This window comes from Rhinopithecus roxellana, chromosome 14 (genome assembly GCF_007565055.1).
Source record: "Rhinopithecus roxellana isolate Shanxi Qingling chromosome 14, ASM756505v1, whole genome shotgun sequence".
Taxonomy (NCBI): Eukaryota; Metazoa; Chordata; class Mammalia; order Primates; family Cercopithecidae; genus Rhinopithecus; species Rhinopithecus roxellana.
Window position 1 is genome coordinate 45332592 of NC_044562.1, and position 144179 is coordinate 45476770.

A 144179-nucleotide genomic window follows, 5' to 3' on the forward strand; every position below is an offset into this window, starting at 1 on the left:
GGGCCTTGGAAATTGCATCTTTAGGTTGAATCTATTTAGAAACTTTTGAGCTTTGTAGACCTAAATATTCATATCTCTTCCAAGACTTGGAAAGTTTTCATCTTTTTATGTTAAATAAGCTTTCTGAATATTTATCTATCTCTTCTCCTTCCATAATTTTCATAATGTGAATATCTATTTGCTCAATGGTGTCTCATAAGTCCTCTAGGATTTCTTCACTCTTTATCATTCTTTTTTCTTTTCATCCCTTTGACCAAGTCATTTCAAAAGACCTACCTTCAAGTTCACGATTTTTCCTTGCTTGATCTAGTCTGCTCTTGAAGCTCTCAATTGTATATTTGTTTTATTAATTAAATTATTAAGCTCTAAAATTTCTGCTTTTTTTTAATGATATGTGTCTCTTTGTTGAGTTTCTTATTCAGAAGATGAGTTATTTTCCTGGTTTTAATGAATTATCTATTTATATCCTTTTATATCTCACCAAATTTCCTTATAATTATTAATTTGAACTTTTTTCAGGCAATTCATAAATTTCTATTTTGGGGAAGCATATTACTAAAGAATTATGTGTTTCTTTGGTGGTATCAGGTTTCTTTGCTTTTTTATATTTCTTACATCCCTTTGTTGATGTTTGCACACCTGATGGCGCAGTCACCACCTCCTTCACAGAGTGACTTTCACTGGAGAAGACTTTTACCTGTAGTCGACCCTGAAGGTGCCAGTTGGGCATGGTATGGTTGCTTGAAGGGGTGGCCTGCCCCTCCACACCTGTGGGCGTTTCTCGTTAGGTGGAACGAGAGATTTGAGAAAAGAAATGAGACACAGAGACAAAGTATAGAGAAAGAAAAAGTGGGCCCAGGGGACTGGCACTCAGCATACAGAGGACCCGCGCCGGCACCAGTCTCTGAGTTCCCTTAGTATTTATTGATAATTATCTTTACCATCTTAGAAAAAAGGGAAGTGGAAGGATAATAGGATCATCATAGGGAGAAGGTCAGCAGTAAGACATATGAATAAAGATCTCTGTGACATGAATAAATTTAAGGAAAAGTGCTGTGCCTCGATATGCATATGCAAACATCTTCATAAACCTTTTTAGTGCATAAAGAGCAGCATTGAGCTAGCAAGTCCCACCTTTTGCCCTAAGGCGGTTTTCTCCTTTCTCAGTAAACAGAACATACACCTAGATGTTCCATTGCCCAGGGATGGGCAAGAGACAGAGGCTTTTCTCTATCTCAACCACCAACAACCGCCAAGAGGCCTCCTTTCCTCTTGTACTGGTCCTCCTCAGCACAGACCCTTCACGGGTGTCAGGCTGGGGGATGATCAGGTCTTTCCATCCCACAAGGCCATATTTCAGACTATCACGTGGGGAGAAACCTTGGACAATACCTAGCTTTCCTAGGCAGAGGTCCCTGCGACCTTTGGCAGTGTACGTGTCCCTGGGTACTTGAGATTAAGAGAATGGTGATGACTTTTAACCAGCAAGCTGCCTTCAGGCACTTGTTTAAGGAAGCACACCCTGCACAGCCCAAAATCCTTTAAGGTCACCACAACACATGTCTCTTGCAAGGACAAGGTTGGGGGTAGGGTCACAGATTAACAGCATCTCAAATACAGAACAAAATGGAGTCTCTTATGTCTACTTCTTTCTGTATAGATACAGTAACAGGCTGATCTCTCTTTCTTTTCCCCACATTGCTCTGGTTCCATGTGGACACAGTAGTATGTCTCTGTGTAGTTTCTTCCATTAAGATCAATGTTAACAATGCACACAGGTGCTTCAGTGACCTAGGCTTCAGGAGTTTGTGGCAGTGGCAGTGGCTGGATAGGTTATAAGGTCAGGGGCTTCAGGGATACTCCTATTCTTGTCGTCATAACAGTGTGGAGTCTTAGCTGAGGGGGTCTTTCTTGGTATTGGATCTGTCACAGCCTATAGGCAGCCATAATGGCACTGGGATCCAAGGCACACGTGCTCAAAGCAGCTGTGGAGTGGGTTCCTGGGCTCGGTGTCTTGAAAATTACTATAGCACCTGTGACTTGAGGCACATGGGTACTCTTTAAGGCATAAGGGGATGCAGTTCTCCCACTAAGCTAGGGTTCTATTGTTCTGAGGCACACTTCAGCAGCTCGGGCCCAGAGGGGCTGGAATGTAGCTGTGGTTCTGACCTGCAGTGGGAGACACAGCACTGGCACAGTTCTGGGGAAGAAGGAGTACACTGGAGGCTAGGTCCCTGGGAGCAGGGTACAACTGCAATTTTGGATCTAGAGCCATCAGAACATAGTGCAGCTCAGGCTCTGGGGGATGAGTGGTGACTTTGGATCCTGGGATGGTGAGACATGACAGTAGACATGCTACTGGTGGGACCAGGTCCAGGAGCAGCAAGAACCCAGGAATGACAAAATGCTACTGTGGCTTATGCCCTGAGACTGTGAGGAGCAGCACAGCAATGGCTCCACTCCCTAAAAAGGCAGAGTGCTTCAGCAGCTTGGCCTGTGAGGTAATAGTCTAGTTTTAGGTAGGTGGGGCACTGCGGCTATTCAGCCTGCGCTGAGTGGCATAGCTCAGTCTAGGCTCATGATTTTCTGAGGCATAAAGCACAGTGTCTTCTCAGTCACCAGAAAGCACATCTACATGAGTCAGTAGAGCTTCTGGATACCTGGAAGTGGGGCAACTGTGGTGCTGGGAGGTGCAATTGCTCCAGTGTGCCAGAGGCTCAGAGCTCCTGAAGGCGAGGTGCTGCCTCACCTACGGTGTGGGAAGGTGTGACTACTCTGGTGTGCCAGAGGCCTGAGGTCTTTCAGGGGTGGGGCACTACATCTCTTTTAACCTAGGGGGAGGGTGTACCAGTGCCTGGAAGGATGGGCTGGCTCTGCAGTATCTTGGCCCGAGGATGTGGGTGATAGCAGCAGCTATGCTTAGGGATAGCAGGCTACCAGGTGCATGTGGTGCAGTGGCGCTGAGCCTCAGGGATGGAGTGGTGCAAGCCTACTTGACTTGGAGCAGGATGCACTCTAACAGTGACTTCAGTTCCAAGATGGTGCAGAGCAGTAGCAGCATGGGCCACGGCAGGGTGTGAGGGGTGGGGGTGGTGAGGCAAGTCACAGTATCAGCTCCTTCTCTGGGGCTAACTGAATGTGGACACTGGAGATCTCCCTCAAGTGGGCCTCAGAACCTGTGAGGACTGCAGGTGTCTCCAGCAGCAAACACTATAAGTGTCCATGGTGGTGACTCGGGCTGGTGGAGTCTTCTTGCTTACCAGAAAGTCCCTCCTTGTTCTGAACTAATTCCAATTGGGAGAATGAGGTGGTGGAGGCAAGGTGTTTCATTTCTTCTCTGTGGAACCACTGTGGGTTTCTGTGCTCTACAGGATTTCTGCTTCTTTTTGCTATTCTCTGGTACTCTCCTTTAGTTCTTTTGGTAAAATGTAGTTTATTTGTTGTTTGGGTTTTTTCATGGGAAGAAAGAGTGCTAAAAAGTTGTAGTCAGCCATCTGGCTATTGTCACTCCTATGGGCCTTTTAAAATTTCTCTGGGGATTTCTTTGACGCTTGGGTTATTTACAAGTATGTTGTTTGACTTCCAAGCATTTAGGATTTTTCCCAGTTACTGTTATTGATTTCTAGTTTAATTCCATTGTGGTCAGAGAAAATAATTTGTATGATTTCTATTCTTTTATTTGTTCAGATGTGTTTTATTGTCTATATGCAAGGAATTTCTATGTGAGCTTGATGAAGAATATATATCCTGCTATTGTTGGATGAAGTGTTTTGTAAATGTCAAGTACATCAAGTTGATTAATGGTGCTATTCAGGTCACCTACATCTTACTAATTTTCTGCCTGCTGGTCTATCAATTACTGATAGAGGAATGCAGAAGTCTCCATCTATAATAGTACCTTTGTCTATTTCTCTTTTCAACTCTATCATATTTTGCCTCATATATTTGGGTCTGTTTTTAGATGTATACACGTTTTTATTGATCTTATCTTCAAGATCACTGATTTGTTTACTGAAGTTTGTCAAATCTATTGTGGAGTGCATCAACGTCATTATTCACTCATGGTTTTGATTTCTGGTATTTTCTTTCTTTTTTTTTTTTGTTCACTATTCCAACTCTCTGCCTACATTATCCATCTATTCTGGCATATTGTCTACTTTTTCCAATCCAAAGGGCATTACAGCCTTTAATATCCTGTGTCGTGCCATTCTTGCATTGCTATAAAGAAATGCCAGAGGATTAGTAACTCACAAAGAAAAGAGATTTAATTGTTGACAGTTCTGCCTGCTGTACAAGCATGGCATGGGTATCTGCTTGGTTTCTGGTGAGACCTCAGAGATCTTTTCCCTTGGCAGAAGGTGAAGCAGGAGCAGGGACGACACATGGTGAAACCAGAAGCAAGAAAGAGAAAGGGGGAAGGGTTACATACTTTTAAACAATCAGATCTCATTAGAACAAATTTACTATCACGAGGACAGCACCAAGGGGATGCTGCCAAGACATTCATATGAATTCCATTCCCATTATCCTATCACCTTCCACTGGGCCCCACCTCCAACATTGGAGATGACAATTCAACATGAAATTTGGGGGGCAAATATCCAAACTACATCACATCCTAATTATAATTCTTTAACATTTCCTGTCTCATAATTCTAACAGCTGTGTCATATTGAAGTCTGTTTGGGTAATTGCTTTGTCTCTTCAGTGTGTTTTCTTCTTGCCTTTAGGAATGCCTTGCAAATTTTGTTGAACCTCTCACATGTTTATCAGATAACAGGAACTGAATAAATAGATCTCTATAGTGACAATTTATATTAATCTAGCTGGTAATTTGACTGTGTTTAATGTTTGCTTCAGTTACAGTAGTATCTTAGTTTTTGCCTTATTTCTTGACTTTAGGCTTCCTTAAGTACTTCCCCTCAGAGAGTCTGCGTTTTGCAGCTTTTACAGTACTAATCACTGTGATTATACTAGAGCTCTGTTGGCATAGTGGTAAGGTAAGGGTGAAGAAAACATTCTATAATCTTCCAATTAAATCTCAATCAAAATAGGCACATGACTTTCATAAATTGTTTCTCCAGTGACATACCTTTTCCTTTCTATTTTATCTTATTTTTTAACTGCCTCCCTTAGCTGCAGCATTCTTGACCTCTTTACTCAAACCACTAACACCTGTGACTGTGACTATGTTTGGGTCACCACCATTACCACCCCAGCCCTCCCCCAACCTGCCCAGAGAGGCATAAATGCTAGAGGGAGATAGCGCAGAAGGCATGTTCTTCCCTCAGTTAGTATAAGACTCTGGCAAAGTACTTTTCCCTATAAAATAGGCCTTTGTTGTAGAGAAGGCTCAGTGCATCTCATAATTATTACTCATCTTCTCCTTCCAGAGCCAAGAGAGGATCTTTCTCAGATGTTCACAGTGTTCACGAAAGTGGGCTTCCTGGAGGTAAAGCCCACAAAATAGTGGAGACTGGCAGAAATTTCTCACTCTAATGCTATTCTTCACTCAGCCTCCAACAATTTACCAAATTTGCCATTGAAGTGTTCACCAGTTTATGGCTCCTGTGGCTTCTACTCCAAGTAATCAGACCTTGGCCCTGATGCTCTGGCTTTGCCTGTTTTCGGATTGTGGCATAGTGGTTTTTCTTGCAACCCCAAATCTCTGAGGAGACAAAGAAAAGCCACTGGCTATCAGTTTCTCCAGTTTTTTATTAAAAGGATGGAAGTTACAATTTATAAGATCTTTAGATGTCAGAGCTGAAACTAGAAATCTAATGTGTATTTTTGATATAGACTAGATATATATCATTTGTTGATTACATATATATAGATATATTCTTTAATTACAGCTAAACATTTTATTTTTTAATGTACTTGGAATAAAGAGAACTTTCTAATTTTAATATCATACAATTAGTCTTTCCTTTATTAGTATTTTGTGCACTTTCCTTCTTTTCTTTTTCTTTTTTTGAGATGGGGTTTTACTCTTGGTGCCCAGGCTGGAATGCAATGACGCAATCTCGGCTCACCACAAACTCCGCCTCCTGGGTTCAAGCGATTCTCCTACCTCAGCCTTCCAAGTAGCTGGGATTATAGGCATGCACCACCATACCAGGCTAATTTTGTATTTTTTAGTAGAGACGGGGTTTCTCCATGTTGGTTAGGCTGGTCTCGAACTCCTGACCTCAGGTGCTCCACCCACCTCGGCCTCCCAAAGTGCTGGGATTGCAGATGTGAGTCACTGCGCCCAGCTTGTGCCCTTTCTAATATGGCTAAATATCATGAAGATATTCTTCTGTGATCTCATCTATAAGCTTTATTGTTTAGCATTTCATATTTAAATTTACAATGCCCCCAAGATCAATATTAGTATATGGCATGAGATAGGGTCAAGACTATTAATTTTTCGATAGGCTATGTAGTTGACTTGGCACCTTCATTGAAAGCACAGTGCTGTCCCCGCTGGTCTGGTCTTAATTGTCCATATAAGTGAGAGTGTCTTTCTGAACTCTATAATCTGTGATATTGATTTGTTTATTTGTGTTTGTCTAGCATGTTATTTTAACTACTCTTATAATAAAGATAGTTAACTGCTTAGCTACTTTATAGTGTATTGATATTCAGTAGTATAGGTGTTCCCTAATTTTGTTCTCCTTTAAGATTGTCTAGGTCCAGAGTTGCTGAAGATTTTCTGTAAAGGGACAAATAATAAATAAATGTGATATTGTGGGACACACAGTATAGTTATTCCATCATAGTTATTCAACTCTGCCATTGTAGCTCAAAAGCAGCCATAGACAATAGATGGGTGTGATAGATTTACAAAATAAACAGCAGGTCCAAATTTGGCTCACAGACTGTGGTCTACATAACCCTGGTCTAGACCTTTTTCAATTCTCTTGCTATTTTAAATGGGATTGTAATGAAGCCATTTAAAAAATGTTAGGAGAGGGTTGAATATTCCAATCCAAGAATATGGAATATCTCCAATTATTTATATATTTTTAAATTTAAATTTGCCATAATAATATTTTATGGTTTTTCTGTCTAGATATTTTGCATATCTTTTATTGGATTTTTTTGCTAGGGATGTGAATATGTACAAATAATTTTCTGTATCTCTTGAGAATACTATACTTTTTCTCTCAATGTATCAGACTATAATGACTAATTTAAGAAATGAGTTACCAATGGTGTTTGGAAATTTCTTTGAGGATTTTTTAATTACAGAATCAATTTCTTTAACACCATATTAGTATATTTTCATGCTACTGATAAAGACACACCCAAGACTGGGAAATTTATACAGGCAAAAGGGTTTAGTGGACTTACAGTTCCACATGACTGAGGATACCTCACAATCATGGCAGAAAACAAGGAGGAGCAAGTCACATCTTACATGGATGGCAGCAGGCAAAGAGCTTGTGCAGGGAAACTCCCATTTTTAAAACCATCAGATTTCATGAGACTTAATCACTATCATGAGAACAGCACCGGAAAGATGCACCCCCATGATTCAATTACCTCCCACTGGGTTCCTCCCATGAAACATGGTAATTGTCAGAGTTACTGTTCAAGATGAGATTTGGGTGGGGACACAGTCAAACCATATAATTCTGCCCCTGGCTCCTTCAAAATCTCATGCCCTCACATTTCAAAATCAATCATGCCTTTCCAACAGTCCCCAACATGAGTCTCCAACTCATTTCAACATGAACTGAAAAGTCCACACAATCCAAAGTCTCATCTGAGACAAGGCAAGTCCCTTCTGCCTATGAGCCTGTAAAATTAAAAGCAAGTTAGTTACTAGCTAGATACAAGGAGGGGGGTGGGTACAGGTATTGGGTAAATATAGCCATTCCAAATGGGAGAAATTGGCCAAAAAAAGGGGCTATAGGCCCCAAGAAAGTCTGAAATTTAGCAGGGCAGTCAAATGTTAAAGCTCCAAAATGATCTCCTTTGACTCCTTGTGTCACATCCAGATCACACTGATGCAAGAGGTAGGCTCCCACAGCCTTGGGAAGCTCATCCCTGTGGCTTTGCAGGGTATAACTCCCCTCCTGGCTGCTTTCATGGTCTGGTGTTCAGTGTCTGTGGCTTTTCCAGGAGCATGGTGCAAGCTGTTGGTGGATCTACCATTCTGGGGTCTGGAGGATGGTCGCCCTCTTCTCATAGCTCCAGTAGGTGGTGTCCCAGTAGGGACTCTATGTGGGGGCTCCGACTTCCCTTCTGCACTGTTATAGCAGAGGTTCTCCATGATGGCCCTGCCCCTGTAGCAAACATCTACCTGGACATCCAGGTGTTTCCATACATCCTCTGAAATCTAGGCAGAGGTTCCCAAATCGCAGTTCTTGACTTCTGTGCACTCGCAGGCTCAACACCATGTGGAAGCTGCCAAAGCTTGAGGCTTGCATCCTTTGAGGCCATGGCCCAAGTTCTATGTTGTTTTCTTTCAGCCACAGCAGGAATGGCAAGGATGCAGGGCACCAAGTCGCTAGGCTGCACACAGATCAGGGACGCTGGGCCTGGCCCACAAAACCACTTTTTCTTCCTAGGCCTCCAGGCCTGTAATGGGAGAAACTGCTTTGAAAACCTCTGGCATGCCCTGGAGATATTTTCCTCATTGTCTTGGTGATTAACATTTGGCTCCTTGTTACTTACGCAAATTTCTGCAGCCTGCTTGTATTTCCCCTCAGAACATGACATGTTCTTTTCTATTGCGTGGTCAGGCTGCAAATTTTCCAAACTTTTATGCTCTGTTTCCCTTTTAAAACTGAATGCTTTAATAGCACCCAAGTCACCTCTTGAATGCTTTGCTTCTTAGAAATTTCTTCTGCCAGGTACTCTAAATCATCTCTCTCAAGTTCAAAGTTCCACAAATCTCTAGGGCAGGGGAAAAAGTGCTGCCAGTCTCTTTGCTAAAACATAACAAGAGTCACCTTTGCTCCAGCTCCCAACAAGTTCCTCATCTCCATCTGAGACCACCTCAGATTGGATTTCATTGTCCATATCATTATCAGCATTTTGGTCAAAGCCATTCAACAAGTCTCTGGGAAGTTCCAAACTTGTCCACATTTTCCTGTTGTCTTGTGAGCCCTCCAAACTGTTCCAACCACTGCCTGTTACCCAGTTCCAAAGTTGCTTCCACATTTTTGGGTATCTTTTCAGCAGTGTCCTGCTTTAATGGTACCAATTTAAATACTTATAAGGTTATTCAAATTTTTTATTCCATCTTGTATGCTATTTTTTTCATTCTAGAAATGTATACATTTCATCAAAATCTTCTCTGTCCAACATGAAAGTATTAACTATTTAAATACAAATTACTTAATAATTTGGAAATTGTGATTTTAGTCATGTTAGTCACATTTCAAGTGCTCATTAGCTAGCTACAGGTGGGAAGTGGCTACCATATTGAATGGTGTAAATTATATTTCTTCATTGTGAAAGTTTATATTGGTTACTACTGATTTAAATGTTCAAATTCAATGACATTTAAAAATAAAACCTTCATCTTTTTTAGTGATATGAATCAGTTTAATTGAAAACTACTTTGGAGAACAATTTTTCTTTTGTATTTTCAAATTTCTATTGCTGGACCTTGTTAGGAAATTTCTGCAGAATGCAAGATACATCATTATAGATATCACTGACTTTAAAATAGATAAGCGAGATATCCTCTTCTAAAATGTCGTGGCATCTATGATGATATATCTTATATACTATTGATATTACTAATTTATTCATTGTCATTAGTATCAGGGTTGTTGTGTATTCTAAGCAATCAACTCTCAGCTTTTTTTTTCTATCTCATGTATGTTTGTTTTCCTTAATCCTATTAACTTATCTTTATAATTATTGATCTCTCTATTTCTCTTGGGTTTCATTAGTGTTTGCTTCCTAACTTCTTGAGGGTCAACAATTAGATCATTATTTTTCAGCCTTTGTTATTTTCTAATATATGGATTTTAAGTTACACTTTTTCCTCTAAAAACAGCTATATTCCACAAGTTATAACATACTGTATTTTTTTCATAAGCACTTAGTTCTAAATATTTCCAATTTTTGTTGTGATTTGGTTATTTAGAACTGTATTGTTTAATTTAAATATTTGTGTATCTTCTAGATTTTTTTCTAATATTGATTTCTAGATTAATCTAACAATGGTCAGAGGACATACTCTGTGTGATATGAGGCCTTTAAAATTTGTTGAGGCTTGCTTTCTAGAAAAGATAAAAGTCATTTTGACAGATGTTTTACATGTATTTAAAAGAGAGTATTTATTTTGCAATTTTTGGATACAGATTTCTATATTTTTATTAAGTCAAATCTATTAAATATTGTAATTTGTATATAAACCAACATTTTCAAGAACATTGACATATTGATTCACATTAGTATGTCAGAAACAAATAGGAAATGGACCACAGCATTACCCCTCTTCTTTCCTGAAATCTTGTATTTTCAGACTTACCACTTTTAGACTACATCTTAACTCAAAAAGCAAGTCTAATGATGGAAATTTCAGACACAGTCTTGTCAGTGAAATGATAGTTTTAGACTTATAATAGCTAAAATAGCTATAATTGTGGCTGAAAGGAAATTCTGAGCATTTTTTAATTTTTTTAAAGTGATTGTATTTCTTTTTTTTTTTTTTTTTTTTTTTTTTTTTGAGACGGAGTCTCACTCTGTCGCCCAGGCTGGAGTGCAGTGGCCGGATCTCAGCTCACTGCAAGCTCCGCCTCCCGGGTTCACGCCATTCTCCTGCCTCAGCCTCCCGAGTAGCTGGGACTACAGGCGCCCGCCAGGTCGCCCGGCTAGTTTTTTGTATTTTTAGTAGAGACGGGGTTTCACCATGTTAGCCAGGATGGTCTCGATCTCCTGACCTCGTGATCCGCCCGTCTCGGCCTCCCAAAGTGCTGGGATTACAGGCTTGAGCCACCGCGCCCGGCCAAGTGATTGTATTTCTAAAACCTATTTTGTGGTTGATATAACACATATATTACATATATTTGTGCTGTTAAATGCTGGAAAATGCTTCATAGTAATGCATTCTTGCTTATATTCTGATTAAAATCAAGGTATTCCCTGAATAAGATTTTATTACTTGACTGATATTAATAATTCCATGAACACTAGTCAGTTCATTAAAAATATGTTTTTCCCCTTTCTAAATTATTGATGAGGTTTGGATTTGTGTTTTCTAGAGAAGTCTTTTTATTTAATCCTAACATAATCTAAAATTTGAATTATCACAAATTTTCTTGTGCTTGATTCCAATTATCTACAGTTTTATGAAATAAGTTTTCAGACATTATCACCCAATGATTGGATAAGCTCTAACCATGATTATCCAAAAGTTTAGTTATCCTGGATCCTCATTTGTTGTCTCAAATACCTGTTACTTTAAAACATTCAGAGCTGAAATTAGGTCATTCTTTACTTTTAATGTTATTTTGTGACTTCTGCTGAAAGATTGGTACAGATGGGATTTATATCACTACCTGACTTTATTGATTTCTCAGGAAAGCAAACAGTAGCCTAGGGGCCGATTTGATCTACCAAGACTAGACATACTGAAAATATGTTCTCTGGTAAAAATACAGCAGAAATTGATATCATGACTGCTACTTTGAGAAGGAAAATATACTTTGGCTTTCCTACAAAACACATACCAAACAGCCAATCTCTCTCTAGCCAACAGATGTATTGTCCTGGAGATAATGACTTAAATCAAGCAGCTGGAGAAAGCAGAAATGCTTCTAGGCATAAGAATACGTTGTAATTATCTTGCTAATATAAATGTGGGACTGATAAACACTTTGTTCATGGAATCAGCAGGTGAGTTGTCACTTTCTTACTTTCTTTGTAGCTTTTATCACAAAACTCATTTTGCCAATTGATCCTTAGAGAAAAAAATAACAAATGCAGCCAGGTTCGTCTTGTTAATGGTTTATATTGTGAAAGAGTTTTTAGAGAATCAGTATAGTCATTATATATATATATATATATATATATATATATATATATATAGTGTGTGTGTGTATATATATATAGTGTGTGTATATATATATATTTATATGATTTATAATGGACCTGAACACTCATTAATTATAATAGCTATGCCATGTTTTGTGTACTTTCTCAAGGTGAATTTTCTCTATATGATGTCTAATTATGTAATGGAAAGAGAAAAATTCAGGCACCTAGATACAGGAACGTGATAAGCTTTTATTTTATTGGAGTCTGTTATATAAACCAAGACTGACTTGTGTACATTCACACATTTTGTTAATCTAAATATATGGCCAATATTCTTAATTGGAATGGAAAAAAGGGTATATGTCTACTTCTTTATTCCAAAATTGTAATGAGTTATCATAAGCAAGTCTTTTGGTAAATGATTCAATATGGAAGAAAATCTTACACAGAAATCCCATTATATGCTTTGATACCAGTTCTGCTCCTAGATCATTATTAGTCTACTCTTGTGAAAAACTTTTTGTTTGGAGATCCACTAAATCTAGAAATACCACACATTTCCTTTACTCGTATATGCCATTGTATGACCACCTGGGTACTCCTAACCATTACTGATGATTTTGGCAATGAACTTATTCTCCTTCTTCTCAAGTCTCTCCATTATCTTGTGGGACTTCAACATCTATGCATCCAATATTTTAGTTTTGCTACATTTCCAACATAAACACTCTTCTCCACTTGAATGACCTGTTTCCATACCCATATACTGGATTTTCTCATTCCTTGGAACTACTTTGCTTTGAAATTTTAAAATCAACTCAAATCTTATATAAAGATCTCACTTCCATTTCAAATATCCTATCTGATATTCTCTCTCATTCCAATTACCTTGCTCATCAATCTGATTAAGTTTATTCCATTGAACTTTCTGCTCCATATCTCTCAACCTTCTCTCACTCATAAAATGAAAATTTTACAATTTTCTCATATTGTAAATGAGAATAATATCCTATGTACCTCACTGAATTGGTGAGTATACTGAACATAATTCACATTTATAATAACAGAATACAGAAAAAATAAATACTGATTTCAATAGAGACAGCAAAATGGTTTGACAAAAATCAACACTAATTTATTATTTTTAAAATGTCAGTAAATTAGGAATAGGTGGGCATTTACTCAATTTAAGAAAAAGAACACTTATGGAAAACCTAGCTAACATATCATTTAATTATGAAAGACTGAACACTTTTCTTCTAAGATCAGCAACAAGGCAAGGAGATTTATATCATTTTTATTTAGTGTTACATTAGAGGCACTTGCCAATGCAATAAAGCAAGAAGGAAGAAGTAAAATGCATTTATTTTTAAAAGTATAACTATCTCTATTAGAAGGTGGTGTAATCATTTACATGGAAAATACTAAGGAATTTATAAAACAACTATTAGAACTACAAATAAATTTGCAGGGTGGTAGGGTTCACGGGTTGGAAGACTCAATTTTGTTAATATGTTAGTTATCTTTAAAATGATTTATTGATTGAATATGATCATAGTAACACTAATGGTATTTTAAATAAAATAGGTAAACTGACTCTAAAATTTATGTAGAAATACAAAGAACCTAAGAACCTATAATACTCTAAGTAACCTGAAAAAAGAAAAAAGTTGGAGGACCTTAATTGGCTTCAATAATTATTGCAAGGCTAAAATAATCAATATAGTGTGGAACAGGTATAAAGACAAGAAATAAATAAATAGATCGAGAAAAGGGAATACATAGCCCGGATTCCAGAATATAAAGTCCAGTCATTTATGTGACTTATATGTCTTATATAATTATCTAGTTTTTTGAAAAACACAACAGCAATATTTTAAAATACGTATATCTATATAGTTTAATATGTGCAAAAATTAAAGGAGTTTCAAACAGTGGTATTACAGCAAGTAAATATTCACATTAAAAATAAAGAAATTCTATCACTACCTCAAAAAATTCAAAGTAAGATGCATCAGAGACCTAAATACAAAAACTAAAACTCTAAGGTTGATAGAAGTAAATATAAAAATAGTTTTTATTTTTATAGCCTCTAATAGCACAAACTACAAAGCAGTAAACAGAAGTAAAATTGATAAATTCAACTACATCAAAATTAAAATTTCTGCTCATCCAAAAATACCATTAAGAAAATGAATAAGCAAGTTACAGACTGGGAGAAAATATTCTTTCTCCCTCTCTTTTTCTTTACACACATATATATGTATGTATATATGTATATATATATAATTTGAGTTGTATGTATATGTATTTTGAAGAGACCTATAAATGTAGTGTATATAGAATATATTGTGAGTATTTTATAGATAGTGAACACATGCACACGCACACATTCATGCATATATTTTAAAAGAATTGGCTTTTTGGATAAATAAAGGATGCCTAGAATTCAATAATTCAAAGAAAAACTGGTAAAAATGGGTAAACTATTTGAACCAACATTTTGCAAGTCATCAGGAAAATGCAAAAGAAAACCACAATAAGATATACACTCACCAAAAGGACTAAAATTAAATATAAAGTAACCCTGAAATCTTTAAAAAAATACAGTTTTTAAGTAGTATTACCATATTGGGAAAAAAAGGTCTAGCAATTTATTGAAAAGATTGCAAATATTTTATAAAGTGTCCTTTATAATAGTAATGATGAAAACCTTTTCACTTGTTACTATGTTTTAAGCAAATATTTTCTCAAGAGCATGGTGAACTAGAAATGTTGGAAATCTCTAAGTAATTACCAAGTTATTTTGTGGCAGATGAATGAAACTTAAGGTCAATATTAAACATTTTAGGCAATGCAGAAAAAGTAAAATAAAATTTTTATCATTTGTCCTTGAAGTATGAAATAAAAATTATTTATATTCTCATTGGGTTATAATTGAGCATCTGTCAAATTATGTATGCTTCAATCTTTCCCCTTAACATAGTCTGAATGAGTGCTGGGTCAGAAGTGTCTGATTTCGTATCCTTCCTTATTTAGAAGAAAGTTAGGAATATTGTTGCCATGATATTAACACGATGATATTCAGGCATTGCCTTTAACTGTGTGTGTGTTGGGGGTGGAGGTAGAAATTACTCTTAGATACAGAGTTGGCATAATGATCTGGGGTCTACTCAACCATACTGCCTTCAGTATTGGATCCAAGAAACCACTCCTTCCTGTGTTTTTCCCCCGTAATTCGAATTACCCATGTGCCCTTTGTAACAACACACAAAGCTCATTCCACAAACTTCAAATTGCCTCTAAGCGTTTAGTCAAATTCCACCATAATTTCCAGCACCTACTGCTCAAAGCCTATGAATGTGGAAATAAGAGAAGTTAAGGCTTATGAAACTCATTAAAAAGAGTCCAAGGGTGCAGAGGACTTAGATGAAAGACAAACAAAATGATTCTCAGAAAGGAAAAGTCCAACACTAAGTTGTAACATCCTGGGCATGGGCTGGGACTTGAGAGTGTGTGGAAGGGGCTTAAAAATAAGTGGGGACTTATAGGTTACAGTTTTTAGGAAGTATTGCTGGAAAAGATTCATATTACAAGGACAAGTGGAGATATGCCTTTGTGATGTTTCTATACAGAGAAAGTAAAAAGAAAAAATGATAAACCAACAAGAACAGTTGAGAAACAAGGCGTGCAACCTTTCTGCCTGCAACACTATCTTTTCCGGAAACTGTGTAAAAGATGACAGAACTACAGAACTAACAGATAAGGCTTTTTTCAAGTGAGAAGAGAAAATCACTTTTATCTGAGGAATGCAAGTTCTTTTAACTATCAGGCCCAGAGAGACAGCCCTCCTTCCTGCCTGCTTTGAGCTGTGTACTCGTGTCTTAAAACTGCCTGCTGTTGCCACAAGTAGCCATAAATTAACCTAGTAATGCCACACTGGACACTATAAACCACGCTGGATAACTTAGCAATATATAGCTAACGACCAATCATTGTTATTTCTGTAAGGCAATGAGAATTCCTGACAAAAAACTTTGTTATCAGCTCACTCCCTGCCCCCCTCTTTTTTTTGCCTTTAAAAATCCACTTGTAATTGCTGCTAATGAGAGTGTATATTCAGAGCAGTTTAAATCTATGTTCCCGGGTTGCTATCCTTAAGCTTGGCCTAAATAAGTTCTTTACTTGTTTTATTTTTGCCTCAGTTTCTTCTAATTAGGTAGACATGAGTTAGGAAAAGTCTTCCCCTCATAAAACAACATGAAGCAAGAGAAAACTGAACTATATCCCACAATGAATAAAATAGCTCCCGAACAAGCTTTTAGGAATACGAGAAAATTCCTTGGCTCAGAAATATCCAATATTTTCATGTTTGAATTCTGTGAGTTGTTTTCTCTCCTTGTTGATTAATTTTTTTTTTGGGGGGGGGGGAGTGGGGATGGGAGGGGGAGCAAAATTTGCTCCTTGTCCTTTGGTTTTTAAGTTTTAGATATTATCTATTATCTTTCTACTCTAGAAGATAATTTTGAAGATTAGACATTATCGATCATCTGCTATTCTGTAAGATGAAGATATAACACTTTCACAACAAAGCACATCCCTGGGCGGTTCCTCAGGAAGGGTGTGTGCATCTAATGGAATGCTCATAGTAAGATCAAACAAATACCTACTTTCATACTTGGATTCTTTGCGCATGTTTTTTCACTTTTGTTGAAATGCTCTTTCTTCTCATGTCAACCTGCTTGATATCATTCATTCTTCAAAATCAAGGCTTAATAACATTTTCCACATAAATATTTCCTGAATCTCCCACAAACTATAATTTAATGCTATAATTGGTAAGTTTGCAGCACTTTGTGCACATATTATCACCATATATTTCTTAACATAATTTTTGCCTGACTAGTTCCAAACCCTCTAAGATTTAATTTTGAAAGCATGATTTCCTCCTGAGATCTTTCTCAATGTTCTTTCCTGGCCTCTTCTACCCCTAGTCCAAGATATGTCAGCTGTCCCCCCTGAGCTCCCAAAGCACCCTGTGCCTCTCTTAATTATTGTGTTACAAACCTGGTGGCTTTCACTGTCAGTAGATAATAAATTTATGGAACAAAAGCCATTGTTCTTAATATCCAACCCTGGTGCTTAGCCCTGGGCTGGAAATAAAACTAAGGCTTAATAAATAGATGTTATTCTACTATGGTCATTATTACTTTTCTTGATTCTGAAAGTAAATGGTACATATATTTAAGTCTGGGATGTGGTCTCATTTTAATTCCAGTGTCAAAAAGACAGCCTATCACGCACCTGATATTTTATAAATATTTCTTGAATGAAATAATTTTATGATACCTGTATCTTGAGTTAATCTGACGATTTCATCTGAAGTTAATTGCAGCTGAAAAGAAAATTAAGCTGCTCTATCTACACCAAATTACCCACTTGTTGCACAAATTAAAAGCTTCTGCTACTAAAATCAAAGTCATAACACCTGTGTCCTATAAGGACTGGAAAGCAAACGACTGTGTATCATATTACATTCTTGGCACTGTCTTAAGTTTTCTGAAGTGAACTTCTTAGCAAAATTTGACAGTGTAAAAACCATTAAATACTACTCCTCTAGAGTTTTGACAACGTTTTTTTCCTATCTTGTGACCTAGAAATTACTACAGTTAGAAAGTGAATAAAGTGAGAATCATATGGCTACTAAAATCAGAATCCACTGACCTGTCTACATCCAGAGGGATAACTCAGCCAGACAAATAGTCACACACAGTTACATTTGAGAGATGTTATATGTCTTAAGGGTTGAATATTAGCGTTTGGAATAATTTTTGAGTTTCTCTAGTTGGTTTCTATAGTTTTCAGGGTGCAAGTCATTAAGAATTGTTTGCTGCAATAAATGGCTGTCTGATTGCCTACTTTCGTGGCTACCCACAAAAATGTGGCATCATGTCATTTTATCAATAGTTATCACATATTTCAGTGAATAATCTATGGGAAAATACAAATTTCACAATAACTTGCAAGCAATATTCTTCAAAAACTTTCCAAATGTCTGAAAAATTTATTATTTATATATTATATGTAAAAGTTATATTTATATATAAACAAATAATATGTACTTTACTTCCATATATATGTATACATCTTTATGTCCTAAAATAGTAAATGACAAACCAAAAATTAAAAACTAGAATTTACGCCGGGCGTGGTGGCTCACGCCTGTAATCCCAGCACTTTGGGAGGCCGAGGTGGGCAGATCACGAGGTCAGGAGATGGAGACCATCCTGGCTAACAAGGTGAAACCCCGTCTCTACTAAAAATACACAAAAAATTAACCAGGCGTGGGGGGTGGTGGTGCCTGTAGTCCCAGCTACTCGGGAGGCTGAGGCAGGAGAATGGTGTGAACCCAGGACGCGGAGCTTGCAGTGAGCCGAGATTGCGCCACAGCACTCCAGTCTGGGCGACAGAGAAAGGCTCTGTCTCAAAAAAAAAAACAAACAAACAAACTAGAATTTACATACACATGCAGAATTAAAATATGGAAATAATTTCCATATTAACTATGCAAAACAAAATAATCTGAAATATTATTGAGTGAATATTTGTGATTATATAATTAAGGTATGAAAGTCCACTGATGGTTTGGTTCATAATTTGACCAAAATTATAAGTTACTCTCATATAATTTATGAAATGTAAGGGACAGTAGAGATCATTTGATCTCATAGTTATTGATTAGAATATGAGAAGATGAAGATTTTTCCAAACATGCCCACTAGGACACTGTTCCTTCATGTTTGATTCGTAAGGTTTAAGATAGAAATATACATGTGTATTGATGTTGCATGCTCCTGGTTCACACCCATTGACAAGGCAATTTCTTCCTTTTAGAGGCAGATAAATTGACTATTAGAGAGATTAAATAATTTGACAAAGTTATAGGTAGAAATATTAAAAAGTTACATTACAGTATGCTTACATTAGAATGGTGTTTCATTATTAAAAATATGAAATATGAATTGGTGGCTCTAAATTCCCAGAACCTATTAAAAATACATAACTTACTTGAAGATATAAATTCTGGAGGTAAGAAAATTAGTATGCTAAGATGCACAAATGGATTAAATGCTCTATAAATTTTTTATATGTTATTAGAATTATTTTCTTTGAGTGACAATGTTTCTTTGCATTTTGAATAGTCAATTTACTTTCCATCTGACGGAGAAGAAAGACTCATTAAAATATTAACTTTTAAAAATCGTGGTCAAATTTAAATAATATAAAGCTAACCATTTTAAAGTAAACAATCTAATGACATTCAGTGCCTTCACAATGCTGTTTGACTGCCACCTCTAGCTAGTTCCAAAACATTTTTACCACCTCCAAAGGAAAAGTCCATACTATTTAGCAGTTATTCACAATTTCCACATCCTCCCAGTCCCTGGCGACCACCAATTTGCATTCTCTCTCTATGAATTTACCTATTTTGGATATTTCAAATAAATGAAATCATACTTTATGTCTGGTTTTTTTTTTCACTTAGCATAGTATTTTTGAGGTTTATCCAAATTGTAGCATGTGTCAGTACTTTACTACATTTTATGGATGGACAATATTCCACAGTATCAATATACCACTGTTTGTCCATTTATCTGCTGATGGACATTAGACTGTTTTCATCTCTTGGCTATTGGAAATATTGTTACTATGAATATGTGTGCACATATATTTGAGTAGCAGTTTTCAATTTGGGGGGCTATTTATAGAATAACTACCTTTATGGTAATACAAACTTTTAAATGAGCTTTTACAGTTCTAAAATGAAAAACAAGATATTTAAAGACATATTAAAGCAAAGGTTTGTCACACTGGACAGGTCATAAGTGGACAAATACAGTGATGTTGATTGCCTTCTATCTCTGAGTCCCTCTATGTTTTGATTCCTTTCATCCCACCTCCCTTCACCATTTTACCTTCTACTGTCCCATCTCTATCCCCATGTCACATGTTATTTTACCTAAAGAAATTAATAAAGACAAAATATTAATAATTTATTTCATTTGTCAGGATAACTTTCAAATTTATTTTAGCCTATCAAGATACAATATCTCTCATTTTATGAGACATAGTCTTATTTATTTTAGCCAGATTACTCACAAACTCCTAGTACAGTGCTTTGCCAAATAAATGAATATATGGATAAGTGCATTTTAAATGTGATAAAAGGCACTGTATTTTATGACCATTTGCAACAATACTAGCTAAGCTTCATCTAAATGCGATATTAAAAGCATGTACCCCTCTTCTTTTAATGTACTTATGTAATAGAAAAATTGAAATATAGCATGTCAGACACTGCTTTTACTATATTCTGGAGTTGACTTCACTGAATTTGTGGAAACAATTGAAAATACTCTATCAATTTTATCAGTCTAATTAAGATATAATTAAGAACCATGGAATAATAATGGTCTCTGTAAGAAATTTTAAATGCTTATAAAAGTAATAATGCTTAAACCATTCTAGGATATGAACATTAAGGAAAGCCAGAGATACTATCTTTCTGAAAACAAAGTACTATGGAAAACACAACAAATACTTCATATTGTAATGCATTACTCCTTTTAAGTGGAAGAACTAAATGGTTATCTCTTTGCTTCACATTTTCAGCCGGATTCACTCTTCTGACTTATAGACCTTGTTAACATCAAAAGATTTTAATAATTATGTAAATAATCACAGTTTGCTTCTTATAACATGTTGTACAGGTATGGTGGCTGACACTTATAATCCCAACATTTCGAGAGGCCAAGTTGGGACGATTGCTTGTGGCCAGGAGTTTGAGACGAGCCTGAGCAACATATCAAGACCCCATCTTTAAAAAACAATTTAAAAGGTTGTCTTGAAATGGTGGCATGGGCCTGTTTCTCAGCTACTGAGAAAGCTATTGGAGAATCACTTGAGCCCAGGAGGTGGAGGCTAACGTGAGCCTTGACTGAACCACTGCACTCTAGCCTGGGCGACAGAGCGAGACTCCGTCTCAAAAAATAAATAAATAAATAAATAAATAAATGAATAAATAAATAAATAAATAAAATGTGTGTCTGCCTTACTAATCTCATTCACAAAATGTAATATTTGATTTTTAGTTGAACATATGTTCATAAACATGAGTAAACTTTTCTACTTTATTACTTCCTTCTTAAGTCATTATCTTAGATTATAGGAAGAATAAACCTTCATGATTTACATTAGATTTTCTTTAAAAGAAAGAAAAGTTTACCATCAAAGCAGTTTTCCTTCCAAATTTTATCAATATTATGACTCCTGTATAATTTACTTGATATAGTCTCTGTTTCAAACTGAAGCTCAGCAAGAACTAAAGTGGGGAGAGTTGCCTATTTTATAAATGGTACCTCTGATGGAAAATGGATTGTTAAAATGAGCATTGCTCAAAGTTAAAGCAAAATATATTTCCCTACACTTAATGATTTCTTTACATTTTTCTTTAAATCTATACACTAAGTACTAAATTATAATAAAACATAATGTATCAATTATATATATTATTTATATTATATAAATAAATTTAAATAGCTCAGTTTAATAGTTATCAAGTTTAAAATATATGAGTCAGGGTCATCTCTTTTCCGTTCTGCATTTTTTCTTTGCCATTTCAATTTCAGTCTGGATTTTATTATAGAAAAATAACTCTTTTTTTCCTAATTTTTCTAGCCTGCCCCATGTGATGAATGGTGCTCCTTTTACTTATGATATCACTGCAGTCTGAAATTGAGAGACATAGCACATGTTGTAGACTTCTGCTTTTCTAATTACCAAAAGCCAGAATACACTAGGTAATATTTAAACACAACTAAGAAGAGAATTCCTATTAGGTCAGAAGGCAGGAAAGGGAGGCTTAATGTTGAATTTACCAGTTGGAGCTATAAAACCCCAAGTACGTTTTGTGATTTCTGCACGTCTTACCTAGGCCCAAGTAGGTCTGACAGAGAGCCACGGAGCACACATTTCCTGTCTTAAGTCAACGTTGGGCCCAGCCCCAGAAGCTCACAGTATTACACTGACTATTTCCAGACTTTGGCCAGTACTAAGCTTCATCTCACCGACACATTCCTAGACTGATTCTGTGACTTAAAAATACTGAAGGTGTCTGGGTTGTTCAACCAATCTAAAATTTACTGCTGAGAGTGAGAAAAAAGTTCTCTGTCGCCTGGGCCCGAACCACACAGATACATGGTCTAAATGCAGGGAGCATTCAGTTTCAGGCAATCTATGTTTTACGTAGTTTTGCAGAAACATTAGTCAAATGTGAAATGTTTCTCTGAGAAAAAATGGTTTCCAAAGTCTTGTTATAAAAATTCAAGCCAAGTAGGAATTTAGTCATTGGGAACCAGGAAGGACATTTCAACATTTAGGAAAATCCTTCACAGAAAATTACGATTCCCCACAGAGCTTTGGAAAAACACACATTGGTTACTTACTTACCATGGTAAGAAGGATCCCAAAGTCAACTTAATGTCTTTGAAGAAATGAGTTAGAAAATGAATAAATAAGAAGACCTTAGTTAAGATAACCACATTTAGTCATCAAAATATTTTTCTGCCTATGACATATCAATGTGGTTTAAAATTGTCTAGTAACAGCTATATTTTTTATACATATGGTTTTCAATTTTTTTCATTAAACCCGACATCAGACTGTTTTAAAAACTTACTTCATTCATAGAGCCATATCATCTAGTACCAGAGAAATCCATCAAAGAACAAGTGAGAATTCTGCACTCTCTTAAGAAAAATGCCTTGAAAAGAAAAAACATACCAATCATTTTTTATTAAGCAGAAATTTAACATCATTTTAATTTAATTTTCTATTGTAAAGCAAAAAGAGATAAATAATATTGTACCTCATCTACACTTGCTCCCAATAATCTCCCATGCTCAACGAGAAGTAAATATTGAGATAGTTGCAGTACAGTTGATTTATAAACAAGGTAACAGAGGCCCCCTTTTTCCACAGTGAAAGATCCTCAACAGCAGAGCTATTGGACCACTAAATACTCTCTATTTCAGCAGGTCTTCATGATGCTTCCATTAGAGCAGGTGTATCTGAAAGGGTCAACCTTACCTTGGTTTAGCACTGCTTCTCTCATGTGACTGGTTCTTACAGCTTCAGTGTAAGGGCTGCTGAGGGATTCCTTAAGCATCATGGGGAATATTGTGGCCATTATAAAAGAACTATGTTACTAACTTTTCAACATATGCGGATTTTAGTAAGTTGGAAAGCAAATAATGCAGTAATATTTCAATTAAATTCTGTGGATGTAAAGCCTTTACTCACTTTTGTTTTGCTTTATTTTATTGAATGAAATTACCAAGTTTATAAAACCGTAATACATCTTGGCCTACCTTACACAGCTCAATAAGAACATTCTGCCAACCTGCTGAAGTACAAAGCCACACAATACTGACTAGTCTCTGTGTGCTGCCCTTTGTGATGAGGTAAGGGTAAATAGCATGGAAGATAAGCAGTTATAAAGATGGTCTTCAATTCACGATGGCATCATTTGTCTTTTCTTAGTATACTATTTTCATCCTTGCTAATGACCCTTCTTTCCCATCAAAGTGTTTGCTCTTTTCTTGTTTACTAGCCTGTAGCCTCAATCTAAATAGCAGTGGATCTCTGACAAGTTGTTTGAAATAATTATTGATTTGCTGGTTTATTGTACATCAATATGAACAGGGAAAAATTAAAATAGAGAGGGAGGGTGATTTATTTTCTTTATCACATTTGTCATTGATCCAATTGATATTTTTCTGGTCTTTATTCCCTAAATAAGAATTTTCACCTTCTGTTATTCTAAAACTTATCTTTGTATCTGCTGTTACTTTCCTCCTTTGGTAGCACAATGTTTAATACTTTTTCTATAATTAGAACATACCTTTTAAAATTATTGAAGTTGCACTACAACAGAAAGTTACCTAAGACTAACTTTAAATGTCTTTGAGGTATTGCTTTTAAAAACATGGGAAAAGATGAAAAGTAATTACAAGAAAGTTAATGGAGAAAATGAGTTTATCTCATGGTTTTCATAGTACCTTGCTTTTAATATTAGCCTCCCTTTTGTAGATATATGGGATCCTAGCATGTGTACCTGGGCTGAATTAATATTTTTACAGAGCCTGACTAAATAAGGGAAGAAGAAAGACATTTACTTATGTGAAAAGAATGGAATTAAAGGTGATTCAGGGGCAAAATCAAGTCCAGACATTTTTTCCAACCAACTCAGCAATCAGAAAAAGGCAGAACGGAGAAACTGAGTATGAGACAAATGAAGTAGAACAGGATTTGAGTGGCCTGAAAAGGAGCCACAATCATAAATGTGGCCTCCATATATCAGTGCTGGAATTAACTGTTAAGAACACAACCATCAGAACATTGTGTAACACCATGACTCATAAAAACTCATTTAATTTTCATACCAACCCACTCTGAATATATTGCTCTCTGGATGCTTCTATCAGACTTAATACTACTGCTGACTAAAAAGCATCATTTTAGTATTATCACCATGGCCTCTTGCAGAATTATATGTGTATTCCAGTCTTAGCACCACTAGCTCTTGATTCAAAGTCTGAGGTATGTACATTTTATTAGTGGACCTAGGTCATGTGTTTGCACCTTAACTCCAAGTAAGACTGGGAAAGCAAGCAGGCATCTTTAGGTTTCATAAAGAAAAGAGGCACACTCCACTTGCCAACAGTACTCATAAAATCAGGAGTTCCCCCAAAACAGGAAGGAGACTTAGGACATATAGCAATATTTTTTAAAATAAAGAATGGAGGCTCACATATGTAATCCCAACATTTTGGGAGGCTGAAGCAGGTGGATCACGAAGTCAGGAGATCGAGACCATCCTGACTAACACGGTGAGACCCTATCTTTACTAAAAATACAAAAAATTAGCCGGGTGTGGTGGCGGGTGCCTGTAGTCCCAGCTACTCGGGAGGCTGAGACAGGAGAAAGGCGTGAACCTGGGAGGAAGAGGTTGCAGTGAGCCGAGATTGCGCCACTGCACTCCAGCCTGGGCGACAAAGCAAGACTCCGTCTCAAAAAAAAAAAAAAAGGTAAATGTCTGTTAAATTTCATATATTTGGCTGATAAACATCAACATGTATCCTTTCTCAGGTACAACATGAAGCATTTTTTGCCTATATCAATATGACAGATAAGAAAAAGACTTTAGAATTAGTGCTTTCAAATACAAGTCCAAGATGGCTAAGCAAAAATAAAATTTTTAAACTAGTTTGGTAATGATTCTGATATGTCTTAACTGACACATTAACTGTAAAATTAGCTCCTACTACCATATGGTCATGTAATGGCAGAGAAAAAAAGAGAGAAAAGGAGAGTATGAAGCTTAATTAGAACACATAAGTGTTTATATTGTCACAGGACGAAAGACTTTAGAGACCTTGTTTCATCAAAAAGTTATGAGGTCATAGTTGGTATTTATGACTTTCCTCTCCCACTCCATTTCATGATCCTTTTGCCGTCAGCCAGCATCATAGCTGGTTGGGAGATTTTACTAAGGTGGTGACAAAATACTTGGCAGTCTTATCTGTATAGCATTACTCTAATCTTTCTACAGTTTTTATCATGACATATGGCAGTTCTAGGAGAAATTCCGGGGAACACCCTAAGATTTAGTCATTCTTCTTCCTGTTTCTATTGTATTAACAGAAATCTGTTCAATAATCTTAGGATCTAACACCTTGCAAAATTACATCCTCTTTTTCTTTCTTTTTTTTTTCTTTGAGACAGTGTCCCACTCTGTCTCCAGGCTGGAGTGCAGTGGCGGGATCTTGGCTCACTGCAACCTTCGCCTCCTAGGTTCAAGTGATTCTCCTGCCTCAACCCCCCGAGTAGCTGGGACTACAGGCGTGCAGCACCACACCCAGCTGATTTTTGTATTTTTAGTACAGACGGGATTTCACCATGTTGGCCAGGACGGTCTCCATCTCTTGACCTCATGATCTGCCCACCTAGGCCTCCCCATCTTTTTCTTTTAACCAGTGTCAGTTGGAGGCAGACGTAGGCTGAAATTGAAATTTCCAATGGAATGACAATATCCCTGCTCTTAATATCTCCAAACTGTTAGAACATACAGTGATGAGAGTAGGAAGTAAAATATTGTGAGAGCAACTGTAATAGTTAGAGATATCCTCATATTCAACCCAGAACCATCCCAGAATTTTGATTAGTGGAGAAACAACAATATTTATTTTTAGTTCAGGATTTTTATCACACCATAAAATTCTACCTCTATCTCCTCAAGCTTTGTCTCCCAGGTGGCACAGTAATTGAGTCTTTTTTTGTTGTTGTTGTTATTTCCTTGTCACCCGAGACCAGCTGTTTCTTGGTAATAGTGTGCATGGTAAATAAAATCCTTGGTTATTAGCCAGATATGTTCTGTGGAATACCACAAAGTTGAGTAATATAACCAGTAAGCACATTGATGGAGATACTAGAAGAAATCTGCAAATAGGGAAAGAAAAATAAAAAGCAGCCATATATAGTTTAAGAATCTATTGTAGTGATAACAAATCACAACCTCTTCCATGACGATGAAATGCTATATGATCTACCAAGTGGCTGATAGACCTTCAGGTTGTGGTACCATCACAGAGGCCAATAATTGTTCATTTCTTATAGAAAGCTGCTAGCCAAGTCAGCCTGGCTATGGAAGATCAGTATGGTTGAAACCATGAATAAAATCGCTTACTACCATGAGCACATAGATTTAGGACTAAAGTGAGGGAAAGAGGCCTCGCTTACTACCATGAGCACATAGATTTAGGACTAAAGTGAGGGAAAGAGGCCTGGTCGACATGCTTATAACAGTTCTTCATTTCCATTTAGATATTAAGAACATCCTCCACAATGGATGTTTGCATATTGTGAGCCTACTTTGAAAGATTCATAAACTGTCAATGAATACAAATCTTAACCTCAACTCATCTCAGGCAAAATGTAAAAGTATTTTGCAAGGTGTTTGATCCTAATATTGAGATATGCCACTCAAAATTTTGCCAAAGGAACAGTTTTCTAGTTCCATTATCCTTTAGAACTCACCTACATACAATTTTTTACTACAGAATTAAACTTCCAGCTGCTATATGCATATGACTTGGAGCCCTAAAACAGATTGAAATATTTTTCTCTTTAGTCAACTGATGGTAAGAAATTCCCTAGGAGGTCATTTGTGATAATAAGTTGAGAGAATGGTAGAACTGGAATAAGAATTGGCCCACGGGGAATGTGAGTCACCAGCTCATGCAAATTATATGTGCTTTCAGAACTGTCTTGGAGTAAGTTTCATCTATTAGACTTCACTAATGTTCATACCAGGCTTGTGGGTAGATGTACCAGATAACCTATACTTCATGAGCACAGGGAGTTTGACCATCTAATAGTCTCACGGTTAGGCATTCAGTCCTTTAGTTAGTTTGATTTTTAAAATAGACTTTATTTTGTTAGAGCAGTTTTAGGTTCACAGCAAAATTGAGTGGAAAGTACAGTACAGACATTTTGGTGTTCTGGGTACATGGTATTGGTGTTCTAGGGTACATGTGCACAACGTGCAGGTTTGTTACATATGTATACATGTGCCATGTTGGTGTGCTGCACCCGTTAAGTCATTTACATTTAAAAGATGTTGCTATCATAAAAAAGACAAAAGAAGTCTGAGGAACTGTTACAGATTAAAAGATGCTAAAGACACATGAAAACTAAAAGCAATGCATAATGATAGATTTCATTTTGCTATAACGGACGTTATTGAGACAATTGACAAAATTTGTTAAAGTCTGTAAACAGTTCACACTATTATATGACTACTTCCTCTTGGTTTTTATCATTGTACTGTGACTTAGTAACAGAATGTCCTTACTTTTAGAAAAACACACTGAAATGTTTAGGGGGAAAGTGTCACATCTATAACTTATTAAATGGTTTAAAAATGCATACATGTGTGAACATATATAAATATATAGACACACAGTCACATACCACATAATGATATTTTGGTGAATGATGAATGACATATGCAAAGGTGGTCCCATAAGATTATAATGGGGCTGAAAAATTCCCATTGCTTATTGACATCATAGTCTTCATAACATCATAGAGAAATATATTAGCTTTATTATGTTTAGATATGTTTAGACACAAAAATACTTACTGTTGTGGTACAATTGTCTACAGTGTTCAAAACAGTAACACATGGTACAGATATGTAGTCTAGGAGCAATAAACTTTACCATATAGCCAAAGTATGTAGTAGGTGGTACTATCTAGGTTTGTGTAAGTACACTCTATAATGTTCACACAATGATGAAATTACTTGAAGACACATTTCTCGGAACATAGCCTTGTCCCTAAGCCATGCATTACTGTATGGATTCATAATTAAAGAGAGAAAGAGAGAGAATTAAGAGAAGGAGGAGGAAGAACGGGAAGAAGAAGAAAGATAAATATGGCAAGATGTTAATATTTGGGTAAGCTGTATGAAAAGTGTATGGAAATTACTTTTACTATTCTTGCAACTTTTCTGAAGCCTATTATGTCAAAAATACAAGTTTAAAAACGTGATAGATTTGGTACGTTATGAGATTCATGTTCAACAATTTGGCAAATTCATTTCATAGGTAGCTAATTGAGCTTCCTACTGCATCACATCAGGAAGAACCATTATATCTGGTTGTTTATCTTTTAAAGTGAAGTTAAGGTTGATAGGTAGGGTTAGGTGGTCGGGCTTATCTTCCTGTAAAGATGCCATCAGCTTATTCCCTAATAGTTTAAAGTAGCTATTGATAATTGCCTAGATGCATTAGTTTATTAGGGATTGGAAAACAGTTATATTCTAGTTTCATCATTCTTTCTGTATTTCTTTTTTTTTTTTTTTTTTTTTTTTTTTTTTTTGAGCCGGAGTCTCGCTCTGTCACCCAGGCTGGAGTGCAGTGGCGGGATCTCAGTTCACTGCAAGCTCCGCCTCCCGGGTTTACGCCATTCTCCTGCCTCAGCCTCCCGAGTAGCTGGGACTACAGGCACCAGCCACCTCGCCCGGCTAGCTTTTTGTATTTTTTAGTAGAGACGGGGTTTCACCGTGTTAGCCAGGATGATCTTGAACTCCTGACCTCGTGATCCGCCCATCTCAGCCTCCCAAAGTGCTGGGATTACAGGCTTGAGCCACCGCGCCCGGCCGCTCTTTCTGTATTTCTAAGCTATGATTCTCCTACAAATAATTTTTATATATCCACTGTTTGCATTAGCTTATAGTAGTGTTCATTTATTAAATATAGCATAGATGCCATCTTTCCTTTTCCATAATAGTTTGAGGAAATAAGATGGTGACAGTGAAATAGTATGATGCCACAACAAGTTTCAAAATTAACCAAAGGGGCTTCATTGGTATACCTAGAACGTAACGTATCTAATATATTTCAGTGCTTTGCTGTTCACTATTTTTCTTGATATCAAATTATCTCATATCTAACCTATGGAAGGCCTTCAAGTTGATTCCTATGTGCGGTTTAACAAAACCACCATAGTTTTTAAGATTCTTTGCTTTCTGGTATGAAAACATGTTTAGCTTTATCTAGTATATTTCTATATGCAGATCTGAAACCAGTCAATTATTCAAGGATTCTTGGTTCCTCTTAGTGATAAAAAAGTATTTCGAGTCTATAATAGTTTCCTATTTTTGTGTGACAATTTTTCACAAACTAGTCTGTTAAAACACACACACACACACACACACACACACACACACACACACACACACGTGTCCATAATTTCTGTGGGTCAGAAATTTAGGCATGACTTATCTCAGTCTTTTTCTCAGGGTATCACAAGCCTGAACTCAAGCAATTAGCTGTACTAAATTTTTATCTGCACACTTGACTAGGGGAGAATCTGCTTCCAAATTCATTTAGGTTGGCGTCAGAATTCATTTTCTTGTGACTGTGGGACTAAAGGCACAGCTTATTATTAACTGTCAGCTGGAGGCCACTATCCAGTCTTGGATGCCACATGCAATTTCCTGCCACATGACCCTCTGTCCTATGTAGTTCACATCACAGCAGTTTGCATCTTCAAGGGCAGCAGGAGAATCTTTCTCACTAAAACCTTCTAATAGGGAATTTGTAGTTAACCACGAAAGTGGCATCTCATCATCTTTGTCCATTCTGTTAGCTAGGGGCAAGTTCTGCGCACACTCAAGGAGGAGGGGATTATATGATGGCATGATTCATTGGGGGTCACTTTAGGTTTTACCCATCATGAGGATTCATACCTGGAGACTTGTGGTAATCACTGCTCCTGATTTAGACGTTGCTTTTAGGCCTTTTCAGTAGCATGAGCTGAAAAATACATTTCTTTAAAAGAGAAAAATACATCATAAGCTTATGATATTTATTTAGCTTTTTTAGTTTCATATTATCATCTTTTTATTCTTACTTTGAAAATATTAATTCCTAAATATTTCATTATAATTTACTAATTTTCTATTCTATACATATAGGTACACAGGTGTATATATGTATATAAGCACATACATGCATATGAAGTTTAAAATATTCTATTTAATATAATACTTTATTAGTCAGGGTTTTCTTAGAGGGACAGAGCTAATATACATATTCATATATATATTCGTATGTATATATTCATATCTATATATATGAGTTTTTATTAAATATTAACTTACATGAGCAAAAGGTCCCACAGGAGGCTTTCTGCAAGCTGAGGAGCAAGGACAGCCAGTTCCAAGTCCCAAAACTGAAGAACCTGGAGTCCAATGTTTGAGGGCAGGAAGCATCCAACAGAGGAGAAAGATGGAGGCTGGGACACTAGGCCCATCTCACTTTTTCATGTTTTTCTGCCTGCTTTATATTAAATATAAGATGATGATTAGATTGTGCCCCCTAGATTAAGGGTGGATCTGCCTTCTCCAGCCCACTGACTCAAATGTTAATCTCTTTTGGCAACACCCTCACAGACACATCCAGGATCAATACTTTGTATCTCTCAATTCAATCAAGTTGATAGTCTTAACCATCACAAGTCCACCTCTTGTCAACTTGAACCCATACACATCTCCTGAGATCACGCATAATCTTCAAATAAAGACAGTAATAAGGTCATAATTATACCTAACATAATACCACTCTCTTTCCTACAACTGGAAATGCACCAATCCCCAACACAAATACTATTACATAAGGGTAACAATACTTAAATACTGATATGAAGTCAATAACCCTTATGTCACATAATAAAGGAAAAGGAAATAAAAGATATTTTCTTAGTACAAGTGTATGCATGTACAGATATGTTCTAAACAAAAGAAGAAGGAAACACTCATGACAATTATAGTCTTCATTTCTGCAGCTGGTCATATAGGATTAGCAGGTATTGATGACTACCTTCTTCTTCCTCTCATTCTGTGTTCCCTTTGCCTTCAGTAAGCACCTCAGCAGGTTCTGGTTTCTTCCTGGTGGAGTGACCCAAACCTTCATTCCCGAAGGGTCTGGGCCATTTGTAGTCCTGCCTGGATTGGGCTGTTGTAGTTTCCCATTGACCTTAATCCCAGGGCATGCTAATACTGACAGATGCCCTAATGGATGTCTTGTATTCCATGCATACAGTTCCTTACCTCCGTTGCAGAGTAGTAGACTTATTTCATCTTGATAGTCTGGGTCAGTCACCCCAGCCAACACTGTAAGTCTCTTCTTGGTCTGTTGACTTAAAGGTAGGAGGAGCCCCAAATCCAAAATGTTCAAGTGGCATAGGCTTCCTATCAATTTCACTTCTAGGAACACTATAATTAATTAGTCAATGCCAGAGCTGTATGTGAGTCAGAAAATTCTGATTACTGTTTTGCCTCTGCTGTTAATTACAGTAGCTATACCCACCTTGCCTTTGACAGTTAAGTGCTGTAACTTGACCCCTGCCACCTCAGGATTCAGTTATTCCCATTGTATTTAAAATCTGTAGTTGAGTGACTGCGGTTCCCATTCTTCGATATGACACACAGAGAAGAGCAATTATAGGGCTCTTCAAAGATGCAGGTGCTGCCTACACAAATCTGTTTCACAGGCATTGTTCAAGGGTATGTCTTTTGGACCCTCCCAGTTGGGATGAGTAGGTCTCAAGTGACTAATCCACTCCACCATCCCAGTCTCCTTAAGTTTGGATCCCTTCCTCTACATTAAAGGGAGATCAGGCATTTCCAGCTCACTCACAGTGCGCCATCTTTTAATCCATATTTCAGCTAACCAAGCAAATAAACTATTAGAAGCGTTTGTAACTCCCTGAGCTGCAACATTAAAAGTAGAGTCCCTACTTAGTGGGCCCAAATAATTAAATTGAGCCTGATCCAACTGATCCTTCCAACATTATCCCATACCCTTAATATCCATTCCCATGCCTGTTCCCCAGATTTCTGTTTACATAAATTAAAAAACTCTAACAGTTGTTTTTAAGGATAGTGCACCACTTCATGGGTCACACTCTCAACCACACCTCTAGGGACCCACTGGGACTTCAGTCTAGTTATAGGTCTAGAAGCAAACAGAAGTGTTGAGGGTGGCTCCTGAGGAGAATCAACATTATGTTGCCTGGCAACTGCCTCAGGAAAAGTGATCACTATTGCCTCAGGCACCACTGGTTGATCTTCTCAGACAAAAGTGGAAAGGCTAATGGTAGCATGGGTCTGGGAGGAGATGTTGCCCCTATTGGGGATGGGGAAGCTGTTACTGCCGGCAAAAAAAAAAAGTTCATCAGAGTTTACAAACTTAGTGTCCCAGCTTCACCAGGGTCCTCCCACATGTCCCTATTCCAAGTTGCAGTGTCCCAATTTTTTCCAATCAATACCCTCACTTTAACAGTAAACACCTGGTGAACCTGTGCATGCATCTTTTGTTGCAAATCAGCTACTCTCATAAGAGCTTGTGTCTGTTTTTCCACAATTTCAGCTCTTTCTCTATAGGAGATAAGATTCTCACAGAGGCCAATCTTAACAGATTTGAGGCTTAATATCTGCTTTTGAAGCCAGGAGACAGAATCCCTGAGTTAATCATTTTCTTTCATCATTTTGACCACTGAACTTAGGAGCAACCAATGAGCTTCATTATGTTTCTAGGTTCTACACATATGGTCAAAGGTATTATGCATAGAGTCACTAAACTCCTTGCCTCTCATGAGTGGTGAATCAGGAGTGTCAAATGCATTTATTTTGAATAACTTTCTAAACAGCTCATGACAAGGACTATCAGTGTTCTCCATACTATTGGAAGTAGAGTCTTTAGCATTTTTGAGTCTAATCATATTAGGCAGCCAACTCCAGAAACCCCAAAACCAACAGAAGAACTCCATCTTTCATATTCTGTTTCTCTAGAACCAATCCTGGTACAAAAATCTGTATTAATCAGGATTCTCTTAGAGAGACAGAACTAATAGGATATATATATCTATCCTATTATATGTGATATATATGATACATATGATATATATGATATATATGATACATGTAATAGGAGATATATATAGGATATATAATAGGAGATATATATAATAGGATATATAATAGGATATATTATGTATATGGGAGTTTATTAAATATTAACTTACACTATCACAAGTTTCCACAGTAGGCTGTGTGCAAGCTGAGGAGTAAGGAGAGCCAGTCTAAGTCCCCAAACTGAAGAATTTGTATGTTCGAGGGCAGGAAGATCCAACATGGGAGAAAGATGGAGGCTGGGAGGCTAGGTACTTCTCACTTTTCAATGTTTTTCTGCCTGCTTTATATTGGCTGGAAGCTGATTAGATCGTGCCCACCAGATAAGGGTGGATCTGCCTTCCCCAGCCCACTGACTCAAATGTTCATCTTTTTTGGCAACACCCACGCAGACACATACAGGATTAATACTTTATATCCCTCAATCCAATCAAGTTGACACTCAGTATTAAACATCACAATTACATTGGAAGTGTAATGCAATATATTTAAATATTATATATTATATATAAATATATGAAATATATATTTATATATGAAATTTATATATAAATATATGAAATGTTTCATATATTTATAAATATATCACATATTTTATAAAATACATAAATATATAAAAATAAATATATAAAAAATATATTTATATAAATATAAATATATAAAATATATTTTATGTATTGTTATATATTTTTTCTGTAAACTTACTTGCTAGATACCATTCAGTTTTTCAAACCTTTGAATATATTCCAGAGTCTAATTCCTGTGTTTTAAAGTCATTAAAATAATTTTTCTTCTCTTTCTGTATTTATGGATGTTTTTTAACAGTTTTAGATATCTTTTAGTTTTGATTTGATTTTGTTTTATAGTCATGTAGTGCATTACACATGATTCCAAAGTCAAAATTATAAAACAAGGTGCAGAGAATAGTAGTGTTCATTTCTGATCTAGTTTTTATTCAAAATCTCATGTGTAATGTTTTCATTAGTTTGGCTGATCCATTCGTCCATTTTTTTTTTAGCTATACTTATATATGTTCTTATATATATACTTATATATATAAGTATATGTATACTTATATAGCTATACTTATATACACACATATGTGTGTGAATCTATCTATCTATCTATCTATCTATCTATCTATCTATCTATCTATCTGCCTCTCTCTCTCTCCATCCATCCATCTATCCATCCATTTATCCATCCATCCATCCATCCATCCATCCATCCATTTATGTATCTTCAAACACCCCCGTTTTATTTGTAGAGAATTAGATTGTGTCTAGTCGTTTGCTATTACAAGTTTTTGCTCCTTTCCCCACACTTGTCAAGGTATCTAGCCAGGAGAGAATTCTACCAATCTGGCTTTCCACCCTAAACCGCACTCTTGATCTCTCCCAGGGATTTGGATTCTTCTACAAACACTGAAAAGGAATTGTTTTAACTTTCCAGGCTTACTATTGCTCCGTGGTTTGACAGGGGAATAAAAGTTACGTAGTCCATGCCTTTCTCTTTGGTTGCACCAAGCACTTCAACCATTGAAATCTAACAGATCCCTCAGCAAAGTGGTGAAATTTCATAGCTGATTGGAACCTAACCAATGACAGGATGTGGCTACAAGACTGATCAGTCAACCGCGCACTCAAATTCTTAAAAGTGATTATTAAAGAAGTCATTATTTTTTATGTTGACAGTATGCATCCTTTTATATAATGACTTCAATATTTTCTTTTGGTGCTAAAATTCTTATGCCATTCCTAATACTAAAACAAGCATCCTTTACTACCATATATAATATTCACTACCATATATAATATTCACTAAAATTTTCGAATATACTCATATTTATTTGTAGCCACTCTATACTCAGTCAAAGATGTCCTGTTTACTTGTTTTCTTGTATTTTTTAGCTTTACCTTATAATGTTTTTCAAACATTTAGAAATAATAGGGCATTATATAATTAAATCAGTAACCCATCAGTCCAACAATTATCATTATTCCATACACTTATTTCATGTATCCCTCATGTTTTTCCAGAGTATTTAAATGCAAATTGCAGATATCATAGAATTTCAGCTGCAAATACTTGAGTATATATTTGTAACATATCTGGATATTTATAAAATATAGCCACAATGTCATTATCACATTCAATAGAATTACAAATAATTTATTAGTTTATCTGAAACTCACCATATTTTCCTTAGTTGCGTATCTCAACAGGATATATATATATACTTTGATTGACATGTCTCTTGCTTTAAATTTGTAACATCGTTTCTTCCATTTTTTGTGCACTTTATGAGTTGAAACTGAGATATATTTCCAACAGTGCCTCTGATTTGTAATTTGGTTGATTAGATCTTCATGGCATCATTTAGATCCTCTCTCCCTTGTGTTTCCTGTAAAGTGCTATTAAAAAGTTGTTTATATTTAGGTGCACTCTTTTAGCAAAAGTAACTTTACATGGATGCTGTTTATTTCTTTTTGCTTCACATTAGGAAATGTTTAATGTATGAATATTCACTTTTAGTGATGCTAAGATTTATCTGGGTTCAGGTGTAGTCAGTGTGACTTTTTGAAGAGTTTGCCATGAATTTGTCTCCCAATGGTTTAGCAGTCATTAGGAGTATAGTCCATCGTTTATTTTGGTATTTTAAAATGATAATCTTCTAACGCTATCATTTCTTCCAACTCCATTAACTGTGGCTTTTCTATGTTAAAAAAAAAAAAAAAACAAAAACAAAAAACAAAAAAAACTTTCTCACACTAACTATTTGATTTGTCTGAAATATAATCCACAAAGGAAGATATTTGAGCTTTTTTCTTTATCAGTATTTCTAGCAATGAGTTGCAACCACAACAAACTTTAGAAATGTCCATGTATGAGCTTATAGATTTTGATACCTTTTTCCATCCATTAATAAGATATATTAGGTTAAACTTGTGCATTTTTTTTGGCCCCAGATTTGTAATCTGGCTTTTTCCAAAGAACCCTGGTTTGTTTTAGTAGAAAACTGTACTTAAAGAACACAATATAAAAGTTAGTTTCCTTTTGCATGTTGTAATATTAGCTTTTATATATTTTCTTCTGTATAGTGGATATGTAAAAATAATAAAATTAAGTAGAGATGTGTGTGTATCTATACATAAATATATATGTGTGTATATGTGTATCTATACCTACATATGTGTGCATGTATGTATAATTTAAGAAATAGAATGCATGCTATATTGTTTTACAAATATTTCAGTACTGCAACATTTACTCCAAATCTTACAAAAATAAACTTTAGATAGTCAATAAGGAAAAGGCATGACATTTATTCTAGTTCATTTATAACACAGAAGCTCAAGGCTTGCATTTTTCTAGACATAGTTTCTCCAACTGTTGCTTATATTACACAGCTGTCTCTAGAATTTTTCATTTTCTATAGTACGCCACAAAGCCAGATATTTCCAACAGTTCCATTGTTCATGGCTCCCTAGTGAATATACAAACATCCTGCAAATGGCGTGACCTAGCATATTGCAAACACATGGATGAAACAACTACCAAGAAGCTGCTATATCCTGACTCATTGTTTATTAATAATTCATTGCCAGTAACAAATGTGGGTCACCACGTGCATGAAAAGTAATAAAATTAAAGATAGATACATCATTTAAATAAAATGCATGGGAGAAGAGCAAACATTTCTGAATATGAATAAAAGTGGTAGTGCTCTACAGTTTAATATTTGAAGCAAATTAGCAACTTTTCAGGGATTACTTTCTACTACCTTCTTTTATTTATTCTTTAAATGTGAGTATATATGGGAATATCTGGAGGATTACATCTTCTAAAGTTAAGTTTTAAATTAAATGTAAGATTAGTCACATATTATATTAGTTAATATGTTTATTTCCATTAATAACTTGCAGGAATTAAGGGATTAACGTGTCTGAGATTGAGAAGTGGATGTGGAAGAGATATCTAGGGAATTACCTTGGATAACAATAAAAGGGGAAATGGTATCACAAAAAGTAGCAGTCATAGGGCATATTTATAGATCACTTAATGTGTGTTAGATTTACTACTGAGAAGTTCTTGTGCATTAATTAACTCATATTTTTCTTGTGAAATCCTCTGGGATGGGTATGACTTTATTCATATTTTATAGACAAGGAAAGTGAGTTGCAGAGAATTTGAGCATTTTGCATGACCAGCAAGCAACAGAGATAGGATTCTAATTCAGTCATTCAAATTCCACATATATTCGTTATGTTACAGCTATCTTCAAGGGCACCCATGACGAATTATTGGAATAGGGCAGCAGTGTTTTAAAGATATCAAAAGACACAACCTATTTCATGAGTGTTTGTTGGACAAACTTACTGTAAAGGAGAACCAGAATATAACTGAAGAGATGTAGGTCTTATTAGTCAAGGAACTCAGGTAATGTCTAGGAATCTCATAAGGCAACGCAGAAACTGGTTTTAAAAGTTAAAAACTATCTTTTTCAGGATTTATGTGGTAGGCAATGCCTGAATTTATTAACTCACTGTATATTCATTAAATATCTTCTGTATGTTGGGCACTGGGGTTGGGATGGTGAATAAGATAGACATTGCTCTTGTCCTCATAAGACTTGTAATCTAGTAGATCTTTCCAAATGAGGAAATCAGTTGGAATATGTACTGATTTTTAAATTATTCAACAAATATTTATTGAGCCTCTGCCTGCACCAGGCAATAATATAGCCTCTTAGGCCTGAGGAAAAAAAATAATAAAATAAGATCAAATCATGCTTGGCAATGTTTATGGACCATGCGTATGAGCATATGTGAGAAGGTAAGTAGATAGGTAGATTAGCTGATAAATAGATGAACAAGAAAATAAATCAAAAGGCTCTTCTTTATTATTTCTGTCTTCTCTGGCACAAATCCAATGTATTCCACAATGTTACTTTTGCCTAAACATGACCTTTGCATTCAAATAATTTTTCATATGTCACATTTGATACCTAATTCAAGTCTCAATATGTGCTCAAGTCTAGCTATAGTGAATGCAGTATTTTATTTTTTAAAAGCTTGCAGCTTGATTCCTGCTTGTGTATTGTTAGCAGCCATTTTTTTTTTCACTTATTTGGAAGCATTTTAAATAAAGTTTCCCATTAATTTTTTTCTCACTTTGATGTAAATCTTTTTTAAAATCTCTCTATTTTTTCATTTTCTCTCATTAGAATTTTGCTTTATTCACAAGTTGCCTGGCATCCAAACTGACAGCATTAGTCGACTAATGTTTCGTCATTGCCAATTGTTCTCAGAAGTGTTTGGATTTTACTTACTTAATGGCCATTTTTTCAATGTTATGCAGCAGAGATATTTCAAATCTAACACAGTGTACGCAATTCTAAAAAATTTTGAAATATGTAATATTGAATAGTATATACAAGTGGGCTATGGAAAAAATAGAGTTGTGCAAACAAAATTTGTTTGAATCCAGAGCACCAACAAAAATATAGCTATCTTATTTAAAATATTAGTACAGCTTTAAAGACTTTACATTCTAATAAGTAAAGAGAAGTTATTGTAAATATAAAGTTTTGCCTTTTAAAAAGATGTTAGTGGATAGATAAAAGATGGTGTGAAAAAGGCTTGAGCCTTTAAGATAAAGGCTTACCTTTAAGATAAAGGTACAATGTAAATAACCAGAGAAAACTATACAATAAGCACTGCAAAACATTGACATATGACCAAACTGAACCAAGATAAAAAATCAGGTATGAATGGGCTTATGAACAGCAGTGTATTCTTCTGTGGTCTAGTGCATTTAATTCTTCTACTTCACTTTGCTTTCAACTGCTATTGCTTTATAACATACAGATTGATGCATTAGAAAAAAATTTCCATATGGACCTACCTGAATTCTGTATTTTACTGACATCACTCCCAATTCCCCAACTGCACACATTTTCATTCATCTTACAGAAACACGTGTCATAGAAGAGCACAGTGAGTCAGTTATCCATATGTATTAGCCATATGGACAGTTTAATGCTTGGTTTCACCTTTTCCTGTAGCAGATTTTTACATGTTGAAAATTTTACACTCCTATGATGCAAATAAATTGGTCTAAGTACAACTTTTCATTTGTAACAAAATAATTTCCAATCTAGCATGTTCTTATAATAATGAGGTGTGAGTATGATATTACCTTTGGGTAGTCATTGTGGGAATATAATCTATGTGAATACAATGTCTCTCTAGCCAGTCTAGTAATGAAAATCTTCCAGCGTGCACCTGCCATATGATGTATTGCTTTCTTTGTATTAAATAAACTTTTGTTGAATGGATGAATTACTGAATGGCACACGATAATGAATTACAAGCCCAAAATGTATATTTTTTAAATTATCATGTTCAAGGTGACTTTTCAGTATCATTTTTCATAAAATAGGTGGAACGAGAGTCTTAATTTTTAATCAACAGAAAAAAATACTAAATTTTTATTAAAACACTAATAAGAGTATGTTAAATTTCTTAATGGTGGAGCATTAGTTGATATAATTTGGTGGATTTGAAACCACAATAACTACCTGGTGAAATGTATTTCTTTGAAAATGTTCAGAAGCACCACCTCATGAAGAGTACTGCACTCATGAACAAAGTGGATGGACCACAAGAACTACAGATAGAAGGAGGGGAGAAAGATCAGAAAGCCAAAAATAGTATTTCATTTCCTCAGTGACCTGTGAATGATGTAGAGGAAGTTGAAACAAGAGGTAGGCTAATGGATACTATTTGACTTTGCAGTACCAATTTTCTGCCTATCTTTGAATAGCAGGTAGTTATGAATATCAATGAACTCTCAATGAGCACAAACGAATGAGAATGTTAAAGCTGAAGAGAACATGATTAGGAAGTGGAATTTTTTTGTCTTAAAATATGGCTGATCACGCCAGTAGTCCCAGCACTTTGAGAGGCTGAGGCAGGCGGATCATCTGAGGTCAGGAGTTTGAGACCAGTCTGTCCAACATGGTGAAACACCGTCTCGATTAAAAATACAAAAAATTAGCCAGGTGTGGTGGCATACACCTGCAATTCCAGCTACTCTGGAAGCAGAGGCAGAAGAATTACTTGAACCCGGGAGGTGGAGATTGCAGTGAGCAGAGATCTGGCCATTGCACTCCAGCCTGGGTGACGAGAGTGAAACTCTTTCTCAAATAAATAAATAAATAAATAAATAGTAGGTATATTAAATAGGTATGCTAGATATTTTGTTTTGTTTTGTTTTTGTCATAAGCTTAGGCAATCTAAACTTAAATATTACTGATACCCTAAAAACAAAGAACCAAGGCTGCAAGCATTTGTTTCTTTGCTCGTTTGTTTATTGTTTGTTTTTTGTTTTTGTTTTTTTCAGAGGGAGTCTCACTCTGTCAGCCAAGCTGGAATACAGTGGTGCGAACTCAGCTCACATCAACCTCCACCTCCCGGGTTCAAGCGATTCTCCAGCCTCAGCTTTCCGAGTAACTGGGACTACAGGCACGCGCCACCACGCTAGCCTAATTTTTTTGTATTTTTAGTAGAGACAGGGTTTCACTATGTTGGCCAGTCTGGTCTCGAACTCCTGACATTGTGATCCACCTGCCTTGGCATCCCAAAGGGCTGGGATTGCAGGCATGAACCACCGTGCCCGATCCAAGCATTTGTTAAATGGTATACCTTGATCATTATTACTAAACAAGTATATAACAACTTACTTCTTGAAAAATGATTTTAAGAATAAAAGTCATTGTAATGAATGCTAAGGAAGATAAAGCATATTAATTTTTCTTCTCAATTTTCGAGGATCTCTTCTCATTTACTGATATTCCCTTTCAATAACATTAACTAGAAGAAAAATGCATGCAAAAATATATTATTGAATTATATTACATAATACATTTAATTAAAAGGAAGTAGGAGATATTAAACTTGTTAGTCCTTTTATAAAACCAAGATAATTCTTGTGGTCATTGAACTAGCTCCATCTACATCTATCTATCTATCTATCTATCTATCTATCTATCTATCTATCTATCATCTATCTGTCCATCCTCCTCTTCAATAATTATTTAAGATCTTTCAAAATATAAAAATATAACTTCCACAGAAAATAAATAAACACATAGAAATTATACGTATATCCTAACAATTACTCTGATAAAATCAGATGTGTCTTTCCAAGTGATAAGATTAAGAAAAATTGAATTGTACTAATCCCTGAATGAATGTGGTATACATGTCTAAGGTGGTTCAAAACCTTCTGCTGGAATACAGAAAGAACATATTGGCTGTTCTTATACTATCTCTTACAATGTGCTGGTTCAACTGCTTTACAAATTTTTTTATTGTCTGTATTTTTATTATTGAGCTGTACAAATTCTTTATATATTCTGGATTTGAATTGTCCAATATACGCATAGATATTATTTTCTATTGTTGTCTGTCCTTCTTACCCCTTTTCTTAAGTGTATCTTTGATTAACACATGCATTTAATTTTTATGAAGTCTAACCAATCATTTTTATTACTAATTCTTATTGTATCCTTTGTAATACATCTTTACCTATTCAAAAAAAAAGATTTTATAATGTTATCTTCTTTGATTTTCAGTTCCATGTTTAATTCCACTATATATTCAGAATAAATTTTATAAGGTAAGGTTTGACATTCATTGAGTTTACATATGGATATACAACAGTTATGGCACCATTTGTTGAATGGATTTTTTCCCCAGTCCGGAAGGTAAGACCAACACCTTTATTCTTGTGTTTTAAGATTGTTTAATTATTACACTTCCTTTGATTTCACATATAAATATAATCACTCAACTTCCAGTAGAAAAGTCTTGCTGAAATTCTCGGTATCATACACTGAATCTATATTTCAGTTTGGGGGAATTTTACATGTTAACAACATAGAACTTTTAAAATCCACGACCGTGGTGGGCCTCTCAATGTATTTATGTCTTCTTTACTTTCTCTCAGCAAACTTTTGCAGTGTTTAGTGTATAGGCAACGTCTCTCAGATTTTTTTATTTTATTTTATTTTTTTATTTTTTTGAGATGGAGTTTTGCTCTTGTTGCTAGGGCTGGAGTGCAATGGCACGATCTCAGCCCACTGCAACCTCCACCTCCCGGGTTCAAGCGATTCTCCTGCCTCAGCCTTCTGAGTAGCTGGGACTGCAGGCATGTGCCACCACGCACAGCTAATTTTTTATTTTTAGTAGAGACGGGGTTTCTCCATGTTGGTCAGGCTGGTCTCGAGCTCCCAACCTCAGGTGATCCGCCCACCTCGGCCTCTCAAAGTGCTGGGACTACAGGCGTGAGCCACCGCGCCCAGCCAAGGAATCTCTCTGAATATTTAAAACTTCAAAATTAGTTTGTAAACCATTGTGCCAGCTGCCAAAGGAGAAATGTTTATGTGGTCTAGCTACAGTATCACAGAATAGGACAAAGAAGTGTGGATTTGGAACTGAGAGACAATAAATCAATAACCTGGCACATGTCACTACTATTTAACTTTGTGACAGAGGTCCTACACAGTCTCATGAAGCAAGATAAAAAAATAAAATGTGTAAACATTGAAAATGATGGAGCCAAATTTTGTTTACTGATAATTGACCTGTTTCCTGAGATATTTACCAATAAAAAAACCTACTTAACTAATAAGTGAATGTGACAAATTTTCAGGATACTATGGTATTAAATTGAATTTTATTTCCGTATATTAGCACCAAATAATTGATCATATCAAACTAAAATAATTCCACTTTAAATGGCAAGCACAACTACTAAGACACCTGAGCTAGCTAATTAGTAAATAAGACCATGTGGAGAAGAAATCAGTGATCCACATTGTATATAAACTTCCTGCATGTGAGACCAACAGGCGAATTGCTCAGGCAACACTCCTTTTCCCCAACCCTAACTGTGGAGTCATAGAATTATGAGCAAAGAATATGGTTATTTCAAACAACTAAATTTTGGGGTGGATCACTACACATCAATAGATAAGTGATAGAATTATTTCAGCTGCTTTGTGCAAATTCTGATTTCTCCTTTGATTCTTGGGTTGATTAGGAATGCATTGTTTACAAATAATTGGGAGACTTTTACTCTTATATCGGTTTCTGACTTTCTTTCTTTGTAGTCAGGGATTGTTCTATGCATGATTTCTGTTGTTGAAATTTATTCAGACTCGTCTTATGGCTTGAAATATACATTTTTAGTGAAAGTTTTTTTCTACTTAAAAAGAATGTTTATTTTGTAGTTCTTTGGGATAGAGACCTTGTGTTTTAATTAGTTCAAGTTTATTGTGTTGTTAAATTATTTTATGTCTTTATTAATTTTGGTCTACCTATTGTAGAGTTGGTATTTACATCTCTGATGATAATTTTACAAGTTTATCTATTGTCCCTTTATTTCAGTAATATTTGCTTTATATATTTTAAGCACTGTTATTCCATACAAATATGGAAGTATCAGTCCTATACATTTAGGTAAACGTACAATAGAAAATAAAGTATCAGTCCTATACATTTAGGTAAACGTACAATAGAAAATATTAAGTAAGTTTAATTATTGAGATATAAATACTTCAGTCTGTGCTGTTATCTTTTCCTTACAACTACTAAAATCAAAATAATAATACAATAGTCACTATAAACTGCCAGTTTAAAGTGTATAAACATCTTATACATTGTTTATAATTATCACATTTAAAAATAGATATTACCCTTCCTATTTCATAACATAGTCAATTTGTGACATGTAATATAAGGTAAATAATGTTACAGAAATTTGAATGAGTAAAGATTTGTCTGAATCCACAAGTCTTCTCTCAATGTCCACGCCTACAACTGGTTCCATTGTATTTTCCAATGCATGCTTAAATATCTTAAATTCAGCCATCATTGACTATTGTTGAAGTTGATTTTTAATCATTTGTTGTCTGAACTTTGGAAATCCTCTTAAGATTAATCATCACCGATTGTCCAGAGTGAGCTTTAAATTGCCATGCCTATCATAACATGTTTTCCAATTATCACTTGTTGAATTGTCAAAAACTATAGTCTTACAAAAAGTGTTGTATTTCATTGTAAATGTGTGAGCTAGTATGTTGGTTTTAATATGCCACTAGTTTTAGCTTGGTGACCAATTTGGCACACATGTAAAATTTTACACAGATATGTTAATTCCTCTAAACATTTTAATTTATTCCTAAACCTTGTATTTGTCCACAATAGATTTTCTTTTAAAACAATATTTTTAGGATCATGCCAAATATTAGCTTTAAAGAAGGCCAGAAAAAGAGAAAATAATTATGTAAACTAAATTTCAACAGCAATTTCCCTGCCTTTTGAGATGAAGTAAGATTTATTCAATGTATTTTCCATTGAGTTCAGCCTATATCTCAAGAATTTTCAAGTTTCATCAGAATTTAGGATCACTTTTGGCTCCTAAGTCCTGCTTAGTGTGAATCAGTTTAGGGATAAACTAAATGTCCAATATGTATTATTATGTTTTGAATTATATCGTTTTAGATGTGGATCACTATACTTTTTCTTAGTTATGCCAAACTACTTATAGAAACTTTTATATGTGTAAAGGACTACTGAATGATAGGTGATACAGAGATTTATACTGCCAAAAGGCTCATGATTTAATATTCCATGTTAGATATTGATATTCCTAAAGTTCCCTCTCTCCTTTCAAATCTTGGGCTTCAGATTCTGATCATGTTGGTTAAATCATCTTTTGTTGATTACTCTTGTTTTTATTTTCTCTCTCCAAGTTCCTATTGATTTCTAATACAAAGCAGTTTAGTTGTGTCTCCTGTCATAGTAGAGTTTCTCTTGCCCTTAAGGTCTCACTTTCTACTTCTAAATACCTTCCAAGATGTTTCCCTCCACATACACAGTATCTTCCTTAAAAGAGAAACCCTGCATCAGTTGTTAAGCTAACACATCTTTCACCTCACTACAAATGTATCACTATTGAATTTCTCTCCACAAGTGTGAAGATGCCTGGAACAGATATTCTGGCATTGTTTCTCATCACCAGAAGGAAAAATTCAGGTGAGCTCTGTCAAAATGGTAGGTTGGTTTGGTGCTCATTTCTCAAACATAAGATTTTAGGCCAGGAGAGTCTACTCTATTAACATAGTCTGAATAAGTGATCTTTCCTCTTAAATTTATAGAGTATTTTCTTACTAGTGATAATAGACATGCTGTAAACTACCTCATATCCTAAAACCTTTAGTTTTAACTGTACAGTGAACAACTTAATTTAACTTCTATACAGCATAGACAAAATATATGATAAGTGACAATGTCATTTGCATTTAATGGCCTGGGAAAAGTTATTTTATTTGTGGAAAGTTCTTCTGTAAAAATGTGTCTTCTTTGACATTGTTATGTGTCAGCTAACTCACATTTTCAAATCTGGAGTGTAGATATTTCTGAGTTCATCATTTATCAGATCTCTAAAGAGATGTATATCTATCTATCTATCTATCTATCTATCTATCTATCTATCTATCTATCTATATGTATGTGTATATATACATATATATAAATTTGTTTACACATAATACTATTCCTGTCATTTTCCTCAAGAGTTCAAAACTATTGTGGAGTATTTTATTTTATTGTGTGCAATTCTAAATTCTCACTAGAGTTTTACTCTTGTGATAGTCATAAATTGCTGATTCTTTTTCATGGGAGAGGGTGAGACTTCCACACAGAATAGCTGCCTTAAAGAAGTATTTCACATATTAAGAGTTATTAAAGTAATTTTAATTAGTCCCCCCAAAATTATTTTTCCTTGAAGCTGTTTGTTTGGAAACATTTGGTTCTTACTTTTTAGCATTAAGTTGTATAGATTTTTAAAAATAAAACCAAACACAGACTTTTTTCTTCTCTATCTTTCTTTCTTTGTCCCTTTTATTATGAAATGCATTCTGTGCCTATCCAGCTGTGCTGGCTGTGTGTCAGTAATGTGAGTCACTGACCAATGTTCTCCCACACATGAACAGGAACTAACACAAAGAAAAATAAAAGATACAGCTCTTGGATTTTGCTTACAGCCAAACATTAGGAAGGGAGGTAATTGTGTGATTTTCGATGAAGTTTGATTAGATAAATTTCTTTCTATTTGTGAATGACATTGCTATTTTCAATTAGTTGTAAGAGATTAATGTGATGGAACTGTAATTAGAAGAGAAATGACACCGAGAGATCTCTTGATTATATTTTAGCTAAGAAATCCCTTGACAATATCAGCAAACATTTTTACTAAAATGACATAAAAGCAAAACATCAGTGATAAAGTGAAGACTGAATACGGGTTTCTTAAATCCATAAATTCTTATAATAGCCGACCATTAATAAATATTGGTCTACCTCTTTCTACTTTTTCATGTCTTTCTATGTGTTGATTAGAATTACAGGATCTCAGAGCTAGGTATAATCTTAAAAGTTATATGGTGAAATATTTTAGAAATACTATTCCTAATTTTTACAGATAAGAATATCAAGTTCCAATATTCTTAAAAAATTTGCCCATTCCCATGCAGATAAAAATTGTCAGAATCATCAAGTCTAACATTTGGTTTCATGATCTTGTCTACTGTGATTTCCAGTAAACTCCCTTTATCACCCCCCTCTTTTTTGCTCTAATTATTAGCAAAATACCTTAACTCAGTGAATCGCTGGTGGCTGGCGTTTAGCTATTCCTAACTTGTCTGATAATTAAATAAAATTGTCATTTGACCCATGTCACTAATTTGCACTTGCATTGGAGGTAGATTAAACACCTGGGTTAAACCATATTTATGATTCACAGAAGGTTCTAATTAAAGAGCGATTGCACTTCTCACTGCCAAACAAAAGAGAAACAGATTCACAAACATATTCTCATGCCTCATAGATGAGAAAGATTTAATAAAGTCAGTTGGCTGAAACAGTACTTTTGTTTCCCCCGTCTCCCTAAGGAGGAGAAGGGTGAGAAAGAGTCCAAGGGCAAAAGCGAATTTGAGGATGAAGATATGCCACGTTAGCTCTTTGGAAATACACACACACACACACACACACACACGCACACACACACACACACATTCATTTCAGATCTCAGAAAAGCAACACAGACATAAATCCTATTCTAAAAGTTCTTAAAATTTACCTATCTCTGCAAGAGTCTCCAAACTATAAGTTGAATTTTTCTACTTACTTTAATTACTTTATTAACATTTTTGAAAACATGATAGTAATTTTGCTTCTCATAATGTGAGCAATGCTGTCTAGAGGCAGAGCTACTTCTGTGTGAAGAAAGGGGACATAGGTCCATTATGATGTCTATATAGTTATGTAATCAGATATATCCATGATGCATACTTTGCATGTCACTAAGTTTAAATCAACGTAGAATTCTCTTTTGAGAAGAACCTAGCGTTCCTGCACACTTGCAGGAACAAGGTATTAAAATCCTTGTTACAAACCCACTTTTTCTGAACATGTTATGAACAGCGAAATGCCTGCTCTTTATCTTGTGAGCTCAGACGATTAAGTATTGTATAAATATTGTTGACCATGTGACTACTGTTATTTTTGACTCTGACTCTGTAGAGCTCAAATGCTAACTCCATTTATTGAAGCCTCTTCTGGTAACAGTTCTGGAAAGTTTCAAGAGCATGCAATAAAAAACAGTGATGAACTACCTTAGGAATGCAGTTTTACAAAGTTGTCATGAAAAAAGAAAACCTATTGGCTCTGGGAAAATGTTGTAAAGTGTGGTATAAACGTCTATCCTAGGGAAGAAAAGGACAATGCACATTGCAGCCTTCCTTTTTGTTCTCTTTAATCTCAATTTAAGACAGTGGTGTTAAGGAACAGAGAGTGGAGAAAAGGAAAGAAGAAAAGAGAAATGGACAGAGACAAAAAGAAAAACCAGAGGGATTTGGGGAAATGGGGAAAGAGGAGAAAATTATGGAGCTAAAAGTGGCTTTTTGTGATTGCAGTTTTTTAACCTGGGGTATTGCCTTTTGATTTGGATATAACTTTGGCTTGGAAACGCTAACAAATGAAGTTGGTACACAGAGATGGAAGCAAATGGATCACTGCCAAAGATTTATTTTCAATTCTGGGCTCAAAGACAAAAATCTAGGAGCCTGTAGATATGTTCATGTATTTGTAGCCTAGTTATTAATGACAAGGGTGCTCAAAGCTCTCAGAGCAATATAAAGTTTGGGTTTGCGTTTCCCTTGTGTCATGTGTAATTAACTCCTCCCAGTCAGACCGGTCCTTCACTTCCAAGTGACTCAATTTTATTTCAGATGATTTTCTGGCTACCATTCTTTCCCAGAGAAGATGATCATTTCTTAGAAATTCTGAATAGAGAAATAGAGATTATGCAAACACAGAAATGCAAATTCATGTGAAAAGAGGAGGGAAAATGTCAACTAAAAAATCACAGAGCATTGTCTGTATATTCTTTCCATCTTATGTCTTGACAAAATTTACTTCTGGTGAATGTTGTTCTTGTATTTATGGGATTTCTTTAATAGGCTTTTCAATTACAGAAAGTGAAGCATCTACAGGGAAAAGTTAAGAAAATACACAAATTCCCTGGATAGTGAAGTAAAAGGTTTTAACCTTGGAGAGATAATGTTTTGGTTTTGTCTGATTTATTCCACATTCCACAAATTACTGTTTAGTGGAGTGGGGAGTAGGAATGGCGAGCAGTGGGCGTCATTCAGTTCTGAGCGACCAGGCCCCAGAGCCACCAGAACAGGCTTATACCTAAGGAGGAGGACAGGCACAAAAGAGCTCTCTTCAATGGGAATGAACAGAAAACTTAAGAAACATGATGTCTATATCCAGTTTTAGATTATTTCATGTCCTACATTGTGATTCTTCTCCATCATCTCCAAAGGCTTCAGTGCAGTCAGACACACACGATAGCTGTCTGTTAATAGAGCCTTAGGGACGGTTTATGTTCCAACTTGGGACCAAGTGGTATAGGGAGAGGACAACACCCAGCATGAGCAAGTGAGCAATGAGGCAGTGGTGATTAAAGAAAAGCCAGAAGTTTAGAAGAGAGGGGAGTAAACAAGAGAAAAAAATATGTGTCTCGGTAATCCCTGGAATTATGGCCAAGGCTTCTGGACTTGATACAGTCACATTAGATGAAAGCAAGAGGATTTGGAACATTTGGATTACATAGGGAAATATATTATCCAATCATTGAAGGATGCTTGGAAATTAAAATTAGAATGCCTAAATATTTATAAATTGTGTTTCTAAGGTAATATACTTCGAGTAGTTTATAAAGCAAATAATTGTAATCTGAAAAGACCTAAAAAATGGAAGAAGAAAGAAGGTGACCAAAGAGATAAGGTGGTCTCTGCTGCCCATCTGATGTGATCATGGTATGGATGATTATGTTGCTGGGGAAAAAATTAAGGGCTGGTTTATGTCAGTCTCTGAATTTCAGGCACGTGTTTAGTCATCTAAGAGCGATGGCTCTGTACTGTCCTGAAGAATATCATTAAAGGACTAAACATATTTTAGATTTATTTCCCAAGTATTAAGTCCAGCATCCATTAGCTATTCTTCCTGATTCTTTCCCTCCTCCCACCCCAAACCCTCCAACAGGCCCCTCTATGTAACAAACCTGCACATCCTGCACATGTACCCCTGAACTTAAAATTGTAAATAGAAAATTCAGAAAATAAAAAAATTCATTTCCATCTCTTTTAATGGTTCATGGATATTGAATAACTGAGAAATATTAGAAATGTGAATCTTTGATCTTTAAGAAAAAAAGAATACCTAGCAATCACACTTTATAGAACTTTATTTGTTATGAACAAAGAATCAAATACTATATTATCTTTATATATCTAGTTTAGGCGAGTAATTATTTTAGTGTGATTTTATGTAGTTGATTTGAATAGGCTGTAAGTTTCTAGGAGTTGGCTATATATTTATCCTCTTGGAACCCTGGAGTGCCTTCTGTTTAATACGTTATCAAATAAGTTTATTAAGTTAAGAAATTCAAAGAGACATCTTAACATTTGAATTACTTGAAATCTTAAAAATATTATGAAAACTTAGAAAGATATCTTTGGGTTATGACACTTTGATCAATTAATGTAAAATACATGAACTCTTAGGCACATATTTTTGTTATGGGTCCTAAGAAGCATATACAACATTACTACCTCTAGTAACCTCTAGGATTACTCTAGACTGTCAAAGAATCTTTTTGCATTTGACTTTTATTCTCTGATGATTTTTATTCCAGTAACAGTGAAACTCTCCAGAATTAGAGCCTGAGTCAGTGAGGCCCCATTTACAAGTTGTCTTTTTCAGTCAGAACCTGAAGGGGAACACATCACATCTCCAAACCTGAAATAGATGTTTATTTCCCGGGAACAAATGTGCACATTAAAGCCGGTTAATAAAGTAGTTGTACACCAAGTTATTTCATGAGTAAATGGGGTCTCTCTGTCTTCTTTTATTGTAGTTACTTTGTCAGATAGAATATTGTAGGTTCAGCTGAGTCAGACATTACATTATTATAAAAAATTATTTTTGATTTCTGTTAGAGATTTCCTTTAAAAAATAATTCACTACTTAAGTCTATTTGCATCCACACATAATCCTTTTGATCTTAGCTAGAACTGAGGGTCATGAAAACAAGAACAAGCATGTGAGATGTTGACTTTTGGATTCAGAGTTGTGTTATGTGACACAAAGATAACTATATTAGTCAGACCAAACTGAATTCCTTTATATGAGATGTTGAATTTTGTCCAGTGGTCACGCTGAAACATTACTATAATTCAGATACATTTAAAAACAACAATACTCTATACATTATACCTCATATTTCCAAAAATGATATTTAACATCCACAGATCAATTTACTGGTCAACATCAACTTTTCTATCTACTGGTATTATCATATAAATGACACCCAGCAAGGCCGAGTCTGGTGGCTCATGCCTGTAATCCCAGCACTTTGGGAGGCTGAGGAGGCAGGGGGGATCACCTGAGATTGGGAGTTCGAGACCAGCCTGACCAACATGGAGAAACACTGTCTCTACTAAAATTGCAAAATTAGTCAGGTGTGGTGATGCATGCCTGTAATGCCAGCCACTCGGGAGGCTGAGGCAGGAGAATAGCTTGAATCCAGCAGGCGGAGGTTGCAGTGAGCCGAGATCTCACCATTGCACTCCAGTCTGGGCAATAAGAGCGAAACTCAATCTCAAAATAAAAGAAAATAAAATATAAAAAATAAATAAATAAAATGACACCCAGATTAGTGTGAGTGTCATTTAATGGAGAGATGGGGACAGCAAAGAGTATATAAAATATTACACACTGTCAAAATTGTAATTAAATAAAGCTTATGACTTCAGGGTATTCTGACAGGAAAAAAAATATACAACAGAATTTTCTAAGTAATCTGCTACAAATATCTAGAATCACTTTGATATTTGGTAGTTTATACTTTGTTAGCAAAAAAAAAAAAAACTATTTGAAAAAAATCAGATATTACCACATGATGAGATTTACAAACTATTGGGAAATAGAAAACAACAGTCACATTTTCCTTTTCTCATTCACCTCAGAATAAGTCAGGAGCTAGTTTAAATTAAAGCCAATATAATTTGAAATATAAAAAATAAAATTTTTAAACAATGAGAAGTATTACTAAAAAGAAGTTTCTAATATAACCGTGCCCTGGTAAAGAAAATTTATTATGGAGCTAAGTGTGGGTGTTATTTAAAGGAGAGATGGGAGCAGCAAAGCGTATCATGACTGGGAAAGGAAGGACGGAATTCCTAGTGGGGTTGACTGAGTCCTGATGAATTACATGCCTTTCTCTGCAATCTCCAAGGCATATTATTTCTTGCTTCAGTTGGAGTGGCAATAATGGCATTTGGAAGATTCACTTTTATTACATCTCGTGGTCTAATGTACTCCTTTCTTACTACTTCCACGGCTTGGTCTCAAATTCAAATTTCTTCTATTTATGCTCTAGGCTAACACAAGAGGTAGGAAGACAAATATTTTATAAATGTATTCAAGAAATTATGTAGTACAGTCTGGCAATCATTTTACTTTCTGGAAAAAAAATAAAACACAACATTTGGGTATTTACAATGTAATAACTTTAAGGATTATTGTGGGTCCAAGGCATAATTCCCCAACTTTTATGTTTTATTGTAAACTGAAAAACTTTCTTTCCAGTTAAAAGAATTTTAGACAAGAGGGTGCAGGTAAAATGAGTGGGGTTGAGAGTGGTGCCAAATGGATGAGAGGGATCAAGGAGACCTCTTTGTTGCTGAAATCTGGAAGAAAAACTACTTTTTTTTTTTTTAAGAGGATAAAGGTTGCTCAGCTAGCTCCATCAACAGGTGTAGACCTTTTGCTCTCTCTCACTAACCTGAATCTCTCAGCTCTTGTTCCTCTTTCCCCAGATCTCTGAATTTCAGGAATCCATGTTATTTTCATGATACCCTCTCAATTTTCCTTTTCCCTTGACCTTGGCCTAAGTCTTAGCCCTAGTTTTTTCAGTGTTTTGTGCTACACAGTCATCAGGTGAGAGATTCTGTGGTGTCAGGGCTCTGGATCTAAGCTATTACAGGAATGCAGCGATGTGGCAAAATAGTTGGAAAAGCAAAAGTTCAGAAATAGATCAAATTAACTTTCTTTTTACTCAGTCATGCCGCACAGAGACAAGTCAATATATATATCTCAAGACCCACTCCTTTTTTTTCCTGGTAAATGACATCATTTTAAAAAATACTTAGCACAGTCCCTGACCCATAATACACATTCATTAATTGTTGTGGGAGGTGATAAAGGAATAAAGCCATTGCTATAGTATGTTATTATGATGATTATTGTTTAGATACTATCCAGTCCAATCCCTCATGCAGTGAAGCAATATTTTCTACAGTTTAACTGCCAGATAAATATCCATTCTTTTAATAAAATGCTTTTATAGTTACAATTTACTGCAAAATTGGCTCTGCCCAACTTACACTCTTTGGTACTACCCAGTGATATTACATAGAATTGATTTATACATTCATTTATCTTAAAACACATATCCACACACCACTTACTTAGCACTAAGTATGTCCTTGAGAATAAAAATACATACTAAAAATATAAAAATTAGCCCGGTGTTGTGGTGATGTCCACCTGCTTCTGTAAGCCCAACTACTGGGGAGGCTGAGACAGAAGAATCGCTTGAACTGGGGAGGTGGAGGTTATAATATTTTTGTTTGGTATAGATAAAAGTGGTCACTGCTGGGCGCGGTGGCTCATGCCTGTAATCCCAGCACTTTGGGAGGCCAAGGTGAGGCGGATCACGAGGTCAGGAGATCGAGAACATCCTGGCTAACACGGTGAAAGCCCGTCTCTACTAAAAACTACAAAAAAATAGCCAGGCGTGGTAGTACGCGCTTGTAGTCCCAGTTACTCGGGAGGCTGAGGCAGGAGAATGGCGTGAACCCGGCAGGCGGAGCTTGCAGTGATCGCGCCAGATCGCGCCACTGCACTCGAGCCTGGGCAACAGAGCGCGACTCCGTCTCAAAAACAAACAAACAAACAAATAAATAAATAAATTAATTAAATAATAAAAAATAAAAATACATACATAAATTTAAAAAATGGACTGTGCCAACTTATTATGGGACTAAATTGATACAATGACAACTTTTCATTTGGGCCAGTAGCAGCTAGCGGCTTTTCATTAAGACTATAATAGCAAAAGCCAAAGACAGTTTGTAGGATTGTTATTTTTCTGTTGTTTGCCCCATTTGTAACCATTCTCATAACCACAGAGTGCCCATCCTCCCAACAAAACAAAAACTATTATGTGTGACTTCTTAGGCCTTCAGACTGAATAGAAGAATATCTCCTAGCATGACAATTAATCTAATTCTCAGGGAGGCCAAGTGAATGCAGCAGAAATTCAAGGCACTAAATATGTTTTGAAATAATTTTATTTTTGGTACTTCAAAAAAATTGAAGTAGTTTTCGGCCAGGTGCGTTGAATTCCAGCACTTTGGGAGGCTAAGGCAGGCAGATCACCTGAAGTCAGGAGTTTGTATCCAGCCTGGCCAACATGGTAAAACCCTGTCTCTACTAAAAATATACAAACTAGCCAGGTGTGGTGGTGGTGTTCACCTGCTTCTGTAAGCCCACCTACTCGGGAGGTTGAGACAGGAGAATCGCTTGAACCGGAGAGGTGGAGGTTGCAGTGAACCGAGATCACACCACTACATTCCAACCTGGGGTGACAGAGCAAGACTCCCTCTCAAAAAAAAAAAAAAAAAAAAAAATATTTGAAGTCGTTTTCATGAAAAAAATCAGAAAATTTTGTCATTCTTTACAATTACTTCATCTTTTTTTAATTTTAAACCAAAACAGGGAAAACTATAATCTTTTCAGTGTTTAGGGCTTTAAAACCTCTTTCTGGCTCTGTTTCATTTTCTTATAATTCAAGTTATTAAAAAATGACTAGATGTGATTGCCATTTTAAATAACAAAGGTAATATTTATTCTTGAATTATTTTCAGATTCTGCTAAAAATGAAACTCATAGGCAAAACTTAATATTCTTTACAATTTATAATTTTATGGTTATCCATGAATAAAATGTGTTTTAAACTTGTCACTGCTTTTAATCTCTGCCAGATATTGACTGGCCTAATTGTAACTTAATAGAGGCACTTTTTCGCCCTTGACTTCAGCTTCTATTCACTTTTGTAGGTAGATTGAGTTTAATGGGAAGATAAGCTTCTCCTTAGAAATAGCAGCATTAGCCATCTAAGTACCTCTGTATTAGTGAAACCAAACTCCTAAGATGCATATTATTGACTCCAGGAGAACATATCATGAAAATCATTTTCTGCAGTTGGTTCTATGTTCTTGTGGTGTTGATTATTGGAGTAAAATAAGAATTGGGATAAAAATTATATTTTTCTCTGCAAGTAATAGCATCTTACAAGTAAATCTGTACTCAGTCTAGAAAATTCGTAAATATATGTCAAAATAATGGTTTCTTATGCAACCATGTTCATAGAACAATGTGATTTACTAAAGGTTCAGGGAAATATCCAAGAGATGACTAGAACAGAACCTCAAATAATAACAACATTTAAGGAATTGACTGCAAGTTTATTCTATAGAATTTAACTATCTGTACTCAGAGTGGAACTGCAGTGAAGGAGTAGTGTGCCTGTTGTTATTTTTATAATTTAACCGTACATTGCCCATTCATGTGTTATAATGCTCAAGAAGTAACATTGTAAATTTAATTTCAACTTTAAAACACCTTTAAGGTTATTTTCCAAATCTCAAATAGATCCAACAAGAGTTTCAGAAAATTCTTTTAAAAAATATTATTCCATTTTTATGCTGTTCTTTTTTTAAAAAAAATAGTCATGTGATATCATAAAATTTATTTAGCAATGCTCCCATATGGATAAATCATTTGAATTAAGATTCCAGGGAAGAATAACTTTTTTGAGTAACAATGTTATCTCAAAATTTAGCTTCAAAACTATAATTCCAGTTTATAAAAACTATATAAAACATTTAATAGTCTAGGTTGGTAGATATATATGTAAACCTCAGAATCTAAAGCTGCTTGAGTCCTACTGCTACTTACAACTTTAGTATACCAAACTAAATTCTCTGTACTTACATGCAACCAAAGTGATTTCTAGAGGGTTTGGTTAAAGAAATCAGGTGCATTTCTTGAGGTCACAGAATGAGTCCTCAACAGGCAGAAGGTGGAGATGGAAGCTAGTTGTGGATATTTGCTAGCAATGACGCTCGAGATTGTAATCCCTGCTGTCAATTCTGAAGTACGTATATGAGGAATGCATTTTCATTCAGGGACACTTAATTTGTAGATCAGTAGCAGAGTTTTGAATTGATTTCTTTCCACATTAGTGCCAAGTATTTTTCCTCCTGAAGTGAGGCACTGAACATTTGTCCTCCAACTTCAAAATCAACCACTGCTTTTATAAAGCTTAGAAAAAAATCCCCATGTTCTTTTTCCTGGTGTTCAAGATTTGCCCATAACATATTCTCAATCACATTACTCCTAAAAATTAGAGTCAAGTCAAGCATATGTATTATCTGATATGTATGTGTATTCTACAAGTTTCTATCTCTTTGCCTAATAATGTTTTCTCTGATTACTTTCTGAATTCCAGGAGCATTACACACTTGACATTCTTTTCAAGTGCACACAGAATATTTTTTCAGGATATGCCATATGATAGCCACAAAGCCAGCCTTAATAAATAAATAAAATTTAAAAGGATTGAAATAATATGAAGTGTGCTCTCTGATATAAATGCAATAAAATTACAAATCAATAACAAAGAAATTTGGGAAATTTATGAATATGTAAAAAGTAAACAACACAATCCTAAATAATTAGTAAGTCAAGAAATAAATCACAGAGAGCATTAGAAACTGTCCTGAGATGAATGGAAATAAAGACACAACACGCCAACATTATGGAATGGAGTTAAAACAGTGCTTGGAAAGAAATGTATAACTCTAAAGATTTATATTAAAAATATATTAGTTCAAATTACCACAAATTTAGTGGCTTGAATTAATACAAATTTATTCTATTACAGTTCTATTGATTGGAAGTCTCATTGAGTTAAATTCATAGATAGTGTCAGCAGGGCTGTGTTCTTTTCTGGAGATTCCACTGGGAACATTTTTTTTTAAAACCTTTTCCAGGAAGTAGAGACTACCACATTCCATGGTTCATGACTTTCTTTCTTCACCTGCAAAACCAGCAATGGTGGATCCAGTCCTCACAACACATCATTCAGACCTCCTCTTCTGCCTTTCTCTTGCAGTTTTAAGCACTCTTGTGATGACACTGGATTTTCCTGATAATCCAGGCCAATCTCCCTATTTTCAGGTAACTGATGAGCTGTCTTAATCCTGTCTGCAACTTTAATTCTCTTTTCTAGATAACCTAACACATGCACAAATTTCAGAGGTTAGGGCATGGATATCTTTAGGAACAAAATAGTGACCTCCCATGAGATGAATCTTGAAAACATGCTGATAGAAGCCAGTCACAGAGGGACATATATTGCATATTTCAATTTATATAATGTACCCAGAATAGACAATTCTGTAGAAGCAGAAAGTATGTTAATGCTTGCCTAGGCTGTGGGGAGGAAGGATATTGGAGGAGGAGAGACAGCTAATGGGTAAGAAGTTTCTTTTGGGGGTAATGAAAATGTTCTTAAATTGATTGTAGTGATGGTTATACAAATCTGTGAATTTACTAGAAACTATCAAATTGTCCATTTTAAGTGATGAAATTGTGTTATGTACATATCAATAAAATATATAACAAAATTGTGTATAAATACAGAATTATATATAAACACATTTCTTACCTTCCTTAGTTTAAAAAAGGAATGATGAATGATGAGTCCAGGTAGAATGGCTCACATCTGTAATCCCCAGCATATTGGGAGGTTGCTTGAGCCCAGGAGTTTGAGACAAGCCTGGTCAACATAGTGAGACACTGTCTCTACAGAAAATTTAAAAATTAGCCATACGTGGTGTCAGACACCTATAGTCCCAGTCACTCAGGAAGCTGAGTTGGAAGGATTACTTGAGCCTAGGAGGTCAAGAATGCAGCGAGGTATAATTGTGTCACAGAACTCCACCTGGGGTGATAGAAATACCCTGTATCCTCACAAAGAAGGAATGATGAGCAATTATAGTTTCATAGTCACTCAATAAACTACAGACCAAGTCTTCACTAAAAAAACAGTAGCATCAGTACCTGTTTGTTATTAAAAATAAACTTCAGGGACGGTGCGGTGGTTCATGCCTAATACCAGCACTTTGGGAGGCCGAGGCCGGTGGATCAGGGTGTCAAGAGATCGAGAGCATCCTGGCCAATATGATGAAACCCCGTGTCTACTAAAAATACAAAAAATTAGCCAGGCGTGGTGGCGGGCGCCTGTAATCCCAGCTGCTTGGGAGGCTGACACAAGATAATTGCTTGAACGCAGGAGGCGGAGGTTGCAGTGTGGCCTGGGCAAAAGATTGCACTCTGGCCTGGGCAAAAAGATTGAAACTCCGTCTCAAAAATAAAAATAAACATAAATAAATAAATAAACTTCAAACGTTGGGATAATTTTAAATTTACATGCAGTTGTAAGAAATAATACAGAGTGATCTCATGCACACAGAAGCAATACAGAACTGTAGTAGGAGAGATGGCCAAGATACTGGTAATAATGTGGTGAGGATACAGTGGAGATTTACTCATATTATTCATTTTTTGTCCTATTAACATTTATTGTATCTGGTCTGTAGTAATAGGCCCTGTTTCATTCCTGATATTAGTAATTTTTGTCTTTCTTCTCATTTCTTCGTTTTGTTGGGGGTTTGAATATTTTATTAATAGTTTTAAAGAACAGGCTTTTTGTTTCTCTTTCCATTTTTCAATTTCACTGATATCTGCTTTTATCTTTATTATTTCTTTCCTTCTAGTTGTTTGGGGTTTATTTTACTCTTCTTTTTCTTGATTATTGAGCTTGGATTATTGATTTGCACCTTTTCTTATTTCCTACTATAGTCGTTTTAATTTTACAAATTTTCCTTCCAGCACTGCTTTTGCTGTCTCTTAAAAATTCTGATGTATTTTCATTTTTCATTCAGTTCACTGCATTTCATGATTTCCCTTGAGATTTCCTTTTTGAGCTATGAGTTATTTCATAGTGTGTGGCTTAGTTTTCAAATGTTAGAAGATTTTCCTATTATCTTTCTATTGATGACTTCTTGCTTGATTGTATTGTATTTGGAAAGCACACTTCATATTATCTCAGTTTTTAAATATTTGTTGACATTTATTTCATGGCTAATGATATGACCTGCCTTGGTATATGTTCCATGAGTACTTGAAAAGAAGATGTACTTTGCTGTTGTTGAGGAAAGTGTTCAATAAATGTCGATTAGATTCTGTTTAGAAGTGGTGTTGTTGAGTTCTGTATCCTTGCTGTTTTTCTGTCTAAATGTTCTATCAGTTGTTGAGAGAGGAGTATTAAAATCGTCAGTTATAATAATTAAAGATTTATTTATTTATTTTTCATGTGAATCATTTTTGCTTCATACATTTTGCATTTCTGTTGTATGGTACATAAACATTTAGGTCCACTATGTCTTCTTTGTAGATTGGCTATTTTATCACCATACATTCATCCCTTTATATTCATGGAGGACTGGTTCTGGGACCCCCCATGGGTACCAAAATACAAGCCTTTATATAAAATGGCATAGTACTTGCATATAATCTAGGCATAGTCTCTTCTATACTTTAAATCATCCCTAGACTATTTATAATACCTACTATAATACAAATTCTATGTAAATAGTTGTTATATTTTATTGTTTAGGGAATAATGACAAGAGACGAATCTTACATGTTCAGTAGAAATGCAATCATCCTTTTTTAAAATAAATATTTTATATCCATGGTTGGTTGACTCCATGGATGCAGAACCCACTGATATGGAGGGGTAATTGTATAATATCCTTCTATCTCTGGAAATTTACTTTGAATTCTACTGTATGTGATACAGGCATGCATCCTTTAATTACATGATACTTTCTGAGACATGAGTGATTAAGCAATATCATTATTGTACAAACATTGTAGAGTGTATTTGCACAAACCTAAATAGTACCACTGACTAGACACCTAGCCTATATTATATATAATATGGCTTCTAGGCTACAAACCAGTACAGCATGCTATGTGCTAAATAATGTAGGCAACTGGGACACAATGGTAAGTATGCGTGTATCTAAACACAGAAAAGGTACAGTAAGAATATAAAATTGTAATCTTATGAGACTACCATGGTATACACAGTCTGTCGTTGACTAAAATAGCATTTCATGGCATGTTACTCTATTAGTTTAGCCCCTTCTGCTTTCTTTTGATTAATGTCTGCAAGATATTTAATTTTTCCTAATTTCTTCAACCTCACTTTACCATTTTATTTGAAGTTAGTTTCCTGTAGGTAGCATATATTTGGACTGTATTTTTTAATCTACCCTGTCAATCTTTGTTTTTTAACTTGTTCATTAAGACTTTACATTTATTATAACAATATTTAGCATTTCTGTCTGCCATTTTATGCTTTTCTGCTATTCTTTCTGATTTTCATCTCTGTTGTCTTTTTCTTACCTTTCTATGTGCTACTTGAACATTTTGGAGAAACCCATATTGATGTATACTGTTTCTGAGTGTGTCCTTTTGTATAGCTTTTCACTAACTATTCCAGTTATTACTACATATGTATACACACTCATACACACACACACACTTCATACTGTTTTCATTTTACCAACTAGAGTAATATGTAGACACCTTATATTCCTTTACATTCCTTGAACCTCTCTCATTTATAATATAACTGTCTTAAATATTTTTCTCTACAGATATTCAGAACCAAATCAGACAGTGTTATTACCTTGGTGTTTATTGTCAAACATAATTTAGAAAACTCAAGAGAAAGAAAATCTATTGTATTTAGCCTCATTTTGCTCTTTAAAGATAGAGAAGCTCCATAATCCTAGGAGTTTGTGCTATACTGCTATTATTTTTACCAAGACTCCATTGAGCATCCTTATCTACCACACACATATCTAGCACCACTGGATGTGCCATATCTACAACCTGAGTGGCAGAACAACATGTATGGCATCCTTGATTTGCTAGTTTCTTCTATTGACAACTGTAGGATTCACTTGATAAATATGGAAGAGGAGTGTTCCCAAATGTACCATATACTGCCTTCAACATCCACATAAACTTTCCAACTGGCTGCCCCTTTCTTAGTGATAAGGGGTGAAAGAGGCAATAACTTGTATTTAACTTCACCAAGGAGCATTCTAGCATACTTCTGACACCCCAAATGTTGACTAATTTAGCAAATCACTGAATCCTCATAGAGTTTATATCCTACCATTTCTATGTTCATAAGTATCTGACTAGGGCATACAAAATACTTACCACATACTGCTTATCATGTTCAGTTAGTATGATGTCATTCACACAGAAGACAAGGATTATATCCCATAGAACATTAAAATAATCAATGACCCTACAGACTATATTGTGACAGACCACAGGGGTGTTAATTTAGTGATCAAGATGGTGAATGTGCACTACTTTCCCATAAATTAGCAAACTATTTTCAATTCCCTTTATTGATAAGATTTGAAATTAACAAGTATGAGAGGCTGGGCTGATATGCCACAATAGTACTTCTTGCTCAGCTACTTCTATTAGAGCTACGACGCAGTTAACTTTAGATCTGCTACAGTCCTGGTTTGGGTTAGGGCTAAATAAATCAATTGAGTGGGCCTATCATGGCAACTTTATCCTGCTTTTTTCAGTCTTCAGTAGTATTAGTATTGTTCTAATTCAACATCTTTGTCAGGTCAGGGATTGTTGGGTTCATACTGGTCATGATGGTGGTCATTGTATGGTACAAGGGCTCCCATTTGGTCTTCCCTGGCTTAATGGCTCTTATTCCAGCCACAAAAGAACCAATTGAGTGTTCTACAAAACATCATTTAAATCCATCTCATGTAGACATTCTGGGACAGGGAAAATCACTACAATGTGGTTCAGAGACATCTTAAACTCTCCTTATATCACCCTGTATTCAAAAATCTGTAATTCAACCCAAGGACAAGATGGGGTTTGGGATTCTCTGGTGTCAGGTAGAGCTTAGAATCAGATACAACGGTTCTCAAAAATCTGGGAGATATTTGTCTTCAGGTAACAATCGTTCTGGAAAATGACTGCAAGCCCCTCTGAGTAGTGTATTTATAGTATTGGTTCAAGTATCAGAGGGATGTGACATCTTGTTTAACCAATGGCTGCTGGGTAAGAAAACTGGCAAACTGATTCTCATCATAGTGACTTTGCACATGATATTTCCTCTGTATGTAGCATATCTGTTGTTACCCACAGTTTTCTTTCCTTAGTTAACTCTCAGTTGTATTTCATAGTTCACCTCCTTAGGGAAGACTTTCTGGGCCTTATAGGTCAGGTCAAACACTCTTACATTACATTCTCACAGTATCATACATCTAATTCTCCATAGTATCCAACAATACATTTATTGCTATATATAAAAAAGTATATATGTATGCTGATTTAATTAATGTTTGTCTTTCTCACTAGATTATAAACTCCATGAAGCCATGGTTTGCTTACCATGCCTGGGATTTAATTAGTGTCTAATTAATTTTCATGGAGCAGAATAACAAATGGCCTAATTCTGAAAACATAAAAATTTGCGCATGACTAAATCTGGCAGAAACCATCATTGAGCATATGTGTCTCTTTAAAAATCACGTTAGCTCTTTCTTATTCGCCTTTCTTAACATCGTTGTGGCAGGCAGATCAGCCAGCTGTGTTCCCGTCATGCGTGTCCATTACACCACTTTCACCCACATCTCATTTAGAAGAACATATTCTACCCAGCTTTAGACCTAATAGTGACAAGAAACCTCAAAACTGTTTCTTGTTAAGTTTAAAACAGATTCTTTAAATTCAAATGATGAGAAGTAAACAATTTTAAAAAATAACATATAACAAACTCCTTTCCCCCTAACGCTATGCTTTAGGTAACCAAAATACAAGTGGAATAGGCTGAGTTGGATGTTTATTATAAAAGTCATAATCCAATATTATAAAAGTATAATAATTATCTACTTCTGTATAAATGTGATGCCATTAGCAGTGAGAGTGTTGCCTGGTCAATGGCTAAGTTAATAGCAAGAGCTTAGAAATGAGTTGATGTCAGCATGGGTGAGAACATGAATTGTTTTGTGAGTTTGATTTTCCAATACATCTCCCATGTTTTCCTCTATCATTGTTTTCCTCCTTTCATGTTTTTTTCTTTCTTTTTAAACTAGGATTTAGGCTAGATTGTGGCATGTTGGTGGACATTGTGCAGCATATCAAGCGCATCTGAATAATTAGCAAGCCTAGGAAATCGTTATTAAGTAAGGAACTATTTACAAGTGAGAGTGGGGAAAAGAGTATTACTTATAGAAAATATGATACTCTATTTAAAGTGTCAGGAAATTTATTTTGAGAGCAGACTCAAATGATCTTGGTAGGCTTATTTCATCTTGATTAGTGTATATTTAATCAAATGGTATAAAGGAACTAATATAAATATTTATATGACATGCTAAACATGATGGAGAATAAGCAGTATTGATATCCAGATTCTCTGACAAAAAATGAAACAGCAGAACTAAACAACTGATATGTTTTAAAAAATATATCTTGTTGGCATAATACACATCAACACAGGTTGCTCACATACTGTTTCCCATTTCTTGTTTTACAATGACTGTGGCATTATTATTCTTCCTTACTATCTCTTGCACCTTGAGTAAGATTATTTTAACTTGATTTTTTTATGAGTAAAATATCTTAGCTCACCTTTGAAGTTCAGAATTTCCTTTCTGATTCTCACTGGATCTTATTTCATTCTTAGATTGTCTGACTTTCAAAAGTTATATCAGATGTATTTCTACTTATGTACAGTTGGACTAAAGCCAATGCTTTTTTTTCCTCCAAATAATTTTCTCCTTTCTGAATTCCTTTCCCTTATTTACTTCTATAGAAAGCACAAAATATCTAAAAGTATATTCAGGATTGATAGAGACATGGTGCTTTCCCAGACAAGTTAGTCATTTGGTGCAACAAGAACGCTAATGTTAATAATTTTATATCTTTGCAAACAGATACTGTTTGAAGATACAATCAATATTATGTAATTGGGGAAGAGTAAGTGAATATAAAGGGGGGTTTAGATAGTTTTAATTTATTATGAAAATGTTGTCTTCTTTGGGAGGAGCCACACCAATGTATGTTTTAAGAGTAATAGTGAGACAACTGAGCCAAGCAGCAGCCACCATATATTTGACTGGCTCATGTCATGTTTTAGCAATGCTTAGAGAGATGACCTGGGCTCCCCGCTCACTTAATCCGTAATCTGATTATGGACACATAGGGAATGCCAATAACTCAATACCCATATCTTCCTCCTTCCTGTTAATCTGTTACCTCTTTTCTACTCTCTTTACTCTGCCATTATCCTACTTTTGTTTCAATCCCTAAATCTACTTGCTACATCACCCCCTTTTTCCATTGCATTTTTAATTTTATACCTTCTGAGATGAAGAACAAAAAAGAATAAGGATACCAAGGTTAAAGTAATGCCTCTTTTCTCTTCTACTTCAATATATCTGCCTTATGCTACAAAGCTATCTTTCCAACTTTCAATTTAATCCTTTCACTTCCCAGCTTAAAATAATTCTGTAATTCTCAATTTCTTTAAAACACTATTCAAAATCTTTGGTATGGTGTACAAAACTCTTATTGTATTTGCAATAATAATTATATTACATACCTATATTCCTGAGTAAACTAAGAGTCTCACAGCTCACAGGACAAAAGCCATGTGAGGTGTGTGTGTGTTTGTGTGCATGCGTGCATGCGTGAATGTGTGTTTATTATCCCCTGTGTTCTCAGCACTTAATTCAGTCCAGGTACAAAGAATACTGATAATAAATTATTATTGAATAGAGCAATTGATAGATAATTGCATATCGTTTTCATAACAGTGTGTTCTCAGGGCTGTAAAGATGAAGAGCTCTTAGTTCATTGATGAACAGAAAATAAGACAGTCGTCGTTTTAACCTCTGTCCCAAAGGGGTAAACACAAAATTTGACAGGAATGTTCTGTGGAAAAAGATCTCTCTTTGTTGTATAATTATGAGAAGTGATTTTGATGGTAAGATGTTCTTAAAAATAGGAGACCTAGCCAACAGTCTTGCAGAGCCATGAAGGGATGTATGCTCCAGTGGGTAGATTTAACTTCATATCAAATTCTGTCATCTACGTGTTTGTGTCTACTTAGGTCTTTTAATCTGGAAAGGCCTCTCTTGAGAATTAAATCCACATTTTGCTGTTTTAAATCATTTAAAAATATTGTTAAACAACATTGAATATGCTCATATCAAGGATGTTTTTCACATAAGGTATGGTGACTATTTTCCATAATTGTTTTATATTTTAAATTTCACAAATTACCATCATGAACTTTCTATCATAACTTTGGCATTCAGCATTTTTTCATTTGCCAAAATGTAGAATTTACATGGGGGAGAAAGTTAAGTGAGAGGTGGCCACCACACCAACTCTGATTCTCAGAGTACATAGGTCATACAAGGCTACCAAGAAATTCTGTTTACCCAGTGTTTTCTCTCAACTGTTTACAAAAATTCACAAAAGTGGAAGGTGAGCTTTAATGTAAAATTAATTATGCCAAGGAAACTTTAGCACACTGACATAAAACAGCACATGAAATACCAAGGACAATTGTAAGTTATTTTCTGTAGACTTTAGTACACACTAGGAAACATCTCATGGACACATCTGTAAACTATTTGTATAGAATTCTTTCCTCTCTCTTCTTCAGTTCACAGTTCAAAGTCTTCCTCTGCCAAATTCTGTAAAGTAGTAGAGAACAGTTTGTCTTAATTGTGTGGATGGATAATGGAACACTTCTGAAAAGCCATTTTTATCCTTGAATAATTAATTTAACGATAAGTATTGTTTATGTAGTTTTCTTTTAAAACCACATTAAGTATCATTCTGGGTACATTTGTGTCAGAAAGTTGATGGGAATATGAAGAAGAGAAATATTCTGTTAAATATATGGAATTGACATATTCAAACAAGTAAAAAGAACTAATTTTTCTCAGCTAAGCCAACTGACGAATAAGAGAGAAAAGAACTGAAAGAATTTAAAGGGTGTGAACAAAAAACGTGGACAGCAAATGTTTAACATCATGCAAATATTCACTGAGTAAAGCGGCAACATGCAGGAAAAATTCTGGTTCTAATAAAATGATATTTAGACAAAAGGAATTATCATTGGATGGAAAATGTATTGTTTGAATTACTTAATAAATAAGAAATGTCAAATGTTTTAGTGGCTATTAATAAATGTAAAAATGCTATATAGAGAGACTTAATGAATTATGCAAGTCAAACCAAAAATTTTCTTAGATTCAACATATCATTAAATTTTGATTCAAAGTGCTGAAAATCTGGTTACATATTTAATTCTGGCTAGATGTTTATAACATGCACAATATGTGTTTTTGTTAAGAAAGTGACACCATTGAATGACATAAGCCAGAGCTTCTCAATCTGCTTGTGCAGTAACCCAGAATGTCCAAGATTATTTTCAATAGCTTCATAGAAATCTCAAACCCCACTATCCCTTAAAGATTTCAAAACAAAGTAGATCTTAATTTATTTAATCTTTTTTGAAATCACAAATACTCTAAAGAAAGGATATTTAGGATGAATGGGTATCGTGAAACAAAAATAAACTCCAAAAAATTAAGAATCACTGTTTCAGGCATAAATACAACCACTGAATGAGAGACTTTACTCATCGGTAAAAATTCTCCCAGAGATTTGGTTCATGGTTAACTAGTACCTCAGAAAGCAAATTTTCATATTTCTAATGAGATAGGAATGTGGCTTGTTTTACTTTTATCCTTCCAAGACCACTAATTATAGGCATTATCTATTTCTTCTCATTGAAATCAGATTTTAGCATTTGAGAATTCCATGGAAAACAATGGGAACAAATGCAAAATGGGACAATTTCTATTTTGGTTTAGTAACATAGGGATACAAATTACATCAACTTCAAAACATTTGATATTCAGTTCTGAGCAAGGCAACTTGGAAAATAAGGCACATTTACATTTCAGTTCAACTATTTAATTAATATTTAATGAATCTACTGTGAAAAAAGTACAATGCTGAGCAGAGAGGAGATTCCAAGGAAAAAAAGCAACCCCTACTAGGTAGTTTTCCAAATAGATTGAGACATCGAACATATTCACAAAACTATGATAGGATGATAAAGCAATATGAGAGACACAAATAAAATCTATTGGTATTCACCGGAAAATAACTAGCTCATCTTTGAGGCTGAATAACATTTTGGCATACAGAAATACAGAAGGCAAGGCATTCAGATAGGGAGAATGGAGTCGAGTATTCACATGTCATGAGTAGTTTACAAAGTAGTTAATGGTTCAGTGTGTTTGGTACACAGCCAGTGCTAATGTTAGATTGTGGCCCCCTTGTGGGGAACTTTGAAGGCTAAGATGACAAGTGTGGACCTTGTTCATCAGAAAGGCCAGTGGAGATACTAACAGGCTAGTGACACAATGACATATACATGCTTTAGAAGAATTAATTTTTCAGCAATATGCAGGAATAGCTGAAGTTGGTAAAAGATGTAGGCATGAAGTTGACTTCATAATTATAGGCCACTACAGAATATTAAAATGAGAGTAAAAAGAGACTGAACTATTGGGCTGGCAGCAAGAATGGAAAAGAAGGAAGACACAGGAAGGAAGGAAGGAAAGGACTTTTTTTGAATGGTGTTACATTACATTTCTAAAATTTAACACTGGCAATATATTTCAACATTAATTTACTTAAGTTGGAAATCTATTAGTAAATCCTAATAATTAAATTAGTGAAAATATTTAGAAGTATTTTTATGTGTAATGTTACAGCATTAGTATCAATCGATTCATGTTTTAACTATACATTTTTGATAAATGTTAGCAATGTGTTTTAGGTTTATAATTCCTAATTTTAAAAATTCAATATACAGCTTAATTACAATGTGAAAGAATGAGCTAAAGTTTAGCTAAGAAGGTAGGAATAAACATAATTTTATCAGTAATAAATGTACAATATAATCGATATGTAATTACTGAAGACTTACCAAGTACAAGCTATTGTACTTTCACATAACACCTCTGTAAGAAATAATGTAGTTTTTTTAAACAAGAAGAAAGCAAATGTTTGCATAATAATATAATTTAAACAATAATAAATGCAACACTTCATGTTACATCATTGAAAGGAAAAGTTAAAAACTCAATTATGCAACAACACTGAGAAATAAGTGATGTCAGGCAAGTTAATGTTCTATAAAACTTTGTTACCACTCTTTTTTAAAATGTAAACCTTTCATGGTGGAACCATTCCCCCCAAATATAGAACATTGTGCCATTTTCTTAAATCATTTTACTGTGCTGCATAGAAAAAGCTAGAGATTCATTTGTGAATGTGGAGCACTGGACTAAATAATGACTCCTGCTGTCTTGTGACAATGTTATTTTCTGTTATATTTTTCATTCTTTTATTTCTCATCGCTTTTTCATACTTTTCTGCTTGTGACTTTCCCCGAATTTCTATCATTAGAAGACATTATTGACCAAAGAGGGTCTGTCTTTCCAATCTTTTGCATTGGATATAATTGGTGTTCTATTTTTTCTTTGTTGCATTTGTTGTTGTGGAGTACTAAGGAATTGCTTGCTTAGCCACCAATGGCATTCTTTTTGGCAAATTTTCTCCTTTTGAACTTGGGAATCATATTATGCAAAATAAGTAAATCCACCATATACCCCACTAAGGATATTTCTATTACTATTTACTTTATTTTTTAAGCTAAAATGTTTTAACCACTCATTCTTGGAAATTAGATAATGACAGTACTGGGCTTGGTAGCCGGGTCATTGACATTCAATCTCATTCTCTTCAGTGGGAGCCAATGTTGCTTTTTGAGTTTCTGCTTTTTCAGTTAAGTAAGGAGCAATTCATTTTTAATTACCCCTCTGTGATTGACTTCTAGGAATTATAATCAAGTTCTGGAACCCAACCCTTGACTAATGCAAACTTTTTAAATGAATTGAGATGAATTAATGGTGAGTCCGAGGCTATGAGTTTTGCTTTGAGCAAAGCTACTTAATCTACTATGGAGATGAAAATATTGACCTTATTCTTATTAGTACTTCATGGGAACATGCTCATTTAGTCTGAACAATAGATTTCAGAATGATGTAAAGATTACTAGAATGTCAAGGATTAATGTGCTCTTGATATAATTTTAACTTTTTAAAAATACTAATAATGGTTAAAGCAAAGAGAGGAATAAGTAACAGAAACAAAATGTAGTATCTGAAACATGAGTTACTAAATGGAAGTTAATTGAATATTATTTTTTTATTAACTTAGTCATTTTGAAAATCATTTCTCAAACATATTTTTGGAGCAAAAGTTAAATCTTGAAAAATGAATTAGATAATTTGTATTTTATATATCTTTAGAAAACATTTACTTTTCATATAAATTCTTATGAGATTCTCTCCCATTTTAGTTTTCAATCTGAATTAACACAGCCGATTATCATTGTACCGTATGTGTTTACTAAATATTAGTGTCACTTTTTTTTTCATTCTCCAAGGAGCCATGCTGATACTTTCATGCGCTTATCATTACACACAAACAAAATTCCTTAGCATGGTCTCCAAGAATCTATATGAAACTAGCACCTGCCTACTTTTCTCAATCTTATGTTAGATTCTTCACATACTCATTATGCTGCTGAAGACTAAGGAAACTAATGAGATTAAAAGACATTCGGAGTCACAAGGCATGGAGGTAAAATGATCTTGAAGCTCACTGAAGACTGAATGGTTTGGGGTTGGGGGCACCTCTCATGTGGCAACAGATCTCTCAGTGGTGCCAGCCAAGCCTTGGGGCACCATTGGTGGTAATATCTTTCAAGAAACAAGAAGAGTGTAATTATTCTGTTATACACTTGGTCATTTTTGATGGTCAGAATAATCATAATCAACCTAGTACACTGTGAACAGAATTTCTTGTTGATTATAATAATCATAATCATTTGAATTGATTGACTTTAATACTCACAGGAGTTCCTTGGGGTGGGTACTCATCATTTTTTACAGATAAGGACACTGGGGTTCTGAGAGGTTAGTGACCTTCTCAAGTTCACACAATTTATACACGGTAGAACTGGGTTATAACCCACAGCTAGGTGACCCAGAGTGCATGTTCTTACCCACCGTACAGTACTGCCTCACTCCTATAACCTCCTATGGAAAGAATTCCCAGAGCACACTCAGAAAATGTTACTCCTAAACATATAATATCAAAATGTATCTTTTAGAGGCTATTGAATACTTCACATCCAACTGTTCTTAGAAAATTTCCATCCATTTTGTGAACTAAGGTGTGAACTTTAGAAGTACTGCAATTTTGTATTGGTTTGTACCTCCATTTTTTTTTTTAACATTTATAATATGGCATGATCCTAGATTCCTTTAGGAGTGAAATATAATTGTTTTTTGAAAAAATAGTTACCTATATTTTATTACTATTCTGTACTTCAAATGCACTTCCAGTTACCATTAAACACCATAATTCCCACATTTAACATCTGGATAAATACATATAGGTTCTATGCCAAAGAGATTTAACACATGGAAAAATCCACTTGGCATTCACTAAAAATTTCCATTTCTTTCAAATTAGGCTTTGCTTCTCTAGTAAGCAGAGATGAAAGCCTGTAATTAGCTAATTTTTTCTATTCAATTTTATATTTGCTATTTCGTTTCTATGTTAATTTTCCCTCAACACATCTGTTGTCTCTATTCCTAATCTTAATGGTATTTAAGATGAAGAAGGGGGGCGGAGCAAGATGGCCGAATAGGAACAGCTCCAGTCTCCAACTCCCAGCGCGAGCGACACAGAAGACCGGTGATTTCTGCATCTTCAACTGAGGTACTGGGGTCATCTCACTAGGGAGTGCCGGACAATCGGTGCTGGTCAGTTGCTGCAGCCTGACCAGCGAGAGCTGAAGCAGGGCGAGGCATCGCCTCACATGGGAAGCGCAAGGGGGAAGGGTATCCCTTTTCCTAGCCAGGGGAACTGAGACACACAACACCTGGAAAATCGGGTAACTCCCACCCCAATGCCGCGCTCTAAGCAAACGGGCACACCAGAAGAATATATCCCTCACCTGGCCGGGAGGGTTCCCACGCCCACGGAGCCTCCCTCATTGTTAACACAGCAGTCTGCGGGGATCTAACTGCAAGGAAGCAGCGAGGCTGGGGGAGGGGTGCCCACCATTGCTGAGGCTTAAGTAGGTAAACAAAGCTGCTGGGAAGCTCCAACTGGGTGGGGCTCACAGCAGCTCAAGGAAACCTGCCTGTCTCTATAGACTCCACCTCTGGGGGAAGGGCTCAGCTAAAAAAACAACAGGGGAAGCAGCAGAGGCCTGAGCAGACGCGAACGACTCTGTCTGACAGCTTTGAAGAGAGCAGTGGATCTCCCAACACTGAGGTTGAGATCTGAGAAGGGACAGACTGCCTGCTCAAGTGGGTCTCTGATCCCTGAGTAGCCTAACTGGGAGACATCCCCCACTAGGGGCAGACCAACACCCCACACCTCACACAGTGGAGTACACCCCTGAGAGGAAGCTTCCAAAGCAAGAATCAGACAGGTACACTCACTGTTCAGCAATATTCTATCTTCTGCAGCCTCTGCTGCTGACACCCAGGCAAACAGGGTCTGGAGTGCACCTCAAGCAATCTCCAACAGACCTACAGCTGAGGGTCCTGACTGTTAGAAGGAAAACTAACAAACAGGAAGGACACCCACACAAAAACCCCATCAGTACGTCACCATCATCAAAGACCAGAGGCAGATAAAACCAAAAAGATGGGGAAAAAGCAGGCCAGAAAAGCTGAAAATTCAAAAAATAAGAGCTCATCTCCCCCTCCAAAGGAACGTAGCTCATGGCCAGCAATGGATCAAAGCTGGACGGAGAATGACTTTGACGAGATGAGAGAAGAAGGCTTCAGTCCATCAAACTTCTCAGAGCTAAAGGAAGAATTACATATCCAGCGCAAAGAAGCTAAAAATCTTGAAAAAAGAGTGGAAGAATTGATAACTAGAATAATTAATGCAGAGAAGGCCATAAACGAACTGACAGAGATGAAAACCATGACACGAGAAATACGTGACAAATCCACAAGCTTCAGTAACTGACTCGATCAACTGGAAGAAAGAGTATCAGCGATTGAGGATCAAATGAATGAAATGAAGCGAGAAGAGAAACCTAAAGAAAAAAGAAGAAAAAGAAATGAACAAAGCCTGCAAGAAGTATGGGATTATGTAAAAAGACCAAATCTACGTCTGATTGGGGTGCCTGAAAGTGAGGGGGAAGATGGAACCAAGTTGGAAAACACTCTTCAGGATATCATCCAGGAGAACTTCCCCAACCTAGTAGGGCAGGCCAACATTCAAATTCAGGAAATACAGAGAACACCACAAAGATACTCCTCGAGAAGAGCAACTCCAAGACACATAATTGCCAGATTCACCAAAGTTGAAATGAAGGAAAAAACCTTAAGGGCAGCCAGAGAGAAAGGTCGGGTTACCCACAAAGGGAAGCCCATCAGACTAACAGCAGATCTCTCAGCAGAAACTCTCCAAGCCAGAAGAGAGTGGGGGCCAATATTCAACATTCTTAAAGAAAAGAATTTTAAACCCAGAATTTCATATCCAGCCAAACTAAGTTTCATCAGTGAAGGAGAAATAAAATCCTTTACAGATAAGCAAATGCTTAGAGATTTTGTCACCACCAGGCCTGCCTTACAAGAGACCCTGAAGGAAGCCCTAAACATGGAAAGGAACAACCGGTACCAGCCATTGCAAAAACATGCCAAACTGTAAAGACCATCGAGGCTAGGAAGAAACTGCATCAACTAACGAGCAAAATAACCAGTTAATATCATAATGGCAGTATCAAGTTCACATATAACAATATTAACCTTAAATGTTAATGGACTAAATGCTCCAATTAAAAGACACAGACTGGCAAACTGGATAAAGAGTCAAGACCCATCAGTCTGCTGTATTCAGGAGACCCATCTCACATGCAGAGACATACGTAGGCTCAAAATAAAGGGATGGAGGAAGATCTACCAAGCAAATGGAAAGCAAAAAAAAGCAGGGGTTGCAATACTAGTCTCTGATAAAACAGACTTTAAACCATCGAAGATCAAGAGAGACAAAGAAGGCCATTACATAATGGTAAAGGGATCAATTCAACAGGAAGAGCTAACTAATCCTAAATATATATGCACCCAATACAGGAGCACCCAGATTCACAAAGCAAGTCCTTAGAGACTTACAAAGAGACTTAGACTCCCATACAATAATAATGGGAGACTTCAACACCCCACTGTCAACATTAGACAGATCAACGAGACAGAAAGTTAACAAGGATATCCAGGAATTGAACTCATCTCTGCACCAAGCAGACCTAATAGACATCTATAGAACTCTCCACCCCAAATCAACAGAATATACATTCTTCTCAGCACCACATCACACTTATTCCAAAATTGACCACATAATTGGAAGTAAAGCACTCCTCAGCAAATGTAAAAGAACAGAAATTATAACAAACTGTCTCTCAGACCACAGTGCAATCAAACTAGAACTCAGGACTAAGAAACTCACTCAAAACTGCTCAACTACATGGAAACTGAGCAACCTGCTCCTGAATGACTACTGGGTACATAACGAAATGAAGGCAGAAATAAAGATGTTCTTTGGAACCAATGAGAACAAAGATACAACATACCAGAATCTCTGGGACACATTTAAAGCAGTGTGTAGAGGGAAATTTATAGCACTAAATGCCCACAAGAGAAAGCAGGAAAGATCTAAAATTGACACTCTGACATCACAATTAAAAGAACTAGAGAAACAAGAGCAAACACATTCAAAAGCTAGAAGAAGGCAAGAAATAACTAAGATCAGAGCCAAACTGAAGGAGATAGAGACACAAAAAACCCTCCAAAAAATCAATGAATCCAGGAGCTGGCTTTTTGAAAAGATCGACAAAATTGATAGAGCACTAGCAAGACCAATAAAGAAGAAAAGAGAGAAGAATCAAATAGACGCAATAAAAAGTGATAAAGGGGATATCACCACCAACCCCAAAGAAATACAAACTACCATCAGAGAATACTATAAACACCTCTACGCAAATCAACTAGAAAATCTAGAAGAAATGGATAATTTCCTGGACACTTACATTCTCCCAAGACTAAACCAGGAAGAAGTTGAATCCCTGAATAGACCAATAGCAGGCTCTGAAATTAGGCAATAATTAATAGCCTACCAACCAAAAAAAGTCCAGGATCAGATGGATTCACAGCCGAATTCCACCAGAGGTACAAAGAGGAGCTGGTACCATTCCTTCTGAAACTATTCCAATCAATAGAAAAAGAGGGAATCCTCCCTAACTTATTTTATGAGGCCAACATCATCCTGTACACCAACGCCTGGCAGAGACACAACAGAAAAAGAGAATTTTAGACCAATATCCCTGATGAACATCGATGCAAAAATCCTCAATAAAATACTGGCAAACTGGATTCAGCAGCACATCAAAAAGCTTATCCACCATGATCAAGTGGGCTTCATCCCTGGGATGCAAGGCTGGTTCAACATTTGCAAATCAATAAACGTAATCCAGCATATAAACAGAACCAAAGACAAGAACCACATGATTATCTCAATAGATGCAGAAAAGGCTTTTGACAAAAAAAGAGCTATTTATGACAAACCTACAGCTAATATCATACTGAATGGGCAAAAACTGGAAAAATTCCCTTTGAAAACTGGCACAAGACAGCGATGCCCTCTCTCACCACTCCTATTCAACATAGTGTTGGAAGTTCTGGCTAGGGCAATCAGGCAAGAGGAAGAAATAAAGGGTATTCAATTAGGAAAAGAAGAAGTCAAATTATCCCTGTTTGCAGATGACATGATTGTATATTTAGAAAACCCCATCGTCTCAGCCCAAAATCTCCTTAAGCTGATAAGCAACTTCAGCAAAGTCTCAGGATACAAAATTGATGTGCAAAAATCACGAGCATTCTTATACACCAGTAACAGTCAAACAGAGAGCCAAATCATGAATGAACTTCCATTCACAATTGCTTCAAAGAGAATAAAATACCTAGGAATCCAACTTACAAGGGATGTCAAGGACCTCTTCAAGGAGAACTACAAACCACTGCTCAGCGAAATAAAAGAGGACACAAACAAATGGAAGAACATACCATGCTCATGGATAGGAAGAATCAATATCGTGAAAATGGCCATACTGCCCAAGGTCGTTTATAGATTCAATGCCATCCCCATCAAGCTACCAATGAGTTTCTTCACAGAATTGGAAAAAACTGCTTTAAAGTTCATATGGAACCAAAAAAGAGCCTGCATTGCCAAGACAATCCTAAGCCAAAAGAACAAAGCTGGAGGCATCACGCTACCTGACTTCAAACTACACTACAAGGCTACAGTAACCAAAACAGCATGGTACTGGTACCAAAACAGAGATATAGACCAATGGAACAGAACAGAGTCCTCAGAAATAATACCACACATCTACAGCCATCTGATCTTTGACAAACCTGAGAGAAACAAGAAATGGGGAAAGGATTCCCTATTTAATAAATGGTGCTGGGAAAATTGGCTAGCCATAAGTAGAAAGCTGAAACTGGATCCTTTCCTTACTCCTTATATGAAAATTAATTCAAGATGGATTAGAGACTTAAATGTTACACCTAATACCATAAAAACCCTAGAAGAAAACCTAGGTAATACCATTCAGGACATAGACATGTGCAAGGACTTCATGTCTAAAACACCAAAAGCCAAAATCGACAAACGGTATCTAATTAAACTAAAGAGCTTCTGCACAGCAAAAGAAACTACCATCAGATTGAACAGGCAACCCACAGAATGGGAGAAAATTTTTGCAATCTACTCATCTGACAAAGGGCTAATATCCAGAACCTACAAAAAACTCAAACAAATTTATAAGAAAAAAACAAACAACCCCATCAAAAGGTGGGCAAAGAATATGAACAGACATTTCTCAAAAGAAGACGTTTGTACACCCAACCGACACATGAAAAAATGTTCATCATCACTGGCCATCAGAGAAATGCAAATCAAAACCATGATGAGATACCGTCTCACACCAGTTAGAATGGCAATCATTAAAAAGTCAGGAAACAACAGGTGCTGGAGAGGATGTGGAGAAATAGGAACACTTTTACACTGTTGGTGGGATTGTAAACTAGTTCAACCATTATGGAAAACAGTATGGCGCTTCCTCAAGGGTCTAGAACTAGAAGTACCATATGACTCAGCCATACCATTACTGGGTATATACCCAAGGGATTATAAATCATGCTGCTATATAGACACATGCACACATATGTTTATTGCGGCACTATTCACAATAGCAAAGACTTGGAATCAACCCAAATGTCCATCAGTGACAGACTGGGTTAGGAAAATGTGGCACATATACACCATGGAATACTATGCAGCCATAAAAAAGGATGAGTTTGTGTCCTTTGTAGGGACATGGATGCAGTTGGAAACCATCATTCTCAGCAAACTATCGCAAGAACAGAAAACCAAACACCGCATGTTCTCACTTATAGGCGGGAACTGAACAGTGAGATCACTTGGACTCGGGAAGGGGAACATCACACACAGGGGCCTATCATGGGGAGGGGGGTGGGGGGAAGGATTGCATTGGGAGTTATACCTGATATAAATGACGAGTTGATGGGTGCAGCACACCAACATGGCACAAGTATACATATGTAACAAACCTGCACGTTATGCACATGTACCCTAGAACTTAAAGTATAATAATAATAAAATAAAATAAAATAAAATAAAAAATTAAAAAAATAAAAAGGAAAATAATTAATAATAAAAATATGAGTAATTTAGCAAATATTTGAATCTATTTCATATGTGGGATTCACTGCTGGTATCCTTAACTCAGCATATGGATGATGAGACTCTTTGGTTTTTTTAATGGCAAAATTTGTTTTGATGTTTAAGTGCAGCATGAATGTCTTTCTAAATCCTAAAATTTTGGAAGATATAATAGGACATTAAATGGTGTTCAACACATGCTAATTATTTGAAATAATTATTTAGCATCAACTAAATTCAACTGTTTTAACTTTAACTGCTTTAATTCAATTGTCAATAGTAAACCTAATCTGATCTGTTCAATTCATGAATTTTCACCATAAGTTGTAAGTTAGTTCTTTTGTGAGAGGCTAAAAGTCATTTCAACTATTTTTTGTCTGAAACTAAAATTATTTAAATAACTTCTATTTATGAAACATGGACAATATCGTTATTAAAAATATAATTTAATTTTCAACATTTAAAAATGTCTGCCTTCCACAAACTGGTCCATGCTTCCATTCAAACTTCAATCTATACTTTTATTTGAAAAATGGGAAGTAAGACTAAAGAATTAATTCTTCTTTCAAAAAGTTTATAATCTCATAGATACTAAGTAGAAATAAATTAGAATTTCACATTTAAAAAATCTTCATACTTTAATTAAACAGTTTTTTTCCATTTTTAAAGTTCAAGTAGTGTCTTCTATGGCTGAGCACTGGGCTGTGTGCCGGCAGAGACTAATGAGAAGGAAAGTTACACAGTTCTAACAGATCAAAAGGTATAAATACGATGCCATACAAATTATAAAATAATTGGAATAGAGCCTTAAAACAAAAAAAAGTCCAAACAAGCATCTATATCCGAAAAAGACCAGATTTTAATTTATATTTAAATGTTCCTAAAAATCAAGACCCAACAGCCCAACTACAAATGGGCAAAATGACATAAATAGTATACATAAAAAGAAAAACAAAGGACTTTTAAACTTGTGAAAATATACATAAACTAATTTACAATAAGGGAAATGGAAAATTAGACTAAGTGATTTCTCACCAATCACATCAATAGAGATTTATTTTAAAATTGGTTACATATTCTGTTCACAAGGAGGAAGAAAAGCAGACAACTTCAGACATTTTTGGTGGGAGGGCAAATTGACAGAGCCTCTGTGGAGAGCATTTTGCCAATATAAATCAAAGTAAAAGATATACAACCATTTCCAAGAATTTATTTTACTCTCCAAGTGTCCAAAATTGTATGAATGTGAATATACATTGGAACATGTTTACTTATAATAACCAAAAAATTGGAAATATATCATATATTCATTAATAAGAGATATTCATTGTATAATGTGTATGTAAAATGTAACAAGAACTTCCTATTGTATAATGTACCAAATGTGTTAGGTTTTTTTTTGTTTGTTTGTTTGTTTTGTTTTGTTTTAGATGGAGTCTCACTCTGTCGCCCAGGTTGGAGTGCAGTGGCGCAATCTCGGTTCACTGCAACCTCCGCCTCCTGGGTTCAAGCAATTCTCCTGCCTCAGCCTCCCAAGTAGTTGGGATTATAGGCGCCCACCACTACGCCTGGCTAATTTTTGTATTTTTAGTAGAGGCGGGATTTCACCATGTTGGCCAGGATGGTCTCGATCTCCTTACCTCATGATCCGCCCGCCTTGGCCTCCCAAAGTGCTGAAATTACAGGCATGAGCCACCATGCGTGGCCTTTAGGTTTATACAGGAATACTATGCTACCATTAAAACAAATATTGGTTCTATAAAAACTGTCATTAAATCATCTCTAATATATATTTTTAAGTGAAATATACAATTTGGAGAACATTGTAGAAAATATCCTACAGCCTGTATAAACAGCATAAACATGTATCAATATGCTTTCATGTGTATAACTTAATTTGTATTTCCATGGGGTATTTTTGAAAGATATAAAAGAAAATTTTGTGAATATTTGTTGTGGAGGAAAGCTGGGGACATGGAGAAATACTGAGAAAAACCTAATTGTAACTCATATATTCTCTCTTCCTTATCAATATATGTTACACATACAATTGTATCAGAAGGTATTTCAGTAACATAGGTGACAAACAATGTCTGCCTTAGATTGGATGGTAAACTCAATAGACAACTAAGAAATAAAATCAATTTGTGTCATTTGGGTATGGGTAGTTAGAAAAGTTACATAGAAGATGTTGCATATTTCTGGCTTAGAAACTGCTGGACCTAGTGATCCAATTCTGTCAAATTCCTTATCTCTCACATTTGCAAAACCCTCCTTTTTTATCCAATGCCAATTTCTAAAATTTTATTTAAATAAATGAAACATCCTTATTTACATTTAAGAAAAGCCATCTTATATACAATAAAGAAATTAATGGGAAATATATTTTTCTTTCTACAGGGAACAGCACTATCCTAAGTCCACGGGGAAGTAGCAGAAACACAAGTCCCTGCAGGTCAGGTTCATTAGTGGATCTCAGTCTGGGCTGTGAGTGAGGGTGGGGTTCCTCAAAGCAGACTCCTGACCATAAACAGAACTTATATTCATTTTGTTAACATATCTTTTTCATGAATTAAGCACTTTAAAAAATATTTCTTCTTACAACGGTAGTAGGAAATATATTTAAATTGCTGATACAATACAATCAGCAAAATATTTCCTTTAAATGTAAGATTTTTGTAAATTCCAAATCTATTTCTACTTTGGCATCTGTTATAAATTACAGCCTATATACATCCCACCACATATCCTGCACTCAAAGTGATGGAAGCACATGGTAAATGTTTCTGCTCCTTAGTGCTTGGGCAAGTCCAAATCCACTTCTCTCAACTTGGCAAAGATCTTTTTATTTTTTTAAGTTTCAACATTAATAATTTTTAATTTGTTAGCTTGGCACACTATGATAATAAGTAATATGGAATATATTCTATGCCTTAAGGACTGGCCATAAAATTACTGAGTACATTTCTAAAACAGTCCCTTCAGTGGGTCTATGCCAAATGTGACTCAATTGTTCAAAGATTACTCACACAAAACTGTGCTTTCATTTTGTTATTTCTCACTGCCCCACATTTCAATATCTCGTTTTACCAGCCAGTAAGATGTAAATATAAATATAAATATATATGATTTCTCTTATTCAACTAACATTTTCTGAAAATATGTTTAATAATCAAGGTTTGTTATTAATGTATATCAATATAGAAAGGTATACAGTTTAAGGAAACCAGGGAGTAAATATTTTAGAGCTGTAAATTATACTGCCTGATTGTTTTCTTTGTAAATTTTTAAGTTGTTATATAATGTATTCTTTTTGAAAGTAGTAAAATGAAACATATAATATAAATTATTCATTTCTTTCACATTGATTTGTGTTGCAAATCAATATAACATTTCATTACATATATTACAGTGAGCAAAGATTGGGTAGAATTTTCAAAATATAAAGGGAAGACAGAACAAGTTATTATCTTAAAGTGTCATACACTTATGAAACTTTCTTTTTTGGAAGTTTAGCTAATTTCAGGACATAATCTGGAAGTTTCCCAATAAATTAAACATATAATTACTACATAACTCAGCAATTCCACTTCTAGGTATTTACCTAAGAAAAATGAAAACACAAATCCACACAAGTACATAAATATTTATAGCAGCATTACTTACAATAGCCAAACGGTGGAAACAACCCAAATGCCCATCAACTGATAAATGGATAAACAAATTATGGCACATCAATACAATGGGATATTTTTTCAGCCGTAAGAAAATGAAGCACTGGTACATGATACCACATCAATCAACCTGGAAACATTTTGCTAAATCAAAGAAGTCTATCACAAAAGACCATGTATCAAATGATTTCATTCATAAAAGTCCAGAGTAGGAAAATCTACAGAGACAAAAATACATTAGTGGTGTCTTAGGGATAGCAGAGTATAAAGAGTAATAGGCTAAGGGCACAGGTTTTCCTTTTGAGCTCATGAAAAAATTCTAAAATTGACTTTGGTTATGGTTGCATGTTATCTGTTTTAGTGTTAAAAACCATTGAATAATTTATGAACAACAGGAATTTGTTTTCCACAGTTCTGAAGGCTGCGAAGCCCAAGATCAAGGCACGAGCAGATTCTCCACCTGGTAAAGTCTCTATTCCTCATAGACAGCACCTCTAGCTGTGTCCTCACACTGCAAAAGGGGCAAACAGTGTGCTTCACATGGCAGGAGGAGCGGGCAGCACCTTTCACCTACTTTTATAAGGGTACAGATTCCATTCCTGAGGGCTCTGCTCATGATACATGAATCACTTCTCAGAATGCCCCACTTTTTAATACCCTGCCATGGGGATAAGTTTTCAACGTGAATTTTAGAGGGATACATTTAGACTACAGCAGTAGGCAATTTTCAAGGACTCTCAGAAATTCATAAGAGATATTTGAGTTTTACAGGTCTTTAACGTTTCACTAGACATAGGTTTCAGAAAATGTTTTAAAATTAATATTAAGTTTATAGGATAGGAACTTATGATTAAAATATAATTTAATATTACAATGATACACAACAAATATTTTATTTGTAATCATAAATATTAGTCTACTATTTTTATCTTCATAGATAATTTTTTAAAATAGCAAAAACAACATAGAGGCATAAAGCTGACATTTGTTTCTATGTTTTTGATTTACAAGATTAATAGATTTGTTAATTCAATAATCATTGGTTAAATACATTCTATTGTTCATGCCCCTTGAATTGCTGGACATATAAAGCTAATTCTATGACACCATAGAGGAAATATTAATAGAAACTGGTTTAGGGATATTTCACATAGGTTACATTTGAACTGATTTCTTAAAAGAAAACTGTTTACCAAACAGCAAAGAGGGGAGAGGTAATAAGTACTAGAAGAATGGTTGGTACAAATACCTAGAAGTATTTTATAAAGATGATATTGCAGCAAATAGTAAAAAAAAAGCCATAAACCCTTCAAAAGAGTAAGCAGGGAAAGCATGGGGTGAGATTCAATTGCTAAAGTGGACATAGGTAAGATCCATGAGTAATATGAACCCATAAGTAGTATGAATTTTACTCTAGATATTTGAGCCACAGAGACAGTTTAAGAAGAGTTAGAAGAGTCTGTGAGCATTTTATAAATTATAAAAAATTGTATAAATGCACCAATGAACAGTGCAGAGCTTGAAGTGCTCGAATACTAAAAAAAGAACTCCTACTTGTAAAGTTCAAAAGAAATCTGGTCTCTCCTTGGCCAGAATATCATAGTTACTTCATTTCCAAAAGATTTAATATGTATAGCGTACTCCCAACATGAAGACAAAGTGGTTATAAAATGTGCTGTGAAATGTCCTTTTTTTAAAAAAAAAAGCATATATGAAAATTAAATTTTATTTGAAATGTATAAATTATTGTGAGCATGGATTTCTATAAAATGACTACTTTTTTCATCTTAGTTTAATTCTTCAATATTTAATCTTATTACTGTAATTTTATTTAGACTGTTTCATAGAATGCTGTAAAAAACTGGTAATTTTATCTATTATTTTTAGTCATGTTTTTAGTGAGAAGCATTGTATTGAAATATCTAGTTCATTACAATATATAATACCCTTTTTATTTTTCAGGAATATTTCTTTTGTACTCTTAATATGTATATGACTAAGAGTTATAGTATGTTTGTTTGTTTGTCTGTTGCTTTGTTTCATTCTGAAGTTTGAGGAATCCCCTGGAGATTTACTTGAGTAAATTCATTTTAAAAATGAAATATTTTTGGAACATTTTAAGTGTTAACACAAACAACTTTGTGTAAACATATTTTTTAACAGTAACTCTTTTATTTCTTTTCCTGACCTGTGAGGAATCCCAAGAACTGTGTGACATGTAATAAAACTTGATTTTTAATTTAATTATCTCAAAAAGTAAAAGGTATTATTCTAAACAGTCATATATTAGACAGTGCTAAACTTAAGATTCCTGGTTTTAATTAATTCCTGGTACTGTGTCTACCATTAGCTTCAGCTGGGAACCATAGGAGCATAAATCCACTCTTCACTGGGATGGAGAAGACATGCCATTTCTCTCTGTTTTCGTGAGCAGTGTAATATGTATGGGTGATACCCAGAATTGCTGTAGTCATCTTGCCCCCCTTGTGAATAGTAATTTATGGCCAAAGAACTGAATCACTTAGAAATTGAGCTGGAACTCTGATTAAGTAATTCTTCAAAACCTATTTCTGCACTTGTAGTTTCATATGAACTGGCACAGACCTTTCATTGTTTAAAAAAGACTTAATTGAGCTTTCTGTTACTTGCACGTGAAAACAACATAATTGAAACAGATTCAAATAGTCTAAAATTAAAAATAAAAAACTATCAATATGCATTTTCCCTGCATCATAAGAGTAAATGTGAGGTAATAGGGAGATAGGAGACATGAGCTCTATTTAGTTTAGTGTGTGCCATGTCATGGACACTGAATAAGCACTGGAAATCGAGGGTTGCATAAGAATCTGTCTCACTTTGGAGAGCTAGAATGACTCTGGAGGAAACTGACACAAAAATAGGTAATTTTACTAAGAGATTGTGTGTGTATATGTAACTATTATGCTTAAGGAGTTCACAGAAGAGAGATAATCAACACAACTCTGAGCTTGTCTGAAAGAAGCAGTCATCAGTAAAGTGAAAAAGCAAGATGACAACATATGAGCAAACACATAGTGTCATGAAACAGCCAGTTGTCACTGGGGAACTATTTGGCTAAAGCATAGTCTGTGAGGCAAGGTTACTGGGAGATGAAGTTGCAGAGAAAGGCCATGAAAGGGTGGTGTGCATCATTCTAAGAAGTTCCAGCTTTAACACTTAATTTGGGAAGTGACACTATTTTAAGAAATAATGTTAAAATTACTGATATTTAATAAACTCAACAAAGAACGTAGAGTACATTTAGTAACTGAGAGCAGAGTAAATCAATCATTCATATCTACGAATAGGATATTATTTAAAATAAAGGTCCTGAATTTGTGGGTTTATATATTCAAAATAAATTATTTAATGATCAACTCTTAAAAGGATATCTTGCCCCCTAATTTAAAGCTAGATGAAGCAAGTCAGCAAAGTTTCATGTATTTGACTTGTTGTTCAAACTTAGAGGGAAGTGTGTTGTTTAATAGAATAAAGAAACATGCATTAGATGTTACAGATGGGTAGCAAAATAACAAATCGAGACCCTGAGGCAGAGGTTGCAGTGAGCTGAGATCGAGATTCCACCACTGCACTCAATCCTGGGTGACAGAGTGAGATCCTGCCTCAAACAAACACACACACAAACAAAAAACACAAATTATAGTATACAGAAAGCAGATCTTCATAGAAACAGAGGAGAATGGGCATGCAGGAGAGATGAGACCAGACTCAGAAGGTGGAGTGAGACATGCTGAGATTGAAAGGGCATGAGTTAAAAGGGTTTAAATATAGCTTCCTAATCATCAGCTTAGAAGAGTAAATGAGATATGTATCTAGTGCATAGGAAAAGTCATTATCTGTTAGCTATTGCGTTTATTGTTTTGATTATTTCACCTTGTGGCCTGCCCAGGAGTCATACTCTGCAGAACACGTAAGAGCTCTTCCATGAACAAGACTGCTTAGTTACTATTTCCTGAGTTGATTTCAATATTTTTTACTGTGCCACAATCTTCCTGGCTGGCTGACTCCTTGGCCACTAATTAGGAATTTAAGAGTTATCTGGCTCTAAATCTATACTCACACCTGGATTCTATTAGTATTTTTCTTCTTATTCTAGATAAACCCACTTGCACAGTCTTGCTCTATAGGTTCCATAATAGCCAGCAGTGGAAGGATATAACTTATATTAAGTCTTCTTCTCAAACATGTATTAAATTTTTGAAATCACAAATTCTATTTTGTTTGGTTGGAAACTGCCTCTGAAATATGTCAACGTTAAGTCATTGAATCTCATGCCTTTCATTTTGTAGGTTTGTAACTTTACCAACTTCAATAAATTTTATATTCATTTATAGACATGATCACATAACCACAGAGAGCTTTGAAAAAACCAGCCCTATTAAAATCTAGCAGGTATGTTTTCACACACTCTTAAACTTGGGTGAGGGTACTGGAAATAATTAGTTTTCCTCCCCATGATGACACAGTTCTCAGTTACTACATGTAGTCTGAGTAACACATACCAGCTACGGGAATGGTTTAGATTTTAGTGCACTTGTCTCAGAGGTGTACTCAAGGCCAAAAATATTAGTGACTAGTTTATGCCACACCCCAAAACAACCAGTGGTTAATTCTCTCATGCTTTGGGGAATAGATTTATTATATTTTATGATAACAATGACTGGCATCCACTAACCATATTCTATATGCCTCGCATGAGGTCAGAGTAACTGATTATTTTAAAGCATGGGGCCAATTATGTAACTCTGTTATTGCCCAGAAAATAAATACCTGAAAGATAAATGTAATATGAGCTTATGCAGAGCTCAGAAAATGAGTTCCATTCTGTCTTCTTAAAAGACTGAGAAGTCTACAGTATTATGGCCCTAAGAAAAAAAATTGTCTGGTTTCTATTTATTTGTTTTAATTGATAGGTAAATCCTTTTTAATCAGTTAGTCAAGGGTAAGATGTGAATTGAAAGATGCCTCTACTGTGCCAGCAAGGAAAACAAGAGGCTTTCCAATAATCACTGCAGTTGTCCATTGATAGTTGACTCCATCAGTGAAGTAAACAAAATAAATGACAATAAGTAAATACAATAATAGTTACATACAGACTCCACACACAGCCATGCCAAATCCTCAGAAAATAATTCTCATGAAATCAGAAGATTCTTTTAGTGTTCTCTAGATAAACATATCAGGAAAAAGGTTAGCTGCTGATTTTTCTCTGATAGTATATGATGTATAGTAACTTACATTTGCAGAACTTATGCTTAGCATCAAAATCCCTGGTTTGTATTACAATTCTAGAATCACTCCTTTTATCTGAGAGATCAAATGTTCTGTAACTGAGTAAATATTTTTGTACAAGAAATAGAGTGAGGATTAATTTAAGAAACACTGTGTTAGAGTCTGTTATTCATGCAACTTCAATTTTGCTCTTCGTTGAAGATTATATAAATAATACTGGTTCTGACTGTTGAGAATTTGAATAAAATAGGAAATGGCAAATCACTTTTAATTTGACAAATTATAAGAAATTGCTTATTTCTATAAAAGTTCTTACTGTGTGGGCTATGGATCATAAAATTCTCCTCATCTATTTTTTCTTCAACTTCTATTTTAGGTTCAGAGAGTCGATTTGCAGGTTCATAACACAGGTATTTTATGTGATTCTGAGGTTTGGGGTATGGATTCTGTCACCCAGGTAGTGAGCATTGATTGTACCCAATAAGTAGTTTTTCAAACCATGCCTCCTGTCTCTCTCTCCCCAGTAGTAATCCCCAGTGTCTATTGTTCCCAACTTCATCTTTGTGTATCTATTTATATTATCTTCATGTTTGAATGGTAGATTAATTGGATGTCAGAGTCTAGATTGTAGTTCTTTTGTTGATATCTGTTCTTTTGTTGGTAATCGTTTCTCTCATCATCTTTAATGTTTTCATTCACAAAGCATTTAGCTATGGGTATTTACTTCTTTGTCATTTATATCTTGCTTTGTACTTTCAATTATCACTTTCAGTCTGAGGTCACATGTCTTTAATTCTGTAAAAAATCCCACGCATTCTCCAAAAATTGATCTGCTCTTTGCTTTTTTCTCCTGGAACTCCTCATAGACCTATACTGACACTTCCAAACCTATGCTCCATTTCTTAGACTGTTTTATGATGTATGTATTTTACCTTTGCATCTCTCTATGCTGTGCCCTTGGAGAATTCCTCAATGCTATCTCTGAATTGATTAATTAGTGTTGTTGTTACTTTCAATGATTCTAGTTTTCATTTCCAGGGCTCCTACTTTCTTCTACAGGTGTTAATTCTACTTGTTTTGAAATTTTTGTTCTCTGCATATGGCTGTTATTTATCTCTTTAAGAGTCATAAATATATTTATTATATAATCGATTTTTTTCAGATTATTTTATCATTTTTATTTTATTTGGAGTGAACTTATCTAGCAACTGTTGATTTCATTTTCCATCCATTCTAACATTACTTTTCTTTATGTATTTTGGAATATTGATTCATGTAGTAATACTTCCTTGGAAGAATTTTTCACATTTTTTGTCATTATTTTCTTGCATATCCTCAGGCCCAACATGTCAGAACCAGGTATTTTTTAAAAAAATAGCCACATTATATTTAAAATTATCTTATCTTAATGATTGATAGAAAAGAAGTCCTCTTAAATAGCAAACCTACTTTACTTGGGAAAATACCTTGTTATGTCTTCTGTGAGTTGGATTTTATGGTAGACTAGACTATTCTTTTCTATTCATCGTTCCTCCCTTCTAAGGAATTATACATATAAGTATACTTTGCCATGTGACTACAGTACCTCCCATTACAGGTAAAAAATATTTATCTACATTGTTGGTTTTGGTTTGGCTTGGTCTTATAAGTTGCTTTAGCCAAACGAATATTAGCAAATATGACACAAAGCAAGGCTTTACGTTTGCTTACTTTTTAAATTATATTATATTTTAAGTTCTGGGATACATGTGCAGAACGTGCAGGTTTGTTACATAGGTATACACGTGCCATGGTGGCTTGCTGCATCCATCAACTTGTCATTGACATTAGGTATTTCTCCTAATGCTATCCCTTCCCTAGCCCCACACCCCTCAACAGGCCCTGGTGTGTGATGTTCCCCTCCCTGTGTACATGTGTTCTCATTGTTCAGCTCCCACTTATGAGTGAGAACATGCGGTATTTGGTTTTTCTGTTCCTGTGTTACCTTGCTGAGAATGATGGCTTCCAGCTTCATCTATGTCCCTGCAAAGGACATGAACTCATCTTCTTTTATGGCTGCATAGTGTTCTATGGTGTATATGTGCCATATTTTTATCCAGTCGATCATTGATGGGCATTTGGGTTAGTTCCAAGTCTTTGCTCTTGTGAACAGTGCTGCAATAAACATACTTGTGCATGTATCTTTATAGTGGAATGATTTATAATCCTTTGGGCATATACCCAGTAATGGGATTGCTGGGTCAAATGGTATTTATTAACCTCTTGGGTCTCCACCAAGAAAAGAACCTGCCCTTTATAGCTGCTGATAAGAATCGCAATCTGTAGCATAGGTAAGCCCAGAAAAACCCAGATAAGATGAACTGGACTATAACCCAGAGACCTACAAATGAGAAATATATATCTTGTTATTATAATTTATTGCAATTTTGAGGCTAGTAGATAGCATTATTGTATGAATTGCTGACTATTCTAGAAGACAGAGATCTGAGCGTATGAATGGCCAAGAGTCAGTAAAGAAATGGCTTAAGTCTCTAAGAAATAAATACAAATTTGAAGGGAGGAGGAAAGTTGGGAAAGGAGAAGAGGAAGATGGAGAGATACACAAACAAACAGATGTGGGCATCATAGCAGAAGGATGGAGCTTAAAGACAAAGTAGATTAGTAAAAATCTGGTTTCTGGTTGACCAAAGACTTTTAAAATAGATTTATCTAATCTTCAACTAAATTCTAATTCTTTATAATCTGTCTCTCTGATTTCTTAAACATTTTGTGAACTCTATTGCACATATATAAGTGCCTTATGGGTCTGTGTGTGGGAGTCTTTATTTGTGTGTGTGTCCATGTGCATTTTTAAAATAGGTCAAGGTAACTGAGTCCTATATTTCAAAAGAAGACATGAGAAAATTCTTTCATGCAAGAGGAGATAAAAATGAAATCAAGAATGCAGAGGAAGCAGTAACTGAGAACTAGCAATGGTCATTCAAATGTAAGCCCAAGGCACTTTGGAGAAATCATGAGCAACACATTTGACTTCACACAAAATGGGTTATAGGGCTTATGCTCACATCACAAAAATTTCAAAGGACAGAATAACATTCAACACATTTTCAACAAACTACAACCATTACTGTAGTTTCTCAGTTCTAACATGCTATAAATTATAAGAGATATACTAATGTAGTTACAGATTTTTTGGGAAATTATTTATATATTGCATTTTTAATTGACTTACAAGCAAAAGGAAGTTTTGCTAACAGAATTTTAGGTTACTATCTTAATTTGGGTTATTTGAGAAGCAGATCTGCTGTAGGGATTAAACACATTTTCTTTGTGAAGAAAAATGTTATCGGGGACATAAAAGGAGAGGAGAGTTTTCAGAACACAAAGTAGGTTCAGTCCTAGTGGAGGAGAGAAGAAAAGAAAGTTTAGGTGGAAGGGAAAGTATTCCCTATTTAATAAATGGCGTTGGGAAAACTGGCTAGCCATTTGCAGAAAACTGAAACTGGACCTACAGAAAACTGAAACTATACCTTATATACAAAAATTAACTCAAGATGGATTAAAGACTTAAACATAAGACCCAAAACCATAAAAACCCTGGAAGAAAACCTAGGCAGTATCATTCAGGACATAGGCATGGGCAAAGATTTCATGGTTACCAAAACACCAAAAGTAGTGGCAACAAAAGCCAAAATTAACAAATGGGATTTAATTAAACTAAAGAGCCTCTGCCCAGCAAAAGAAACTATCATCAGAGTGAACATGCAACCTACAGAATGGGAGAAGGTTTTTGCAATGTATCCATTTGACAAAGGACTAATATCCAGAATCTAAAAGGAACATAAAATTTACAAGAAAAAAACAAACCCATCAAAAAGTGGGCAAAAGATATGAAAAGACACTTCTCAAAAGAAGACATTTATGCGGCCAACAAACATGAAAAAATGCTCATCATCACTGGTCATTAGAGAAATGCAAATCAAAACCATAATGAGATACCATCTCACACCAGTTAGAATGGCGAACATAAAAATGTCAGGAAACTGCAGATGCTGGAGAGGATGTGGAGAAATAGGAACACTTTTACAATGTTGGCGGGAGTGTAAATTAGTTCAACCATCGTGGAAGACAGTGTAGCAATTCCTCAAGGATCTACAACCAGAAATACCATTTGACCCAGCAATCTCATTACTGAGTATATACCCAGAAGATTATAAATCATTCTACTATAAAGACACATACACACGTATGTTTATTGCATCACTGTTTACAATAGCAGACTTGGAACCAACCCAAATGCCCATCAATGATAGACTGGATAAAGAAAATGAAAATGTGGCACAGAGATACACCATAGAATACTATGCAGCCAAAAAAAAAAAAAAAGATGAGTTCATATCCTTTGCAGGGACATGGATGAAGCTGGAAACCATCATTCTCATTCTCAGCAAACTAACACAGGGACAGAAAACCAAACACCGCATGTTCTCACTCATAAGTGGGAGTTGAACAATGAGAAAACATGGACACAGGGAGGGGAACATCATACACTGGGGCCTGTTGAGGGGTGGGGGGCTAGGGAAAGGATAGCATTAGGAGAAATACCTAATGTAGATGAGTTGATGGATGCAGCAAATCACCATGGCACATGTATACCTATGTAACAAAACTGCACGGTGTGCACATGCATCCCAGAACTTAAAGTATACTACCAATAATAATAATTAAGAAAGTTTCAGCAAAACCAGTGAGGGGTCTTCAAGCCAAAGTGACCTGGGAGAAAAGCGCCTGGCTTTGGGTCTCTGCCTTACAACATCATTGGTTGAGAGGGTACCTGGGACCCGTGGCCTCTGTGCACATGCAATGATGCATCTCAAACTGTAGCATGTGAGACCACTGGTCATTGGTCAGTTATGCTTCCTGCAGTGGAGATCTGAGATAGGAGAGGAGTGTCTTCATGGTTGCCACAGTTATATCTCTTACTTTTGCAGACTCAAATAGAAGTCTGTATCTGAGCCTTCTGAACTTTCAAAAGATAAAGCGTGTTCTGAATTACTTTTGAATATCACGGTGATATATTTTGTATTTTTTGTTTTTGTAATCTTGATCTTTTTTTCATATTTAGAATTCTTCATAATCTTGAGTTTTATTGAAGAATATCAATGTTTTATCAGAATTTCGAATTTGGTTGAATTAACAAACTTTTCTCCCATTTTATTAAATTGTATATTTCCAGAAGTATAATTGCTTCTCTTAAAGGTCAACTGGTAACTTTTGACAAAAACAGGACTCGATCTGTTCTTGACTTTGGAATGATTGAGTTATCCATTGTAGACTACATAGCCAAGAACATGTTATGAACTATTTCAAAAAATTTAGTTGTATTTTCATTTTCTGTCATATGAAAATATAGAATACAGACATTTTTTTACCTCACTGCTATAATATTTTCAGGCATTTGAATTACAAATTTGGTATCCCAATTGAAATCAGATTTAATCTCATATGGTGGTATCAGTGTAAATAAGTGTGGTGACTGCCAAATGAATATGTATTTTTTCTGTCACTATGTTTGCCTAGTTTACATAAAAACAAGTATATCACAAGGGACCTTACCTGTGGCAGGCAAAATGCCTCCAAATTTCAGAAATACTACATTTTGAAATAAGAATTTTTTCTTATTGCCAGAAACTTGTTACTTCCTACAAGTTCTACTTAGTGATTTTATCTCTAACATGAAATCTCAGAATTTGAGATATTTAAGAGAGTATTCCTTGCAACAAAATTCCAACATTTTTGAATTAAAACTTTTCTGTTTAAAACTAATTCTTACATAGCACCCAGTATATAAAACAGATAGAGGCAAGATCTCTCTGATCAAATTTTGAAAGTGTTTCCTGGAGCTCACACACTCAGCCTCTTCGTATCTTTCTCTGCCTAGAGTCCCTGAGCCTCTCCCCAAATGTTGTTTCCGCATAACACAGTTCAAAGACAGATTGAGAAATTAATATTATGTGAATGAAAATGGTGTGATGGATACATTTGCTTTTGTTCTGATTGTGAAAGAATGCATTCAATACTACAATTAATGCTATTATATAGCTATGCTATAGCTATCACATTAGCTATAAGTTTTCCTTGAGTTTTGGTTTAATTGTAGAACTGCATTTCCGTCTGTGATGTGCTGGGAGTTTTAAATCTTGAATGGCTTTTGGATTTTGTCAAAAACTTTTTCTGCATGTTTTTAGATGATCATATACTTTTTCTCCATTTTCTGTTAACATCATGTATTTTATATGTTAATTTTCAAATGTTTACCTTTGAATACCTGGGGTAAATCCTTATGATCATTAACTATCATATTTTTAAAACATTTATTGATTTAACCTGTTATTATTGGATTCAGAATTTGTGTATCTATGTTTCTGAAAAGTATCATTTTACCCTTTCCTTCTCTCATAACACTTTTATCGGTTTGTCTATGAGAATTAATCTCATGAGTTGGGAAGTACTCTTATTTTTCATATATTACATTGGATATTTGCCTGTACTTTTTCTCCCTTTTCTTGATCAGTCTAGGGAAGAGATAATTAATTTTATTAAACTTTTTCACAACTTGACTTTTGGCTTTATTATTTTTCTTTATGTGCCATTTTTTCTAGTTCTCTTATCTTTATTATTTCCTTTTTATGCATAATTTAAATGTATTTTTTCTTCTATTTCTATTTTATTAATGTGGAGATTTTGATTCTTAATTTTAGACCTTTCCTCTCTATGTATAATTTTAATATTAATATTTTTGTATCATTGAATAATTCAACTATTCTACCTAAGCATATTAATGCAGAAGCAGAAAATCAAATACCACACCTTCTTACATAAAAGTGGGAACCGAACATTGTACACACACAGACAAAAAGATGAGAAGAATAAACACTGGGGATTCCAAAAGGTGGGAGCGAGGAAGAATTGATAAAGTACTTACCAGGTACTATGTTCACAACTTGGGTGACAGGTGTATTAGAAGCCTAAACTGCAGCCTTAGGTAAAATACCCACGTAGCAAACCTGTAAAAAGGAAAAGTCTGCAGGATACATTTACAAAATCTAAAAAAAAAAAAAAAAACAGAAATGAATATAAAAGGAGGCTTTGGATATCCAGTTATTACTACTAAGTATCTCTTTGAAATGTAATAAAAATAAAATCCATACCTGTGATAAATATTAAAGATTACTTTTATTTTATCAAGATAATTTTAAAAGGATACATTACATTATTTTGTTGTTCAATTTGTGTTTCCTTTCCATCCCCTTCCTTGACCTAATCCACTTTATCTACTCCAGTCTTAACGGTCCACTGTTTCTAAATCAAAGAACGCACTGTTGGCTAAGAAGAAAAATGTTTTTATCATAATGTAATTTAGAATTATGTAGATGCTTTCATTAAACCCTCATATTTCAAAGGGCAAGAGTGAAAATGAGTTTACCATGTTAGACAACTGAACTCATATCGAATTAATAAGTAACAATCAAAATTGTTTTCTCTTGTGGTATCAGCTTTATATTGCTTTGTTAAAGCTAGAGAAGGAATTTTTGGACAGACGGAACATTACTTCCTTCCCACGGCACATTATTTAGTTAATTCCTGAGCAGGCTCACCATTGTCAGGCTTAGATAGTATGGTTTTAAATCAGATTTTGAGCAGTCAATATTTAGAGGATGATATTCAGCATTTCTAATCCAGTAGGGTTTTTGATCCTTTATGCTCTTCCTTGAATAATGGGCTGCGTGTTGTTAAACACAGTAGCATTCTATTTTGTGTCACTGGCAAAAAGCCCTATCTGACTTCGAACTTACAAAAATAGACAGAGTTCCTTTTATTATATACTGTAAGAGAATTTGGAAGATATTTTATAAAATTAACAACCATATTATAAAAAACAATAACTGCATTGACTTTATTCTTAGAAACAAGAGAATATTTTGTAATCGGGAATATTAAGAATGTAAGTTCAAAAGGTCACTATTTTATTCTGTACTACCCAGCTGTTTAGGGTTATTTTCATGAATTTATGTCAATCCTGAAAAGGAAGTATTTGTCAAGAATGTAATAAGTTTTGTGGGAGGCCACTTAAAAGAGTCTTACTGCTATAAGACTGTCTAGTCTTTTTTACTAGGAATTAGAGGAGAACAAAAATTAAGGTATGAAAGAAACACTATATTTTCAATTGGTGATAGATATTTATGCCAACATTTCATGTCCATGAAATTATAACTAATGTTTATTGGGTACCTACTATATGCCAGACACTGTACTAAAACATTTTAATGAATTATCACTTTTTATTTCATCCATATAACAATTTGTTGCATACTCTTGTTATGACAGCAGTAAGATTTGAATGAGTTAGGTAATGTGCCCACTTTGTCCAAATGCATGATGAATAAGGATTAATTGTACCTAGATAAGTCGGACTGCAGAAACCAGACGGATAACCATGTTACCTCTTTATTCTGACTCTCTACCTTCAGTTTCATGTGCAAAAAAGAGGAATTTGCATATAAATCAAGTCAACTCTACCAGGTAGAAAACACAAAATCCCAAACCATTCAGATTATCAACTTTGATTATCTGCTTCCTTATGCTGTGCCTTTTTAACATTCCAAAATATAAGCATTTGTTCTCTAACACAATATAAATAAACTAGGAGGTATTTAAACATTTTGAGGAATCATTTCTTCTTAATTTTATCTCTAGCATCTACAACAGTACTTGGCAAAGTCTAATTTTGAGCCAAATTGCTAAAATATAAATTTCTGAAATATACTTAGACATTCCCATAGTTACAAAAGAGGCATAATATATAGAGAAATCACAGCTAATTAATGAAAAATATTTAAAAATTGGAAAAACTAAATTAAGCTAAATCACAGACTTCCAAAGACATACAATTTATTATACATATATACCATGCTTCCAAATGCAGGTGTGGTGCACATATATCCTATGATTTTATTTCAGATTGAAATGTATGCAAATGATAGTCTCTTTCACTGGAAGGCAAGCTAATAAGTATTTGCGGAATAATAAAAGTAGGCTAAATGTCTCTCTTAATAATGTATATAAAACAACTTATATTAAATTATAATTTTCAAAGGAAGACACCTCAACCCTTAAGCATCCATCTGACAAGGGTATATGCTAATTTCCAGAATGAGTCAGATTATCCATCAGAGAGCATTATATATGGGATAAAGTAAATATAGTTCAAAATAAGATGTGATAAAGAACAGTCACACTTAATAGCAAAGTTTGAGACTGTGATGAAACTAATAATCAGCAACATTTATCTTGATCAATATGTGTTGAGTGCTAATATAAGTGCTTTAGAGGGATTACCCTATTTGAGCCCTATGATGGATTTTAAATTTAAGTCTAACTTAAATTAGACTGAGGATTTCAGACTTCAGCCAACCTAGGTGCAAAGATTAAGGGTGGTGATATGATACATCTGTGATGATACATTTTCTATGAAATAAAAATTTTGAAATATATCAAACTATATCTTTTACTTATCGTGTAGTAAATAACATTTATATTTCCTAAGTAGTTTCTTATACTTAATATTAAATAACCCAAAAAGTTAAAGTGACACATTTCAGCAATTCATCAAAAACCATATTATGTAAATAGAAATATTTTGTAATCTGAAGTTTTGGGGAAAAAAAACAACGGAAAATTTCTAAGATGGCTTAGAAGCAATTTATTCTCTGAAGAAGATATTCTATATGTTGTTGGGGAGATAAATAGCATTCATATAGTGAGTAAAATTTATTACACTTTCATTTATGGAATATATCTTATTTTGCTTATTCTTTGATCCCAATCTATTCATCTCTCTTTCAGAGATCTTAACCAAATATATATTTGTAAATTTTAGCATCATCTCTGGTAGACATCAATTTTAACATTAGCTAATATTTATAGTATTCTTGCAACAGAGAAATCAAATGGAATGAATTTATTTCATATACTCAGCTGGGTCTCTTCCTTCTGACTCATGCAGAGAAACAGCCCGACCAGCCACCCTGACAAATGCCTGAAGCCCACATGCAGCCTGCAAACATCACTGCCCACCACAGACCACAGAAGCAAGAAGCCTGTTTCCTGTTACTTGCCACCACTCAGCAACGCCCACCCCATGTGTATACAGGTCCAGAATGCGCAAAATTGTTATTTCGCTGCTACAACATTGGAGCTGTCCATCATCTCGGACACACGCTTTTGTAAACCAATAACAAAGGATCAACTTTCTTCTAGGTCTGAATTGAATACTGTGAGGCTAAAGCGTCTTAACTCATTTAGGGGGTGGAAAATATTAACCCAAATAAGCCTTACCTAACTACAATGCCCTGCTGCTGCTCATCTCCCTTTATTCATTTGTACTCATACCCAAAAGAGGTTGTGATTTTTTTCCCTTTCATTCAATAACAATTTTCCTTGATTCTTAGATAAGACCATTCCATAATGTATTCCTTAATTGTTCTGAATTTCTTTCAGAGAAAAACTGGAAAAGACATTAAATCATGTTGACATATTTGACTAACTTTCATCTAGGAAAAAATATAAAGTTAAATCTCTACACTAAAATCTAAACAAAATAAAAATAAATTTCAGTAAGACCCAAACATTTACTTTTAAAAACCTATATCATGTTATATGTATAACTGAGGAATGTAATCAAGATTTTGATGTGTAGAACTAAAGACAATATCAAGTAACCCTCAAAATGTAAATTCAAGAAACAAGATAGTTATGTTAGCATGCATTAAAATAAAAATATCTGTGTGACAATATATGCTGTAGAACAAATTAAACAACAAGTGAAAAGGTTGGGTAAATATTTGCAATACATATTGATATAGTTTGGATTTCTGTCCCTGCCCAAATCTTATGTCAAATTGGAGGAGGGGCCTGGTGGGAGGTGATTGGATCATAAGGGCGGATTTCCCCCTTGCTGTTCTCATGATAGTGAATGATTTCTCACAATATCTGATGGATTAAAAGTGTGTGGCATCTCCCTGCTTGCTCTTTCTCTCCAGTCACCATGTGAAGAAGGTCCTTGCTTCCCCTTCTGCCATGATTGTAAGTTTCCTGAGACCTCCCAGACATGCTTCTTATTAAGCCTGTGGAACTGTGAGGCAATTAAACCTCTTTTATTCATAAATTACCCAGTCTCAGGTAGATCTTTATAGTAGTGTGAAAACAGACTAATGCACATGTACTAAAGAGTTTACATATAAAATACATTTTAAAAGATCTAAAATTTCACTCCTAAACATAAAAAACTCAATGTAAAGAAACCAATATATAAATAGATAGTTAACAGCAGACAAATAGAACTGGCCAGTAATCATTTAGAAGACATACAACCTCACTAATAATTAGGAAAATGCACATCAAAACAGAAACATTTTTTTATTCCATATATTAATGAAATTTGAAGAAAAAGATGGATGATATCAATTGTTAGTAAAGGTGTCAGAAAACAATTTGAAAGCAATGTTCCAATTATTGAACTAAAAACATAAATTGGCCAGATTTTTAGTATGGAAATTTGATTTTCAGTAAGAAAATTTGACTTCAAAAAGTTTGTTAAGAACATTAATTATCCAGGGTATGCATTGCTTGATTGGAGGTTCTAGATCATAAATTTATTTTCCATTATTATCTCTACCTGGTGTTGTTTTATACACATACATGTACACGCACAGTTGGGTTTTAATAAATAATTTCTGAATTGAATTCTTTTGTCAAAAAAAATTTTCTATCCTCCATTTAGGTGACATAAAAATGTTATTCTGGATAATATGTTATGTTGACAGTTACACCTGTGATTTTCTTGTTACTGAAGCAAAAAAGAAACATTTGGAATGCATATGCTTATTGTCTGAGGAATTAACTCCGAAGAACAGAGATCTAGCTTAAGTCATTCCTAAAATAACTCCTAATACAGCAGTTGTTATCAAATATTTTTTCTTATCCAATTTCCTTCAATTTCTATGTTTAAATTCCAATATGTACTTTTATTACTCCTACATGCATGTTAGCAAGCATTTATTATATATCTACTATGTTTCATGCATTTTGCTATGAATGATAGAGGAAGAAAAACGGATACAACATAGCTTAGACCTCAAAAAACTAGCTGGGGAGGCAGCATGTGTAAAACAAACATGGATAGAAGGATAAAAGCAGGTAAACACTAAAAGAGGTTAAAAAATAAAAGTTTAGTGAAAGCACAGGAAGGAGAAAGACTAATTCCAACTCTGATGGATTGAAACAAATCTCAATGGGGAGCTGACATTTCTTGTGCACATTACATAAGACTAATACTTAAATACCGTCTGGAAATTATAGGAAAAAACAGAATCACATGTTTTCATTTTTTATAACAAATTTCTCCCTTAAAAAGTTTCAAATAAATACAAATTTTATAAATTCCTAGAGGAGCTTATGATTTAATGGAATTCTTGAATGAATCCTTGATAAGATGAATAATTGTTCTCTGGTATCTCTTCTCTGAAAATCCAGATTCCTAAATGTGAGATAGTAAAATTAAGATAGGCAGATATAATGACCAGTTTGATGTTGAATGTTACTACTGAAGGTATTGATTGAGAATTTTTAAAAATTACTTTTAAGATTAAAGAAAACTTGCTAAAAAATTACTATGGCATTTAGTGCTTTGTATATGCATTATATTCATCAGAGTAACTAGAAAAAATGAAACAGTCTACGTAAAGTATAAATTATTATTATTATTTAGAGATGGAGTCTTACTGTGTCACCCAGGCTGGAGGGCAGTGGCATGGTTTCGGCTCACTACAACCTTCGCCTCCCTGGTTCAAACGATTCTCCTGCCTCAGCCTTCCAAGCAGCTGGGATTATGGGTGCGCGCCACCACGCCCGGCTAATTTATTTTTTTGTAGAGATGGGGTTTCACCATGTTGGTCAGGCTGGTCTCGAATTCCTGACCTAGTGATCCGCCCACCTCAGCCTCCCAAAGTGCTGGGATTACAGGCATGTGCCACCATTTCCAGCCAAATTACTATTATTTTAAATATATCTTTTGGTTATTTGGATTTGTTGGCAATGTTCCCTATTCCATGGCTAAATCTTTATGCATAAGTCACTGACACATGTGAAAGGCAAATATTTAACTCCACAAGTCCTCTTTGCCTTTGCCTCTGACACTTCAACTAATCCCTCCCTGTGGTTTTCTGTTTTGCCCTTTCTACCACTCTCCTGCTACATCTCCAAACACATACATAGCATTCCCCACCCATGACACCGTGGTCATTTGAAGAAACTGTGAGTTTTTTTTTTTTGTTGTTTGTTTGTTTTTTGAGACGGAGTCTTGCTCTGTCACCCAGGCTGAAGTGCAGTGGCTGGATCTCAGCTCACTGCAACCTCCGCCTCCCGGGTTCTCGCCATTCTCCCGCCTCAGCCTCCGGAGTAGCTGGGACCACAGGCGCCCGCCACCTCGCCCGGCTAATTTTTTGTATTTTTAGTAGAGACGGGGTTTCACCGTGTTAGCCAGGATGGTCTCGATCTCCTGACCTCGTGATCCGCCCGCCTCGGCCTCCCAAAGTGCTGGGATTACAGGCTTGAGCCACCGCGCCCGGCCGAAACTCTGAGTTTTATTTCGTTTTTCACTTTAAGCCGGCGAAGCCAGGGGCGGTGGCTCAGGCCTGTAATCCCAATACTGGGAGGAGGAGGCGGGCGGATCACGAGGTCAGGAGATTAAGACCATCCTGGCTAACACGGTGAAACCCTGTCTCTACTAAAAACACACACACACACACACACAATTAACTGGGCATGGTGGCACGCGCCTGTAGTCCCAGCTACTAGGGAGGCTGAGGCAGGAGAATTGCTTGAATCTGGGAGGCAGAGGTTGCAGTGAGCCGGATCGCGGCACAGCACTCCAGCCTAGGCTACAGAGCGAGACTCCCACAGGAAAAATGTGGGCCATAAGTGTATGAGTTTGCTTGAGAGGAGACAAGCATGGTCAGCTAGATGAGGGATGAAAGGAGAAGTAGGGCTGTATTGGTGTGGAAAGTGGTTCAGAGGAAGGAAGAAGGCTGGAGACAATGGCTCTAGATAGTTTCTACTGTTATTCAACCACGAAATTGCAATTCAATGGCTACCTCCTCTATGAAGTCCTCCCTGATTGTTCCATCTTCTATTTCATTTTCCACACACCTTTATAAAAGCAAGTATCTTGTTTTATGTTACTAGGACAAAGAAAGTCTAATTTTCTTAGCAGGAGAACTCAGCCCCTGCCCTTAAAAGAGAGAACGTTTACTTATAAGTTGCTAGAGTTATGACCTGAGATGCTCCTAAGTTGAAGAAATATTCCTAAAGGAAGATTCCTTAAGCCTGGCCACTCTTTTACTATTGTTGAGTGGCAGATGCAAGTTGAGGGCCAGCACAAAATCACCTGAGCCCATGAAGGATATGAGAGAGGAGGAAGGGAGAAAGTAGGGTAAGTGGACAAACTAGAGAGACAATGGGCCTAGAAAATAAAACGGAATCCTCAGCTCTTAAAGAAGTGATTACAGATATAGAAAAATAAAATACATTCCATTCCAGAATGCTTCCAGAGTTGCAGTTGCTTTGGTGATAATGATGAAAGGGTTGGGACTTGATGACATGTTGAGTCCAGTCTCTAAGTAGTTATGTTCAATACCAGCTTTCCACATGGGCTCTATACTTGTAATTGCTTATTTACAGACTCTCTTCTTTCAAATGTAAATCAACTAAGTTAAGAACATGTGTGTGTGTGTGCGTGTTTTTTCCTTTAACATCTCCAGTAACTCATATACTACACATAATATTTATTCAAAAAATGGTGGTAGAATGAATATAAAAAGGAATGGTATAAATTGTGCCTAAGCACAGAGTGAGAGACTGAGTGAGTTGGTCTGGCCTACCAGAGCTGGTACTAATGCAGACTCCAGACTAGCCAGTGATTCTAGAGTATGTGCCCTGTTGCTCCCACCTGATTCAAAGGATAGCCTGTAACAGCTAAGTCTTCATTTCCCTCGTTCATTAATCCTGAGAGAGAGAAATAGAGAAAGAAAGAACAAGAAGGAAGGCAGGACGGAAGGAAAGAAAGAAAGAAGGGAGGGAGGAAGGGAGGGAGGCAAGGAGGGAGGACGGGAAGGATGAGGGAAGGAGGGAAGAAAGGAAAGAGACAGAGAGAGAGAATAAACAAACTAAATATAACAGGGCAAGTATGTCTTTATTGCCTGCCTGAGACTACAAAAAAGCCACTATTTTCTCTAGTCCTTTTCCAAACATTTGTCATCCAATTACCATCCAATGCCAAAATACAAATACTCAAGCATTTCCTATTATCTGTCACCATGGCTTATCAAGTTTGGAAAATACATGGCATAAATTATCATGCATGTTCAGAAAGTCCATATTCTCTATAATAAAGAAATGGAAAGTCTGTCCTCTGTGTGCTTTATTCAACTGATCAACAGTATCAATACTTCAAAGTTCAAAGCTAATATTCGGAAGACTTTTAGTATCCTTGTCATTAAGAAACTCAGAACAAATTACCTATTACAATAAGATTTTAAAAGTTAAGTTCAAGTTATAGACATAGTAAGCCTTGAAAAATTTTACTCTGGGGGAGGAGCAAGATGGCCGAATAGGAACAGCTCCAGTCTCCAACTCCCAGTACGAGCGACACAGAAGACCGGTGATTTCTGCATTTTCAACTGAGGTACTGGGGTCATCTCACTAGGGAGTGCCGGACAATCGGTGCTGGTCAGCTGCTGCAGCCTGACCAGCGAGAGCTGAAGCAGGGCGAGGCATCGCCTCACCTGGAAGTGCAAGGGGGAAGGGAATCCATTTTCCTAGCCAGGGGAACTGAGACACACAACACCTGGAAAATCGGGTAACTCCCACCCCAATACGGCACTTTAAGCAAACAGGCACACCAGGAGAATATATCCCACACCTGGCCGGGAGGGTCCCACGCCCACGGAGCCTCCCTCACTGCTAACACAGCAGTCTGCAGCAATCTATCCGCAAGGCATAAGCGAGGCTGGGGGAGGGGCGCCCGCCATTGCTGAGGCTTAAGTAGGTAAACAAAGCCGCTGGGAAGCTCGAACTGGGTGGAGCTCACAGCAGCTCAAGGAAGCCTGCCTGTCTCTGTAGACTCCACCTCTGGGGACTGCGCACAGCTGAAGACCAACAGGGGAAGCAGCGGGGGCCGGTGCAGACGTGAACGACTCTGTCTGACAGCTTTCGGGAGAGCCGTGGATCTCCCAATGCGGAGGTTGAGATCTGAGAATGGACAGCCTGCTCAGGTGGGTCCCTGACCCCTGAGTAGCCTAGCTGGGAGACATCCCCCACTAGGGGCAGTCTGACACCCCACACCTCACAGGGTGGAGTACACCCCTGAGAGGAAACTTCCAAAGGAAGAATCAGACAGGTACACTCACTGTTCAGCAATATTCTATCTTCGGCAACCTCTGCTGCTGATACCCAGGCAAACAGGGTCTGGAGTGGACCTCAAGCAATCTCCAACAGACCAACAGACAGTCCTTCTGACTGTCAGAAGGAAAACTATCAAACAGGAAGGACACCTATACCAAAACCCCATCAGTACATCACCATCATCAAAGACCAGAGACAGATAAAACCACAAAGATAGGGAAAAAGCAGGCCAGAAAAGCTGGAAATTCAAAAAATAAGAGCGCATCTCCCCCTGCAAAGGAGCGCAGCCCATCGCCAGCAACAGATCAAAGCTGGTCAGAGAATGACTTTGGCGAGATGAGAGAAGAAGGCTTCAGTCCATCAAACTTCTCAGAGCTAAAGGAGGAATTACGTACCCAGCGCAAAGAAACTAAAAATCTTGAAAAAAGAGTGGAAGAATTGACAGCTAGACTAATAAATGCAGAGAAGATCATAAACGAAATGAGAGAGATGAAAACCATGACACGAGAAATACGTGACAAATGCACAAGCTTCAGTAACCGACTCGATCAACTGGAAGAAAGAGTATCAGCGATTGAAGATCAAATGAATGAAATGAAGCGAGAAGAGAAACCTAAAGAAAAAAGAAGAAAAAGAAATGAACAAAGCCTGCAAGAAGTATGGGATTATGTAAAAAGACCAAATCTACGTCTGATTGGGGTGCCTGAAAGTGAGGGGGAAGATGGAACCAAGTTGGAAAACACTCTTCAGGATAGCATCCAGGAGAACTTCCCCAACCTAGTAGGGCAGGCCAACATTCAAATTCAGGAAATACAGAGAACACCACAAAGATACTCCTCGAGAAGAGCAACTCCAAGACACATAATTGCCAGATTCACCAAAGTTGAAATGAAGGAAAAAATCTTAAGGGCAGCCAGAGAGAAAGGTCGGGTTAACCACAAAGGGAAGCCCATCAGACTAACAGCAGATCTCTCGGCAGAAACTCTACAAGCCAGAAGAGAGTGGGGGCCAATATTCAACATTCTTAAAGAAAAGAATTTTAAACCCAGAATTTCATATCCAGCCAAACTAAGTTTCATAAGTGAAGGAGAAATAAAATCCTTTACAGATCAGCAAATGCTTAGAGATTTTGCCACCACCAGGCCTGCCTTACAAGAGACCCTGAAGGAAGCCCTAAACATGGAAAGGAACAACCGGTACCAGCCATTGCAAAAACATGCCAAAATGTAAAGACCATCGAGGCTAGGAAGAAACTGCATCAACTAACGAGCAAAAAAAACCAGTTAATATCATAATGGCAGGATCAAGTTCACACATAACAATATTAACCTTAAATGTTAATGGACTAAATGCTCCAATTAAAAGACACAGACTGGCAAACTGGATAAAGAGTCAAGACCCATCAGTCTGCTGTATTCAGGAGACCCATCTCACATGCAGAGACATACATAGGCTCAAAATAAAGGGATGGAGGAAGATCTACCAAGCAAATGGAGAACAAAAAAAAGCAGGGGTTGCAATCCTAGTCTCTGATAAAACAGACTTTAAACCATCAAAGATCAAAAGAGACAAAGAAGGCCATTACATAATGGTAAAGGGATCAATTCAACAGGAAGAGCTAACTCTCCTAAATATATATGCACCCAATACAGGAGCACCCAGATTCATAAAGCAAGTCCTTAGAGACTTACAAAGAGACTTAGACTCCCATACAATAATAATGGGAGACTTCAACACTCCACTGTCAACATTAGACAGATCAACGAGACAGAAAGTTAACAAGGATATCCAGGAATTGAACTCATCTCTGCACCAAGCGGACCTAATAGACATCTATAGAACTCTCCACCCCAAATCAACAGAATATACATTCTTCTCAGCACCACATCGCACTTATTCCAAAATTGACCACATAATTGGAAGTAAAGCACTCTTCAGCAAATGTAAAAGAACAGAAATTATAACAAACTGTCTCTCAGACCACAGTGCAATCAAACTAGAACTCAGGACTAAGAAACTCACTCAAAACCGCTCAACTACATGGAAACTGAACAACCTGCTCCTGAATGACTACTGGGTACATAACGAAATGAAAGCGGAAATAAAGATGTTCTTTGAAACCAATGAGAACAAAGATACAACACACCAGAATCTCTGGGACACATTTAAAGCAGTGTGTAGAGAGAAATTTATAGCACTAAATGCCCACAGGAGAAAGCAGGAAAGATCTAAAATTGGCGCTCTAACATCACAATTAAAAGAACTAGAGAGGCAAGAGCAAACACATTCAAAAGCTAGCAGAAGGCAAGAAATAACTAAGATCAGAGCCGAACTGAAGGAGATAGAGACACAAAAAACCCTCCAAAAAATCAATGAATCCAGGAGTTGGTTTTTTGAAAAGATCAACAAAATTGACAGACCGCTAGCAAGGCTAATAAAGAAGAAAAGAGAGAGGAATCAAATAGATGCAATAAAAAATGATAAAGGGGATATCACCACTGACCCCACAGAAATACAAACAACCATCAGACAATACTATAAACGCCTCTACGCATATCAACTAGAAAATCTAGAAGAAATGGTTAATTTCCTGGACACTTACATTCTCCCAAGGCTAAACCAGGAAGAAGTTGAATCCCTGAATAGACCAATAGCAGGCTCTGAAATTGAGGCAACAATTAATAGCCTACCCACCAAAAAAAGTCCAGGACCAAATGGATTCACAGCTGAATTCTACCAGAGGTACAAGGAGGAGCTGGTACCATTCCTTCTGAAACTATTCCAATCAATAGAAAAAGAGGGAATCCTCCCTAACTCATTTTATGAGGCCAACATCATCCTGATACCAAAGCCTGGCAGAGACACAACAAAAAAAGAGAATTTTAGACCAATATCCCTGATGAACATCGATGCAAAAATTCTCAATAAAGTACTGGCAAACCGGATTCAGCAGCACATCAAAAAGCTTATCCACCATGATCAAGTGGGCTTCATCCCTGGGATGCAAGGCTGGTTCAACATTCGCAAATCAATAAACATAATCCAGCATATAAACAGAACCAAAGTCAAGAACCACATGATTATCTCAATAGATGCAGAAAAGGCTTTTGACAAAATTCAACAGCCCTTCATGCTAAAAACGCTCAATAAATTCGGTATTGATGGAACGTACCTCAAAATAATAAGAGCTATTTATGACAAACCCACAGCTAATATCATACTGAATGGGCAAAAACTGGAAAAATTCCCTTTGAAAACTGGCACAAGACAGGGATGCCCTCTCTCACCACTCCTATTCAACATAGTGTTGGAAGTTCTGGCTAGGGCAATCAGGCAAGAGAAAGAAATCAAGGGTATCCAGTTAGGAAAAGAAGAAGTCAAATTGTCCCTGTTTGCAGATGACATGATTGTATATTTAGAAAACCCCATCGTCTCAGCCCAAAATCTCCTTAAGCTGATAAGCAACTTCAGCAAAGTCTCAGGATACAAAATTAATGTGCAAAAATCACAAGCATTCTTACACACCAGTAACAGACAAGCAGAGAGCCAAATCAGGAATGAACTTCCATTCACAATTGCTTCAAAGAGAATAAAATACCTAGGAATCCAGCTTACAAGGGATGTAAAGGACCTCTTCAAGGAGAACTACAAACCACTGCTCAGTGAAATAAAAGAGGACACTAACAAATGGAAGAACATACCATGCTCATGGATAGGAAGAATCAATATCGTGATAATGGCCATACTGCCCAAGGTTATTTATAGATTCAATGCCATCCCCATCAAGCTACCAATGAGTTTCTTCACAGAATTGGAAAAAACTGCTTTAAAGTTCATATGGAACCAAAAAAGAGCCCGCATTGCCAAGACAATCCTAAGTCAAAAGGACAAAGCTGGAGGCGTCACGCTACCTGACTTCAAACTATACTACAAGGCTACAGTAACCAAAACAGCATGGTACTGGTACCAAAACAGAGATGTAGACCAATGGAACAGAACAGAGTCCTCAGAAATAATACCACACATCTACAGCCATCTGATCTTTGACAAACCTGAGAGAAACAAGAAATGGGGAAAGGATTCCCTATTTAATAAATGGTGCTGGGAAAATTGGCTAGCCATAAGTAGAAAGCTGAAACTGGATCCTTTCCTTACCCCTTATATGAAGATTAATTCAAGATGGATTAGAGACTTAAATGTTAGACCTAATACCATAAAAACCCTAGAAGAAAATCTAGGTAGTACCATTCAGGACATAGGCATGGGCAAGGACTTCATGTCTAAAACACCAAAAGCAACGGCAGCAAAAGCCAAAATTGACAAATGGGATCTAATTAAACTAAAGAGCTTTTGCACAGCAAAAGAAACTACCATCAGAGTGAACAGGCAACCTACAGAATGGGAGAAAATTTTTGCAACCTACTCATCTGACAAAGGGCTAATATCCAGAATCTACAAAGAACTCAAACAAATATACAAGAAAAAAACAAACAACCCCATCAAAAAGTGGGCAAAGGATATGAACAGACATTTCTCAAAAGAAGATATTCATACAGCCAACAGACACATGAAAAAATGCTCATCATCACTCGCCATCAGAGAAATGCAAATCAAAACCACAATGAGATACCATCTCACACCACTTAGAATGGCAATCATTAAGAAGTCAGGAAACAACAGGTGTTGGAGAGGATGTGGAGAATTAGGAACACTTTTACACTGTTGGTGGGATTATAAACTAGTTCAACCATTATGGAAAACAGTATGGCAATCCCTCAAGGATCTAGAACTAGATGTACCATATGACCCAGCCATCCCACTACTGGGTATATACCCAAAGGATTATAAATTATTCTACTACAAAGACACATGCACACGTATGTTTATTGCGGCACTATTCACAATAGCAAAGACTTGGAATCAACCCAAATGTCCATCTGTGACAGACTGGATTAAGAAAATGTGGCACATATACACCATGGAATACTATGCAGCCATAAAAAAGGATTAGTTTGCGTCCTTTGTAGGGACATGGATGCAGCTGGAAACCATCATTCTTAGCAAACTATCACAAGAACAGAAAACCAAACACCGCATGTTCTCACTCATAGGTGGGAACTGAACAATGAGATCACTTGGACTCAGGAAGGGGAACAGTCACACACTGGGGCCTATCATGGGGAGGGGGGAGGAGGGAGGGATTGCATTGGGGAGTTATACATGATATAAATGATGAATTGATGGGTGCTGACGAGTTGATGGGTGCAGCACACCAACATGGCATAAGTATACATATGTAACAAACCTGCACGTTGTGCACATGTACCGTAGAACTTAAAGTATAAAAAAAAAAAAAAAAGAATTATAACCAGAGTTCCCAATTTATATAATTTTGGCTCATTTACAAAATGTATTGGAGATTAAGTCCTTGCATTTTAAACATTCAAAGCAAATGAGATGGACAAAATGTAACTTTTTCTGTGATTCTAAATTGAAAATCCTATGTATTTGAGGTAAATTGACCTGTTTATTATATTTTAAATACATATATGTGATTACAAAATGTATTTGTACAGTATTTAAAAAAAAAGAAAAATTTTACTCTAAAATCATACTCGCATATTAAAAATAAATACATACTCAATATGTATATTTCAAAGTGTAACTGTGGGTTTGGATACAACTGGGGGAAAATAATGATACATATATATTTAAAATGAAACTATTATAATTAAAATAAATATCTTTTATAAGATTTATTCTGATTATTCCTTTAGATGTTAGTCTCCGAGGAGCTGAGATTTCCTTTTCATTTCTTAGAATGGATCAATCAGTTACTATTAGCCTATCTAAAAGGAAAATGGGAAAAGTATTGCTTAATGTTGTTAATGGAAGGAAAGAATAGTCAATGTTTTAGGGCTATATGATAGAAAATGAGAATACACTTTAGATATATTTTATTTAGACCAGCTGCATTTACCTGTGGTTTTTCATTCTATCCAGCAGGTTATCGAGCTTATATATTTAAAATACTAGAGAAATGCACTTAACTAAGAATGTAGATCAAAGAAAAATATTGTCTACATAGTGGGATGTAAGGCTGTTCCCATAAGTGAAAGTTCTCAAAATATCTTTCATCTAGACCATTGTTAACAGATTTATTAAATTTCAGTATTTTTGGCAAGTACATACATGCTTTGTTCCAGATTATTCAAGTTCAGCTATAGCAGCCCTGACAGTTATTCAAGATTATATTTCCTCTAGACATATTAACTGCCTCCTTTTACATCTATCTTGAAATTTAAGAAATTAATATTTTTATGAATTTTTTAGTTCTTATCAAATAATTTGAAAAGGTTCTACTAGGTAGGTAGGAAAATGATTCCTGCAAATATAGAATTCTTCAATGACAACTTTTTTTTCTAGCCTCATACCAGTCTACAGTGGTCATTTTTACCAGAGGGAAAGAGATACAATTTATTAAATAATATGCTTATAGCCATAAAATTCCTAGCAATTGTTCAGTTTTCTGATTTTATAGATGAAGAAAATGAACCAGAAAGCTTGAGTCTCTAGAGGAGTGTGTGTGTGTACAAATTTTTTAAACGTGGGTTATATACATTGTGTATATATCATATGTATAATATAGACATATAGAATATAATATATGGATATAGGCATGAATATTTATACCCATCCATATAAATACAAATTTATGGAGACTGAACCTTCTGAGATGTGTTTCTCCATGTATATGTGTGTGTGTTTGTGTGTGTGTAAACAGAAAGAAAGAACGGTAATTCATACCTTTGTCTTCTAGAACAGTCCTTTATTTTCACTACAGAATTGCTATATAATTTTAAAATAAGCTGCTTTAATGCTGTTGATAGACTCCTCATTAATAGAGCTAATAATTTTCTACCCTTAGTAAAATAACTTTTCAATAGAGTAGTGATGCTTACTTTGGAGCCTAAGTAGCTTCTACAACTAAACATTTTTCATTTAACTTCTTTCTGACTTCTTTGGTAGCTTGCACATAATTAAGAATTATGTCAATAATTCTAAGCAAATGTTACGTCTGTCTCTGTGTTTTGTGAATATTGTCATGTTTCTGCAGTGAGAAGAAAGGATGTTTCTTCTACTGATGTTCAGAGGCTGGTGCCAGTGTTAACTCTAATTTCATCATTCTGTCTGATGGCTACTGTCACTACCCCATATTATTAAGTCACCAACTGAGAAGAGTTCTCATTGCCAGCAAATGGCCACGATGTAGAATAATCCATACATAGTGGATTTATCCTGAGGTAATCTTAGAAATATTTTTGGCTGCTGAAGATACTGAATATTTACCCTGCAATAAACTATGTTAGCTACTCTGTTTCTGAACTGCTTGACATACCTCAGAGCAAAGGACTAACCACCTCAATATTCAGATATCAATTTTAGGGGCAGATTTTATATGATGACATGCAGGCTGCAAAATGTGAAGACATTTCTTCTTTTACCAAAGTTTGAAATTCATCTTGTATTTGGGATTTTTTAAAGTTATAATTTTATATTTTAAAAAAATCTGCATTAAACACTTTCATGTACATAGTTGACACATACTAGGAACTAAAATTGTGGTAAATAAATTTAATTGAACACACTTTGTGTTACTCTTTCTGTGAAATCCCTGGAGAATGTTATGCTTCCTTTAAGCATTAGTGCTGGTACCTTGAAAGGTTACAGTTGAAATAATATTTTGAAAGAAAACATCCAGGCATTCAGAATGAGCCAAAATGCTTTTGTCAGTCAGGTGGGACTCAGACTGAAGTTCTTTGTCCACAACGTGACACTACCAAAACCAAAGCTCATGGTGTGGACAGTCAATTAAGATTTAAGTTGGCCCAAGAGAAAAGAAAAAACTCTTTAACTTGCAGGATAATCCATTTCATGTATTGCTTTTGAAGAACTACAATGATTTGCCTAATATAAACAACATAAACATTGAAAATATTATCTAAATAGAAAGGTAGCAATACAAACATAATTTATATCTGATGAACATGATACAGTTTCTTAGCATAAGTAGCTATTATATAAAGCCTGACAAACAGGAGTGAGGCATTAAGTGATCATGTTCAAGCTTGTCCTGTAACTAAACAAATCATCCAAAGAAGTGCTATCTTTCTCCATCTCACTGAAGGGGGTGTAAATATGATTGTATTTAGTACACTCTTGTGGATATGTAGTGGAAACATTTGCACATATCTAGCGTACTCTAGATTCCTTTATGACTTCGTGTTACTAGAAAACAACACAAAAAACTAGAGGTGCAGTTAAGAAACTGAATTAATCAAAACCTTTTTCTCGATTCTCTCTTATCTCTCTCTCTTTCTCTTTCTCCTTCCTTGCTTTAACTGATCTTTTTGTGGTCACAGATGTTACTAATGATGCATAAATTGCTGGACCCAATGTAAAAAGTATCACACAAAAGAAAATCTATTCTTTTAGTGTTATTGCCAGATATAAATTGATTCCATGCTATCTGGCCATCATTCTTCTTGATTCCGTTTCTATCAGCTCAGAAATGTATTCTCTTGCATTGATATTTGATGTGTCTCACTATTTAATATGACATAAATTATTTTATTGTGGGAGGGAGTGAGACAGAAAGTAGGTTTACTTAACTTCTCAGAAAATTAAAGATAGGAAATGGTCCTTTAAATGCCTCACTTTGCTTTATATTTAAACTTGTCTATATTTTAACTTACTTCTAATAGTTCAGCAGGATCTGATTTTTAAAATATATCTTGATAATTAACAGATACTAAATGTTCGGATAGTATTTTTTAAAATTATAATTACAAGAAAATTGTCACAAAGTCTTCTCAGAACTATTATTTCACCTGATGAGCATTCCCCAAATAATTTTTAGATTACAAAGTGATTACAACTGACTTGATACTTAAGCAAAACTCTAGTAAGCATGTCTACTCCCTAAATGTTTTCATGCAGTAGATTCCTTTCTCATGAGTCATACATTTTGGGCGTCCTACTGAAAGATAAATTACAAAAACTTTTTAAGTGGTTAATTTGTCATTTTTATGTACATATTTTAAATAGGTTGAAAGCAAGAAAAAAAACTGTTAAAATATAAGATATTGGGTATGCATCCCTATATATTTATTCACTGTGAGTACACTGTGTAAGGCAAGATTATGATGCCTTTTCCAGGTGCTTGAAGGAAGACTTAAGTGATCTCACAGGCTTTGACTTCTTTATATTATTTTATCCCCAGATGATGTAGGTCATACTTTAAAAGATAATGGGAATTTGGAATGTGATGATTTCCAAACCATCCTTCCCACTCCCACTCTCAAAAGTATCTTTATTTCTCTTCATAGTATTCCAGAATATTTATTTTAAAGGAATTTCAAAACACATGGAAACATTTGCAGACATGTTACATAGCCAACACTAATAAGGATGCCTTAAAAAATCAGCATCTTTTTACACTGATATATTAAGATCTGTTTATTGTTCATGGTTGTTGAGAAGTTAATGCAAAAAAAATTGAATACAGATTACATATTTTTTTGTATCCAGGTGGAGTAATTTTACCTTATTTCTTCCTAATTTTCTCCCCCAGTGGAAGACTTCCGGAACTGTAGATAGACTTTGCCAGCAACCCAGAACATAAGCTTTCAATTTGCATGTATGTTAAGCACAAAGAAAGTAGGTGATATGGCAAATGTATTTGAAAATAATGAGCAATTTAGCAGAAGCAAAAGACGTAAAAAGGATTATTTTACGTGTCAAGAGCACCTAGTACATAGAGAAATCCAATGCTTTTTTTGGTTAAATGGAGGTAGATATCTAGCATATATTGAAAGAGATTACTGCAATGACTCCTTATTTTGATTCTATCTAAACTGTAACTTTAAATGTATGCTAATGAGCTAATGATTCTAATTTCAATGCTTTGAGAGACTAACTCAAAGTGGGAATAATTTACTAACCTTTACTTTTAATAGCTTTATTGAAGTATAATTGATATACAAAATTACACTTACTTAAATGTGTACAATTTGATGAGTTTGGACATGTGTATACGCCCATGAAATAATCACCAGGATCAATTTAATAGACATACTCATCACCACAAAAAGGTTTTGTATTCCATTGATTTCTGTTTGTTTGTAATGAGAACACTTAACATGAGATCTACCCTCAACAGTTTTTTAAGCGTAGCATACAGCATTGTTGCCTATAGGCATTATGTGGTACAGCAGAACTCTGGAACTAATTCATCTTGCACAACTGAAACTTTATATGAATCGAACAACCCTCATTTTCCATTTTTCCTTTCCCCCACACCATAGTAACTATTGTTCTTTAGTTTGACTATTCTAGGTGCCTCATGTAAGTGGAATCATGCAGATGCAGTATTTGTCTTTATGGGCCTGGCCTTTTTCACTAAGCATAATGTCCTTTAAATTCATCCACATTGCTGCAAATGGAAGGATTTTTTTTTCTTTTTAGAGTTGAGTAATATTCCACTGTATGTATATACCATATTCTCTCTGCCCGTTCATCTGCTGATGGACATTTGGTTTGTGTCCATAATTTGGCTGTTGTGAGTAGTGTTGTGATAAACATGGGAGTGATGATGTCTCTGCAATCTTATGATTTCAATTCTTTAGGCTATATACTCAAGAATGAGATTGCTGGATCATATAGTAGCTCCATTTTTAATTTTTTGAGGAACCTCCTTACTGTTTTCCATAGTGGCCTCACATTAGAGTCCTAACAACAGTGTAGAAGAGGTTCCATTTCTCCACAGAATTGCTAACACATGTTATTTCTCCTTCTTTTTCTTCTTCTTCTGCTGCTGCTACCTCTTCTTATTCTTTGGCCTCCCAAAGTGCTGGAATTACAGGTGTGAGCTGCTACACCTGGTGTGGAGTTTTTTAAAAGCATAATTAGATAAGCAGGCATTGCCAGAGGGCAGTACCTAGAGAGGTTAGGTCCTTCTCCTTCTCTTTCTCCTTCTTTCTTCTTCTTCCCATCCTAACAAGTGCGAGGTGGTATTTATGATTTTGATTTGTGTTTCCCTGATCTTTAGTGCTATTGACCATCCATTCATACACCTGGTCACCATTTGCATGTCTTTGTTATAGAAACCAGTTGTAAGACATGATACAGGTAAATTTCTAATAACGAAGTTATAGTTAAAGCAACATAGGCTTGTATGAGATGAAGGCAATTAACTTGCAAACACAAAGAAAGTCTTGTAGGTACAAAAAATTGTGTTTTAATTGTTCTATTTCTAAAAAGATTTGCTTTCTTCCATATAGATATTAGCTCTTAAAATAGAAAAATCATATTATATTTTCTATGTCTATTCTCATCACAAAATAAAGAGCAAGGGGAGGCATCTATCTGCTGGAGTGGGTGACACAGACATTTCTGCTTCCTTTGGGTACCAGATGAGTCCACCATAAGCAAGTGGTAGTGACAAAGATGGAGTTACTTATGGGTCTAATCCTGAAGACTGAAGGCCACTGTTGGTAGCTGCCAAGAACTTCCTCCACAGCTGGAGCTCCAGCTAGAGGATGTCATTATCAGTTTACCTTTAAACTTTAAATTAAAGAAAATAGAATTTTTAAACCTATGTTTATATCAAAATTCATGGCGGGAAAAATAATGACTTCAGTAAAATGTATTACTAAGCAAAGATTCATTATTCTACGAATGTAATTGAATTTTCGCATTGAGCAAACAGGCAGCTATAAACTCTCAAATTAATTTTGCTGGATGGAAAAAGTGGAACTTTTATGTTACAAATAGATATTTTTCCTTTAACTTACCTTTTATGGTGGCATCCCAATTCTCTTTCTAACCTCACTCCCTCCCCATAGACAAACTGAAAGACTCACATGGCTTTAATTAGCACTTTCATGGTGCTCATTCTTAAGCCTCTTAAAGGACTCAGTGTAGACTGAAGCTCAGCAAAACTCCTAAGTGTTAGAGAAATAAATCCTAATTCACATGTTAGAATATCTTAGGGAAAACTCAGACTCATTACATCCAGGACTGAGTTCTAATCCATACTCCTTTCCCTCCTTTCAAAATTGAAAATAAAATCTTAAAGAAAAATTATCTTCCATGTCCTGCATTTTCACAACCAATCACCTAACCTATAAGTAAGAAAGTTCACCTCAGGATTCTTCCTTCTCCCTGTGCTATGGCAATTCCTCTCGCCGTCCTATCCGCAGGCAATACTTGTCATTTCTTTACCTACATTTGTCCTTTTTTGCATAGAGCTATTACACTACCACACTTTGATTTCACACCTGAGTCATTATTATAGTCTTTGCCTCTTCATCCTCCACTTCTATCCTATTCATACACTACTGTCAGAGTAAAACTTCTTAATAGAAAAGGAGCTAATTTTGTCTCTTCTTCCTAAAAATGCTGTCCTCTCTCACTCTCTCACACACTCTACAAAGTTCAAAGACTTTATTATAGTACACCGGACCTCTCATAACTCACTTGCTTTTTTTCACTCCCATCTCTCTTAAGGTACTCATGTCCCCCTGTGTGACACAAACACCATATGTACCAACAAATTATGTTCCCAAAAGAAACTTGTTATTTTGTATCTTAAGGCCTTTGGAAATGCTAGTTTATCTGCTTGGAATTTATTTTCCTCACTCTATGTTTATTGGGCTGAAGAATACCTAATTTACCTTTTCACATTAAGATTAAATACTACCTCCTATATAAAATCACCCCCTCAATCTTGCAATAGTTAATTATCAACTTATTCCTATACTGTTATGGTTGTTAATGTGTAGTTACACCTCTTTCTAGAGCTTGTGCTATATATATTTTCTACATATATGTATATATTTTCTACATATTTTCTATATGTGCTGAATATAGTTTCTAATATATTTAAGGACACAGAAATAAATTGATGGCCATTTAATTTAATAAACCCATCATTTGTTTACACTGCAAATTGCCTCATTAGTCTTTGAGAAATATGAGTGCAGAAAGCTCATGTTTTTCATGTTTGATTTCTCAGCATTTAGTCCTCAGTTGGCCTTTTTGCTTGAATAGATCTGCATAGGATATATCCATTACACTGTAAAAGACTGCAGAAATAGGATAATATCACCTTTACAGATAAATGAATGTTGATGTTGTCTTTCATGTTAAAAGTTCCTACAAATCTAGAAATCAGCCACTTGGCCTATCTCTATACTTTAAGGACAATACTGTCAACAGGATAGGATAAGAATGAGATTTAAGAACACAGAAATAAATTGATGGCCATTTAGTTAATTTAATAAGCCCATGCATTAGAACATTCCTCAAAAATCCATTACATGCATGCTCTCATTTTAGCCTCAAGCTATTCTCTGGGCATGTAGATATTATGACACTTGTTTTATTGATAAGCACACTAGTCATTAGAGAGGCCAAACAATTTTACCAGTCGTAAAATTAGAAAATGTTAGGAAACAAGACTTAAACCCATATCCTCTGGTTCCAAGTCTAGAGTTTGTTTTTCCTCTTACTTCATCAGATAAGATCTAGAAATGTATTTTTGACAGCAGATATATGGAGTATATGGTCAGATGATGAAATGAAGTTAGAAGTTCTAAAGATTTATTGAGAGGTAATACCCTGAACAGAGGAAGCAGGGTTGGGCAGGGAGAGTCTCAGACTATAAGGCATTTGTAGCAAAGACTTAGCCCAGTCTTTTCTCTGGAGTAAAGATTGCTAGTCAGATAAGTCTCACACTTGGCAAAAATTGCCAGATCCTACTAGCCAAACCATGCCCAATCATTGCCTGGGACTGCTTTTAAGTCCTTGGCCTTGGCTCTAAAACTGAGGCAGATCTGGAAGAGACTGATAGCTAAAGACTATCAGCCAGCTGCTCTTTTTGCAACTAGTTGGCCAGGTTTTTCTGGAAGGCACTGCTACAGTAACTTATATTCACATATAAATGATGGCGCTAAATAGCAGTGCAAAATTTATTGGATGTGGTGGAGAAAGAGACAGGCAGCTAATTTCCAGATTCACACAGATTGTCTCAAGAAAAGAAGTTGGTTCTGAAGGTTATTGAAGTCATGCATGTTTTAAAGTCTTGATTCCAGAAAATCGTGCTTCACTAAAAGTCTACATAAGCCATATTCCTTTATAAATTTGTCTTCCTTCTCTGAGAAACTAGGTTAGCCTTGTTCAATGATTATTTTTGAGCAATCTTTAGAATATAAGAAAACATTTTCTTACAAATCACATAATTCTATTTTAGTGCCTTGTAAACAAGTTCGTACATAAAACATAAAAATGGGAAACAGCTGGACTCAAAATTTTGTAAATGAAAAAATTTCTTTAGGAATTAGGCAGTTTATAGAATGTGCAAAATGGCTTAGAAATAAAGCGAACAGAGTCCTGAAAAGCAAGTTCAATTTCAACATCAAGAGAATTAAAACATAAATATGTTGGATGTTATTCCAAAGAGATTGCTAAACAGAAATGATTTTTAGATTTATACAGTTAGGTATTAGATAAATCAAATAATTGGTTTGTGATTAGTGGAAATAGTATTATTTGAAATAAAAGAAAACTGTAATTATAGTCCAATATTAATATAGTATTTATATTATAAAATTGTTTCTGAGTCTCCCACTTGAAAGGCAAAATATTTTGGATCATAACTTTTTAAAAAAAATAATGAAGATGGCTATAACTGCACAAAATTATGCTAAAATTGAGTTGTAAGTCTATTCTGACTTAAAAAGAATATTAATATTGAAATATGATAATAATGACCCACTGACTGTTAAGTTCAGAAGAAAAAGTTTAAGCTATCATGGAAGATGCAGTATCCTACAATACAAGCAGTTCTCTTTCGCATTTTAAAAAATAAACATATCCTTCCTGAATCATCATTCTCTGATAGAAATCAACTCAGTAATCTCAATATGGCTAAAAAATATTACATACATCCTAATTTATACAATAACTCTGAGTTTTAAATACTTGCAATACTGCTTGTTTTTTAAATACTGTGTATTTTCATACCCAGAGTCAAAAAAATCGTTGCCAAAGAGCTAGGCAAATTCTCAGCAGCCATCTGATAGTTGCTCCTCAGTATCTTTTTACTGAATTTTACAGAATATTACAGAATATTCAGTAAATTCAGTAAATTTACTGAATATTACAGAAGTGTTTATTAATATGTTGCTATAGTGAAATAGGATTAGCCATTCTACTCACATGTGTGGTTGTGTTCGTATCATTTAGAAGTCAAACAAAAGCAGTTCAGTAACCAAACCATTTCCCCAGCTAAAAATCATTGACATATTTTTCACAGCTTCTGAAGAGAATCAAAGTATTCTCAGCAACATTTATAACAGCTTCTTCCCACTTCCCATCCTCTTTTATCATCTCAAATCATCACTCTTCCTCCATCTCAACAGATTTTTCAAAACTTTATCTCCATTTTTCTATCTCTCTAATCTTTTATTATAAAAGTTAACATAGTCAGTCTTCATTAAGATGGAACCCTAAAAATTTTAGGAGGAAGAGAAGGAGAAATACATGCTGGCAATGACAACATTCTCTTTGAGTGGGAAATTCATAAATACAAGCTAATTAATGTACTTTTTGTTCTGGTTACATTTTGTGAAACATGTCCTAATTTCACAATTTTGTAAAAGGTACAGACATCGTGGGGAAGAAATTTTAGGAATATCAAACAATTTAGCATATATTGAAAATTAAGTAAATGGCAACTGTATAACTGTAATGTTTTCTTCTGAGCCTCAATAGACTATGAATTTACAAGTCTTTCAATGAAAAAAAAAATTACAATGGCTTAAGAATCATATAAACTTTTAAGAGAATCCCATTCTCCAATAATTCTTGGAATTCTTATTTGCTATACAAATCCATGTTGGATGTCACTGAGTCCACAGCTGGCATCTGGCCTCCAATGCGCTTTGCCCTGGGGTCACCTCTTGCTGGCCCCTGGTCAACACTCCTAGGGCTCCTGATGTTTATGCTATGAACACTTTTCCCTATGCACGGACATGACAGCAGCCTACAGTTTATTACCATGGTTATGATGATGAGGTTGTGATGCTTTAAAAGACTTCAATGAATGACTGAGGACAATAAAATCAAACAACCAAAAAAGTAACTTCAAATTGAATACTCTTCCGGGATGATATGATACAAAATGTATAGGAATTTCATAAAATGGAAAACTGTAAATATACATTGTTAAATATATAATGTGCTTATATTATCTATATTAACATCTACATGTATTAAGCAAATATATTCATTGAAACAAAGATTACAACTTCACTTCCATTGTTAGATGCACATTTATTAAAGTTGGCCATTTAGTAAACCACAAATAAAACTCAATAAATACTCAAAGTAGAAATTATGCAAATCACATATTTTATTCCAAAGACAGGGCTTTTGGAGTGAGTGAGGACATTACTTTTTTTTTTTTTTAAAGATTATTGGCCAGGTGCAGTGACTCACACCAGTATTCCCAGCAATTTGGGAGGCCGAGGTGGGCAGATCACGAGGTCAAGAGAAAAAGACCGTTGACCATCCTGGCCAACACGGTGAAACTCTGCCTCTACTAAAAATACAAAAATTTGCTGGGCATGGTGGAATGCACCTGTAGTCCCAGCTACTCGGGAGGCTGAGGCAGGAGAAGGCATGAACCTGGGAGGCCGAGCTTGCAGTGATTTGAGATCCCACCACTGCAACTCCAGCCTGACGACAGAGAGAGACTCCATCTAAAAAAAAAAATTATTTAAAATTCTTAAATTTTCTGAAAGTAAACACAAAGTCCAATTTAATCCCAGGAAATAAAAATTTCACACGAATTTAGAAACATTTTTAAAACACTTGTGATATTTATCCCTCCAAATGCAAAAGGTGCAGAAGGTTTTACAGTGGACTTGTTTGTGCTATATGGTACAAATAATGCAGGTGCCATTGTTATTATTACAGAATTTATAGAAGAAAAAATAATTTCTAAATTCTTTGCAAAGACAGTTTAGCACTGACAGAAAAAACTGAAAGAAAAAGAAAAAACATAAGTCAATCTCATTTATAATTCTCAATGCAGATTTTTATTTCTATCATTATAACAGATTACCTACACTGAAAAATGCTCCCAAGTCAAAAACAATTAAAGGTGGCTAATATAAAAAAAACTCTTCAACTGAATCACTAAGTTAAATGACAGCAGATTTCTCATCAGAAACCACTCAAGCAAGAAAAGAATTGAGTGAAATATTTAATGCACTGAAAAAAAAAAAAAGCCCATTCACCTGGAATTTGGTATTCTGTGGAATTATTCAACAGTAAGGGACAAATGAAGACATTCTCAGATAAAAATAGAAAACTCCTTGCCGGCATACCTGTTTTGCAAGGAACATTAAAAATATTCCTTAGGCACAAGTAAAATGATATAGATCAGAAATCTGGATCCATATGAAGAAAGGAAAAGCATCACAGAAAGAATAAAGGCACAAAATTACTTTTAGAGTTATACATTATTAGTTATAAATTATTAGTAGTTATATTTATATATTTATATTTATTTAAATGTATATGTATATTTATATTTAGAGTTACAAATTGTTAGTTATAAATTATTAGAATTGATAATTTTCTAAAAAAAGGAGTTATCACAGGTAAATTGACTGATGCATTGTACCAAACATTAAAGAAGGAAATGATATTAGTTCAATTATCCATGATTTCTTCCAGAAAATAGCAGTAGAAGGAGCACTTTCTAAGTCATTTGATGAGGCCAGCATTACCCTAAAATAGGTAAAGACCCCCAAATCAGATACAAACATCACAAGTAAAGAAATAAAACCAAAATAACTCACCACATAGTATCAAATCCAGTCCAGCAACATGTAAAAGGAATTATAACAATAACTGAATGGGATTTATTTGGTGTGCAATACTAGTTCAACATTTTAAAAAGCAGCAGATATAATCTAACACATCAACAGGCTACTGAAGAAAAATCACATGATCACACCAATTTAACAAAGAAAAACATTTAACACAAATCAGTACCTATTCATTATAAAAATCTATCAGCAAACTAGGAATAAAGGTGACTTCCTAACATTAAAAAATATATACAAAGAGCCAATGGGTAAAATCATACTTAAGATTGAGTAACTGGAGCTTTCCTTCTAAGACTGGGAGCAAGACAAAGATGTCCTCTCTTGTCAGTACTATTCAACTAATACTGAAAGTTCTAGCAGATTACCATAAGAGAAGAAAAAGAAACAAGCATATACTGATGGGAAAGGAAGAAATAAATTTGTCTTTATTTATGGATGGCTGGACTATCTATGCAGAAAATCTCAAAGAATCTACAAAAGAATTAACAGGACTAATAAGTAAATAGAACAATTTCACAGGCCACAAATTTAATGTTCAAAAAATAATTTCTTTCTTTTATACCAGTCATGAACATGTTTGAAATTTAAAACATATATAACATTTACAATAGCACCAAAAAAAAAAATACTTAAACATAAATACAACCAAATTTTGTAGAGGATATGCATGTAGAACACTAAAAAAAAATTAATATTAATTAAAATATCAAATAAGAACTGAATAACTACAGGTTAAGCATCTGTAATCCAAAAATTCAAAATTTGAAATGCTTCAAAATCTGAAAATTTTCAACTCTGACATGGCACTACAAGTGAAAAATTCCATACATAAGTACTTAACACAAACTGTTTTATGAGAAATTATTTAAAATATTATATAAAATTACCTTTAGGCTATGAGCATAGGATATATATGAAAGATAAATGAATTTTGTGTCTAGACTTGGATCTCATTCCTACGATATCTCGCTATGAATATGCAAATATTCCAAAATTCTGAAATATCCAAAATTTGAAAGATTTCTCATCCTAAGCATTTTAAATAATGAATATTCAGCTTGTAGAAAGATATTCCATGTTCATGAATTGGAAGACCCAATTTGTTAAGATGCTAATTTCTCCCAACTTGATCAATACATTCATCTTGATCAATACGATCAAAAATTTAGCAAACTACATTGTAGCTATCAACCAACACTCCAAGGTGTATTTAGAAAGTCAAAAAATCTCAAATAGCCAGCACAGTTCTGTTCCATAAACCAATGGAATAGAACACAAAATTCAGAAATAAAGCCACACAGTTACAACCATCAGACTTTCTATAAGGTCAACCAAAACAAGCACTGGAGAAGTGCTTCTATTCAATGAATGGGGCTGGAATAACTGGCTAGCCTTATACAGAAGAATGAAGCTGAACCCTTACCTTCCTTTTGTTTTTTTATTTATTTATGGTTTATATTTTTAAGTTTTGTGGGTACACAGTACGTATATGTGTGTGTGTGTGTGTGTGTGTGTGTGTGCATACATATGTATGTATGTATATAGCACACGAGAAGTTTTGATACAAGCATGGGATGTGAAACAAACACATTATGGAGAATGGGGTATTTATCCCCTCAAGCATTCATCCTTTGAAATACAAACAATCCAATTACACTCTAAGTTATTTTTAAAACGTACAATTAAGTTATTATTGATTACAGTCACTCTGTTGTGCTATCAAATAGTAGGTCTTATTCATGCTTTCTACTTTTGTACCCATTAACCACCTCTGGCTCCTCCCTCCCCATCAGCTCCCTACTACCATTCCCAGCCTCTGGAAACCATCCTTCTACTCTTTATGTCCATGAGTTCAATTGTTTTGATTTTTAGAGCCCACAAGTAAGTGAGAACATACAATGTTTCTCTGTTTTTGCCTGGCTTATTTCACTTAATGTAATGACTTCTAGTTCCATCCATGTTGTTACAAATATGGATCTCATTATTTTTATGGTTGAATAGTACTTATGCTGAATAGTACTCACTATTTTTTATGGCTCAATAATACTAATGGCTGAATTACATATATATATATATATATATATACCACATTTTCTTTATTGATTCATTCATTGATGGACACTTAGGTTGCTTCCAAATCTTAGCTACTATAAACAGGTGCTGAAACAAACATAGGAGTGTAGCTATCTCTTTGATATACTGATTTCCTTGCTTTTGGTTAAATATCCAGCAGTGTTATTCCTAGATCATATGGCAGCTCAATTTTTAGTTTTTTGAGGAACCTCTAAACTGTTCTTCATAGTGGTTGTATTAATCTACATTCCCACTAACGGTGTACTAGGGTTTCCTTTTCTCCACATCCTTGCCAGCATTTGTTATTGCCTGTCTTTTAAATATAAATCATTTTAACTAGGGTGAGATAATGTCCCATTGTAGCTTTGATTTGTATTTATCTGATGATTAATGATGTTGAGCTCCTTTTCATATGCCTGTTTGCCATTTGTATATCTTCTTTTGAGAAATGTCTATTCAAATCTTTTGCCCATAATTTTAAACAATTATTAGATTTTTTTCCTAATAAACATGTTTGTGCTCCTTATATACTTAGCATGACTGAGGTGAGTGGGATGGTTTCAGGATGATACAAGCATATTTCATTTATTGTATGCTTTATTGCTATTATTATTACATTGTAAGATAATGAAATAATTATACAACTCACGGTAATGGAGAATCAGTGGGAGCCCTGAGCTCATTTTCCTGCAACTAGATGGTTCCTTCTGGTGTAAGGGGAGACAGTGACAGATCATCAGGCATCAGATTCTCATAAGGAGTATCCAACTTAGATCCCTTATGTGTGCAGTTCACAATAGGGTTTGTGCTCCTTTAAGAACCTAATGCTGACCAGGTGTGGTGGCTCACACCTGTATTCCCAGCACTTTGGGAGGTCAAAGTGGGTGGATCACGAAGTCAAGAGATTGAGACCATCCTGGCCAACATGGTGAAACCCCATCTGCACTAAAAATTAGCTGGGCGTGGTGGCACATGCCTGTAGTCAGGAGAATAGCTTGAACCTGGTAGGTGGAGGTTGCAATGAGCCAAGATGGTGCCACTGCACTCCAGCCTGGAGACAGACTCTGTAAAAAGAAAACACACACACACACACACACACACACACACACACACACACACAACAACAACAAAACAAACAAACAAAAAAACAAACAAAAAAACACCTAATGCTGTGGCTGATCTGAAAAGAGATGGAGCTCAGGAATTAATGCGAGTAATGGATTGTGACTCTAAATACAGGTGAAGCTTTGCCTGTTCTCCTACCACTCTCCTACTGCTGAGCAGCCCAGTTCCTAACAGACCACAGACTGGTAGGCGGTGGGGACCCCTGCTCTATGTGAACAGTGAACACTGCATCCTTCTATTTTCTTTGTACTCTTACTCAATTCTTCATGCTAAGGACACAACTCCTTTCTAGTTTTATCTTTGAGGGACTCATGGGGGCTCACAGCAAATCCTGTTCAGTTTTAACACCCTTTGTTTTGTGGTGTGGCTGCTCTTTTTGTTTTTCTACTCCACGCTCTGCAGTCTTCTTGATCTGGGAAACCTAAATCCTAAATAAAAGAAATTACCTATCAGCTTTATTTTTCTCTTTACTTCTCTACCTCTTTGCTCTATACTGTGTCTCTTTCTAGACATTCCACAGAAAACCTGTGTCTAATACTGAGCTAGAGCTAAGCTTTCTAATCAAACCATAGTTGTGTTGCCTTTTGTGAAGGTGATGTTTACTTTTGGGAAATATGTAGTTGGCTAAAGTTTAAACACAACAAATGTCAATTCTCATCATGTTCCCATCTGAGTCCAGGTTTTACAGTTTTGGCAAGTATATGTGATGGTTTGTGGTTTGAGGTTACGGCTGTCTTGCTGTATCACTGGTGAGGTATTTCCCCCTATTTTTCTTTCCTTTTAATGTTTTCAATGAGTTATGAAGGAGGAAAGTGAAGTAAGTTTTCCTTTTCTCTCTTTTTTAGTGTGTTTTTTCCTATATATTTTGCTTTGTCTACTGTCATGCACAAATAAACAATTACTTTTTCATCATGCACAAGCATTTAATAAATATTCTGTGATTCCTACTTAATGAAATTTGCTTTGGTTTCTCTACTGACATGTTAATATTAGATATCCTATATTTATGAGGCATTCATCTTTTTAAATGCCTTTTGTTTCACTTTGGTTTTGATTTGATCAATTCTAGATTTCTGTCCAACAGCATTTTAAATACCTCCTCGTTGATATCAGGAATTAAGCAGCCATTAACATTCTCTCTTCTTTCCTTTCCCAATTCTCTATGAAAATTGTAGTTTAGTTAATTTAATTGAGTTTAGTTAATTTGGCATTTTAGAGCTAGAGTATAATTTACACTTTAAAAAGTAGTAAATAAGTGAATAATTATAAATGTATACTTATGTAAGTATATATAAAGTTTTTGACATTTGTATTGATGCTTGACATATTTGCAATTATCTCTCATCTAACTAGATTTGGTTCTGTTGTCCATTTGTTTAATGTTCATATTTTTCCTTTGTTATGCTATCAATTTTACCATGATCTTTTTTTAATTATATATTCAAGCAATTTTATGTCTTTCCTGTTGCTTTCCTTATGAAAGAAAATATGTAAAACTATTTATGTCTTCAGTGACAACTTTGCAAAAACAATGCTGAATAGTATTCCTTTCTGTTCTCTTCATTCGTGTGGCAGAGAGTCTGAGGCTGGCTTCCTTTTAGTCCCTTATCAGTAGCCAACCAGTAGTATTTGTGTGAATGACTTGTTGTGTTTTGATGCTTAAAGAACATTCTCGTTGCCTTTGGATTTCAAACATGTTGAATGTATATTGTTTGTAGGCCAGTTTAGTTTTGCCATCATAGTTTTGCAGGGGTTACCTCTTCTACATTGTGATGGTATTTTCCCACTGGTTCCTATAACTCAGCTTTTGATACTTGAAGTTGAGAGAGTACAGGGAAAGTATAATTTACAAACATACCGTGCCATCAAACTTTGCCCTAATTCCATTTTGTTCTGTGTTTTACTCATGCAAACTGTGCTTCCCAGAAAACATGATACTGTTACCAGTTCACTTATATTTCCCTTCACACTTTTTCTAGATTTGAACTGTATTTCCAGAAGGAATTCTCAGGGCCTATACATTTGTATGAAAATAAACTACATATATATTATAACTAAATTCCAACAAAAATTTAGTACTTCCTTCAATTATAAATGTAAGTTTTAAATACAGAATAGTAGTAGCATAACTGTGACATTGTCATCAATAGAAAACAGATATATTCCTTAACATTACAAATGTTGCAGATATTTCAAAACAAAACTTACCCTAAACACTATGATATAGTAGGCAATAGACTTATTGCCAATAATTTTATTTATCGCATTTTTAACAAAGTACATTATTATATATGATACAATTTTCCTTAAAATTTTAATAAATACATTTAAATGCAATTGGTTTCCTCTGGAGTCCTCAATATGACATTTTATTTTATAAATTTAAAAATTATTACATTGAGACATATATAGGCTCCTTTAGATGGCCAAAGACATCAACTGTACCCCAAAAAGGTAAATAACTTCTGACATAGAGGCAGTGAAGGTAAACAAAGACCTATGAAAGAAAAAGGAGGAGGAACTCTGCCTACTTCAAAGTAATTGACTCAAGGAGCAGAGAGAGGGATGATTATGAAGAGCTCAGCTATAGATTTCTTCCAGAAAAGCTGGGAATCATCTCAGCTTAGTAATTTTGTTTAGCTAGTATATGTGGCAATATGTGATACAGGGTAGACCATGAGTGTTTCTTTCTTAGTTCCTCAATTGTCCGTTACAATTCTTTGTTTTTATAAGTTGTATTCTTCCCCCATGCCTCCAGTGAAATAGAAAAGAATATGGTGGATCTCAGACTTCTGGAATCCTGACAGGAAGAGACCCCTTGACAACCCTGGATACTTGAGTCGGCAGGGAGAGCTGCTTAGAAAAGTGGTAGGGGTAGCACTCCAGTCAGTGTGGAGCTCACAGGGTTGGATGCAAGAGCGTGTGTAGTGGAGCACAGCCAGGGAAATCCATTCCCTTAGGCTTGACTGGTTCCCAGTGGGAACTCTCCCCATAGGGGAACTGTTGGACCTGAACTCTGCAAGGCGGTCTTGGCCATTAGACAGAGCTGGTCCAACCTGAGCATTCCCTTGTTATATAGTACTAATCTGTGTCCTTGCCCAAGTCTCATGTCAAAGTGTAGTCCCCATTGTTGGAGGAGGGGTCTGGTGGGAGGTGATTGGAAAATGGGATGGGTTTTCTCCTCACTATTCTCGTGATAATGAATGAGTTCTCATGAGACCTGGTTGTTTAAAAGTCTGTAGAACCTCCTTGAGCTTTTTCCCTTGCTCCAGTGATGTAGAACACACCTGCTTTGCCTTTGACTTCTGCCTTGGTTTAAGTTTCCTAAGGTCTCCCCAGCATGCTTCCTACACAGGTTGTGGAACCATGACACAAGTAAACCTTTTTTCTTTATAAATTACCCAGTCTCAGGTAGTTCTTTATAGCAATGTGAGAACATATTAATACACCTTGGTCTGCTATGTGCTGGGGCCCCAGCCTGACTGCACCTACTTGCAATGTAGCCACGGGTGCCCTGGAGGCCTGACTCATACCTCCTGCACTGTTGGACCTGCCTGACAAGTAGAGCTCCAGCAGAGCAGCCCCAACAAACACGCATCAACCCACCTGCTCCCTCTCTATGCTGCAGCTTCCCCCAGGCCCATGGCCACCCCCTACGTCTCCTTGCTGGTGCATGTGTGTGGGAGATAAATCTTGCCTTCCCTGAACCATCATTGCATGTGTATGTATGTACCTTGCCCTGCCACTGCTGGCAGTGTGAGTGCATTCTACCCCCACTTCCTGTCATACTGTCATTGCACTCAGAGCCTGCTGGGCACAAAGCCTACCAGCCCCAGTCCCACCAGCACCCTACCCCTATGCAAGGAACAAATCTGGGGCCTGATACCAGTCTCGCAGAGTTAGAGCATGTAGTAGAGGAGTTGGGAACTGAGCCTTGGCCCCCTAAAATCTTTCAGAAACAAAATCAATCGATTGAACCTACCTTATACCACAATCAAACCCTCAAAGTGATCAAATAGGATAAAAGAAAAAAAGAAAAAACATCAAAATAACAGCAACTTCAAAGACTGAAGGAACATCAGCCCACAAAAATGAGAAAGGACCAGTGCAAGGACTCTGACAACTCAAAAAGTCAGAGTGCCTTATTTCGCCAAATAACCACACTAACTTTACAGCAAGCATTCTGAAGTGGGCTGAGAAGCTCAAATGACAGAAATGTAATTCAGAATGTGGGTAGAAATGAAGATAATCAAGATGCAAGAGTACACTGAAACCCAATCCAAGGAAGCTAAGAATGACAATAAATGAAACAGTAGCTGACAGACAAAATAGCCAGCATAGAAAATAATGTAACCAAGTTGATAGAGCTAAAAAACACACTATAAGAATTTCATAATGCAATCACAAATATTAACATCAGAGTAGAGCAAGCAGATGAAAGAATCTTAGAGCTTGAAGATTGGCTTTCTGAAATAAGACAGTTAGACAAGAATAGAAGAAGAAGAATGAAAAGGAATGAACAAAATTCTAAGAAATAAGGGATTATGTAAAGAGACCAATTCTGTAACTCATTGGTGTCCCTGAAAGAGAGGAAAAGAATGAGAGAAACTTGTAAAATTTATTTCAGGATATCATTCATGATAACCTCCCCAACCTAGCTAGAGAGGCCAACATTCACATTCAGGAAATGCAGAGAAACCAAGTCAGATACTTCACAAGAAGATCATCCCCAGGAGACATAATCATCAGATTCTCTAAGGTTGAAATGAAGGAAAAAATGTGAAAAACAGCTAGAGAAAAAGGTCAGGTTACCTACAAAGAAAAGTACATCAGACTAATAGTGGGCCTCTCAGCAGAACCCCTACAAACCAGAAGAAATTGGGGGTCAACATACATCATTCTTAAAGAAAAGAAATTCTAGCCAATTTTGTATCTGGCCAAACTAAGCTTTATTAGTGAAGCAGAAATAAGATTATTTTCAGACAAGAAAATGCTTAGGGAATTTGTTACCATAAGAAACCCATCTCACATGCAATGATACTCATAGGCTCAAAATACAGGGATGGAGAAAAACCTACCAAGCCAATAGAAAACAGAAATAAGCAGAGTTTGCAATCCTAATTTCAGACAAAACAGACTTTAAGCCAATGAAGATCAAAAAAAGGCAAAGAAACGCATTACATAGTGGTAAGTGGTTCACTTCAACAAGAGGACCTAACTGATTCACAAAGCAAGTCCTTAGAAATCTGGAAAGAGACTTAGACTCCCACATAGTAATAATGGGGGACTTCAACCACCCAACTGACTATATTAGACAGATCATTAAGACAGAAGATTAACAAAGATATTCAGGACATGAACTAAACTTGAATTAAATGGACCTGATAAACATCTACAGAATTCTTCACACAAAAACAACAGAATATACATTATTCTCATCACTACATGGCACATACTCTAAAATCGACCACATAATTGGACATAAAACAATCCTTATCAATTGTGAAAGGACTGAAATCATACCAACCATTCTCTCAGACCACAGTGTAATAAAATTAAAAATCAAGACTAAGAAAATCACTCAAAACCACAGTTACATGAAAATGAAATAACCTGCTTCTTAATGATTTTGGGGTAAATAATAAAAGTAATGCAGTATCAATTAGTTCTTTGAAATTATTGAGAACAAAGATACAACATACAAGAATATTGGGACACAGACAAAGCAGTATTAAGAGGGAAATTTATAGCACTAAATATCCACATCAAAAAGTTAGGAAGATCTCAATTTCACCATTTAACATCTAAAAGAACTAGAGAACCAAGAGTAAACTAACCACAAATCTAGCAGAAGATAAGAAATAATCAAATCAGAGGTAAACTGTAAGGAGACTGAGATATAAAATGCCATTCAAAAGATCAATTAATCCAGGAGTTAGGCTTTTTAAAAAATTAATGAAATAGAGCACTAGCTAGGCTATTAAAGAAGAAATGAAAAAAGATGCAAATAAACACAATCAGAAATAACAAAGGGGATATTACCACTGATGCCGCAGAAATACAAATAAACATCAGAGAATATTATGAACCCCTATGTGCACACAAACTAGAAAATCTAGAAAAAAATACATAAATTTCTGGATACAGACACTCTCCAAATACTGAGTCAAGAAGAAATTGAACCCCTGGGCAGATCAATATCAAGCTCCAAAATTGAATGAGTAATAAAAAGCCTACCTAGCAAAGAAAGTCCAGGACCAGATGATTCACAGCTGAATTCTACCAGATATAAAAAGAAGAGCTAGTACCATTCCTAGTGAAACTATTCCAAAAAATTGAGGAAGAGAGACTTATCCTTACCTCATTCCATGAGGTCAGCAGCATCCTCCTGATACAAAAATCTGGCAGAGACACAACAACAACAAAAAATCAGGCCAATATCCTTAATAAACAAAGATGCAAAAATCCTCAACAAAATACTGTCAAACCAGCTGGGCAGTATTTTGCCCAGCTCACACCTATAATTCCAGCACTTTGGGAGGCCAAGGCGAGCAGATCACCTGAGGTCAGGAGTCTGAGATCAGCCTGGCCAACATGGTGAAACCACATCTCTATTAAAAATACAAAAATTAGCCAAGTGTGGTGGTGCACATCTGTAATCCCAACTATTTGGGAGGCTGAAGCACGAGGCTTGCTTGAACCTGGGAGGCAGAGGTTGCAGTGAGCCGAGATCATGCCTCTGCACTCCAGCCTGAGGGATAGAATGGCACTCCATCTCAACAACAGCAACAACAAAAAAAGTTGGCAAACTGAATCCAGGAGCACATCAAAAAGCTTATCAATCATAATCAAGTAGGCTTTAATCCTGGCATGTAAGGTTGGTTCAACATACACAAATCAATAAATGTGACTCATCACTTAAAAATAATTAAAGATAAAAACTGGCCTGGCATGGTGGCTCACGCCTGTAATTCCAGCACTTTGGGAGGCTGAGGGGGAATGGATCATGAGGTCAGGAGTACCAGCTTGACCAAGAGGGTGAAACCCTGTCTCCACTAAAAATGCAAAAATTAGCTGGGCATGGTCCACATGCTTGTAATCCCAGCTACTCAGGAGGCTGAGGCAGGAGAATTGCTTGAACCTCAGAGGCAGAGGTTGCAGCGAGCAGCGATCACACCATTGCACTCCAGCCTGGGTGACAGAGCAAGATTCTATTAAAACACACACACACACACACACACACACACACACACACACATACACACACACAAAATTATTTTCTCAACAGAATCAGAAAAGGCTTTTGAAAAAAGTCAATGCCCCTTTATGTTAAAAACTCTCAATAAAGTAGGTATTGAAGGATCATACCTCAAAATAATAAGAACCATCAGCTAATATCGTACTGAATGGGGAAAAGCTGGAGGCATTCCCCTTGAAAACCAGCACAAGACAAGGATGGCCTCTGTCACCATTCCTATGCAATATAATATTGAAAGTCCTAACCAGGGCAATTAGACAAGAGAAAGAAATAAAGGGGATCCAAATAGGAAGACAGAAAGTCAAGCTATCCCTGCTTTGAGATGACATGATTGTATACCTAGAAAATGTCATAATCTTAGCCCAAAAGGTCCTTAAGTTTATAAACAACTTCAGCAAAGTCTCAGAATACAAAATCAATGTACAAAAATCACTAACTTTCTAATACACCAACAACAGTCAAGACAAGAGTCAAATCAGAAATGCAATCCTAATCACAATTACCACAAAAAGAATAAAATACCTAGGAATACAAGGAGATAAAAGGTCTCTACAATAAGAACTGCAAAACACTGCTCAAAGAAATCAGAGCAGATACAAACAAATGAAATAACATTCCATGCTCATGGATAAAAAGAATCAGTATAATTGAAATGACCATTCTGCCCAGAGGAATTTATAGATTTAATGCCATTTCTATCAAACTACACATGACATTCTCTACAAAACAAGGAAAACAACAACAACAACAACAAAAAAACTACTGTTTTAAAATTCATATGGAACCAAAAAAGAGCCTGAATACCCAAGCCAATCCCAAGCAAAATAACAAATCTGGAGGCATCACGCTACCCAACTTCAAACTATACTAACAGGGCTACAGTAATCAAAACAGCATGGTACTAGTACAAAATCAGACATGTAGACCAATGAAACAGAACAGAGAGCCAAAAATAAGCCTGCACACCTACAACCATTTCATCTGTGACAAAACTGACAAAAACAAGAATGGGAAAGGATTTCCTCTTCAGTAAATGGTGCTGGGATAACTGGGCTCCTTCGTTATACCATATACAAAACAAAAACAAAAATGAAAACAAAGACAAAAAAACCTCAAAATGAATTAGAGACTTAAATTGGAAAACCCAAAACTATAAAAACTCTGGAAGACAACCTAGGCAATACCATTCTGGACATAGAAACAGGCAAAGATTTCATGATGAAAATGCCAAAAGCAATTTAAAAAAAGCAAAAATTGACAAATGGGGTATAATTAAACTAAAGATCTTCTGCACAGCAAAAGAAACTACCATGGTAGGAAATAACATTCTGGACACAGGAATGGGCAAAGATTTCATGAGGAAGATGCCAAAAGCAATTGCAACAAAAGGAAAAATTAACAAATGGGACTTAATTAAACCAAAGAGCTTCTGCACAGCAAATAAACTATCATCAGAGTAAACAGACAACCTACAGAATGAGAGAAAATATTTGCAAACTATGCATCTGACAAAGGCCTAATATTCAGCATCTATAAGGAACTTAAATTTACAAGAAAAAAAGTTCATTAAAAAGTTGGCAAATGACACAAACACTTCAAAAGAAGACATACATGCAGCCAATAAGCGTATGAAAAAAGTGCAGCATCACTGATAATTAGAGAAATGCAAATGAAAACTACAACGAGATGCCATCCCACACCTTTCAGAATGACTATTAATAAAAAGTCAAAAAATAACAGATGCTGGTGAAGATGAGGAGAGAAAGGAATGCTTATATACTGTTAGTGGAAGTGTAAATTACTTCAACCCTTGTGGAAAGCAGTGTGGTAATTCCTCAAAGAACTGAAAGGAGAACTACCATTTGACCCAGCAGTCCCATTATTGGGTATATACCCAAAGGAATATAAATCATTTTATTATGAAGACACATACACACTTATGTTCATTGCAGCACTATTCACAAAAATAAAGACATGGAATCAATCTAAATGTCCATTAATGCTAGACTGGATAAAGAAAATGTGGTACATATATGCCATGGAATACTATGCAGTCATAAAAAAGAATGAGATCATGTCTTTGGCAGGGACACGGATAGAGTTGGAGGTCATTATCCTTAGCAAACTAAAACAAGAACAGAAAACCAAAAACTGCATATTTTCACTTGTAAGTGGGAGCTAAATTATGAGAACACATGGACACAGAGAGGGAAAGAACAGACACTGGGGCCTCCTTGAGGGTGGAGGGTGGGAATAAGGAGAAGATCAAGAAAAATAACTAATTGGTACTAGGCTTAATACCTGGGTAATGAAATAATCTGTACCAAAAACCCCCATTACACGAGTTTACCTATGTAACAAATCTGCACATGTACACCTGAACTTAAAAGTTTTTTACAAAAGAAAATAATATGATGGTTCCAGATTAGATAATGTTAACATGACACACACTAGTGAATTATTAAAATCATTTTAAATCATTGCTGTTTTCAAAGCACAGAAAGTTTTATAGTTAATCATTGTAACGATGGGATATTTTTTATGATGCATTCAGTTGTTTTTATACTTAGGAAAATATTGTTCTTACATCAAGAACAGATGCAAATCTGCAACTATCTTCTTCTAGACCTTTTATCATTTTGTTTTACATTTTGTTGGTCATTTTTATTTTACATTGAATGGTTAAGAAATTGAGTACTTATCTGAAGTGTGGCGTGAACTGATGATCTAGTCTATTTTTGATAAATAGCCAAATTTTTGACACTTTGCCAGAGCCATAAATCTTTTTTCCCTTAATGACTCATTGTATCATGTATGTTATCTGATATATTTCAAGATATAGAACAGTGTGGAGTAAACTCTCAGATATGTTTGAATTAGTGATTAATGTCTTCATTCAAAAAATAACTGTGTTTTGTTAGTAAATCTACTCAGTAAGGAGGATTCCCTGGCTTCTTGTGAGAATACCATCACAAAGACTATAGAAAGTAGTGTGAAAATTTCACATTTGATACTGTGTCAGTTACATTCCCTAAGAAGGAGGTACCAAGACATATTTAAAAGTGCAAGAGCTTTCATTGTGGAAAAGGACTTGGGAAAGATAAAGAAAGAGGGATCAGGAATAGGCAGGGAAAGACTTCTGGCCATGACATAGTTCTGAAACCTGTGAAATGAGAGAGAGAAGGAAGGAGGAGAGAGCAGGAAGGGCCTCAGACTACAGTGGGAAAAGTCGTAGCCAAATGTGGAGGTCCAGGGCAAAGGCTATACAGAAATGGGGCTCTCACCATGCTCTTTCATTCTCTGTTTCATGGTCTGTGTGGTTTCAAGGAAAAGCATGGCTTCACCTTGAGAGCTCAAGTAGGTAATGAAAGTACCTACAGCTAAATATTATCAACATTACACCCGATGACAAGTTCAATCTTAAAGGGAGGTCTATGTGGCACAACTTTATGACTGCCACAGATACCATTGACAAGCCAAGGGAAAGCAAGGAGCAGAAGAGACCCTCTATAATATGTACTGTTTTTAGGCAGTGAATAGAAAAATTGCAAAGCAAAGAAGATCAATAATCTTCACTATTGGACACCATTTTGATGTTATATATTAAGTCCTATTATTACATTTAAAAAACTTGACCCAAGTTTCCACCTAGTTTACACTTTAGCTGCCATGTGATAAACCAACAAGCAGGCATAGAATGGAGGAAGTTGCAATTTTATGTTTAGAGTACACCAACAAATGTCAGTCAATTTTTGTTTTAAAGTAATAGCAATTTAAAACAAAAATGTCATATGGATGGTAATATTTCAATTTTTTTAAAAATTACTAAGATGTTTTACGGTCAAGTTGTGGTTGATCTTGGAGTATGTTCCACGTGCAGATGAGAAGGAGGTATATATTGTGGTTGATGTGTGGACTATTCTGTAGACATCTATTAGATCTAATTGGTAAAGTGTTGAACTTAAGTTTGGAAATTCTTTGTTAGCTTTCTGCCTCAATTATCTGTCTAATGCTGTCAGTAGGGTGTTACCAAGAAGATTTCTCAAACCTACACAGGTACAGGAAAATTAAACAACTTGCTTCTAAATATCTTTTGTGTAAACAATGCAATCAAGGCATAAATAAAAAAAAATTCTTTGAAATAAATGAAAACAGACACAACATAGCAGAATCTTTGGGATGCAGCAAATGCAGTGTTAAGGGGAAAGTATATAGCACTAAATGCCTCCATCAAAAAGTTAGAAAGATCTTAAGTTAATGATCTAACATCACACCTAGAGGAACTAGAAAAAGAAGTGTGAACTAACTCCAAAGCTACCAGAAAACAAGAAATAAATAAAATCTGTATGGACCTTAAAATCCATACAGAAAATCAATGAAACAAAAATTGCTTATTTAAAAAGATAAACAAGATTGATACATGGCTAGTTAGATTAACAGGGAAAAAGTTAAGGACCCAAATAAGCACAATTACTATTGGCAAAAATAACTTTATGACTGATCCCACAGAAATACCAAGGATCTTCAGAGAATATTATGAACATCTCTATGCAAAGAAAATCTAGAGGAAATGGACAAATTCTTGGTAACACACAACCTCCCAAGATTCAATAAGGAAGAAACTGAAACTCTGAACTCAATATCAAGTTCTGAAATTGAGTCAGTAATAAAAAACCTACCAAACAAAGCCCAGTACCAGATGGAGCCACAGTCAAATTCTATCAGATGTAAAACAAAGAGCTCATACCAATTCTAGTGAAACTACTCTAAAAAATTGAGCAGGAGAGAATCTTCTCTAACTCATTCTACAAAGCTAGCATCATCCCAATATCGAAACCTGACAGACACACACACAGACACACAAAATAAAACTATGGGCCAATATCCAGGATGAACATAGATACAAAAATCCTTAACAAAATGCTAGCAAACCAAATCCCACAGCACATCAAATATTAATTCACTATAATCAAGTTGGCTTCTTTCCTGTGATGCAAGATTGGTTTAACATATACCAGTCAATAAATATGATTCACCACACAACCAGAATTAAAAACAGAAACATGATCATCTCAATAGATGCAGAAAAAGCTTTCAATAAATTTCAACATCCTTTCATGATTAAAACTCTCCCAATACTAAGTATTTAAGAAACATACCTCAAAATAAGAACCATCTAAGACAAACTCAGAGCCAACATTATACTGGCTGGGCAAAAGCTGGAAGCATTCCCCTTAAGAACTGGAATGAGATGAGGATGCCCACTCTCACCACTCCTATTCCACATAGGACTGGAAATTCTAGGCAGGGCATTAAGGTAAGAGAAAGAAATAAAAAGCATCAAAATAAGAAGAGAGGAAGTCAAACCATCTCTCTTCACTGACAGTATGATTCTATATCTTGATAACCCTAAAGATTCTGCCAAAAGGCTCCTGGAATTGGTAAGCAATTACAGTAAAGTCTCAGGTTACAAAATCAGTGTGCAAAAATCAGTAGCATTTCTGCACGCCAGTAACGTTCAAGCTGAGAGCCAAATAAAAACTGCAATTTCATTTACAATAGGCACAAAATAAAATAAAATAAAATACCTAGAAAATACCTCTAACCAAGAAGGTGAAGAGGCTTTACAAATAGAACTACAAAGCACTGCTGAAAGAAATCATAAAAGACACCAACAAATGGAAAAACCTTCCATGCTCCTGGATTGGAAAAATCAATATCATTAAAATGGCCATAATGCCCAAAGCAGTTTTCAGATTTGATGTTATTCCTATCAAACTACCAGTGTCATTTTTCACAGAATCAGAAAAAAAATTCTGAAATTCATATGGAAACAAAAAGGATCCTGAATAGCCAAAGCAATCCTGAGCAAAAAGAACAAAGCCAGAGGCATTTCATTATCTGACTTGAAACTATACCATAAGGTTATAGTAACTACAACAGCATGGTACTGGTAGAAAGACAGACATATAGACCAATGTGTAGGACAGATAGGAGAACCCAGATATACAACTGCACACCTACAGCCATCTGATGTCAATAAAGTCAAATAAAAATTAAGCAATGGGGAAAGGTCTTCCGTATTTTATAAATTGTTGTGGGATCGCTGGCTGGCCATACACAGAAGAGCGAAACTGAATCCCCACCTTTCACCATATACAAAAATTAACTCAACATGGATTAAACTTTTAAATGTAAGATGTCAAACTATAAGAATTCTGAAAGAAAATCTAAGAAAAACCATTTTATCATAGGATTGTTTGTTTTTGCTTGTTGTTTTGTTTAATTTCTCATAGATTCTGGATATTGACCTTTGTCAGATGCATAGTTTGCAAATATTTTCTCCCATTCTGTACATCATCTGTTTTCTCTGTTGATAGTTTATTTTGCTATTCAGAAGTTCTTTAGTTTAATTAAGCCCCATTTGTCGACTTTTGTTTTTGTTGCAATTGTTTCTGAGGACATAGTCATAAATTCTGTCCTAAGACCAACCCTATTAAAAAATGAGCAAAGGATCTAAAGAGACACTTCTCAAAAGAAGACATAAAAGTGGCCAATAAACATATGAAAAAAAACGCTTATTGTCATTAATGATCAGAGAATTTGCAAATCAAAACCACAATGAGATACAATCTCACACTATTCAGAATGGCTCTTTTTAACAAGGCAACAAATAACAGATGTCCGTGAAGTTGCAGAGAAAAGGGAACGCTTATACACTGCTGTTGGGAGCGTAAATTAGTTCAGCCACTGTGGAAAGCAGTTTCGAGATTTCTCAAAGAACTTAGAACTACCATTTTACCTAGCAACCCCATTACTGGATATATATCCAAAAGAAAATAAATCCTTCAAACGAAAAGACACACATACTCACATGTTCATCACAGCGCTATCACAGTAGCAAAAACATAGAATCAACCTAGGTGCTTATCAATGGTGGATTTGATAAAGAAAATGTGGTACGTATACAACATGGAATACTGTGTAGCTATAAAAAGAAAATAAAAGAAATCGTGTCCATTGCTCAACATGGGTGCAGCTGGAGGTCATCATTCTAAGCATATTAACACAGGAACAGAAAACCAAATATAGCATGTTTTCACTTCTAAGTAGGAGTTAAACATTGGATACTCATGGACATAAACATGGCATCAATAGACAATAGGGACTATTAGAGCAGGGAGGAAAGGGGAGGGGAAAGGTTAAAAAACTATTGTGCAGCACCTGGGTGATGAGATCAATCGTATCCCAAATCTCTGCATCACACAATATACCCACGTAACAAACCTACACACAGATCCACTGAAACTAGAATGAAAATTGAAGTTATAAGAGCAAATAAAATAAAAACATGGAAAATGAATTATTAAAAATTGATGTAGGGCCCAATTTAGTATTATTTAGAGGTCCACCTCTAAATAATTTTTGATCACATTTTTTGATCACATTTTTGTAGGTACAGAAATAATTTTATCTTTTCAATATTCTACTTTCTTCTCATGATGTTTATGTCATATGTTTTTATTATATAAAGAGCACTGTTAATTAAATGAGTTTTCTGATCAGACAAAAGCTTTCTCAGAGGCATTTTGTTTGTTGATATCATTACATGTTTTTTCTTCAGCTCTTTGTGCTACTACATTTAATACATATAAATATTTTATTTTTTATATTAATATTATATTTCACATTTATTTCTAAAATAAGTCTCCTCCTAATACTTCATAAATTAGAAGCAAAATTCTCAAACTGTAGACATCTTCAGAGAAAAATTCCAGAATATTCTCAGTAGTGAATACCTTTCACTTTAGGCAACAGTCAAATCTTACAAACTCTACTCTTCAAATGATACGGGTAGCCCCCTCCTTTCAAGGAACTCTTACAAGAACTCTCTCACTGAAAGGGATTTATAATAATCAGCAAGGTCCAAGAATTATCTCTCATTTTTTATGTTCTGTATCTTATCTTCCTTCAGTTACTACAAGTAATATCGTATTGCATACTACTTAAGAACCTGGCCTCTAGAGTTGGGCAAGAATATGAGAATGTGTCAGAACACTTCCAAATTGTGATCTAGTCAAAATATTTGACCTTTCTAGTGTCTTATTTTTCTAACAATACTTAAATGGAGACATGTGAATGTAAGTCGTTTAAGTCTGCCAGTCATCTTAGTATCAGCCTGAAGAGGAGCCAAAACACACCAAAAGAAAATTAAAAAAAAAAAAAAAAAAGCAAACCTTGGAGAATCAGAGAAAAATTAAGCTGGATGGACTGAATTAAGCCAGCTCTGAAGCACACTGTACCCTTCATCTTCCAAGTACAGATGCTCTTCTGTTTATGATGAGGTTACTTCCTGATAAACAGTGCTTAAATCATGAGTTGCCTGTGATGCATAAATAATATCATAAATATAAAATCCTATGATACCATTTGGAACATATTACCATATCTACTCAGTTAATATCCACTTTTACTAACTTCTACATTGCAGGTAATTTAGAACATTATAGTTTAACCTAGCCCACTTTAAATGTTCTCAGAACATTTGTAGTAGCCTATAGCTGGGCAAAACCATCTAACCCAAAGCCTATTTTATAACAAAGTGTTGAATATCTCATACAATTTATTGAATACTGTACTGAAAGTGAAAAACAGAATAGTTGTATGATAATTAAATCAAAACTTGGTAAGTCAGGGACCATGTGTATATAATAAATTAATCATTAGATTAATAAGCTACTTTCAGCTTGGGTTTTCTGTTACTTGCTGCCAAATGAAAACTACCATAGATTTTCTTTGGAAACATAAATGTATAGAAGGTGTAAATGTGTGTGTACATTGGTTATGAAACTTTTAGTTGCAGCAATCGTGAAATAGATAACAGGTTTTAATGACAAAAGGATTATCTTACATCACATAACTGAGAGAGTCTACAGGTAAGGCAATGATCTTTTGTCATTCACTAAAGACTCTGGCTCTATGTATCTTATTTTCTTCACTCTCTCCTCCTTCATGTTCTACCTTCTCCTTCAGACCAAATCAAACTCCCTTCATTAATATGGGGGTGTGTCCTTTCAAACAAAATGGATACCTACCTAGGTGAACGTTGAATATCTGAAAGAAAATTGTTTTTCAATTAGAAAGGGGCAAATAGATAAGTAATCAACAATGTCACTAGAGTGTTTGCTTAATTATGCTTTTAGCCATGCTTTCTGCTAAACATTAGAAGAATTTTGAATTATATGTCTAACACAGTCCAACCAATGGGTATAATTGCCATGAAAAAGTACACGTAATTCCTAGGGTTCACTTTTGAAACATTTAACAGAACTAGCCTGTCACTACCTTTTTATTAATACCATACTACATTCTCTCAGATGGTAATGACAAAAGTAATTTTAACACTTCTTCCTCTGTTCTAATCACTCCTTTGAGTAACATGTATTAACTCATTTAATTCTCACAATCACCTATGACTTAAGTGATATTATTATCTCCATTTCACAGGGTAGTTAGCTAGAGCATAGAGAGTGACTTTCCCAATCTCACTCTTACTAAATGGTTGAGCCGGGGTTTGAAGCCAGATGGGTCTGACTTCAGGGACAATAATCTTTGCCATTGTGTATTCTGCATTTTTGTGTTGCTAGCTCATCAAATTCAATTCAAGCATGTTCTTCCCTTCTTTCTTTAGTACTCACTAATCATATATTATTCTGACTCTTGCCATAAAACCTTATGACTAAGACCCAATGCATTCCTGATAGGTCTACTACATCTATTTTATGTTGGAACACATGAAAAAAGTGAATAGAGGAAATACTTCATTATATATTGAATTATGATTGAGCTTTCTTTTCTAATTCTTGGATTTGAACTGCAATGGTGTATAATTAAGGGAAAAAAGTACTGGGAGAATTCCATTGAAATTGAGAAAGAATAGCATATTATTAGCTTTAGCAATGCACATCTGTATATAACATCTGCTTGCATTTATTTATTTTTTCTCTCTTTGTGAGCTAATAAAGCAAATAACCACGATCATTTTGAATTTTTTATGTTTTTCTAATTAAGAAGGTCATGAACCATTTAAGTGGAAATTGAAAAAATAAATGAAAATAAACATGTGCCTTTGGTTTAGCTGCTCTATTTTTTATTTAGTAAATGGAATCCTTGCAAGTTAGATAGGTGGAAAGAGTTTAAGATTACTTTGGACAATTGTCAAATTCTCTGTTAATGACAATTTCTATGATGAAAAAATGTTAATTTAATGACCATTAATGGCACAAACCTCATAACATTACAATGCTAGTTAAGGTTTGGTTACTCGATAATTGTAAGTAAAGGAAGCAAATACCTGAAACATACAACATGACAAATACCACATCAAGTTCAAGGTAAAAATAAATTCAGGAAAGGTGAACTCCAATTCCTAAAATGTCAACAAGACATTAATCTACCAAAATCTTGGAATCAAATTTCTAGAACATTTTGACGAGAATCATTATAATTAAAATGGCATGACAGAATGGCCTCACCATCAAAGAGATTGGCCACTCATCCTAAAGTGGTTTTAGTTATGATTTGACTCCTCTGAACAGTGCACGTTTAGGGAGATATTTATCACCAGATGTACAGTTAGGTGCTCAATTTATGCATTTTTAATTTATTCAATGAAAATATATTAAATGCCTGCTATGATCTAGGGATATGGGTATACAGTACTGAAGAAACAGATAAAAGTATCGTAACATTATAGAAGAGTAGAATGGTTTGAAAAAATAGAAACACAACTTCCCAGGGGGGTGGAGCCAGTGAATGCTGGAACAGACCACTGTTAGAGAAAGTAATCTGATATATAACAATAAAATATGGGATAATCTCCTTTGAAAATGGATTTTGAGAAGCACATGAGTCTGAGTCAGAGCTACAGAAGTAACCCATGTGAGACAAAACCATAGTCACACATCAAAAGATATTTTTACATATCTGCGCATTCATTTTTCACTAAGAAATTGCATCCTCAACATTTTTACTTCCCCTTTCCACTATTTCACTCCCCACTGATAACTGTTTACTTACAAGGCCATTGCTGAAAGTAAAGTAACATGATATTTAAGTACTAAGCATTAGGAGAGGGAAATAAATACGTAATGATTCTTGATCAACAAGAGTTAAAAAGCCATGATTTATTTACCACTATACATCTAAATTACTGGGCTCAGTCCCTGGTAGAATTATCTATCCCAACAATAAGAGTGACTCAGATTTTTCATCTGGCCCCATAAATTAGTATGTTGCTCTGGGAGAATGACTAAGGGTCTTTGCCTAGTCATTTAATTGTATAGTGTAAGTAAAGGAGACAGGCAGCTTTAATATTCTCATCCAAATATTGTTGGGTTGAGTTTTGTAGGCTAAAATATAGAGACCTTCATGCTTCATACTTATTTATTTCTTAAGAAGATTCTTTTCCTTTTTCCCATTCTTTTGTTAATTAGAGTTTGGGGGAATCCACAAAAATTTGGAGAATGTCTTTCTGAAGATGCCAGGAAGGAAAAAAAATCATGAAAGTAGTCTCTTTCCAGAGCAAGTTTCTCCTGTTTTAACAGTTGAGAAAGTCAAATGCATCGTCTGCATGCTTCACCTTATAGTGAATCTTTCTTATCAATATGCTCTACACATCTGCACAGATTTTTACCTTCAAATTTAGCAGACTGGTGTGAATCAGAGACAAACTAAAAAACAACAAACTAAAACACAAACTAAAAAATAAAAAAAATCTAAGTATCCACTTCAGAATAATTTTAATATTTACACTTGATTAAAAGTAAAATAACAAAATAAACACTGTTGAGGACTAAATTAATCATATGGAAGATAAATTCAGAACAATATCCTAGGACATACAGCCAAAACAATTGGAAAGTTAAAACCAAGAATTCCACAGACAGAATATGTTAGGAGTGGAAATCATCCCAGTCACACCGCACCAAAACGTTACTGGCGGCGAATCTATATGGGTCTACAGTACCTCAATTCTTACCTCCTCAGAAGAAAGAATTTCACTGAGGGGCATAAGGCAGAGATTAAAGCAAGTTTTAGAGCAGAAGTGAAAGTTTATAAAAGCTTTAGAGCAGAAATAAAAGGAAGGAAATTACACTTGGAAGAGGGCCAAGTGGGCGACTTGAGAGAGCCAAGTGTGCATTTGACCTTTTGACTTGGGGTTTATACGTTGGCATACTTCTAAGGTCTGCCTCTTTTCTCCCGATTCTTTGCTTGCGATGGGCTATCTGCATGTGCAGTGGCCTAATAGCACTTGGGAGGTGAGTACACAGTGTGTTTACCAGAGTTGTAAGCATGTTCACTTGAGGTATTCTTCCCTTACCAGCCAAATGTCCCTAGGAGGTCATATACCAGTTAAACTTCACCATTTTGTCTCTTGGTGTGCATGCTCGAGTTCACTCATGCAACTCCTGAGATCTTATAGGCAAGCTGTTGATCACCAATTTTAGGTATTTTCTATTTAGGGGGAGAATGCTTTTCTCTGGGACTGGCTGCAACCAATTATTATTTTAGAGAGACAGTTAACAACCGCCTAAGCATCACCTGATGGTTGCCTGACATTCCTGGTTGAGGCTTCGCCATCTCCTGCCCTGCTCATGTCTGTCTGAAAAATAGTGAATGAAGGAGAAAGGCAAAAGTAATCTTTTATTATTTTCATGAGTATTTGATTTCTTCTCCCCCCCGGCAGAGCATCTGCCTTTTAAACACAAGAGCTTCAGGTGATTTGCTTTAGCCAATTAATTGTTTGTGGAA

The 144179-nt window shown here is 35.4% G+C and overlaps 1 non-coding gene across 1 annotated transcript; it reads left to right on the forward strand.

Moving 5' to 3' along the window:
• Positions 1-45436: 45436 nt before the first annotated feature.
• Positions 45437-97280, forward strand: LOC104667745. The gene is made up of 2 exons (XR_004053293.1): positions 45437-45696; positions 96493-97280. It is a non-coding gene; the product is annotated as an uncharacterized LOC104667745 (transcript).
• Positions 97281-144179: the final 46899 nt, after the last annotated feature.